This window comes from Rosa rugosa, chromosome 5 (assembly GCF_958449725.1).
Source record: "Rosa rugosa chromosome 5, drRosRugo1.1, whole genome shotgun sequence".
Taxonomy (NCBI): domain Eukaryota; kingdom Viridiplantae; phylum Streptophyta; class Magnoliopsida; order Rosales; family Rosaceae; genus Rosa; species Rosa rugosa.
Genome location: NC_084824.1, coordinates 53,317,089 through 53,439,650, shown reverse-complemented (window position 1 = coordinate 53,439,650; position 122,562 = coordinate 53,317,089). Strand labels below are relative to the sequence as shown.

Sequence of the window (122,562 nt, the reverse complement as noted above, 5' to 3'; positions counted from 1 at the left end):
GAGTTAGATGATATCGAACCACGCTCCATTGATGAATGAATGCCAACGTAGAGAAATTTGGCCTAAATGGAAAGATGCGATACAGGTTAAGATGAATTCTCTAACGAAGAGGAAGGTTTTCGAGCTAGTGATGCCAACACCTCCTGACATTAAACCTATTGACTAATGGGTCTTCGTTAGAAAGCGTGATGAGAAAAAGAGATGGCAATCTCGCCTTATGGCGCAAGGCTTCTCACAAAACTCCCTGGAATCGACTACGATGAGACATATTCTCTCGTAATGGATGTCATTGCACTCCACTACCTTGTCAGTTTGGTAGTTTCCGAATAACTGAACATGCAGCTTACAAATGTGGTCACTAAGTATCTCTATGGGGATCTAGATACGGAATATACATAAAGGTTCATGGTGAACTTCATTTACCCAAGTCAAGTGGCTCTAGACCACGGAGCGCGTTTTACAAAGAGGTTGGAACGCTCACTAAGATGACTACTTGATTGGGAAGGATATGCCCACGCGTTTCCATAACAAGTTTCGGATTTTATCGCGGTTCATGTTGGACATGATCTTCATTAGAAGCCCTTAAAGAGTTAAGGGAAACCGCTGAACATTTGAAATCCGAGTTTGAGATGAAGGATTTTGGGAGAACACGATTATGTCTCGGTTTGGAACTTGAGCATCGTGTTGATAGATGCTTAGGCATTTTGACAAGGTCAAACCTTCAAGCACCCCCATGATCGTTCGTAGTCTTGATCCTGAAAAGGATCCTCTTCTTCAAAAGGATGATGACGAAGATGTGCTAGAGGCAGAAGTGCCTTACTTAGTACAATAGGCGCATTACTGTACTAAGCTAAATGCACAAGATCAGACATCTCATTTGCAGTAAGCTTGTTAGCTAAGAGATAGCTCTGCGCCAACGCGACGCCATTAGGATTGGTGTAAAATATATCTTTCAGTACTTGAGATGTACGATTGATATGGGCTTGTTCTATCCCTACAGAGAGATGATGGATTCAGACCCATCACACACCAGGAACGCCGCCAACACTGGCCTGCGTCCACTATCCCCATCCCAAAACGACATGCGTTTTGGAAGGTTTTGCTGATGCTGGATATCTCTCTGACCCACACAAAGGTCATTCCCAAACTGGTTAAGTGTTCACCATGGGTAAAGACTGCGATATCTTGGAGGTCTACAGAATAGACCCTAGTCGCTATATCTTCGGACCATGCAGAGACTATTGCTCTTCATGAAGAGATTCGTGAATGTATATGGATTGGATCCATAATTACGCATGTTCGAACAATTGTGGTTTGAAGTCTACCATAGATGAGCCTACGAGCATTTAGGATAATGCAGCTTGTTTTGAACAAATGAAGCAAGGCTACATCAAAGCGACAACACCAAGCTTAATCAGCAACAACAGAATCTCCTCAAGATCAAAGTGAACTAGGTTCAATCTGAGGACAGTGTGGCAGACTTGCTCACTAAGTCATTGCCTAAATTCCACTTTCGAGAGACATGTTGGTAGCATGGTTTGCGGAAGTTACCCGAACTCCCATGACCGTAGTCATCAGGGGGAGATGTCTACATGTATGGTCTCGAAACGTGAAGGGTGTGTTGTGCTCTTTTTCCCCTTCGACCGAGGTTATTTTTGTCCCACTTGGTTTTTGTTACTCGGCAAGGTTTTTAACGAGGCAACGAGAGAAGCACCGCGTTTGGACAACACAAGGGGGAGTGTTTAAGGATATCTCTATTTGTGTTTGGCCCAAACTCTAGGTTACTTAACCTAGTGGTAATGGGGTTAAATTAGAAGGATCTAGATTTCTATTCAATGTACGATTACTTTCCTTGTATGATTGAGATTCTATGCATTGTAATCCTCTATATAAATAGGCCCCTATTATCAATGAGAATACACAGCAAATTCCTCTCAATTTCAGTTTCTCTACAACACTATCAACTTTTTAAAGAGTCTGTGGATTTTTCAAAAAGTTTGTGATTTAAAAAAAGTCTGCACAAATCCAAATACAATACACCCCCTAAAGTGAGAGAATATTCAACCCACGTCGAAAAAGATAAATATTTACTTAAAAGAAATATAACATATGTATATATATATATATATATATATATATATATATATATATATATAGCTCACATCAAAAATGAAGAAATAAATGGCAGTTAGTCATTTTAAATAAGAAAAAAAAAATAAAGGATTAAATTGATTGTAATAAATTTCAAATTTGTGGTCATAATTTAAATTAAAAAAATAATAAACATTTGGCTACAATTAAGGAAGATTTCATTTAGATTACATCCTATTTAATCAGAAGGGCAAAGAAGTCAAGTTAACACGATAAAAATCCTAATTATAGACATATACCCTATAAGGAATGTTCAATTATGTCAATTTGGTGTAGATTAGAAAAGAATATATGAGTGGGTTTTCCCTAATACAAACTTGGTTTTCTTGGTTTATATCTAATTCTCTTCTTTTTGAATTAAATGAATATTTCAGTCTTAATGACCGAAATCAAGATATGCTCCATGGTGCTTCATTCCTTAATTACGCGATAATTACCTTCTTTTTACGGCGCCATTATAATTGATTTGCTCTTGTTTCTAACGCCTTCAAACTCAATTAAATCTCAGCATTAATTATTCCAACAAATAACGATTACCATTATTTCATTCCCTTCCAATTTCTTCTCTAATAGTTAATACCTAATAAAATCTCATAAAATGAAATTTTATTAAGATACCAACAATCCTCATCTATTAACCAAGCCGATTTACTAAAATTGGGCACACACAGCTTTTTTGTCTAATTATAACTTTACTCGAGAATGTCTTTACTATGTTATCTTATATTTGAGTTGTAAATTAGGATAAGCGAGTTCCACCTAGGTCAAAGCCGGACATTTGTCTACCGGAATATTCTGATCCAGTGTTAGTTCATGTAGCTTCAGATTTAAACCCTAGTCATCAAGTTGCATTCCCAGTGGACTTCAGAACGCGAGACCAACATAGACATCACCGTCCTCATTAACTATTAGCGTTTCTGGATTGAAGGCATTTTCAGTATTAATTTGAACAGACAATATATGGCTAGTTTTGTAATTCCACCAAGTTACACGCAGGTGTGAAACGGAGACCAAAGAGGACCCTGATGATGGCTAGCTATGAGAGTTATAAGAGGTAGCTGGTGACAGATGGAGAATCGAAGAAGTAATGGCGACCTTTGACCTTCCCTCAAGTCGTCGTCGTCGTCGTCCTCCCTCTTTAATTTGACAGCCTCAATTCAACAAACCCAAACCATTCCTCCTCTCTTAAATGCTCAAACTTCCTAACCAGAATCATCCACCAGTCTATATCTCTAGCTTACACATACGCGGTTACGTCATGAGAAGTAGTTGCAGAAAAATCTGCAATTGATCGATAAAAATATTGCAAATGGCACGAAGCAGCCCCAATAGAATGGGCACCAATGCACAATTTAGTCGTGGGCGTGGCCGGTAGACAGGAAAAAACAAGCCTTGCACGAAATAATCCAAACATTTCTTCTTCGGTTGGGCATGGTATCGATATCTTCTAGCCTACTCTGAAGTGTTTCCCTAATTGGCTTGGTTCTTAAAATAATGCTCCGTCGAACTCGTTTGTATTTAACTATCTGGGTTGGGGACATAATTGATGACGCGCGTACATAGCTTGAGGCCGAAGGTTTCGGTTGGAGATGCACTTTTTCTCCCTGGAAATTGGATATGGACTTTTGCCCTAACAAGATAAACCTAAAGATTAATATATTCCTTTTCAAAAAAAAAAAAAAAAAATTAATGTTTAATTTGATATGGAATAGTACTGTCGTCCCGGACTAGCTAGCTAACTAGCTTGACCCATCAATTGAGACTTCAAATCGTATTTAGAATAGTTTTGCTTTTATTTTTGGGTCCTTGACTCAAAACCCCAAAATGAGTAAAAATAATCTCATTTTACCCCAACAACAAATTTTTGTTCTCACATACACAATTTAACAACAAATGATCATTTTGCCCTCAACCCAATTAAAGAATTACAACCACGTCACTCTGTCTCCTCTCTCTCATCTCGATCTCTCTCTCTCCTCTCTCTCTCTCTCTGACCTCCGGGTCCGGCAACATCCCAGGCCCTCCAGTGCTAGACCCAGCCCCTCCGGAGTTCGGCGTTCGGCGCTCGACCCAGGCCCAGAAAGACGGCGCCGAAACGGCCATCTCAAGGCGGCGCACTGACACCGTTCAGTTTGTCTGGACCTCGCCGTGATGCCTCGGGTCGCTGCTCGTCCAATCATGGATCGAGGAGAGAGAATCGACAGCCAAAAGCCTCGACAGCGCCGGCGGGTTCTCCTATAATTTTCCAGTAACGATACGACGGCGCACTGGTACCATTTGAATCCTCTTGTCATCACCGACCTTTCTGTGCCCTTGAATCGTCCATGCATCGGCTGTAGAAAGACTATTGGGGGCAATAAATAAGGTTTATTCGGGAGCAATACAGGTCTATTTGGGGGCAACAAACCTTTTCGGCGACCTATGAGATCTCCGACGACTTCTTTAGGGATCTCCGGCGAGGTTTTCAGAGAAGTCCGGTGGGCGGCGGCCGGTTTCCTGAATCCGGTGACCGTTGACCGGAATTTGGCGGCCAGTGAACGGAATCCTATTGTCGGTGACCGGAGTCCTGTGGCCGGTGATCGGACTCCGGCGAAGTCTCCTATGGTTTCTCTCTCTCTCTTTTTATATATATATATAACAAACGGTGAGGGTAAAATAGTCTAAAAAAATAAAAACTTAATTGGATATTAGGGAAGACCTTATTAGAATCTTTATGGGTAAAGGGTGAATTAAAAAAAGGGAACTTCTATTCATACCTCCAAAATTGGCATTTGGACCTCTCTCTTTTTCCAAGTTATAGTTGACTTTGTCAACTCATGTCAAATTACTAATACGGACACAAACAAGAAAAAAAAAATAAAGAGTTTCTTCTTACCTTCAAGACAGTATGTAGTCTTCAACTTGGAGAAAACATTATTCTCCAACGTAAACCCTACAATATATATCAAACTCTATGGAAGAAAGTGACGATTCAATAATTGAGCAAAACATCCTTTTGGTGTCTTCGCACAAGGTATGGGTTTAGAAGTTTTATGTTCTTCTTTTTTCACTATCTTGATTACAATGGGTCTGTTTATTTGAAAATCAAGACATCTTCAGCTTTTAACGTTTTGCTTTCAGGCCATTGAGATATCCCAGATGTAGACCCCATCTCTTTTCATCTCCCACGATTTTCTTGTTCTTTATTTTTGTTTTGTGCATGAATTCATATATGTATTTCTATTACTATGAAATTCATGAGATTTTTTTGTTGTCGTTAAGTGGGGGAAGGGTTAAGAATAGTACAATGGGTTTTTGGAGGTATGAATAAAATCTTCCAAACAAATGGCTTTTATTGATTTTATTGGACAGTGGGCATTTTGGGAAAATTAGGGAGGTGTAAATAGCATATTGGTTATTTGTAAAAGTAAATTGGAGGTCAATTAAGTAGGGAGGTCCAAATGCCAATTTTGGAGGTATGAATAGAAGCTCCCTTAAAAAAAACTTAATGGGGTAAGTGAGAAAAAAATCCCTTAAATTGGGATAAATGGACAAAAACCCTTTGTTTTTCATCTTATTGATATTTGGACAATATTCAAAGTATTTCAAAAAAAAATTCTGGTAAAAAAAAGTATTTCAAAAACTAAATTATGAGAATTAATATACATTTAATTCCAATTGATACTTACAATTTTTCCAACATTGAAAGATGATGTGCACCGAAATTTTCATTAATACAAAATTTGCCAATCAAAGAAAATTCATTTTTTAATCACCTGGTGTAGTAAGATTAGTCGAGCAGCCTATCATAAAACTCTCATGTCTAGCATTCAAATCTCAACTCTCACCAATTTATGGCCAGCAGGTTTGAGGGGCCGGCCTTCAGGTTCGTGCGCCTGCTACAGGAGATTAGTCTGGCTTTGTTAAGATACTCTCGTGAACTTTGATCCAAATACTAATGTTACTAACTCACTAATATAACCTATGTGGCTTCACTAGGATTTAGAAAAAAAATGTTTTTCGGATATAGCTAGAGAGGGAGGACAAATCTGAACTACTTTGAGAGAAGAGGTACTAGTAGTGATCGATGGCAAGCTGGCAACTAGCTAGCAGTGACATGCGCATGCAGTCTAATTAAATGGTCTGAAAATGTAACATGGGCATTGTCACAAATAATTCAAACCTCATCCAGCGGGAAAAAATGAACAAAAATTCAAATTTCTATTAATATTTTTTTCTTCAACACCAAAGAAAAAATGTTAGGAAATCAAGTAAAGTATTATGTAGTAAACTATGCATTGTTGGTCTTTAACTGGATTACTTTCACGGAATTCATTACTATCATTCATACTTCCTTTGTAATGTCAAAGTTTAGGTGTTCAACTATTGAAAATTTTTCTATGCACCGACGGTGTAAGTGACTCAACACTTATAAACAGGCACGGAACTAGAGGAGGGCTGGGTTGAGCTATAGCCCACCTCATTTTTTGTGGAAAAAGTGTTTTAAGTACAGGTTTTATATATGGTGTAGCCTCTATAAAGTCAAAAATCTCCTCCGATCCTCTTAGTTTAGTCTCTGTCCCCATTTCCCAGTTCTAATTTTTATCTAATTTAGTTATAAATTAAGAAAATGGCTATAAATTAAAGAACTTTGGTTTGAATTTTAGTAGCAGTTTTCACATAAAATTAACTTCAATTTGTAACCCACCCGATTTTTCAATTCTAGTTTCGTCTCTGCTTATAAGATGATCCAACCGTTGATATTTATAATTAATTTTTTTAATTACCAAAAAGTGGCTTTGATGTAATCCAACTATCCATTCATGTTGGTGTAAGTGCACGTTGGTGCTCTGAATCCTCCCCCGTACCAAGGTTACTCTGAACCAAGACCAACTTATCTCAATTATTTTTCTTATTTGCGCCTCTTGTGTGTTCGTGTTATCAATTTGACCTCAATGACATTGTCTCTATGCTTGTCAAGGATCACCAATGAGAACTACTCAGCCTCGAGTCTCACATCTCGCAACTGTATGATTGTTTCCTTGTGTTTCATGTTTTATTTTTGGGCTTGCTAGTTTTAGTGACCATCAATGCGTGTCAAATGTTTCAATGAGTGGTGTTATCCTATGTGCTATGTTTTTTCTTATCCGTCTATAGTTGACAGTGAAAAGGTATTAATGTGCCGTTCTACCTTGAGTATTAATGCCAAATCGATTTGATTTGATTCAAAAATAATAATAATAATGATAGTATCTTGCATTAAAATAAAAATAGTATAAAAAATTACTCACGTATGCTCAAACTTAGTTTAAACTCAACCCCAACACCCCCCCCCCCCCCAAAAAAAAAAAAAACCAAATTCCAAGCTTGGAAATACTCGAACTCGAACTCAAAATATTACAACTGTCACTGCACATATTTACAAGAATTTCACTCTTTTGCTATTTAACCCCAAAATCGTCATATTGCCCCCCAGCGTTTACTCCTCTTGCACAAGTCCTTCATAAAGTGTCAAAGAGAGCACTATTCTCAGCGTCGGCCGTGTTTGTAACTTTATTTCTTTAGCACGTACAGTTTTCTTGCTCTATCAGAGTTTGCCGGAAAAAAGAGTACGTTTTCCATTATTTATGCTTTCATGAAATCTTTCTAAACTAGGATCGGAGAATACAAATTGTTCGTACGTAGAACATCATTGTGCATCACATTGCGCGAAGAATGTGTGTGTTCCATGCATTGGTACGTGACATGCCAAGTTAATTCGACCAGTAATTGTCATTATTAATGTTGTACTGAAAATGGCCAGGGCGTATACTTTATGTCATTCTCATCTTGGAAATATATAGATCGATCGTTATCAAATTAAAGGCAAATAATTTCTTAGGTAGTCTCCCTTGCTACCACCGCACGTCCGTGTTAGGATTGCGGCTCAATATCTAATTCCTTGTCTGTTTTGGATTCTTTACTTCTAAAGGCTTTGGGTAAGCTATTCTAGTGTATCTAGGATTTATGGAGTTTTTCCTTAGAAGTAAAGGTTTAGGATTGAAGATCCTATTGGGAGTTGGACTAATCGTGAGCCTATAAATAGTCATTCAGGGTTATTGGTTTGGTGTGTGCTTTCGGAGATTGGAAGACACCATTTAGAGAAGATGTGAGTTGAAAGAGTCTCATTCTAGGAGGTGCCGTTGTGGGTTGAAAGAGACTCATTCTGGAGGGTGTCATTGAGACATCGTTTAGAGAGATCCGTGTGTGGATCAATTGAGTGTTCTGATAATTTGAGAGATTTTAGAGAGTTGCAAGCTTTGAGAGATCGGGTGTATTTGGGAATTCTCTATTGAGAATTTGGGTTGTGAGGAGAGAGGTTATTTGAGTGGAAGAACCAAGACGGTCTTCAAAGTTTGTAATCTTCTTCTCGTTTAGTGGATCCACCATCAACATCACCCGGGAACGTAGGTCAACTGTTTGACCGAACCTTGTCAACAATCTTGTGTTTGCTTGCATAGTTTGTGATTACTGTCTTCATTCGGTTTCGGTCTAGGGCTAGGGAATTCGGAAGGTGACCCGAATTTCCTAACAGTCCGCACATATAAACTGCCGATAGCTCACCAGCCATGACAAACGTGTAGAATGGTGTTAACTAGGGGTGGGCAGAAACCGAACCGGAGGTCCAAAACCGGCCGAACCGGCCCGGAAAACCGGCTCGGGGACCGAACCGGATGAAATAAGGGGGAAAAAATGACTTGACCAAACCGGACCGGATTTCTCCGGTTCAAAACCGGGTTCAGTGAGTAAACCGGCCGAAAAAAACCGAACCGGTCCGAATAATTAATATTACTTTTATTTATATTAATATTATTTTGATAGTTGTCTAATTCTGATTGGTGGAAATCAGGTTGCACGTACTTCCCGTTGCACTTGATTGCTCTTATAGAAGAAAACCCTAAGTTAGCCACTCAGCCCCTCATTTCGACTCTGCCTCCCTCATCTCTCTCAACTCAGAGCGACACAGCCGCTCTTCTCTCTCGACTCACAGCCGACCGAAGATGCCGATTAAGGACGCCGACGCCGACTAACGCCAACCGAGGACGTCTTCTTATCTCATCTCCAGATGGAATCGGTATGGGTTCAGCTTGATTTTGACTTCGACTTCGAATCGATTTTGGGTTCAGCTTTCTTCTGTTATTTCAGTTCTTGCTTGCTTCTTCAGTTCTTCAAATGAGCATGAGAGCATCAGCTTGATTTGTTAATAAGCATGAGAGTATCAGCTTGATTTGGTAATGAGCATCAGCTTGATTTGGTTTTGATATCACTGCTTAGAATAAGAGTATGAAGTTAATTTCTTTGTATGTTTCTGGGGGCGATTTGGTTTCTGAGCACGGTTGATATCTTTTGAAATGTTATTTGCGTCTGTTTCTGGTTTTCTACTTGTTTAATTGTTTGAGAATTGGACGTAAGTTTGAATGTTTGATTGCATTTGTTTCGATTTGGTATATGCAACAGCCTTCTGAATTATGAAATATTTCATATGCATATGAAACCAATGGTCTTCAAATGGTTTGCAGTGTTATATAAAGTTTATTATTGCTCAAGATTATATTGTTTTGTGTAGACTTTCGACACTCACTACACAAGGTCGCAAGCTAATTTTGTTTTTGATTTCATTGTCAGGGAAGTGGAGCATTGCAAACTCCCAATGCGACACCAACTAGGTCAAGTAAACTGCCTTTAACTTTGGTCTGTAATAACTTTAAATTGATGTTTGGTACTTTGAACTTGATGTTTGGGACTTTAACTTTGGTTTGTAATCTTTTAATTTATGGTTGGTACTCTTTGAACTTGATGTTTGGGACTTTGGAACTTTGATTTATTGATTTGGTTTAGAAACTTGCTGCTTGGAACTTTGATTTACTGCTGCGTGTTGATTTCAGTTGAGATGTTGATTTCATGAACATGTTATTTGACTCTCATTTAATGAACAAATTATATAAAAGCCGAACACAACCGCAACTGATCCGCACCGCACCGGAAAACGGTGTAACCGAAGTAAGCGGTGTGGCTTTTGAAAATGCGGTTGCGGTTTTGAATATTGCACAACCGAATGAAGCGGTTTAGTTGCGGTTTTGGCCTAACACCGATCCGCACCGCACCGCGCCCACCCCTAGTGTTAACCCTTAACACTAAGGTTGGTACTTGTCAAGCAGAAAACAAAAGAAACAAAAAATCGCAATATACAATTCGAATTAATGGTAAGTGAGAGAGGAGAAGTTAGATTAGCGTTTACACAGACCCGATTATGTATGGTTTAGGGTTTGAACTTCTCTACATACTACTGAGATATATACTGTATATGCAACATGCACATGCAACGTCAGAACTTAAGCGCGCAGTGAATAATCGATTGGCTACAAAATTTGTTTATAGTTGTTTATCAAAGAATGTTTCACATGCCAAAATGTTGTAACCTGTTTGTAATCGACTAATGACCTTATACTTTCGTGTATATACATCACCATACATGTTGACAACTACGTACATAGACAATGGAAATAATATATAATCTCAGAGTATGTGTATATAATATATAAATAAAAAATGTCAAATGTTTACTGAAGTGCGAAGTGGCATAGTTAGTTAAGGTACTCTTTGTTTAGTTGCTAGTCTGGATTCGAACCTCAGGGAACTCTCTTTTTTATCTGTTTCTTTACGGTTTGGTCAAAAAGTGGAAGATCATATTCTTCTTTCGAGATTTTAATTTGTACGTTATACATATAGAATAGGGACTGTTATATATAGAACTTATAGCTAAGGTCAGAGGTATATCGATCTCGAATTAGCTATTCAACCATGTGGGGGTATGTCAGAATCAATGATATTTAACCATTTAGGGTTAACTTGAAATTATTAATGTAAGGGTTACGTACGGTTGCATATTTAGTCAGAAAGAAGGAGAAGGTTGGGAATTTTCTGATATTTTTCGATGTCAATCTTATACAGCATATATATACAAGTCTGATAAAACAACACTCCTACATCTAAGGCCTTAAAGCCGTGATTCCCTCCATAAATTCCTCCATGTTCTAAGGGACATGTAGTAGTGAGAAATGATACAAAGGTGGTACCTACCCTACATGCACTACTCACGTCAACACTCCCCCTCAAGTTGGTGCATACAGATCACGGATGCCCAACTTGTCAAGTGAGTCATAAAAAGCTTTAGTCGAGAGAGCCTTTGTAAGAATATCTGCCAACTGTTCTTCAGTAGGAACAAAGGGAAACAAAATGATCTGTCCATCCAGCTTCTCTTTAATGAAGTGTCTATCTACCTCCACATGTTTCGTGCGATCGTGCTGAACAGGATTGTGAGCAATTTCAATTGCAGCTTTGTTATCACAATAAAGTGGCATAGCCTTTTTCTGTCTGAACCCCAAATCATTCAATAAATTTCTCAACCACAACATCTCACAAAGTCCTCGGGCCATTCCTCTATACTCTGCTTCAGCACTAGAGCGAGCCACCACCTTTTGTTTCTTGCTCTTCCAAGTAACCAAGTTACCACCCACAAATGTGAAGTAGCCCGAAGTAGACCTGCGATCTGTAATACTACCTGCCCAATCTGCATCTGTGTATCCGGAAACATCCAAGTGACTGTATTTTGAAAAGATTAATCCCTTCCCTGGAGCAGACTTTAAATACTGCAAGATACGAAATACAGCATCCATATGGGCTTCACTAGGATTATGCATAAACTGACTCACCACACTAACTGCATAAGCTAAATCTGGTCTCGTGTGGGATAAATAAATCAACCGTCCAACTAACCTCTAGTATCTCCCTTTATTTGTGGGTACTTGATCTAAATACTCTGCTAACTGATGGTTCTGCTCGATAGGAGTAGCAACTGGTTTACAATCAAGCATACCTGTTTCTACCAGCAAGTCTAGGACATACTTTCTCTGACTCAACACAATACAATCCTTGCCACGAGCAACTTCAATTCCCAAGAAATATTTCAAATTACCCAAATCTTTCATCTCAAATTCAGAGGACAACTGACCTTGTAACCTTTGAATTTCTTCAATGTCATCACCTGTCACAACCATGTCATCAACATAAATAATTAAGGCAGTCACTTTACCACACCGATGTTTAAGAAACAAGGTATGATCTGAATTGCTCTGTCGGTACCCAATTTTCTTCATGAACTTGGTGAACCGGCCAAACCAAGCTCTGGGAGACTGCTTCAAGCCATAAAGCGACTTCTTCAATTTGCACACCACCTGCTCTCCAGTGGAAGTACCATATCCAGGAGGCAAATCCATATAAACCTCTTCATGCAGATCACCATGCAAGAATGCATTCTTAACATCAAACTGTTGCAAAGGCCAATCAAAATTAGCAGCTAACGAGAGAAGTACCCGAATTGTGTTAATTTTGGCCACTGGTGCAAATGTCTCATCATAATCCACTCCATACTTCTGAGTATAACCTTTAGCCACTAATCTTGCCTTGTACCGATCCACTGAACCATCCGAATTATGTTTCACTATATACACCCACCGACAACCAACTGTCTTCTTCCCTTGTGGTAATGACACCAACTCCCACGTACAATTCTTCTCAAGAGCATCCATCTCGACTGTCATTGCTTTCATCCACTTCTCATCCTTCATGGCATCCTGCACTTTACTAGGAAGAGACACAGAAGATAATTGATTCACAAATGCTGCATACGGTTTAGATAACCTATGGGTCGACACATATTTAGCAACAGGGTATTTAGCCTTAGCACTTAGAGTAGGTTCATAGTGTTTCGGAGGCTGACCACGGGTTGAACGACTGGGCAAGATTTTGGTAGGAACACTACCTGACACAGAAGAACTATTAGACAAGGAAAGATTAGGACATACCTCGGGTGATGATTGAGCAGGTGAGACCGCTGAAGGAGAGGGAGAGACGGAAGAATTGTTTAAAACACCATCAGAAGACTGCAGAACATTATCGGAAACAGGGTCTGAAACGATCTCTCCGGCCGACTGGTCAGACTGATCCGGTTGACCAGTCGGTAACACATTGCCCAAAGCTTCTTCTCCAACCAGATCCATATTTTCCCTATTTTCCGTTTCTAACTCGAATGATAGGTCGGTAGAGTTTCTACCCTCATTTTCCAGCTCCGTTCCTAAACACTCTAACCTTGAGAACTCAGATTCCAGACTCTCATCTTGCCCATTAAACAAATCTTCATAATAATAAGACCTCTCCCCCTGGCGAGGAGTCACAGGAGGCAAGAAATAACATGCATCTTCACTGAAAGAAACATCCATGGTGACATAAAACTTTTGGGATTGTGGATGATAACATTTGTAACCTTTCTGATGAGAGCCATACCCAACAAACACACACTTAAGGGCTCTAGCATCTAATTTTGACCTTTGATTCTTATACAGGTGAACATAGGCAACACAACCAAAGACACGAGCAGGAAGGGTATTAGATGATGGGATAGAAACGTAGTTAGACAAGACCTCAAGTGGGACACGACCTTGAAGAGGGGCAGAGGGAAGGCGATTGATAAGATGAGAAGCACACAAAACGGCCTCTCCCCAAAGGTATTTAGGCATGTTAGCACTAAGTAAAAGAGACCGAGCCATATCCAGAAGGTGACGATTTTTCCGTTCAGACACCCCATTTTGCTCAGGTGTCTGTGGACAGGAAGTTTGATGGATTATGCCGTGGTGTTGGAAATATTCATGAAAAGAATGATTAACAAACTCACCCCCATTATCGGAACGAAAAACCTTAACATGAGCATCATATTGAGTACGAACAAGACTATGAAATGCTCTAAAGGCAGAGAAAACAGAATCTTTGGATTTAAGTAAAACAACCCAGGATAATCGGGTAAAGTCATCGATGAATAACACAAAATATCGCATTCCAGAAAGGGTAGAATGTTTAGAAGGACCCCACACGTCTGAATGAATTAACTCAAAAGGCATAGTACTAGAATGAAAGCTCGAAGGATAGCTAGATCTATGACTTTTAGCCAAAGCACAAGTTTCACAATGCAAACTAGAATCACTTATTCCCAAAAATAACGAAGGCATAGACTTCTTCATAACTCTAAAGGATGGATGACCCAAACGTCTGTGCCACAACCATACCTCACTCAGCTGATCAGAACTCAATGTCAATGCCAAAGGCTGTTCCGGTGCTTGTGTTTGTCCTGCGTACATGCAATCCAAGTGAAACAGTCTCCCTCTCAGGTCTCCCTTACCAATGATCATCCGATTGCACAAATTTTGAAAAACAACATACATTGGATAAAAAGTTACTGAGCACTTATTCTGCGAGTTTAGTTGAGATACAGATAAAAGATGATGAGACAACGAGGGCACATAAAGGACATCATGTAAAACAATGGATGGTGTAACCTGAATAGACCCAATACCTAAGACCGGAAAAGACACACCATTTGCATTAGAGACATGATATATAGAAGGAGATGACATAGACACAAAGAAAGATTTGTCGTAGGTCATATGATCAGACGCACCAGAATCAATTATCCATGTATCACTACCAGTAAAGTCAGAAACATGTAAAGCAAAACCAATTTTACCTCGAGTTTCCTTAGTCAAGGAAACATTACCCTCAGAGAGATCTTGTCCTCCAACACAGTAGAAAGCAGGTTCTGTCATCTGGTGGACTGCTGTTTGGCCTTTCTGACTTCTACTCCTTCCAGTATTGTTCCCTCCTCTCCAACCGGAATTACTGAAATTAAATCTTTGCAGCTTAGGATTTCTTCTTCTTCGTTCTTTTTTTTTTTTTTTTTTTTTTTTTGAAGCTTTTAGAAAAAAAGTGAGGATGAATAAAAAAGTTTAATAGAATAAAAAAAAGTCGGTGGAAAGTGAGGAATGAGTTGGTGGTGTATGGGTAAGTGGGTGGTGTTGGAAATCTTAATAAAAGAAATTGGGAAGTGTGGAAGGATTAATGAAATGTGGGAAAGCAAATGTGGGATAGGCGTGCGGCTTGGGAAGGCTTTGATCAAATGGGTCAAAGAATAAAAAACAAAATGCGGTTGGTGGGGGAATCAAATAGTATGATTAATAGATATAGTTGGCAGCTCCTCAAACAAAAAAAAGGTTGCCAGCAAGGTGGTGGCTGGATTGACCTTAATTAAATGGAATGGAGCAAAGGAACGGAGAAAAGGTGTTGATTAATCAAAATTGGAGCTGCTGCTGGATGTCGGATCGTGAGGTTGCTGCTGCTGTAGGTTTTGCACGGAGTAGCCGCTGTTGGAACGGCGCGGAGCTGTTGCGGGAAAGATGCGGAGCTGCTGCTGCGGGTTTTGATCAGAGATGAATTTTTCAGGGTCCTCTGTTTTGCCGCTGCGGGGTTTGGATTGGGCTGAACTGCTGTAGGTTTTGGACGAAGCTGCTGCTGCCGGAACGGATGGTAGTGTGCTTGAGTGAAGGTAACCAAAGGAACCCAAAGAACCGGAAAACAAAGAACCCGAAAAGAACAGTGACTGAATTAACGAAAAGAACCCGAAAGACAAAAAAACACGGCGGAACAGACAGAGTTCAAATTGGATCTCTGCTCTGATACCAAGTCAGAAAGAAGGAGAAGGTTGGGAATTTTCTGATATTTTTCGATGTCAATCTTATACAGCATATATATACAAGTCTGATAAAACAACACTCCTACATCTAAGGCCTTAAAGCCGTGATTCCCTCCATAAATTCCTCCATGTTCTAAGGGACATGTAGTAGTGAGAAATGATACAAAGGTGGTACCTACCCTACATGCACTACTCACGTCAACATATTTACGTAAGGATACCCTAACAACAACAAGCTCAAGATTGTTATCATTCAACTTGATTAAGTGAACTTAATTTAATTATCACAGAGATTATAGTACTAACTAATTACAATCTTCTGTAGAGATTCTTACTATAGCAGGTAGCTTAAGCATGAATTTCTATCGTGAGAAAAGTCTCATGCATCCAGTTTGAGAGAGTGATGGTTTGGCAACATATGAAGTGAACTATAGCGAAGATGATCTGAGAATATCTTCAAACAAAAAGCACACAGTAACCATGTTGACGCTGTCTAATTGATATTTGAACTATGTCCAAACTTTTTGTAGAGCAAATAAGAGGTTAGGTGAAATTAGCCTCTGAACACGTAATTAATATATTGCAAATGCCCGAAGCAGCACAAACAACATGGGCACCAATACCCAGTTTAATTCTTCGTGGTAGACCAAAAATGAGACTTGCACGAAATAATCCAAAGTTCCAATCAATTCTTGTTTGGTTGTGCATGGTATCTTCTAGCTTCTTCTGAAGTGTTTCTGTAATTGGCCATTTAATTTGAATTAAGCTTACTTAAACTAATGACGTACGTAAACCTCTTGAACGTACATGGATATGTACTTTCACCCTAGATGCAAAGGTTCAAGACCTGTTATAGATCATTTAATTTGAATTAAGCTTACTTAAAGCTAAGGAAAAGGGTCTAAACCAGCAGAGTATTCTAAAATTTTCATCAATTGTGTCAATGGAGTATTGTGTTTCCTGGGATACTAATAAAGTAAGAAAGGTCATCCAATAGATATTCATCTCATTATACCAATTTCATCAACTTCTTGCCGTTTGTTTCACTAACTTCACTGCTGATACTATGGTTAATCTTGATTGAACCACTACAGGTGGTCGAGTTGGTAAGAACTTCCAGATGTGGAACTCTCACATCCAGATTCGAATCCCGCCGATGCTTATTGGAGTTAAATTCCAATATATTCTTGGTGGCCAGGGGAAGAAGCGTTCTGACATGATCCTCCGGCACAGATTAGTCTTTAGGCTTAGAAAGCCTTTGAGGAACCGTGTGATCTCGATTTAAAAAATAAAAAAAAAATAAAAATTTAAGATGATCAAATTATTTCACTCCTACCCCTATGGTGACTCGAACGAATCCAGGACCTGGATCCTATGTATTAAGCGCTCTAACCACTGAGCTAACTCCTTTAACAATGGTGATAGGCCCCATTAATGCTCTAGATGTTTTCAATTTTGACCGTCTTGAACGTGGTTGCCCAAATATCTTATATTGAACTTATTTATTTGTTCCTTGCTTCCTTATCAAAAATGAAAAAAGAAAAAGCTCTTATTTGTCATGGAATAGTACTACTCTGTCTTACTTGAGTCATCAAAATTACGAAGATTTCAACGTAGAAAAACTTTGCCTACGTTACTTTTCTTTTGATAGAGAGAGATCGTTACAAATGTTGACTACTTTCAGAGAAGGTAGGTACAAGTACTGATCGATGGCAAGTCGTCAACATGTCTATAGTCTATAGCAAGCAATTAGCTAACTGACTCAATAGTGTCTGTCGCACTCGCACAAGCCTTCTAATTAATAATTAATTAATTTGCAGCTAGCTAGCTACTACCAGGGAGCATATATGCATGCATATTTATGCAGTCTAATATTTGATTTAATTAAGTCTTTAACCCTAAGTTCTTAGAAGTTATTTCAGCAGGACATACTATAACTTGCTAAGGAATCAAGTGATCGATTCTCTAGTAAATTGTAATTACTCATTAACAATCACTACAGATAGTCAAGTTTGTAAGAGCCTCTAGGTGGTGGTACCCTCACACCTGGATTCGTTTATCTCCGATGCTAATTAGAGTTAAATCTCAATATATTCTTAGTGGTTAGGGGGAGGCCGGAAACGTTCTGACATGACTCTCGGTACAGATTAGTTTCTGAGCCTAAAAAGTCTTTGAGGATACCGCTTGGTCTCGATAAAAAAAAAAAGTCATTAACTGGAATTCAATTCTGCCGTTTGCACTGTCTAATTGATATAGGCACGCATGTTTGGGTTTGATTTCAGCTATTGTAATTCAGGAGATAATTCACAACATTCATGGTGTAGGAACATACAATTGTCCGTGGAATCTCATCGGAAAAAAAAAAAAAAAAAAAAAAAGTATCCATGGAATATGACTACTAATTCCTAGTCAATGAATTCCCTTAACACAATGGGCGCTAGCTGCATGGTGTTCTATACTTTGATATGTGAAATACCAAGTTAAATCGACCAGCTAGCAATTGTCATTAATATGGCTGTACTGAAAATAAAGTCTTTCTCCTCTTGGTAGATGGATCATCATCCAAATATATAATGGCAAATCAAGACAAATTTATAGGTAGCCCACCGCACACATAAACTGACGATAGCTCATTGGATATGACAAACGTATATAGGATGATGTTAACCCTTAATACTAAGATTGTAACTTTGTCAACAAAGAAAACACAAGAAAAATAGATTTACAATTCGAAATATGAAAGGTGAGAGGATCAGAAGCTAGACTAGGGTTTAGGATTCAACTTCTCTCAACTAAAAAGCAATTTAAATTTGGAATGTGTAACCAATCATCTGCAAAATTTGTTTCACAATAGATGCGCGCATGTTCTTTCATCGAATAATTAAGAATGAAACGCGGAAATGTTTATAACTAATTATTCTAATTAATGTCCTTATACCTTGTTATATATATTTACATCATGATATACGTACATTGACGACTATGTACATACTACGTAGACAATGGATGAGTGCACTAGCTACAAAGTACTATATATCTCATAATATTCAGCAACTAAAACCCTAAAAACCTACTACCTTTGCTCTTGCCAAACAAACAACACGCAAGAAATTAAATTCTATAGAAAAAAATTCGGACTGATCAAATTTAAGTTTGATGTCAAACTCAGGTTACTCAGCTCTACAACTACTTACACATAAAAACATATATACATATATCTGTAAGTAAATATATCTAAAGCTTTTAATGCCTTCGAACTAGGCTAGGGTTCATTCACGTACGGTGTATTAATATACCGACACATCAAATAAATTAGTTCAACTCAGATGTAGACTGACTCCGTGCATTAATAGACTAGTTTGAAACCATTCTACTTTTGTATCAGACTAATTTACCTATATATCAAACTATGTATATTTTATATATGGGTACATTGATATACTTTAAAACTTTCCTTCAAACTAATTGCCAAAAAAAAAAAAAATCCCTCTCAATAATCGTATATCTGCCATGTCTCTCATCATATGCTTCTCATTTGAGACATAACACACAATTGTCCCTTGATATCTCAGGCCTTCCTTCCTGCATGCATGCCATTGATGCCAACGTGATTTTAGTGTTTCCGATTCCGTAAAGGACAAGCGTTTTGTAGAGTAAAAACACCAACAAAAACGTGAAGAACTTGTACTTTGTCAAATTAGTTCTAATTAAGATATTCTTTCTTTTTCTCATTAAAAGCTCAACTAACAACTGATCAGTCTTTTGGAATTCAAATGACTTCATGTCAAGTTGTCAACATTAAACGGTTGAGTAGCTAGCATTGAAGGGATCGATCGACATAGCATACTACTATATGCATTCACACTATTAATAAAGATTTGACAATTCTTTCTAGCTACGAGTCTTCTATTCATGACACCATGACAAAGAGAGGCTTAAATATTGCTTGGAGTTCACTGAATCAGTAAGGGAGGGAACAGAAATTAGCCTTAGAGTTGTTCTGGTACTCCATTTTTAACCAATTAATTAGCAATTATATAAGAGTTTTTGGACCGTGCCCGTATAAGTATACCTCTTTTATTGCATTATAACACCAAATTTCATAATATAATAATACCAATAAGTTTAAGAAAAATATAATACGTTTGAGAGTTTCAATTTGAACTTGCAAAATGGTTTTATTGTTCTTTTACAAGTTGGCGGTCTAAAGGGAGAGGATCATATTTGTGGAGAAGATCATATTTGTCTTTTGAGCAACTTGTGCGTGTATTATTGCTAGGGTTTGAAGAGTATATCCTTAGAAGCCATTGAGAGCTCGAAACACTATGCCCTTTTCCTAACATTGTCTTCCTCTCGACCTCAATCCAATATAGGCACGTACCAATTGTATATGATCGAGACTGGACTGTGAGACTAATAAGTTAGTGATGGAATTAAGAGGAAAAACAAGCCTAGCTTGATCCAATTTAAGATTTCTTCTTTGGTTGTTCATACATGGTATCTTCTAGCAGCTAGGTCAAAAAGTTTCATCTCTGTTTATATACATAATATTCATTCTCTTAAAGGTAACGTCCCAAGAACTAAGAACATGCCTTCAAGTTCTCTCAAGAGACTAAGCTACAAGTCCTTAATGGATCTTCAATGGCGGTCCATGCCTAAAAATTGAACTAATAATTTGTCTTTAATCTCAACCGTCAATTAATATTTAATCTAATGAATGAGATTTAGAGGATAATTTTAACTATAAAATAGGTGACTACGGATCCGCCCCATTAATCAATGGAACTTATTTGCTTACTATTATGAAATTTTCCCAATAGCTTCAATATTTCACTCTTGTTACATTTTCTTAGTTCTTGGGATGTTACCTTTAACAAGAGGACAAATGTCGTCGAGGTTATTAGTATTAGTAATATGTAATAAGTATAAGGGACTGTGAGAGATCCATATGTTTTAAATTTAGAATCTAAAATTAAATTATAAAACTGTGCATTTATTTTTAACCATCATATTCATTTACTACTTACAAGCCCTCGAAAACTATTCATTAATTATATGAGCAGTACTCTACTTAAACTTACTATTCCTTCATTAATTATATGAGCAGTACTCTACTTAAACTTACTATTCCTAAATTAGATGTCTGCATATTAATCCTCTAAAACTCTGTAATACCCCGAAAAATCCAAATTAAATTCCGTGGATTTTTAGAAATGATTTCACGATAATAGGAGCGAGTACGAAGCTTGGAAAAGTTGTGGAATTAGTTCGAACGATTTTATTTCGAAAACGAACGTTATTTAGGGGCTCGCGAAAGTTGTCTTTTTATACGTTCAAAATTTGGGAAAACTTCCTTCATGGAAGTTGTAGAGCTTGTCGATACGATCTCGTGCATATGTGGAACGCAATATTCGGAGTTCGTATGAATAAGTTATGAATATTTGAAAATTGGGAATTTTCTATAAATATCAAAAAAAATGTTGACTTTTTCATTAAGGACGAAAACATGTTGAATTTGCGGAACAGTCCCCGCGTTTTCTCTCTGTCTCTCTTCAGAACCCTCGGGTCCCGACCGACCCGACCCGGCCAAACGACGGCCCTCCGACTTCCTCCGGCCTCGGACCCGGAGCTTTTCGAGGTCGCCGCCGCACGCTGAGCAGCTCCCCAGCCTAGCCTTGCTCCGCCGCTGCTCCAAAAGATGGATCGAAGCCACCCAGACGCATGATTCTGACCCGGCCGGAAAACCACTTTTCCGGCGTTGCATGGGCCGATCGTCCCCAGTTTCGTGATCTCCTCCTCCCCCTGATCATCCCTATGTAAGTCTTTCATCACGATTTTGAGTGTAGACCGCTAGATCAAGGTTTGACTTTTTGGACGCCTCTGATTCAATCTAGGATCTGATCGTGCGACCGAGATTAATCCAACTTCAACGCTTGATCTAGGACGATCTAGACCTTGTCTCAGAAAAAGTCAGGTATTAAAGTGGTTCAATTCTGTATTTTGAAGAAGTTTGTAGTTGACAACTTTAGCATCTGAAGTGGTTAGCCGGCGTTGACCGCCGCGTTGACCGCCGTCTGTCCTCCGCATGTGGCGGTGCGTCGGACCATATTTTGAGTTTATATTATCTGGGCGATGATCTATGCATCCATACGAGCGTTTTGATATATTACAAGGTTATGTTAGAAAAAGTTGGTAAATAGTGGATTTACGTTTTTACGTTACTATTTACGGTTTTTACGTTTTATCTTCGGTTTACGATCTACGAAGATCAGACCATCGGTTTTACTTCAAATTTTAATATGTTGATCGTATGACTGTCCCGGTGACTTTGTGAGGTCACGGGCGAAGATCCGACCGTTGGATCTTCGTATATTTGAGAAATAGTGATTCGGAAGGCGATTCGTGAGAATCCGACCGTCGGATTTTCATATAATTTTGTGGAGATGTTAGTAAGGGCGATTCAGGAAGATCTGACCGTTGGATCTTCGTGATAATTTTGGAGGATGATCCTAAGGGCGATCCGTGAGGATCCGACCGTTGGATCATCATATAAATTTGATCTGACCGTTGGATCATCATTAAATTAGAATCCGACCGTTGGATTTCTGTATATGTGTGGTCTATGAATGATTTCTAAGTTAAGATCGTGTTTGACTAGGTGGTTGATGGATTGATTGGTGAACGATTTCGGATCGTTGTTTTTGAGCTGTTAAGAAGACGCAGCGGGAATTTAGAGGTGAGTAAACCTCACGTGGTTCATATTACGAACCGAATAAATTTAATTACCTTATTTTGTCGTAATTGCGTGAAAATATTTATGGAATAAATATTTGTTTTAAAATCATATGGACTTGATCAACTACGGTCCATGGGTAAGTAAAATGATTTTTACTATACAAATGAATTTCTCGGTTTTATTGCATGTGAACTATAGTTGGTATTAGTGATTATCCCTGAGCGGATAATTACGTATATATATACTTACGTGATTATATGTGAATGGTGTGACATTGAAGAGTGTGGAATTGGGATGATTAAATTATTATGAATTGACATGTGACTTACCATAATTATATGTGATGAACATGATTGATGAGTTCTTGTTAATATTCATGATTTACATTGGAGGATGTATAGAGTTAGAGAATGTAGGGTTCTGAGGATGAGGTGTCTGAAGTTCGACGGTTAAGGATAACCGGAGTGTTTGTGTGCTGAGGACGGGGATGTCCAAAGCGCGACGGTTTATTATTAACCGAAGTATGTCGCATTACTTGCACCTAGGCCAAGGTGACTGGTAGCGATGTGGTTAGAGCTCTAACGTGCTGTTGGGATGGACCAAAGTGGTGTTATGTGGGTTGGGTTTTTGCAGGACCAGTGTGGTGTATTGTGATTTGAGGATTGTGAAAATGTATTCCTTGTGGTTTTACATGAGTGGTTTGATGTCTCTTTGCAGACGTAATACTGTTGAATTTTACTTGAACTGAAATTTAATAAATCAACAGTTCTTTCTTTTTACTCATACGGGCTGTCAAAAGCTTACCGGGTTTTGTGTTGTTGCAATCCCGGTACACTATTCAAACGGTGTAGCGGATAACCCTGCAGGTCAGGAGAACCAGGACGGTGATCGGGCAGCTTAGAGTAGTGTTATGTGAATTACAGCATTATATTGTGAGGTTTGTTATGCTCATTTAGAGCTTTACAATTTTACTTTGTAAGAGTGAATTGTAATAATTAACTCGAGGTTTTCGAGTTTTGTGTTGAGTGGCGAGTGGTGTGTTTGTTTCTGAGAAAAAAATTCAGAACGTTATTTGTATTAATTGTCTATTCATGTTTCGGATTTGAATTGGTTATTCAAAATTCGGGGCGTGACAGTTTGGTATCAGAGCGTAAGGTACATATTTGGTGATAATCAGTACCTCCCGAGTGATGGCCCGTCTGCAGCGGATCCCCATCATATACTCTTCGGTACTGGTATAATCATTGGGTATGTCTTAGTATGGGGTCTAGACAACGTGTAAGTTCGTAGGACGGTAGAGTTGTCTACTAAGTTCGTATTAGAATAAGTTTAGTTTCCGCGAGTTGTGATCTTCGAGGAATAGGAACCTCTGGATTTAACTCTGATGAGTCGGTGAGGTAGAGGTCGAGTCTGATGTAGGGACAGGATCTTTCTATGGAGACAGTTGGGGATGAGGTGGAGGCATTAGAGGTTGAGTTGCCTAGTCTACCTGTAGTTGATGTGATGGATGTTATTCTTGGGTTGAAATGGTGAAAGAGATTGAGACCCTAGGAATAGTTGAAAAGAGAATTGATCTCACCAACTCAAGATGATAGGAGTGTGAGAGATTATGAGACAGAATTCTCAAGACTATATTGGTGTACGAGTGTAGTGATGTAATTTGGGAGATACTTATGTTACCTTTAATAAGGGTAGTATGTTAAGTGATCATGGCATAGGTTGACTTTGTAAGTGAAGTGGTGGAGTTTGTGTAGCTTCTTTGAGTTATAACCTTTGAGGAATGGGAACCTTTGGATTAAACTCTGGTGGAGTTATTGAGGATGGTTTCCACGAAAAACAGTATCCTTATGTGCATTGTAGTCGTTGGTTGTTGGGGTCATGGTGTTTGACCAATGCTTGTATCTAAAGTCGTTACGAGTATTTGACTAGTAGTTGTGATACTTTCCATTAGTTGGATATGCAGATGTTTTGAGTTGAAGAATACTTAGCAGTTATTGGTTGCTTAGTGATGGAATTGTGTTATAATGGAGCATTCATTCATGCTCAGTTGTTTGGTGTTTAGGATAGCTACTATATATTAGCTAAATGTCGGGGTGTGGTTTGAGGTCTGCGGATGGTATTGGAAATTATTGTGGAGTGCTGCTTCACTGACTATTGTTGAGTAGTAATGCATAATTCGTTGTTACTATGATGGATTTTGTGTATGGTTGACTTATGGAAAGATTGATATGACCTCGTGATAGGATTGACTGTGAAGAGACATTGTGTTGATGTATGAGCTTAGGTAATAACGTTGTTTTCAACTCTAGGAGTGCTAGGGTTGTATAACTAATTTATGAGGCCAGATACTGTTGTGAGGACAGATTATGGATTATGACGTGGTTAGTGTGAAGTGCTATAATCACAGAATTTTGACCACTAGATGTTGACTTACCACCAAATGAGCAGTGAGGTGATTCGTGGGTGAGATACTGAGTGTTGTACCAGTATCGATTAGTGGATGCTAAGATGGTACATATTGCTTGTTGAAGCAATTGATAGATGGAATGATCGAGATTTTTTTTAGAGTTGTAAGTGTAACTCTAAAGATGTGGGTTTTTCCTAACTAACTCAGGAAGTGTTTAGCTTTATTAATCCCTAATTCTAGCGACGAAATTATTGTGTTTGGTTTGACTCAGAGGATACTAGCTTGACCTCTGTGTGACTTAATTGATTGCTAGGTTTTGAGTGATTGTTTTTATTGCATCATTATGAAAGATGTGTGCAGCAGAGTTCTCGATGGTTTTGAAAAGAGTATTGAGTGACCAAGGTTCGATCCTTGGTGTTGTTGTTGGTTAAACAAAAAGAAAAGAAAACATGCACACAATCTTATTGATTTTATATTACAAAAAGGGAAACGAGGACTATTCTATACTAAGCCTAGTCAGCAGCTCCGAATGGGTTGAGGCTGAGCTCAAGAGAAACGTTTGAGCCACTGTGGTAACCGCCTGAGCCACCAGAATAGTAACCAAATGCACTACCTTCCTCGGAAGTAGTCTTCAGGTTACCAAAGACGTCCTCGCCGTGCACGGGGAACAGAGGAAGAGTTTGAACCTCCTGGTGATCTCCTCCTCGTTGTTGTAGGGATGTTTGTCCTCCTGTTGTGCCAAAAGAGTTGTACTGGTATTAGTGTTGAAGTGTGAGGAAGATTATGAAACAAAATTTAAATCAAGAAATCCTTCATTACCAGTAGAATAGGTGGAACCAAAGTTGAGATCAATGGATCTACCATCATCAGTAGAACTAGTGGACCCAAAATTGATGTCGATGGATCCACCAGCTGGCCCAAAATTGATGTCGATGGATCCACCAGCACCAGTAGAACCAGTGGACCCAAAATTGAGATCGATGGATCCACCAGTACCAAGAGAACTAGTTCCCATGGGCACTGGAGCAGCCTGATTACACCTATTCATCTGCTTCTCTCGAGCCCTGACGTTCTGGAACCAAAAGTAAATGTTCTTACCCTCAACATGTCCATACTGGTTCAGCTGGAGGCAGATCTCGTGAATGTGCTCTGTAGATGGGCACTTAAATCCCTTGACGTAGTAAAGATCCTTGAGGATTCTTATTTGTTCTGGAGTAGGAATCCATCTGGTACGGCTTCGCCAGAAATCCATGTTGGCACTACTTCCAGCTGCTTGGGTGTTTCCTCCCTCCTCTGTTGGTTGCTGTTGTTGTGGTTCCATTTGTTGCGGGGTTTGGAGCTCCATTAGTTGCAGAGTTCGTGGCTCTTGGGTCATGAGGTGAGAGGATGTGAATATCGAGGAATACATGGTTTAGTGTTTGAGGGAGATTTTGTTAGAAGGATTGGAGTTGTTGAACTGGTGATTGGAGATCTGAGATTCTCAGAGGAAAGATGAAATCGAATCTTCAAATGGGAGAGAAGATCAGAAGAGAAGGATTGAAATTGATGAAGAAAGGATTTGAGTTTCGAGAGGAAGACTGCAGAGTTTGAGAGAGAATGGCTGGGGAAAAATTCTTTTCTTTGGTGTGAACAGTTTTTCTCCAGGATGCACCTATTTATAGAACGAGGTGAGCAGATCTCCACCGTTGGATGGACGATCTCTGAGATTCAATCTACGCGTTGGATTAAAGTCATCCGAAAACCCGGAAAAGTTGTTGGCGCGTGGAGAGCGTGTAAGGGGACAGGCCGAACCTCGAGACGCTGTGGCAGACAGCTTTAGCCGAAAGTGATTTGCTTTCCGTAAATCACGGAAGAGACGTGTCGTGGCACGTGGAGTGTACCGACAGTTTGTTGTTATTCTATCGCTTATGATAGAATAAATAAAAGAAGTTGCATGGATAGTAACGAGAGCAGCTGGTGCTCTAGTGGTTGAAGAGCAAGGCTCTTGTACAAGAGGTCAGAGGTTCGAACCTTGCCTCTCGTTTATTTTTATTATGTTCGCTTATGACATAATAAGTATAACATTTGTACACATTATATTAAGCACAGCTTGTGCTCCAGTGGTTGGGGGAAAAAGGTTTCGTGCGGCAGGTTGAGGTTTCGAACCTTGCCTTCCCTGTTATTTTATTTATGTCGCTTATGACATAATAAATATAACACGTGAGCATATATTAATGAAGGCAGCTCTTGCTTCAGTGGTTGGGAGCAAAACCTTCGTGTTCGAGGTCGGGAGTTCGAACCTTACCTCTTACAAATATTTTTGGATCTCGTATATGCTTGATATACATACGTATATACGGTCTGTACGGTATGCATACGTATATACGGTTGTACAGTATGCATACGTATATACAGTCTGTATGGTATGCATACGTATATACGGTATACCTACGGTATGTACAATTTCATACCGTAGCCGAGCTAAAAAGTTGTGGGCCAAATAGTAAGCCCAAATGTTAGGCCCGATTTGTAGGCCTAAATAGTGAGCCCAATTGTTCGGCCCGAATAGTAGGCCCAAATGTTAAACCCAAATTGGTTTGGGCCGGTTCGAAATGTAGATGGTTCGGTTCTTCGGCCCAATTGGCCAGCCCTAATGCTTAGCCAAGGATTGAGCAAGCCCAAGTCATCGTCACTGGGTGACATATTTTATTGGCGTGCTTTTGGGGATGATTTGTTTTGAGTGATGCTAATTGAGTAGCGAAACGCTTTGTGGGAGTGTTTACTGTGCTTGTATGCCAGTACAGGGTGAAGATCTATGTGAGGATCTATGAGATAATCTCTGTGAAGATCTAAGTGATGATCTATGTGATGATCCATGTGATGATTTTGTGTAATTGATGTGGAGTGATGTTGAGCAGTTGTGTTGTGAGTTTACGTTTGTGATGAAAGGATTTAGTGGCCATAGGAATGTATTTTTATACAAAGGGCTGAGGCTTTGTAGATTACTACAGATTTGGAAAAGATGGAGATTCTATAGTTAGGTCAACCTTAATCGAGAGGAATTGATTTACGCTTAAATTTCGGGACGAAATTTCTTTAAGGAGGGTAGATTGTAATACCCCGAAAAATCCAAATTAAATTCCGTGGATTTTTAGAAATGATTTCACGATAATAGGAGCGAGTACGAAGCTTGGAAAAGTTGTGGAATTAGTTCGAACGATTTTATTTCGAAAACGAACGTTATTTAGGGGCTCGCGAAAGTTGTCTTTTTATACGTTCAAAATTTGGGAAAACTTCCTTCATGGAAGTTGTAGAGCTTGTCGATACGATCTCGTGCATATGTGGAACGCAATATTCGGAGTTCGTATGAATAAGTTATGAATATTTGAAAATTGGGAATTTTCTATAAATATCAAAAAAAATGTTGACTTTTTCATTAAGGACGAAAACATGTTGAATTTGCGGAACAGTCCCCGCGTTTTCTCTCTGTCTCTCTTCAGAACCCTCGGGTCCCGACCGACCCGACCCGGCCAAACGACGGCCCTCCGACTTCCTCCGGCCTCGGACCCGGAGCTTTTCGAGGTCGCCGCCGCACGCTGAGCAGCTCCCCAGCCTAGCCTTGCTCCGCCGCTGCTCCAAAAGATGGATCGAAGCCACCCAGACGCATGATTCTGACCCGGCCGGAAAACCACTTTTCCGGCGTTGCATGGGCCGATCGTCCCCAGTTTCGTGATCTCCTCCTCCCCCTGATCATCCCTATGTAAGTCTTTCATCACGATTTTGAGTGTAGACCGCTAGATCAAGGTTTGACTTTTTGGACGCCTCTGATTCAATCTAGGATCTGATCGTGCGACCGAGATTAATCCAACTTCAACGCTTGATCTAGGACGATCTAGACCTTGTCTCAGAAAAAGTCAGGTATTAAAGTGGTTCAATTCTGTATTTTGAAGAAGTTTGTAGTTGACAACTTTAGCATCTGAAGTGGTTAGCCGGCGTTGACCGCCGCGTTGACCGCCGTCTGTCCTCCGCATGTGGCGGTGCGTCGGACCATATTTTGAGTTTATATTATCTGGGCGATGATCTATGCATCCATACGAGCGTTTTGATATATTACAAGGTTATGTTAGAAAAAGTTGGTAAATAGTGGATTTACGTTTTTACGTTACTATTTACGGTTTTTACGTTTTATCTTCGGTTTACGATCTACGAAGATCAGACCATCGGTTTTACTTCAAATTTTAATATGTTGATCGTATGACTGTCCCGGTGACTTTGTGAGGTCACGGGCGAAGATCCGACCGTTGGATCTTCGTATATTTGAGAAATAGTGATTAGGAAGGCGATTCGTGAGAATCCGACCGTCGGATTTTCATATAATTTTGTGGAGATGTTAGTAAGGGCGATTCAGGAAGATCTGACCGTTGGATCTTCGTGATAATTTTGGAGGATGATCCTAAGGGCGATCCGTGAGGATCCGACCGTTGGATCATCATATAAATTTGATCTGACCGTTGGATCATCATTAAATTAGAATCCGACCGTTGGATTTCTGTATATGTGTGGTCTATGAATGATTTCTAAGTTAAGATCGTGTTTGACTAGGTGGTTGATGGATTGATTGGTGAACGATTTCGGATCGTTGTTTTTGAGCTGTTAAGAAGACGCAGCGGGAATTTAGAGGTGAGTAAACCTCACGTGGTTCATATTACGAACCGAATAAATTTAATTACCTTATTTTGTCGTAATTGCGTGAAAATATTTATGGAATAAATATTTGTTTTAAAATCATATGGACTTGATCAACTACGGTCCATGGGTAAGTAAAATGATTTTTACTATACAAATGAATTTCTCGGTTTTATTGCATGTGAACTATAGTTGGTATTAGTGATTATCCCTGAGCGGATAATTACGTATATATATACTTACGTGATTATATGTGAATGGTGTGACATTGAAGAGTGTGGAATTGGGATGATTAAATTATTATGAATTGACATGTGACTTACCATAATTATATGTGATGAACATGATTGATGAGTTCTTGTTAATATTCATGATTTACATTGGAGGATGTATAGAGTTAGAGAATGTAGGGTTCTGAGGATGAGGTGTCTGAAGTTCGACGGTTAAGGATAACCGGAGTGTTTGTGTGCTGAGGACGGGGATGTCCAAAGCGCGACGGTTTATTATTAACCGAAGTATGTCGCATTACTTGCACCTAGGCCAAGGTGACTGGTAGCGATGTGGTTAGAGCTCTAACGTGCTGTTGGGATGGACCAAAGTGGTGTTATGTGGGTTGGGTTTTTGCAGGACCAGTGTGGTGTATTGTGATTTGAGGATTGTGAAAATGTATTCCTTGTGGTTTTACATGAGTGGTTTGATGTCTCTTTGCAGACGTAATACTGTTGAATTTTACTTGAACTGAAATTTAATAAATCAACAGTTCTTTCTTTTTACTCATACGGGCTGTCAAAAGCTTACCGGGTTTTGTGTTGTTGCAATCCCGGTACACTATTCAAACGGTGTAGCGGATAACCCTGCAGGTCAGGAGAACCAGGACGGTGATCGGGCAGCTTAGAGTAGTGTTATGTGAATTACAGCATTATATTGTGAGGTTTGTTATGCTCATTTAGAGCTTTACAATTTTACTTTGTAAGAGTGAATTGTAATAATTAACTCGAGGTTTTCGAGTTTTGTGTTGAGTGGCGAGTGGTGTGTTTGTTTCTGAGAAAAAAATTCAGAACGTTATTTGTATTAATTGTTTATTCATGTTTCGGATTTGAATTGGTTATTCAAAATTCGGGGCGTGACAAACTCCCTCCATAAATTCCCTCATTATAGTAAAAATCAAGACAGGTTCCATATATACAGGTGACAGTTAAACTCTCCAACTCAAACGTTGTAATGACAATGTAAATTACTTTTTTGAACCAATAACCAAGAAATTTAGGCATAGAGACCAGGAACGATAGATGTGGATGATTTCGAATAACGTTCAAGGAGTGACATGACCCTGGCCGCCTTCCTCCTGTGACGGCCATCCTCATGAATATTCCGACTGGTTAGACTAGCAAGGCGCAGTCTAGCAGTTGATCCATACGTTTCAACCATTTCCTTTGACATAAAAACCTTTTCCAGAAGACCCAATGCCTCTTCTTTAAGCGAGTCTGTTCCCCAATCCAAAGTCTCCAGTATAGGATTTATGGCATCAGCCTCACGCAAGACATTGGCTCCTCTTTGAGGAGAGGATTCAGCAACCAGTGTGGAAAGAGTTTGAATTGCTTCGATGGAAGTTTCATAAACCTCACCAGATAAGAGTCTTACCAAGTCAGGCAAAGCCTTGGCTTCCAAGAGACAAAATGTTGAAGTCACACTGCATATACCGCCATGTGCGGGGCATATAGGACCCCGAGATGCCTTGAAACACCAACAACCGGATGGTTTGGATGCAACAGTGAGTATCTGACTGCTAGTTGAAAGATTACCAATTAGAGCTGCAGCTCTTGCCTTTGCAGTCACTGAGCTAGACTTGAGAAAGTTCACAAGCAAAGGGTATGCTCCTCCTTCTACCAACATGCGCTGCGACTCCAGATTTGTGGGATCTGTAAACCTGAATAGAGCACTTAGAGCATTTTCTTTTGCTTTCATGTTGCCTGTTCTCAAAATGTTTATGATTGCAGTATGGCCACCCAATTCAATTAACTTCATAGTTAGTGATCGTTCTGATTTTGGGAGGTTAGCCAATAAGCCAGCAGCAGCCATCTGTACATCACCCTTATCATCACTCTCGAGAAACCCCACTAAAGCTTCCAGCCTTCTTGGCTTGAGAAGGTATTCTACTACTCCCTCAGGCTCATGCTGGGAGAAGAGGAAAAGTAAATTTATCGCAATCTCCCGAATCGCTAATTCAGTGTTATCAAGAAGAGGAAGGACCAGAGATACAGCATTGGCAGTGAGAACCGCTTTTTTAACCAACCTAGCATCAAACTTGCAGATTCCATGAAGTGTCTGCAAGGCAGGCCTTCGCACATTGCAAGACAAGTTGGGATTCTGTTGTAATTCAATCAAATTGGTGACAATCGGTTCCATGTCAAGTTGAGAACCATTTTCATCAACAAAGAATTTAGCTCCATCATCATCAGAAGTGAACTTCTCCAGCATTTCATAGCATTTAGTAACAATAATTGAGCGCACATTAGAGAAAATTAGTTTCAGAACGAGATTAACTCCACCAGAAGCAGCAATCAGCTCTTTGTTGGCACGGCAACTTGACAATTGAACCAAAGCAGATAAAGACGATTCTTTAGATCCAAAACTTCCAGATAACATTTCAAGCAAAGGAGGTATAACTCGCTCCTCACCGAGGAGCTTCAAATTGGAGTTGTCCAATTCCATGTTAACAAGTGTTCTGACCATTGCTATCCTTGAATTTTCTGGCCCTGAAAATTTATAGAATGCTAAATTGCATCACTCATCTTTCGATAAAGGATTATAGTCAACCAGCCATTATATATTTAATATGTGAAAAGGAGATGAGATATCTATTTTTAAGAATTAAGAATTAGACAGATTGTTAAAACATTTGGCTATAAACTACAGATAAGGGATAGGCTACTAGCATATCTGAATATGATGAAAGGAATCAATACACAGTGCCTCAATAGGTTTTATAACCAAGCTCTTCAATCAATTATCTTCAGATTCAAATAGTGCTCCCCATACTAGTCTTACTTCGGTATGGTTTGAAACTTAAAACCTTTTTCCCTTTAGTATCAGCAAAATAAACATGAGATGAACCTCTGCAGCTAAAGCAAATGCCAGAAGATTCTCTCAATATCCTTCTCTCTTTTTTTGCCTTGAATTCAATTATTGTTTCAGGTAAGATTAATTTAGTCAAGGTATTTGTGAACTACTGACATCTCTCTTTTACTTAATTTATGTGAATGCACGAGTAGAACTAGAAAAGAAAAAAAATGTAATAGAGGTCATCTAAGGAAATGAATCCTGTTACCTTGAACTATACGATCAATAAGTGGCTTATACCAGCCACATTTAGCTGCACGAGAAATGTTCTCCTCATCTATGTCGAAAAGCTTCATCAAGATTATTTCTGCAATCTCAGCTGACTCCTTCACAGGACCCTTTAAGAGGGTAACAAGGAAAATAATTGTGCTGCGTTGTTGAGAGAGTTTCTTACATACAGACACAGTCCAACCAGATCTGTCTTGTAGCAATTCATAAAGCAATTCAATTGCAGCCTTTGAGATGCTTGAGTCCCGCCCTAAGCAGCCAATGATGCGATCCCAACCTGGGGACTCAACCACCTCTTCCTAATAATATTTGTTCAAAGATGAATTTATCACTCCAGAGCAAATCATGTATGATTTTCACAATCTTTAGTTAGGTAAACAGGAAAGTTGAATACTTCAGCATCTTCTTCCATGATGAAATCTTTATCAAAAGAGTTATACACATGAAATTCTACAAGGACTTCCAAAAGAAGAGTTACTAACTCCCTCAAATTCAAATCAAGCATAGAATTCTGGTTATGGTTTCAATTTCTTTCTCTTTCTGGTGTACATGTTTGGCCTAAATATAATGAGTGTAACACTGACAAAAAAAAAGCATCTATCACCTAGCAACTTCACATTGAAAATGGTTCTAGTAATTATTGGAGGAGAATCACTATCCAGCTATCACATAAGGTCAGCAAAATTAAAATACAATGGAGAAAGATAAATTTGTGTAGCTTTGTAACAATAGAATGCATGTGTACTCAACAAACTCAAGACATGGAGGATATAATTAAAAGGAAGTACTTTCTAGTGGTCGGTTTTCATATCATTAAATAATCAAAGCTGCATCAAAGACTCAAAGGTGTTTAATTTACCTTATTTCTTGCATGGCCTTCTACAATATCCTTTAAGGTGATCAAAATCTTGCGCTTCACATCTCTGTTGTGAGAGGTCCCAAGGATAGAGATTATAATATCAGTGAGCCCTTCAATAGCCATCCAGTCCTTGTTAATAGAATTCTCTCCCATAAGATCTTGCATTTGGCTTAAGGCCTCTAACATCAACGTCTCAACACCGGAAACCAATTTTGCCTTGGAAGACCTGATCTTGAGGCAGTAATTAAGTTCTCTCCACTCTTCTATTGATTGTCTTAATGGAAGGTTAGACCTCCAGGAAGTATCTTCAAGCACCTCTCTAGTTTCTGGGTCGGTTCTCTCCCCACTCTCAAACCAAGCTGTGATGGCAGCTCTCTCGCATGTAGTACCAGTGCAAAGGCTGACCGGTTCAACCATCACAGTTCCTTTCAAACAGCAAATAAAAGCTTTAAGTGGTGGAATGTATTCTTCACTTGTGTCATATCTCTCTATGGCCTGAACACGTTGGTTGTATGTCTTCTTGACTTCTTCGTAATCCCTTGCAGCATCAGCTCGAGAAAGCAGCTCAATAACCTGTCCCAAGAAAAAAGCTTCAGCTCTTTCTTTCCTGTTAGCAGCTTCTTCTTTGTCCTTTCTGATATCTGCAAGCTCTTTGCTTATCTTTGAGGGCTCTAAAGGCACCCCAACTTCCATTGCTATTTCTTCGAGCATGTCATTTGCAAAACCCTGGTCATGGATCTGGTCTTGAAGACCCCGATTTAACCTGTCAAAAATTTGAATCTGAGACTGCGAAGCCTCAAATTCTACCCTTTGCATCTCGTTCTGTAGCTTATTCACCTGATCAGATATCCTTGATAACACTTCAGTATTTGCAAGAGATAAAGCAGCCAAAGACTTTCCAATGTCTCTTGTAACTTCTTGTACCTCCTTGACAATGTGTCGGCACCTGACAAGGGAGTAGAATCGAGCTCGGTTTTTGTACTTGTCAACAAGATTACTGGCCTTTTTCACATCTCTTTCTAGGGACTCCACAGCAAGCCTTGCAGCTTGAGAATCATTTAGTTCTTGAAGCTGTAATTCCTTTAAGACCAGTTCAATGTCAAACAAGTGCTTTGAGAGGACTTTGAAACTCTCTTTATCAAAAACATCCTTTGCAGCTTGAGCTGTTTTAATGACCTGGTTAGTTAACACAGCCAGGATAGTCCCAATAGGTATAAGCTCCAAAGCCATTATGGTAGTCTATGCCAATCCTCTATTAGAAGAGAAGGAGGACTCCACCACTGCCTATAAAATCTAAACTATAGCCAGTAAAGCCTATTCCCTACTTCAAATTCTTGCCTTATTTGATTGATCTCCTACAGATCATTTAGCATCTACCTGTGAGAAAAAAAGAAAACCAAGCATCAGTTTTACCGCTTTCAAAAAATATATTCTGATCAATAATAAACTTAAAGAAAGTCACAGTTCAAGGTAATAAAATCCAATTTGGTCATCACCCCTTTTTGGATCTTAAACAAAGACCAGTAGGTTGGTAGACTCTCCATACAGCTTGAATCAAAGTCAATTGACAGCCCCGTGGAGAGGAAAACCATCTTCCAACTTTGCAATCTTATCTCTACCCATCTCTTTAACTGCTTCCAGAAGGGTAATGCTCTAAGATTACCCTGGTGGAGAATCCAAGTGCGTCAAAGGCCATGACCAAACAGTGCACCCCAAAAATGTTGGGGGAGGAAGCACCTAAATTGTTTGGGTAACCAGAGTTTTCAATTCTACAAAGTCACCCTACCCACATTAGAAACTACCTTACTAATTGACTATCCTTTTGTAGCTCCCCTCTCGAACAGAGAGAAGCAAGTTGTTAGTAATAGTCAAAGTCATGAAGTTGGAGCTTCCAGGCTCCTCCCTATACAAGCATGATTGTTTCGACACCTTCTCATCTCTCTTCAGAGTAGAGAAGTGAATTTCCAAATCCGCAATGGTGGAAGTTATAGTCTTATTGACCTTGGAGCAATGAACCAGAAACCTACCTGTCCTAAGGCTTGTGTAGTTTATGAGTTTGATGGTTAGCATTAGACCAGCTCCAATCAGAGAAAGAAATGGATTCAGTAAGGATTAGTTTCAGTCCAGTTGAATGTCTTTTATCAACAACAACGAAAAACGCAAAATCTAGAGCAAGTTAATAGTTCAAGATATTAGCTCACCCTTACCCATACAGCATACACCCATTCATATGTGTGTGTGTGTGTGTGTGTGTGTGTGTGTGTGTGTCTGTTGGGCACAAAGAAGAAAAACAAAGCACCAACCAATATGCTAATTGCCAATGACAGAAACTTATTCGGGATAAGCCTACAAACTACAGTTCAGAAATGCCTGGTAAATTTCTAAGAAGAGGTCAAATTAGCTTTGATTTGCCAACATTCCTAGCTCAGAGGACCAACTGAGCCGGAAAATGAATTTGATCAGCTCAGGCGAGTTTTACTTTACTTGCAAACAAAAAAACAGATAGATTGTAATAGTGGAAACTTACTTCTCTTTCTTGCCAAACATAGAAAAGAAGCCAGAACAGTAAGCACTAACAGAAGAACAAAGAACACCCAGAACAAGCAATCTAGTTTTACCTCCAAAAACTGAAAAGATATAGAAAAGGATTGAGTTGAGTGGTTCCCCTTTTGAAGCAAACCGCTTTTGAGCAATGAAGACTGCCTCAGAGATCAAGGCCAAGTCCAAATGACCAATTCTGTTGCTGCTTAGGAAGAGAAGACTTTTTAAGTCAAGGTTTCCCAAGAGAAATCATTCTGTGGTTGTGACTTGTTGCTCTACATAAACTAATTCTGACGCGGTGTGGAAAAATTAAGGCTGAAAGAGAGAGTGTCCCCCAAGCCAAACCTACTTCTTTAGCATTTGATGGTTGACTCTTTCCTGGAAAGAGCAGGGAAATTTACAGTTATTTACAGAAAGTGCAAAGATAATTTAGTCTAGAATTTGATATTGAATACATTTTGACTCCCTCCAACGTTGGAATTGTGCCACATGTCTACCCATGAAATGGTTTGCAGGTACATGTTTCTGATATGATATCATGCATTACGTCTCTCTCCAAAGCCACTCATTTTTACACCGTAAATCCTGTTACCCGAGCTATGGCCAAGCAGCCATGGGCAATGTAAATGACTTTGGCTCGAATAGAAACTTACTTTACTAAGGGATAGTTTCCGAGAAAGACATCGTTGTAAAAGCAATCACAATTGACCGCATTGATCTGGGATGTCTTGCAGGATAAACACTAGGAACCAACAGGCACGGATGGGGCCGAGTCTGCAACTGTTGAAAAACAATTGATGATCGAGTTTCAACGCTATACTTGGTACTGCAAGCCACACTTAATTCAATTAGTAACAATAGTCACTTGACACCTCTTTCAGCTTCCAGACTGCGATATCTTTTAACCAATTTGAAAGGCTAGAAAGAGTACTCCATTTCCCATTCCCGAATTATAGGTCAGAGGATGGTTTCCTGAGGGTTTCAACCTTACCCTGTAGTGAAAAGTTGAAAACTCTAAATTAATCGTATTTTGAATGAAGAATGCAACCCAATCGGGCTCATGGTTTGCTAATGCATAAAATTTTCTATTATCCTTCTAATACATGAAGTTCATAGTCCAGCGAGAACTTCATCCATCAGAAAACCAAATACAAACTGTACACAAGCTAAATCCAGCACACAGAAAACAAACAGCATACTTCCAAAGTGTTTTCTAGCTCCACAACAAATCGAAAGCACATGAGGCTACTTGTAGAGAAGACGACAGGTAAATAGATATTTTCGGTCACTTTCTAATCCGTACATGCATTTAAGGTATCAAAACTTCAAACTCTTTCATACATACAGATAAAGCTTTAACATAATATTGGCGGGCTGGGTTGTGAACTTCTAAATCAGAACACGATCGAGTACATTGCAAGCTCAAATGGAAATCGGGGCATTATCAGATTCATATTTTACAAACAAAGGTGCCAATCCATTGTCAACATCAGGCCACACTGCACTTGAAGAGGTGATCCACTCAGTACCCCTTATCATAACCACTTTTTTTATTTGAAATCTGAATGAAAACATAGTATTTGCCGCAGAGCAACACTTACAAGTTACAACACCCACCGAATCATCAGATCATCAACGCGAATTGTTCTTCCTAGCTAGTTCCCGTGCCATCTCCCTCATTTCCTCTGGAGACGGAGGCCTCGGCGCCTCTGGCGGATATACTACATAAGAACGCTGCACAAGAAAAGATCAGAATCTGAATGATAAGTCTATACAGACCCCCTTGATGATACTCATCCGCATGACAAAAGCATCGACATTATTCTAACTAAACTCTGTGATAATACAAACTTCTGAACCGACAGGCAAAAACCTTTCGTGCTAAAACGAATCTACTACTATCAAAAAACCAACTACTACTCATTTGAACAATCCAATTTACAACTTCTTCAACTATACATTTCCGAAACTAAAACAACATGAATAACAGAAATAGAGAACTCACATTTCCCATGAATCTCTGGATGTTCTTACTGTTGTTAGCAAAAGTGTACATAAGAACAATGGGGATGGAGACGTAGAGCCCGAATTTGGCAATCTCCAGTACTCCCTTTGAAGTTCCGATATTCGACATTTTCACCTATCCAATTGGCCACAATTGAAATTCAAACACCAATTTCACAGTTCACTAACCGAAATTTCTTCTCACAAAATCCAAACACAAACAGTTCAAAGAATGCAGATTTTCAATACCTAGCTACTAATACATTACTCCAGTTTTCGATTGCAAAATGATCCACTAAACCCTAAAATCATCCAATCAATTCCCAACCCTAAATTTCCAAACTCTAGAACCCAATCCTAATTCTTAACATCACAAAAAATCAATAAAAATCATAGAAATTAACCAATACAAATTGAAGAGCTGGATCAAAAGAAGAGGAAATCGAAAAAGGTACCAAAAATGTGAAACCCTACGGATTAAAGAATGAAAAGACAGAGTAAAACTTACCAGAAGCTCGAGGATTTCAGAGAGCGGATTCCAGAAATATTGAAGAAGGAGCTCGAAGAGTGAAGAAGAAGAGGAAGCGTTTATAGGAATGGGATTGTGAGGTAAATTTCAGTAAACAAAGGGGGTATTTTCGGTATCTCAGACAATAATGAATTTTCGGGTTCGGGTGCTCTATGTGGATGAGGGATTGGATACGTGGGACGTTGATGGAACGACGAGTGTTTGCATGGAGAACCCTAACCCTATAGTCTTCAAGGTTCATATTGGCTAATTCTTGTTGGAGACGAAAAGCAAATCTTGTATGAATGTTTGTATTATGGCATATGTCGAATTCTCCTACATTTGATCGATATTTATATATATATAAGATCGAAACCTCCTATTTCCATTATTCAACCAGTGTTTTATGTTTGAGCCAAGTTTTGTCCAATTGAGTTGTATTCGAACAAGATTTTTAACGAGGTCATCTTTAATTTAGGTTTGAGAAGAAATGAATACATTTTTCCACTTCTTTCGAATTTTTGATAATAAGTATGTACTTCTAGAAATTTACACGCAACAAAGTCGTTAGTTAGTAGTAAGTGCGATTTTGTTTCCTATATTTCATATTAGATTTTAGATTATCATTTGTGACTCTCATGTACATGTAAGTAGTACATTCGTGCTTGATTATGGCATATGTCAAATTCTTCTACATTTGATCAATATCTCCACTATTCAATCAGTGTTTTACGTCGATTAGGTCACAATTTTGTCTCATTGATTTGTATTTAACGAGGTCATTTTTAATTTAGGTTTGAGAAGAAGTGAAGATATTTTTTCAATTCTTCTGAATTTTTGGTAATGAGTATGTACTTTTAAAAATTTACACACAACATTAGTTATTAGTAAATGCGTTTTTGTTTCTTATGTTTCATATTAATTAAATTTTAAATTATCATCTTTGCCTCTCATGTACGTGTAAATAGTACATTCGTGCTTGACTACGACTCTACCAGATATATATGTACTTGGGTGATAACTAAGGAGAAACTGTATTTCTCGAGGAGTGTCGTCTGGAGATGAGGAATTAAAGGTGTTTAGGGCTAAGAGTGTTTATGAGATTGGGCCGTGAGATGATTTATTAACAAACCGAAGTTGCTTACAAGCATGTCAACCCAAAATAGTGAATACGTTGGGCTAATGTGTATGTCATCTAACAAAAGGAAGACACCAGTTATGTTCGAGTTTGCAACTGATGCAAGTATGCAACATGACTCGATCGATTGAATATTGTAGCACTAATAGACTACTGTACGTAGGAGATCCACCTTATTAATTAGGAGGGAGGGAGGGACAGCAACTATGTTGATCACCATTCAATCCATACTTCCAATTATCAAAATCTGGTATATTTTAGGATAATTGGTAAGAATTTCATCCATTCTAAATATTAATTAGTTCGAATGAAAACCGTTTAATCATCTAACCTTTAATCTTTATATATTCTGTAAACAAGAATAGTCTATGCAATAATCCCTCATTGAGACATGAGGATTATTAGATGGCAACCAAGAGCAAAGATTTTGTTTTTTCTTAAAAAGGTTTGTTGCAATAATTCTTAGAAGAAGGCCTGTAAGATATGATTCAGATTATTAGATTGCAACCCTGAGCGAAGATATTCTCCTTTTTTCTTGTTCTTTTTTCTTAAAGATGGGTTGACAGATTAAATTCATTGAAGATGAGCAACTTTCAAGCAAATTCAAATCATTAAGGTGACCATTCTCGATCGAGTCAGATTGATTCTACTGCTGCTGCTGCTATAGGGCACCCAACTACTCATGATTAATTAGTATATGGAAGATGATCGATTGAGGCTAGCTAGGTATAGCACTTGACTTACCAACTAGCTTCCATTTCTGTGGCTGTTTAGTAGGTAGAGACTTGGGTCTACCCGAGTATATATATCTCTTTCTAGTTCTAGCTACATTTATATGCTTGTCTAGTTGTTCCTCAAATGTCTTTCTTTTCTTTGTTTTAACTTCAAGCAAATGTTGAAGAGTGTGATATAGATTTTCAAATCAAATGCTCTTCTTGGAGTGGTCTAACAAAGCAACAAGCATCTAATCATGCCATTTTATTGGTCCAAATCAACAAGAACCTCCAAGCATTTCAGCTAATTAAATAAAATGACGAGGGCCATGCCTGCCGACTTGTTTTGAACGATGCTTCTTACTTAACTAATTAAGATTAATTCAACCATTAATGAACGATTAGCTTTGAGTGGCTATCAATGTACTCCCGTAGCTCATTGGTTTCTTGTTCCTATATATTAATATGTAAGTTCAACTATGTTCACAGCATGCGGAATCAAAGCAAATTAACAACAACTTGAGATTTCTTAATCTTCATTTCAACTTTACCTTGAAGTCACTCGATAGGATATTCATTTCGAGCCGTAGTATATCCTTATAAAAGGTGGTCCTTAACTTTCATTCATAATGTATTAGGTTTATTTGACACTGTTCATTTGTTTACTATGGTTTAATTAGAAGATAGAAGAGATAAGGATGATGGAAAAAATGGCATGGAGATAAAAGATTGAGAAAAGCACCATACACATAATTTAAATGTTATCTTCCTTCATTTATTATCGTTGTTTTCACTTCTTCAAGTCAATAACTATTTTGTTCAAATATCCTTGTACAAGGTGGTTCTTAACTTTTAATTCATAATGTATTAGGTTTTTTTCGATACGTTGATTTGTTTACTAGGTTTAATTAGAAGAGATCAGGATGAAGAAGAAAATGGTGGAGATAAGAGATTGAGAAAGGCACAATATATATATATATTTTTTTATATACAAATATAATTTAAATGTTACAATCCGATCCTGTAGTTATATCTACTTTTTCATTTCATCAAGTCGGTTTGAGATTTGTGTCTTTGAGTTTTATCTTGATAAGGTTTAAGGGACCCAAAGTAAATTGTTTACATGCAATTTGGAGTTATGATGTGAAGGGGAAGGGAACATATATGGAGAGATGAAATAAAAACTATAAACTTTAATACACACACACACACACACACACACATATATATATATATATATATATATATATATATAATCTCTTGTTAAAATTATTTTCTCTCTTATTTCTTCATTACACTGCTCAAATCTCATGTACCATTTTCAGTCTTCTTATGTAGTTTGAAATAAAAAAAGCGTTTTGCATTACCAAAACAAGACTAAAAACCCAAACCAAGAATGTTATCACCTTTTGTTTTTCGTTGCCGCTACGTTATAGCAACTACAAATAAGGCTTAATTAATAAAGACTAGAAAAAAGTGCTTATTATGAATTAAGTGTTTTTGTTAAAGTCACCCTTGTTTTAGGGAATCAGAAACTGAGAGAAATTCGTTGTGTATTCTCATTGATAATAGGGGCCCTCTTTATATAGAGGATTACAATGCATAGAGTTAGAATCATACAAGGAAAGATAATCTCTAGATTCTTCTAATTACACCCTATTACCACTAGGTCAAGTAACCTAGAGTTTGGGCCAAACACAAATAGAGATATCCTTAAACACTCCCCCTTGTGTTGTCCAAACGCGGTGCTTCTCTCGTTGCCTCGTTAAAAATCTTGCCGAGTAACAAAAACCCAGTGGGACAAAAATAACCTCGGTCGAAGGGGAAAAAGAGCACAACACACCCTTCACGTTTCGAGGTGAACATGTAGACATCTCCCCCTGATGTCTGCGATCATGGGAGTTCAGATAATTTCCGCAAGCCAATTCTTGCCACATGTTTCTCGAACGTGGATTTGGGCAATGACTTAGTAAACAAGTCTGCCTCATTGTCCTCAGATCGAACCTGGTTCACTTTGATCTTGAGGAGCTTCTGTTGTTGCTGATTATGCTTGGTGTTATCGCTTTGATGTAGCCTTGCCTTATTTGTTCAAAACAAGCAGCATTATCCTAAATGCTTGTAGGCTCATCTGTGGTAGACTTCAAACCACAATTGTTCGAACATGCGTAATTATGGATCCAATCCATATACATTCACGAACCACTTCGTGAAGAGAAATGATCTCTGCATTGTTCGAAGATATAGCGACTAGGGTCTATTCTGTAGACCTCCAAGATATCACGGTATTTTCCCATGGTGAACACTTAACCGGATTGGGAATGACCTTTGTGTGGGTCAGAGAGATACCCAATATCAGCAAAACTTTCCAAAACACATGTTGTTTTGGGATGGGGATAATGGACGCAGGCCAGTGTTGGCGGCGTTCCTGGTGTGTGATGGGTCCGAATCCATCATCTCTATGTAGGGATAGAACAAGCCCAAATCAATCATACATCTCAAGTATCGAAAGATATCTTTTACACCAATCCAATGGCGTCGCGTTGGCGCAGAGCTATATCTAGCTAACAAGTTCATTGTAAACGAGATGTCCGGTCTTGTGCATTTAGCTAAGTACAATAATGCGCCTATTGTACTCAAGTAATGCACTCCTTCCTCTAGCACATCTTCATTATCATCCTTCGAACGAAGAGGATCATTTTCAGGATCAAGACTACGAACGATTATGGGGGTGCTTGAAGTTTTGACCTTGTCAAAATGCCTAAGCATCTATCAACACGATGCTCAAGTTCCAAACCGAGACATAATCGTGTTCTTCCAAAATCCTTCATCTCAAACTCGGATTTCAAGTGTTCAACGGTTTCCCTTAACTCTTTAAGGGCTTCTAATGAAGATCATGTCCAACATGAATCGCAATAGAATCCGAAACTTGTTATGGAAACGCGTGGGCATATCCCTTCCCAATCAAGTAGTCACTTTAGTGAGCGTTTCAACCTCTTTGTAAACGCGCTCTGTGGTCTAGAGCTACTTGACTTGGGTAAATGAAGTTCACCATGAACCTTCATGTATATTCCGTATCTAGATCCCCATAGAGATACGTAGTGACCACATTTGTAAGCTGCATAATCAGTTATTCGGAAACTACCAAACTGACAGGGTAGTGGAGTGCAATGACATCCATTACGAGAGAATATGTCTCATCGTAGTCGATTCCAGGACGTTTTGTGAGAAGCCTTGCGCCATAAGGCGAGATTGCCATCTCTTTTTCTCATCACGCTTTCTAACGAAGACCCATTAGTCAATAGGTTTTATGTTAGGAGGTGTTGGCATCACTAGCTCGAAAACCTTCATATTCGTTAGAGAATCCATCTTAACCTAGATCGCATCTTTCCATTTAGGCAAAATTTCTCTACGTTGGCATTCATTCATCAACGGAGCGTGGTTCGATATCATGAGACTCAACAAAATCATGCGCAACGAAATGCGCAACTACATCATCAATTATGATGGAGTTTCTATCCCACATCTTATGTACACTAATGTAATTTTCATAGAGCTCTATATTCTCAGGAATAGGTTCTGACGTTGAGGCGTCCCCCAACGATAACCATAACCCTGAAGATACTCATGAGACGGATTTTGAGTGTCGATGATCAAAGGATTGGAATGTGCCAAAGTATCATTCGAACCCACGGGCCTCCCACACATCCTAGCTTGGGCCATGGCCTGTAACGCCAGAGTGCCACTCTCTTTGGCGTTGGGCCATGCCTACCTCCGTGTAGGGTGGCGCTACGTCCTCTCGTAGGGACGTCCTTCCTTGCAGGCATGTTTGCAGCATATTTGTGTGATCTCGTCACTTTAATAGGGATCAAGATGAGACATAGTGGGGACAGACCACGACAATTCCTGTCGTTCCTGTTGAACATCTGTGTTCTTATCTCCCCCTAACGACGGGAAGACTGTTTCATCAAAGTGACATCCGCAAATCTAGCGGTAAGGAGATCGCCTTGCAAGGGCATTAAGTGGCGGACGATTGTATGAGTCTCAAATCCAACCGAGTTGCCCATTCATCTGTAAGGACCTATCATAGTGCGTTGTGGCGGCGCAATGGGCACATATATGGCTCACTCAAATGTGCGTAAGTACAAAATTCTTGTACCCAGTCACTAGCTGTAACGCAGAGGTACATTGAGTGGCGGTAGGTCGTAGACGAATTAGCATAGCTGCATGTGATATTGCATCACCCCAAGCGGATATAACGAGATTGGTGCGCATTACCAATGTCCGGACTACCATCGTAGTCGTTTCCGCGAGACCATTTGGGTGTGTATATGGGAATATGATGTCCAACATCAGTCCCAATGCAATAACCATCGAAAGTCTTCGATGTAAACTCTCTAGCATAGTTAAATCCAATTGACGGAATATGATGATCTGGGGAGTGAGCTCGTTGTCATATGATATGTGCTAGGAGTGTAGCATAAGCAGCATTACAAGTGGACAATGGCACAACACGTGACCAGCGTGTTTGCGTGTCAACCAACATCATGAGATATTTAAACGTCCGCAAGGTTGTTGAATCAGTCCACAGAATCCCCACGGATTCGATGTAAGAACAGAATGAGTATTTTCATATCCTTTGCATAGGACGATCTCAGTCCTAATTTCCCGAAGGAACAGGCTTTGCAAAATGAGCGAAGGGCCGTAGAAGCAACCAATTAGGATTTTGGTTGGGCCCGAGCGTCTGTAGCGCTATTAGAAGCAAAATGTGTGACTACATCTCCCATCATGGCTTTGGAGCCATGAAAATTAGCATGTATGGCGTCATGGCCAATAGGAGGAACAACCATGGCGTTATGCTCATGGTTGGCGCCATTTATGGCGTCATTAGATTCTTGCTTCGTTTTGCTCAAAAGGATGGATGTCCGTGTGAAGTCTTTAGTAGACGGATCATCATATCATGACCAGCATGACCTATCCTGTCGTGACAAAGCCAATATGTGTCTAAATCCAAGAGATCTTCTCTCATAGCTTTATTGGATTTAATAGCTCGAATAGTGACATAGAGTCCACTAGAGAGACACATAAACTTCTCTAAGATGCGCCTTTGTTCGCAATTGTTAGAGGTATTGCAAAGGAACTCATCTTCGTTCTCTACATGCGTTTTCGCATGGTTTTCGCATGGAATCTGTTGGCTATTCATAGGGCAATTTTCCCTAAGAGCGTAGAGAGTTTCTGTGACAGTAATTAAGGTGCCATTTGGCAATGGGAACTTGGGCTATTCCATGTCCTTGAATTAATATTGATGGCCCAGCCATCGTAGTCACAAAGTAATATGCTCAAAATCAAAATTGAGTCATAATGAAAAGAGCTCGAAATTTTATTCATAAGCCAACAGAGTACATCATTGTTTCTTTGATCAAAGAAAATCTAATCCAATAAACTAGTTAATGCAAAACAATGGTAGTAGTCTGACTCCTTTCGGTAATTCCAATGTAAATGTGACCAGGTGAGTAGAGAGATGTCGGTGGAGCAAAGCTCGCTTAAGTACCACTTATCTCAAAACCTTCCGAGACATCACACTTACATTGAGTACGCCTACTTTGAAGAAAGACTAATATCATTGGCATCTACTACAAAAGTAATATGGCAATTGTCTACATCTCTTGGAAAATAAAAAGACTTAATCAAAATCGCCAGTTTCTGGGTCTTGATCCATGTAGTCTTCCACTCTTAGATCGAGATCGCCATCTTGATCTTCTTGTTCCATGTAATTTCTTCCCTTACTTCACGATACGTCTTGTATGCGTTTGCAACATTCTGGGGTGCTTTACATGCTTTGGCCCAATGTTCAGTTGATCCACATCGAAAACAAACATCATTATGGTCAGGCTCCCTTGATCGAGGCGCCTTTGGGGCGCGAATTGGACGACCATTGCTCTTGGTAGCCTTACCATCATGGTCGGAGGCTCCGCCTCTCTCTCTCTCTTCACACGTTGACCTCCACGGTTCCGTGCACGCCTCTCTGGGCGATTTCCTTCCTCGTTAGGGCGAGAATATGGACCAGAACGTCCAGAATTGTCCCTACTTTTAGGGTTTCGCTCCTTGCGTCCTCCCTTGGGGGCGCGACTATAGTTAGACTCCAGAATTGACTGGGTTCCCACGGGTCTAGAGTTATAGTTCTTCACAAGTATGTTGTCGTGCTTTTCAGCTACGTTCATGGCGCCAATGAGCTCATGAAACCTTGTGATACGTCCTGCTTTCACATCAATCCGATAATTCTTTGAAATCATCAGGGCAGAGACGGAAAAGGTAGAGAGAGTCTTCTCGATCAACATCGTATCAATTATGGCTTGGCCACAAAACTCCATCAGAGACTTGATACGAAGAGCTTTCGAGTTATAACCAAGTACAGACTTGAAATCACAAAAGCGGAGGCTATGCCATCGCACTTCTAAATCAGGAAGCAGAGAGTCACGAACGTTGCCAAATCGCTGCTCAAGTTCTACCCATAGCTTTCTTGGGTCTTCCTCATTGAGGTATTCACTTTGGAGCGTGTCATTCATGTGCCTTGTCATGAGAATGATGGCTTTAGCTTGATTTGCTTCAAAAGCAGTAGCTTGCTCAATGGAGAGCACGTTCTGACTAGGCTCTTGGATGGCTTCCAGAAGTCCATTAGCCTTAAGATGTTGGCGCACATCTCGGACCCACCTATGGTATCCTGCGCCAGTTGTCTCTAGTGGAACAAAGTTCAACTTGTTCAGGTAACTCATCCTGAAAAACAACACAAGATTAGAGTTAGTTTCGGAGCGAAAAAAAAGGGCTACAACGAAAACTATTAAATTTCTGAGCGTAGTCGCTTCCAAGAAATTAGGGATTTTCTGAGCGTAGTCGCTTCCAAGAAAATCCGATTCCAAGAGGGGTTTTGGATTAGATCGAAACAACGATGTATGTGGTCGATCGTTTTCTTCTCAACAAACTCTAAGTTTGGAGGACTCTACAATCTCCAAGCTTGGAGTGAGCACGAACCCCCATAGTTCGGCTATTGGTCTCCCCTATGATAAGAAAGGGGGGTAGAAGAAGGGATGTTGGAAGTCCCCGTGAAAAGAAGAAGAAATTGAAAAACTTCAAAAACGGGAACTTTTAGAAAAGTTTACCTTGAAAAGATGCCGGAATTCTTGATCGGAAAAAGGTTGCCTGAGGTCGCTGGAAAATTGGCCGGAAACTGGTGGCCGGAGCTAGGCAGGGTTGCTGCAGGGGCTGTACAGGTGGTGTGCGGAGGCTGTGCAGGGGCTGTGCAGGGATGGCAGGCAGATGCTCGGCAGGTGCTAGGCAGCTGTCGGCAGATGCAGGCACAGGGGTGCGCAGGTCTCGGCAGGTGCTCGGCAGGGGCTATGCGAAGCTTTCGGTAGATGTCGACAGGGGCAGGCACAGGGGTGCGCAGGGTTCGGCAGGAGGCTTGCAGGGGCTGTAGGCAGGTCTCGGCAGATGCAGGCACAGGGCTCGGCAGATCTCGGCAGCTGCAGGCACAGGGCTCTGCAGATCTCGGCAGCTGCTCGGCAGGGCTTCCAGGGGCAGGCACAGGGTAGGCACAAGGCAGGGGCCGGTCTGATTTTTCCGATGGCCGGTTCAGGGGTTTTCAGGTGGTTCCGCCGCCGGTTCTGGGCTCCTTGGGAATAAGGCTTCGATATGTGGGGCGGTGGTTGCAGGATTTTGAAGGTTACAAAATTAGGGTTTTCAGGGTTAGGGCTTTGTGCCGATAACGTGTTTTAGGGAATCAGAAACTGAGAGAAATTCGCTGTGTATTCTCATTGATAATAGGGGCCTCTTTATATAGAGGATTACAATGCATAGAGTTAGAATCATACAAGGAAAGATAATCTCTAGATTCTTCTAATTACACCCTATTACCACTAGGTCAAGTAACCTAGAGTTTGGGCCAAACACAAATAGAGATATCCTTAAACAACCCTTAATTTTTCGATATGTGGTCTTTTTTCACTATATGTTCTTCATCGATGAAATACCGATGAGTACACTGTACACTCTCCTCAGTGCAGCATTACAATGCTGTTATGTGGCAAACTCTTTGTATTGTTCAACTTATCAAAAATATCTAAGCTGTTGTTCTTGAACAAAGTTGATAAGATTTTGTTGTAATCTAATTATATTCATCTAAGAATAGGACAATGTCTTCGAATTTATCTAACTCAATATATATATATAGTGAGTGGAAAGAACGGGTCATTTAGACCCATAGGTCATTGTTAGCCACTAAATTAAATATCTGTCGTAAATGGAACCTTCATATATAGTTAGGGTCCTAAGCACAAGGAGCCAATCAATAGTTAGATTAAGAATATAATAAACCGGAATATATAACTAATGACATAAATAAGACTACACTAACCACAAGTTGGTTTCGCTTTGATGAGCATTATTGTATTAAACAACCGAACTGAGAAAGACACGTTTAATTATATATGAAGAAATTGGATGCTTCTTATAAGACAAGAGAACCAAATATTTAGATATTAAAATTACAAATTGTTTTGGTCTTGTATGCAATAAATATATTTTCGATACGAGTAATAGGAACTAGGGGTTTTCTTGTCGCGTCTCATCATCACTTAATATATAGATTTCAACTTCTCGATTGCTCTCCCTTACGGCCAGTAGAAATTAGAATGAGCCTGCCACTCTTTTTCTAGACTTTCGCTAAAAACTGAAATGACTATAACTGCATCATACACTGTCGCTGTTTTTATCGAGTATTGCTGAGACGGCAAACTCTTGAAGCCACCTGGGTCTCCTTTATCCTCCTCCCTATCTTCCTGACATCACATATTTATTTTCAAACAAATTGCCCCAACAATGTATAATGTATAATGGAGTGACATAGTTTTATACAAGCACCAAAAAATACAAGAATAGTATATGTATTATTGGAGTGAAATCCTATGATCCTCTTTTAAAAAAAAAAAAAAAAAAAAAAATTATTGGATACAAGAATATTATTGGAAAAGGTATTTTTAAACTCTGTTTGGCGGGGGACCTTGTGCAGGAGCATGCGTACTGAAGCGTAACCTTACACAAGCAAGTACGTCAGCAGTTGGTCCACGTGGCAATGCCATGGCCGTCAACATGATCCACGTGGCAATTCAACTCTGTTTGGTGGGGACTTGTAGAATATAACAGAACCTCTCATATTGTAGAATTTAGAAATTAATTCTTGTTTTTCAAAATATTTTGAGAAGCAAGCTTCACTGCATTTGATATGTAGTAAACTTGTGTAGCCTTTGTATGTGAAATCTTATTTGGTTATTCAATACTAAAACTAAGTAAGAAACCCACCATTAGCAAGTAGAGAACTCATCAAAATCACTAAACATCTTTAAAATTACTAAGCCTACAAACTAAAAACAACTTTTAGGAAAATCGACTCACTTGCCAATGCATGCAATATGATGGTGCAAACTAAATGTTGCATCTTAAATATATAGAATCAATATCTTCCACAATTTGCAAGTCAGTGAAACAAAACCAAGAGCAATCAAATTCAAGACATGACTCACTTCTCTATTAAAAATCACGATACTAACAAAACTAAAAGATAGACTAGTTATAAAAAATGATGAGCCAAAATGCAAAAATGCCATGGCACAAAACTTCTCACCAAGAACCCACCAAAACCATATAAATCATGTCTAAACGCGGATATTGAATTTGCCAATCAAAACCACCGATAAATACTAAAAACCGTCTTCGAGATTCTTATAAGTCGAATGCCTCCAAAAAAAAAAATTAACAATATTGAAAACTACATGCAGTTAATGAAGAAAAACATCTCCAATTGTTAAATAATAACAAATTAACTAGCGCCGCATATGATCAAAAATAACATAGTATATGATCGCTGACGAAAACCCGCGCTAGTTAATGTCAGCGCCATTTAAATAAATCATTTCTCACTTCCCTTCTCTTCTTAATGGGCCAATGCTTTTCTAGTGTGCTCTCTTAAAAAAATGCTTACCTAATGGCATGAATAAAAAGTGCTTGTCCATTAAAAAAAAAAAAAAAAAAAAAAGGTTCTTGTGATGTATGATGAAAAACTAGTGCGGAAAAACAGTTGTCTATGGAGATATCTTGCTCAAAATAATGGAAAAACAAAATCGAAATCAAAGTCTCTGTTGGGACATAAACGGAATATTCTCCTGACGTCATTCGCAATCCCAACGTGCCCAAATTTCCAGCGGCTGCTTCTGCCGTGGCTGACTTATAATTACGTAAATGCCCCTCCTCCCCAATCATTAACAAAAGTACAAAACACAACCTGCCCGCGCAATTACTGAGCAACTAGGGCGCCAACCCCGTGACCCTTCGCAAAAAGCCGGGGACAACATTTCATTTATACGACTCGTCGTATATGTATTAGATGTTTTCGACCTAATTTGACCGATCTGGGAGGCTAAGTTGTACACTTGCCCCCCTGCAATGCAGCTTGGTCCGTTCATTTTTTTATAAAACCTGTATTTGATTGCAACGTTGCTTCATTGTGTAGGTCACTCTCTACGTGAAGCTGGTGCTTGTCACTTTCCAAATCTCATGATACACAATTGAAGTTGACAAACTAGTCACACCTGCTCCCCAATTTGGCCAATCAAATCACCATAATTAACCTTGGCTTTTTCTCCATTAACACCAACCGTGGGTTTTGAAACGCGTCTGCTTGAGCAGATCGGCTGATCTTTTGAGTTTTCTTAATCACGAAACTGTTCGATGAAATACATCAAAGAGATGTTTATTTTTGTCAGAAAAAACGGTATATTTAGGTGATCGACTGATGTTTGAGTTTCCATAATTACAAAACTATTTGATAAAACATGAATGTCAAAAAAAAAAAAAAAAAAAACCCAGATATTTAGAGGATGAGTTTTTCTATTGGAACCTCCAAATTTGCTCACTTGACCTCTATGCTTTTCACACCTCTTAACAAATTTTCAAATATTAAATTTACTCACTAAACCTCACTAAAGTTCCTCAAATAACCTCACTCGTATAATTTGCAAACAAATTATTATCTTTAAAATAAAAAATTTAGTCATTTCAATGATTTAATTACTCTATAAATCTTAACTAAATCTACATTTCTTAATCAAACAACATGCATAAATCTCTTTTCCAATAAAAACACAAGGTATTGAGTAAAATGACATGAACTATTCTGTGGTTTTTTTTTAAAACTTTTTTTTTTCTATTTTAGCTGTGCAAAAAAAGTAAAGAAATCATTTGTTTTTTAATGTTTATTTTTTTCTGTATTTTTTGTACCTCATGATTAATTATTTAAATATTTTTAGTTTTTTTAACTGCTAACTTTTTTTTTTTTTGCAAATATGATGGATAGACTTAGATTTAGTTCATAAATCATAAGAGGATTTATTTTGTTTTCCCTCACCAATATGCGTTCAACATATATATCATACATTTTTATGTCACATGATCTTAATCATATTTTTAATTCTTATTAAATATATATGAATGCTTTAATGAGTATGTAGTGAAATTGGAATATGAAAATAGATAAGGAAAATATGAAAATAGATAAGGAAAATAATAAGGAATACAATCTAATATTATTGAATTGGAAAGTCTACATAAAATAAATATAATATTTTTTTGGGTATAATTATTGTCCTTAATAGTCATTTTATAGTAGGTTATATATGTCATTTAATAATTCATAATAGAGTGAGGTCAAGTGAGCAGATTTGGAGGTCCTAATAGAAACTCTCTTAGAGGATAAGAGCAATTCCAACCGCTTCTCTATAATTTTTGTATTATAGGAAAGCAAAAGTCAAAACTTTAGCATCTTTTTCTTCTCCAACTCCAACAGATTCCCTATTTTACAACAATCCCTAAAATCTCCATAATTTTTTCTTAAAATTTTAAGAGATTGCTGTAAATTTAGGGAATTTGATTTTCTCTTTCCTCATTTTCCCTAAAATAGAGATAGTTATAGAGAATATGTTGGAGCAAAAGAGACTCATTTTCTCTAAAATAGAGAAAAATCAGAATATAAGGAAGCTATTAGAGTTGCTCTAAGATATTTAAACTTTACGTTAAAATTAATTTTTTTTTTTTTACTGTTACGAAGAAAAATAATAGTGAATCAATTAGGTCTCCCGATAAACATCATGACAAATAACAACTGCGCCATTAAAACCGTACACTGAACATTATATTTGTAATGATGCACCGATTGGCTATCAAAATAGACGATACATTTATTAATATACAACCAAGACTTAGTTTTCCATTTGTTAAAGCATAGGTTTATTTGTCGGCACTTGAGGATCTTGGCATTGTACCCTTAATTAATTATTACTTTAGTTAGTGGGAATGCTTTTCCATTTGATGTACTTCGTTTTCACATCCTTTTCTGATTTACATTATGTTCGTGAGTCGTGACCTCCTATTTGGACTACGTAATAGTAACACACAAACAAGTTAATCCCCCCTGAATCCTTCTTCCCCATGGTGATATTTTCCAAGAGCAAAATATCTCAACCAAACCCCATTTTGCCTTCTTGTAGCTAGTCACTTTCTTAGTTTCTTTATTAATCTTTTGACCAATATTTATTGTACAAACTTAATGCGATGGATTTGGATTGAGGGCAAGGAAAACTCATGCTTAACTCCAACAGCTTCCCTATAATTTTTGTATTATAGGAAAGCAAAAATCAAAGCTTTAACTATTTTTTCTTCTCCAACTCCAGCAGATTCTCTATTTTACAGCAATCTCTAAAATCTCCATAATTCTTCCTTAAATTTTAGAGATTGCTGTAAATTTAGGGAATTTGATTTTCTCTCTCCTCATTATCTCTAAAATAGGGATGGTTATAGGGAATCTGTTGGAGCAAAATAGGCTCATTCTTCCCTAAAATAGAGTAAAATCAAAATATGGGGAAGCTGTCGGAGTTGCTCAAGTAATAAATATGATTTGGAGATTTTATCCATCTACCAATGAGTGACATGGAATCTGGTAAGCATGCGTTTACAATTACAAGATCCGCATATAATTAGTTTTTTACATAAATATCAAAACGAATATGGGAAACCAACAAAAACGCCTAGCTATCTAAAAATTCAATTAAATCTTTTTTTTTTTTGAGAAAAAATCCAATTAAATCTTAATTAAGGAAAATGAGTTAATGGCATATAATTTGTTAGAAAATAAGACGTTAATGATTTGAAATTGAATAATTTAGATATCTATCCGTTGGAATTTACTAGGCTGTATTATTATAGTTCAAAAATATAGGATAATTTGGTTGAGTCTCTAATAACATGTAAATAATATTGAACCTTTTATAACCAAAACAATACTAATCGATATTACTCAAAAACAAAATTCCGAAACAGAATGAACACTAGTAAAAACTTTTAGTTATTAACAAATTTCTTGTCAAATAAGATAATTTCGTCGAGTCATTATTGAACATTCTAACTTTTATTATCTAATTTTAACTACAACAATATTGGTTGATATCAGTCAGAAATCAAATATTGAAACATAATGAATACGATGTTTTGACGTCAGTATTCATTTCCTTACTTGCCTGCAGTAATTGAGAAATTCATGTTCGTCCGCTAAGATCTAACATTAGGAATTCACATAAAATCGTATTACATTTTTGATAGTTTAGTATCATCCCTTAATGAGTGTGAAAATATTTTGATCATCTTATATGTTACAGTTGGGTTACAGCTAATTTTTTTGGCGTAGTTGGAAAATATAGGTAGACCGTTGACCAGAATGAGGTGACTAATAAAACTACGACGAAGGGTAGAATTGGAAAACCCAAACCAAATATGCTATAAAACCCGAGACCAAAGCAAACCATACCTAATCGTTCTACACTCTCTGTGTTACTCCGCGCCTACTTTCCCCAACCCAGCCATGGGCCGTGGGCCCCCACCACCCCCCTCCGCCGCCTTCACCACCACCACCCTTCTCGGCAAGTACCAACTGGGCCGGCTGCTGGGCCGGGGCAGCTTCGCCAAGGTCTGCAAGGCCCAGTCCTTAGCCGACGAAACCCCCGTCGCCATTAAAATCATCGACAAGCTCAAAGCCGACGCAAATATGGAGCCTCTGATACTCCGGGAGATCTCCGCCATGCGCCGCCTCCAGGACCACCCTAACATCCTCAAAATCCACGAGGTCATGGCCACAAAATCCAAGATCTACATCGTCGTCGAGCTCGCCACCGGCGGCGAGCTCTTCGCCAAGATCTCACGCCACGGCAAGTTGCCGGAATCCCTCGCCCGCCGCTACTTCCAGCAGCTCGTCTCCGCCCTCCGCTTCTGCCACGAAAACGGCGTCTCTCACCGCGACGTGAAGCCACAGAACCTCCTCCTCGACGGCAACGGAAACCTCAAGGTCTCCGATTTCGGACTCTCCGCCCTGCCGGAGCAGCTCAAAAACGGCCTCCTCCACACGGCCTGCGGGACGCCGGCGTACACGGCTCCGGAGGTTCTGTACCGGGTCGGGTACGACGGATCCAAGGCCGACGCGTGGTCCTGCGGCGTAATCCTCTTCGTTCTCCTCGCCGGACACTTGCCGTTCGACGACAGCAATCTGGTGGCGATGCATAAGAAGATTCAGCGCCGGGATTACATTATCCCGGCGACGATTTCGAAGCCGGCGCGGCGGATCATATACCAGCTGCTCGACCCGAACCCGAACACGAGGCTGAGCATAGAGGCCGTCATGGAAAAGGCGTGGTTCCAAAAGGCGATAGATTTGAAGTTACTTTCCGATAGCTGCGATATAATCGAGGCGGAGAAACCAAAATGCGACGTCGTTTCGGGGATGAATGCGTTCGATATAATCTCCATGTCGTCGGGGCTGGATTTGTCGGGGCTTTTTGAGGCGGAGGACAGGAGCGAGAGGCGGTTCACGGCGAATGTGGCGGCGGAGAAGGTGGCGGAGAAGGTGGGGGAGGTTGGGGAGAGGCTGGGGTACAAAGCGGAGAGAGGGAAGGGTGGGATGAGCGTTGGGTTGGGGAAAGGGGGGACAGGGAAAGGACGACGTGTCGTTTTGACGGTGGAAATGATGGAGGTGGCGGAGGGTTTGGTTTTAGGGGAAGTGAAGATGGTGGAGGGTGGAGTTGAGTTTCCGGAGCTGCTTTGGGAGGACTTGAAAACTGGGTTAGGGGACGTTGTGGTGTCATGGCAAAACGGTGGCGTTTAAGTGATCTGTTGTTTGTGTACATATGGTCTGGACCTGATTGTCATGAGATGAAAACTATGAACATGAACATGGACATGGAGTCTTGTTGTACACGAAGAAGAAGAAAGACTTAATAACTCTTGGATTTGTGGAAGCTTAATGAGTGGTGTATTAGATTAGTTTGGTTTAGGATTTTGGTTCCTTGATCTTGTACATCGGATTGGTTCAGATGTTGCTTGGTGGTATTAGTAGTTGATAAATCAAAATTTAGTTTCATTCTTCACCTCCATCCTCTCAATTCTGTCATGTTAATTCCAAGTTTTGCTTAAAATCTCAAGTATTTACTCACTTCTCTACAAGCTTAACCAGTGTTATGATCTAATCATTTTACTAGCCATTAGGTTCATCTAATGGGTTAGATAAGAAGGTTAAACTAATTTCAATCGTCTATGAATCGATCTTAAGATTTTGATTTAAAAGATGGTTTGCTTCCATCTTTTTAATGAAAAACACTCTTCATCCTATAGTGGTTTAGGATTATGATATGTTAGAGATTCGACCATCTTCAATAGTCAAGTACTCTTCATCATTCGACCATCTTCAATAGTCAAGTACCTCTTCATCATTCGACCATCTTCAATAGTCAAGTACTCTTCATCATTCGACCATCTTCAATAGCAAGTACTCTTCATCCTATAGTGAGTTAAGATTATGATATGTCAGAGATTAAACCCTCTTTAGTAGTGAAGTGAAAGATTTAGATCCTTCAATAATGAAGTGAAAGATTTAGATTCAAAATACATCGTTGTTGGCGACTCTAGTGTTCTTCGTTTGTTAAACTCTCTCAACCGTTAGTTCAGCTAGGCAAGGAATCAGTGGTGTATTTATTTATTATTATTTTTTTGAAATAAAAGGCTGGTGCATCTGCCTTCAAGCCTTGATTAATGAAACTGCCGAATACAGGGGAGGGAGACATTAAGCCTAAATCCCTGATTACAATAAGCATCTAGAGTATTTCTCTAAATAAGATCATGAATCTCTACAGAAGACATGTATTCTACCAAGCACCAACTAGCAAAGAGTGCTCTACTGGCTACTCCATTTGCTTGACATAGCGGTGACATACTCGATATGTAACCCGATTACAACGTAGTATAATTACTATAATCCAGCTTTCCTAATATGTTGCCGCTGGACGATAGATCCGAAGACACTTAGCTTCACCCTGCCACTAGGAGGTATAGACCATTTGACGAAGCAAGGAATTCTCCTCCTACCTAGGGTAGACAAGGCACCTTGAGTGCATACACAAGCATATAGCCGAATTAACCGTACAAAACTACTATAGAGACTTATTGCTCGCAAAAAGCGCAAACATACTAAATAACACCCTAATTAGTGGTGTATTAGATTAGTTTGGTTTACGAAATTTCTGTTTTCTACGAATACCGATATTAATCTTTACATTTTTGCGTTATTTTGTTTTAATACATTTTTCGTCGTTGGTTATAATATTTTTTTTATTCAAAATTTCAGTATAATTTCAATCGATATTTCTGTTTTCAAACCAATATTTTCACAATACCCGATATTTTGGTCCTTTCTTTCGTGACACTCATTGGCCAAGTCTGTCTTGCACAACAGACTCATTACCACATGCGGAAATAGATCTATTGGCCTAAGAACGAATTGAGCAAGCGGCGGTGCTAGCTGTTTGGACGATGTTCTTCTCTGGCGAACTCTTTGTCCATTTCACGGGGAACCAATGCATGCATCATGTAGACGTTTAATTAATTCTTTCGCAGCCAAACAGGTCCGTAAGAACAAGTGCTTATGAGAAGTGAACAATCTGATGATGCAGCAGTCATAATTTATGAGTGAACAATATGACTCATAATATTAGAACTTGATACAATTTGGAAGATTGCATAAAAGCTTAACAAGGATCACGCGCATTGTTCTTTCTCACAGTCAGAAGATACGATTTGATCAGACTAAAGTTACTAGCACCAGCTTAGCTGTGAGTTTTAACCTACAACATCATCACCATCACTACGCGGTTACAGATGAAAAGCTGCTATACCTTCAAACCATTAAGCAATAAGCAGAGTATTGTTGTATTTATTCTACCTCTTGCATGATTATACATATACATATGGAAACTCTTCCAATAATTATTAATTAGTGTCAATGTCGTCGTATAAATCAAATGTCGACTCGACTAAAATTATTGAATTATTTGTCACAACAAATCTTTTATATATATACAGCGCTTCTCCGGTGCGGACGTCCGCACTTTTTGCTTAGGTGCGGATTTCCGGTTTTGACCCACTTTCCGATCACATTTTCACATCTTAGCCGTTCAGTTTTTAGGTCATAATGTATAGATCACCTCTACAAAATTTCAGCAAATTTGGTGATCGTTAAGGCATCCAAAACTGCAATTTACCATTATAAATACGAACGGTTCCGGTTCGACAGATTCGGTCCGTTCGTGTAAATTGCAATTTTGGATGCCTTAACGATCATCAAATTGGCTGAAATTTTGCAGAGATGATCTATACAATAGGATCTAAAAACTGAACGGCTAAGATGTAAAAATGTGATCGGAAAGTGGGTAAAAACTGGAAATCCGCACCTTTTTCTTCGGTGCGGATATTCGCACCTGAGCAAACTTATATATATATATATATATATATATATATATATATATATATATATATATATATCATTAGACACCAATGGTTCTCTTTTGACATTGAAAGTGATTGCTCAAAATTGATTTGCATATATATATATATATATATATATATAGAACCATTGGTGTCTAATGATATATATATATATATATATATATATATATATATATATATATATCATTAGACACCAATGGTTCTCTTTTGACATTGAAAGTGATTGCTCAAAATTGATTTGCACCGTTGAACGTGAGGGTGATGATGCGTTCAATTGTGCCTTTATATCTTATATCTTAAGTACTCTTCATCCTATAGTGGGTTAAGATTATGATATGTCAGAGATTCAACCCTCTTCAGTAGTGAAGTGAGAGATTTAGATTCGAAATACATCGTTGTTGGCGACTCAGTTAAACACTCTCAACCGCTAGTTCAACCAGGCAAGGAATAAAATAGTGATAATATTCTTGATATTTTTCTGAAATTTCTGTTTTCTACAGATATCGATATGGGAGTTTCTATTCATACCTCCAAATTTGACATTTGGACCTTTTTCTTTTTTCAAGTGATAGTTGTTTGGACCCAAAATGAACATTTTGGCCTGACAAGGCATGTGTTGGAGAAATTGAGCCAATGTCAGTGGCTCAAGCTATATATTGTCGACAAGCTCGAAATATACATTTAGAGGCTAAATAAAGCCTACTATGGAAGTATGACAAGTCAACTTTAGCATATTTTCCTACTTCGGCTAGGAAAAACCGAGCTAGACAAGGAAGGAGGGGTGGCAGACTAACCAAATGAAATCGAAATGTGCTGAAACTTTCCAGATCCATTTTAGACAGCCCAAGGATAATTTCTTATGAAGAGTGCAAGAGCTTTTTTTGAGTGGAAGGCCTTCAAACAATCAGCCCAATTTTCTACAGAAGCAAAACTGGAAAACTGGACCTGTAAGAGGTCCAGCAGCATTTCCGGCACAACCACATGGAAGAAAGCTCTGAAATTTGGTCAGCATGATCTAGATTCATAGTGGAACATTTTTTATGAAGACATCATGGCCAGAATCTGAATTTCTGATGGAGATATACATGAAGGAATAAAGGAGCCGAAAGTGCTTCCTTATCTCCCAAATTCATCATTCCTATTAGTGCTCCACCTCCATCTCCACCTCCCTTATCTCCCAAATTCATCATTCCTATTAGTGCTCCACCTACACCTCCACCTCCCTTATCTCCAATTAGTGCTCCACTTTCATTTGTTTAATGCCAAAGTAGTTGGCATGGTAGCCTATAAATAGAGGTTACATTGAAACACAATTCACACATTCACATTCAACAACAACATCTCTAAGATGATCTAAGTTCTCTCTAGAGCAAACCTCTCTAAGAGCAACTCCTCTCCTTCTCTTTCTCTTACCGGTGATCACACTCCTAGTCCTAGTCTTCTCAGAAGCCGACTTTCAGTGCCACCAAACCCTCTGTCAACGTGCTTCGGTCCTAGTCTCCTCGGGAGCCGACGGTAGTGCCGCGACCACAACGGTTACAGAACCAGCCAAGCAAGGGTAACGCCCTAGCAACCCAGCCAAGCTAAAGTCACGCTTTAGCAAGATCTCAACATTTCCCGGTGATGTCGCTCTGCTCAATCTGCAATATTGAGTATCGATTGTGTTAACAAGAAGAAACTTCAGCAAAGTCCTCGCCACGAGGCAGAAAGAATCCCAAGACGAGGTTGGTGCTCTCCTCGTCTACAATCGCTTGATAGAAGTCAGGTCAAGGGACACCCCCGACGACCGCACCCGAACGGTGCTGGCACGCCCGCGCAAGAAAAGAGACTGTTGACCAGCTGCAGTTAAACTGGTGCCAAACATTTTGGCACGCCCAGTGAGACTATACTAGAGTCTTTTTTCGTCATCATTGAGATGCCAGGGGAAAATCTTTACCAAAAGAAATTCCTAAAGTGAATTGATGGACAATGTTGCCACCATTGGCGATACCGCCATTAATGATGAGTTTATGCCTATTCCCATCCCAGAGGGGGCAAGCATTGATGAACAGCTCGCGATCATCATGGCCAACATCGAGAGGAATAAAGAAAAGCAAGCCAGGGACATGGCCATTTTGATCGCAAAAACAAAGCAGAGGTTTCGCGGTTGGGACCTAGAAATTGAGCAAAACGCTCGAGAAGAGGTCATTTATGAGGCTGATTTGCCTATAGGTGGCAATCAACCTAATGGCCTCACTGGTGAATCACAGCCTTACATAGAGGCTACTTATGGAGAACGTCATCAACAAGATTGTTCTTCAGACAAGAAAATTGTCTCTGAACAAATATCTGATGTCTCCACTGATCAAGCCAAATATGTGGCTACTGATCAGATACATGGGGGGCAAGATATGACCCATGATCATCCCTTTGATCAAGAGAAGTTGGCGACAGTTGGCGACAAAGCCGATCTTGGGACACCGTCATCTTCCAAATTACAATTGGAGATCATGTCTCGTCAACCAACAAAGATACTTGGGGGGCAAGAATACCCCTCTCACGAGCCAAATTCCTCCAAATTCTTCAACGAGAAGTATCTTTGTTCTTTTTCTACAAGCTCTCATAGGAGGGATTTTTACCCTACAAATTTTGATACATCGGAGCTTGGAATGAAACATAGATGGCCTCCCCCGTGGTCTTCTAGAGGTTAGCCAAACATAGTGTTGCTAGCTTCTTTCTTTCTTTGCTTTTAATTTTTTGTTAATTTTTCGTTTCTTTTTTTCTTTTCATTAAAAAAAAAAAAAAAAAAAAAAGTTGAATTTGGTAAAGGGGTTGTGAATCATAACGGAATAGGTGAAGTCTCTTTTGTTAATATTGGCCTAAACTCCTTATTGGTGTCTAGTTCAGGTCCCTTAAGGTTAAGGGCGGCTTTTATTAACACTTGTTGAACTGTCTTCACACTTATGACCATTCTCATCTTAGTAAGTATAGCCTATGTGAAATGGTGTCTAGAAAGGGGACAACGTTCGTGACAGGTTCTTGAATCCAGAAGTGCGTGCAAATGGGCCTAAACCACTATGTGAGAGTAGCTCATGCCAAAATGGATTCTGCCTCTCTTGTTCGCCCTCCCCCACCTGGCCATTTCAGTAAGGTTGCCCAAAGGATTTGAAAGAAAATTTGTGTCTAGGCGACTATACTTGGGCCGCATGTCTAAACCTTGATTCACATTGTCTTATTGAATTCAACTACTTATAAAAAAAAAAAAAAAAAAAAAAAATAATAATAAAAATAAAAATAATAATAAAAAAATTAAAAAAAAAAAATTAGTGCAATCCATAATTACTGAGGAGTCAAAACACTGAGGGATTAATTTATTAGCCAGTCTCTTCGCATAAGCCTTCGTGGGAAATTCTAGTGTTCCTACACTCGCGAAGTCCATTCATGAAGGCCTGTTTTTGAGGCCCATAATCATTTCTTCGCTATGTCTAGCAACACTAGGGGGCAACACTATACAATACTAAGCCCATTTAGCCTAAAAAAAAAAAAAAAAAAAAATCATTAATACAACTCTTAAGGGGCAATTCTAAGTGTTCCTACACTCGCAAAGCTACTAAGCCGAGTCAGCGGCTCCAGAAACTTTTTCCAGCTTTGCCCTCGCAGGAAAGGCTGAGCTCAAGGGAAATGTGAGAGCCACCACCGTGACCGCCACCTCCATCGGAAGTAGTCTTCATGTTACCAAAGATATCCTCACCATGCATGGGGAACAGAGGAAGGGTTTCAATCTCCATGTTCATAGATCCATAACCACCATAGTTCCCCATCTGCCCGTTAAAAGCAATCACACCAGCTGAAGAAGCAGAAGCAGATGCAGAAGATTCTAAGTTAATATACTGATCCTCAGGTTTCCAATTGGTACCATTGTCATCACCAACAAGCCCTGATCTTTGCATGGGCACATGAACATCCGAAGTGGACCTCTTCTTCCGCTTCTCCAGAGCCCTTTGGTTCACGAACCAAAAATAGACGTTCTTGAACTTGATCTTGCCGTACCATTTCAGCTGGAGACAGATCCTCTGAATCTGCTCTATAGTTGGGGACCTAACTCCCTTATTGTAGAAAAGCTCCTTAAGGATTCTTATCTGATCTGTAGTGGGATTCCACCTGTTCCGCCTACAAAGCATGTTAGCACTACTCTCGGCTGCTTTGTTACTTCCTCCATCCTCGGTTGGTTGCTGGGTTTTTGGTTCCATTGGTGAAGGATTGAGAGAATGCGAGAATTGAAGAATGGTGGTGACAAGTAATTAAGAAAGATTGCTGTTAGAAATATTGGAGTTGATGAAATGGTTTTGGGATTGGAGATTGTGGAGGAAGATATAGGCATGCAAATATCCACCCTTGGCCGACAGTCTCGGAAAAGCATTTCCACCTGCTGGATGGTTAAAGAGTCAAACCGATGTCAGTAAAGCGTGATTAAAGTTGCCCTAAATCTCGGAAAAGAATGGATTATTGGCACGAGGGAACCGAACGGTTTTCGAGGAGGTAACTGTTCTTTTCACGAGATTATTTTTTCACGACTGTTGTTTTTCAACGAGTGATTAGTGCCTTAAATCTCGGAAAAGAAGGAATTATTGGCGCTAAGAGTTTTGAGTTGGGAACCAGCAAGTGGATCCAAAAGATACATATTTTCTCAAAACGTAACCCTCGTCGCAAGGCTCTTTTTGACGCTGAGCATATTTTAAAAGTTCATATTATTTTCGATATACAACTATGGGGGCCTATATTTGGGGCCTTGCGAGACACGTTGACACAGCTTCTCACGGATATTTGAATATCAGGATAAGAAAATATTATTGTATTCATAAAGTGGCTTTGCGGCCAAAAGCAGTACATTCATTACAAAGCCAAAAGTGGCTAGAATACAAAACAGGAATCTTCCGATATCTTCTGAATCTTTTCTCAAGTGGAAGCAGCTATGGAATCCAACGCCGGGTTGAGCCGCGCCATTATCCCAAGGAGGGGCAGACTTCAGGGAAGGAAAAAGAGGAGTAACGGAACCCCCGCGCCCCTTTTACATGGAAGCGGTAGAGGAATACAACATAGGCTTGGCCAACACCATTATTCATGAGAAGGGGAGACTCCAGTGAAAGAAAATGGAGCCTCCAAGCCCCCTCAATTGGAAGCAGCTATGGAATCCAACGCCGGGTTGAGCCGCGCCATTATCTCCTGGAGGGGCAGAGAGTGAAGGAACCGAATATCAGCTTGAGTCTCTGCACCCCCTCTAGCCTTGGTAACCACCATTAGCTGGACGTGAAGTACAGGAACAGCCATTCTGTAGCTTGAACCCATTCCTTCAAAGAGTCCATCCCTTCTCATCCCTCCAAGATTCTATCAAGAAGAGAAAGGGGGAAAAGGAGGTGAGAACCAAAGCCCCTTCCATCTGGAGGGCACAACACGGGCCAGGTCCAGAAGAAAGGAAACAGAGGAGGAAAGATGAACCTCAGAGTGGCCGTCCTCCCTCTCCCCGTTTCGCTCTGCGTATGGGATTTTCTCAAAAAATGATCTTACATGACCGGAGATCCCACACTTGGAGCCCCCTCGTGTTTCTAAACCAATCTGAAGCCTGGCATTTTTGTTGCAGAACTCCAGAAGGACGAAACAAGGGGTTGCCTAAGATTACGCCATGAGGCCTAACCCAGGCTTAAGATTACACCATAAAGCCTAAAATTTAGAGGCTAAAGGTCATTTCATGAGGGGAAGATTTGTGAAGAAGGAGAAAAAGAAGCAAGGATTGAAAGGCCATTTCTCGAATATTTCAGAAAAGTTGTTGTGAGTATTCCCTTCCTGAAATACAACTATTTATAGGGACTTCAGGCAAATCCCCACCCTTGGATGAAGCTCAATTTCAAAACCGATGTCAGTAAATCGAGATTAGTGATTCCAAATCTCAAGAAAAAAAGGACTAGCAGCATGTGAGGAGCGATTTTTTGAGGAGTTAGCTATTATTAGAGGATTAATAGCATGTGGGGAAACCGAACGGTTTTCGAGGAGGTAACTGTTCTATTCACGAGATTATTTTTTCACGACCGTTGTTTTTCAACGAGTGATTAATGCCTTAAATCTCGGAAAAGAAGGGATTATTGACGTGTAAGGAGACCGAACAGTTTTCGAGGGGGCCTACAGAGATTGGCCCATGAAGCTCAATTTCAAGCAAAGTTCCTCCACCCGGAGATTCGCCGCAATAGCACTAGCTTCGGCCTGAGTGGCCCGTTCTCTGAGATGGGCCAGGTTGCGGCCCATTTCTTCAGAAGCAGCCATAGGTTCATCGAGTTGGGCTTCTTCTGTAGCAATCGCGTTTTCAACAAAGGCTAAACTTGTATGGAGGTCCTCGATCCGAAGTTTGAAGTCGAACCTTTGGATTTTTAGTTCCCGCAGGCGGTTGGTTCGCTCATTTAAAATACCGCGAGAGATGTCCATTTCTCGAGAGAGGCTATTCAAAGCCTCTCGAGTGTCGTGAGCCTGGGCGTTCGCGGCCGGTTGACGTTGGCGGGCCTCACCAAGTTCATTCAGCAGATCGTCAATGGCACTAAATTGCTGCAGGGTCAATGCCTTCTCCTGGCAAAGATACCTTAGGGCTTCCAAGACTCGCGAGAGGATGTCAGTCTCCAATACCTGAGGACCCAGATGTTCGTGAAGCACCATCTTAGCCTCATCCACAGCAGAAGGAGGAGTTACCTCTAACACCCTCATCAATCTCTCGAATCTGGTAGGAGGCGGCGGAGGCGCCACAGGATCACGAACCACCAATGCAAAAGGGTGGACAACTTCCTCAGTTTCTTCTTCTTCAATAGGTTGGTCTGTCCCTTCAGCCGCGGGAGAATCTGGAAACTCAACTCGCGGCTCACCATGGGCAAGTGGAGCAGATTCAAGCACAGGGCCCTCGGCTTCGACGGTTGTCTCATTTATTCGCAAGACTTGGGGGGCACCACCACCGTCAGTATCATTTTTCATCTCTTGGGCGACTGTCCGACCGATAGGACCCTCAGCGTTTGTAGCCACCTCCTCGGTACAAACAGAATCCTGGTTAGATTCAGAAATGTCAGAGAGTGGGGTTGGATCAAAAGGGAAATGGAAAGCATTGGCCAACAGTGGCTTACCTCTCGAGTTGTCGGGTCAATATCTGGTACGTGGTCACCAAGAGGAAGAGGCCTCACTTCATTCACCTCTTGGACCTTTAGTGCCGCGAGAATCTCTGTCGTCATCAGTTCCTCATAAGCGGCAGAATCCTCAGAGTGGCTTTCCACACTTTCATGCTCCGAGGAGTCGTCATCGGAGATCGTTATTAGAATGGTAGGACCTTGCAGATGCTCTGTAGATGTGGGAGACGGAAGAGGCGCCACGGGGTTAGTTGATGCTTGAACTAGCGAGAGAGTTGGCTTTTCTGCAGTGGCTGAGGGTCCAGCCTCGCTCAGGCGAGAGGGATTAGTGGTCCTTTGACGGACCTGTCAAAAGATACATAGTGAAGATCCTGCCCAGATTCTAAAATTTAAAAAGGATAAGACGGGGTCGGAGTTTACCAATCGCATTCCCAGAGGTTCGTCATCTTCAAAACTCTCTTCGACGAATTGAGCTCGATCGCGTTTGCAAGCAAAGACAGCAGTGGCCTGTACGAGAAAAGAGTCATAACTCAAAAAGGGGGGAAGCACCAAATATACAAGTTTGGGATCATTCTTAACTAAATTACCTCAGCGGGATCTTCATCATGCGAAGACTCTCCCTCAGAAGTCTCCTCTGCTATTGCCTTTTGTTTCCCTGCCTGAACAGAGGCTATCCTGCTCCAGGTAGTTTGCTGCAAAACACACTCAGGAATAAGAGCGGGAAAATCAACACAAGGAAAAAGAATGGTGAAGAAAGACAAAAACTTACTGTTGCCCTAGGCTCGTGGATTTGTATCCCTGGACGCAATGAGCGAGAAGGTAGAATAGGTCGCGGGGGTTGTGCTGCAGGGTTGGAGAAGCGCTCAAGAATCTTGCGGTCCTCCGGACCAGGACTACTCATGCCACGAAAGATCAGGACGAAGAGTTCGTCATGTGGCAGGTCCCAACAGTTCACGGACACTTCTTTCCACCAATCAGCATAATCATCGTCAACATCGTTGAGGGGGTACAGCGCTCTGACCCAAGGGGGAATCACTATCAAAGTAAACTGACTCTGAAAGGGGGCAGACCCAGGTGGGGCTAATCTCCGCCAAGAGGTGTAGTAATTGGCAGAATCAACCAGAGGCCAGGGTACCAACTGGGCCAACCCAAATTGGCGAGCAAAATGGTTAGGGGCATAGAGCTCATAATTTACGCGTTCAGTGGCAAGACGAATATCCAAGCAGGAGATGGCGCGACGAAAGGCCAGGAAGGCTCTTTCGCTATGATCCCGTCCACTGGGCAGAAAGCCATCATCAAGGGGAGGAGGGAATCGCCTAGAAAGGACTATTTTTGGGTCCGGCATCTCTCCCAGCAAGTACAAGTAAATAAAACAGTCGGAGTAGGGTGGAGCTCGATACCTTACGTTGCGGCAAAGCCAGTTCCCCAAAAGGGAATCAACTGGAGGTTCCTTTGGAATATCACCGCGACGGAAGAGAGGGAAATAAATCTCCAGCCAAAAGGCAAGGATCCAGAAGGGGCCACTAATTTCGGTATCAAATGGGCGCATTACGGCTCTATAAAGGGAGCGATATAACGCACCCAATACAGGTTGCCCAAGGCCAACGCAAATACCATTGTAGAGAGCAGTGGCCAGAGAATTCCAAGGTCCAGTAGGTTTGTTGGAAGAAGTGCAAAAGATAAATTTGCAAAGCCAGAATTCCAGGAATGCGAGACCTCCTGTATGGTCACGCCGGGTGCAGTAATATTCGCGCCAGGATGGGTAGGATCTGCTGTGATGCCCTCGACCAGCCATATCCATTCTCAAAGAAAATTGAGTGCCATCAAACTGACCATGCACATAGGGGTCAAAGTCAATGGGCAACCCCGTGATGGTAAGAACATCCAGCAGAGTTATGCTCATCTGCCCAAACCGGAAATCGAATGTATTGCTGGAGGTGTTCCAGAAGCAAAGAGCGGCAGCTAGCGGTGCAGGGCTAGTATTATTGGGAAGAAAGAAGCATAGATTGATGGTTTGGGTGATACCCACCGCATCCCATCGGGCCAAATCTCTCGCTCGGTTCTCCTGATACCAAATATTTTCCTCGGGAGCGACGGTAGGCCAGTAGCCCACTTTCCTCCTTGGTCCCCAATTGCTAAAATCACCATGCACCTGCCGAAGAGCCGCTATGGGACGGCGGATGGGAAGCCCATAATAGGCCATAGCATCATCTGGCAAACGATCGCGAGGTGTGGGACCCAGACTCGCTTGACTATCACCGCCACCAAAGCCCATCAGTCGACTTCTCTCCTCTCCGTTCTGACTTCTACATCGAACACTCATGTTAGTTCGCCAGGCGAATGCGGCTTTCTCAGTGATTTCATCTGCTTGATCGATAACGAATAGTTTCTTGGATGCCATTTCTAGGTCGCAAGGAATACTTCTCCAATACGCTTTGATTTATAGCTCAAATATGTTTGGAGATTAATTTATTAGCTGGGCCAGTGAGTGGCCCTAGTTGATAATTAATGAGTCATTATTCCATCTTGAGAATCGCATCTAAGGCGACAGTGAAGATACTTCTCCAATACGCTTTGATTTATAGCTCAAATATGTTTGGAGATTAATTTATTAGCTGGGCCAGTGAGTGGCCCTAGTTGATAATTAATGAGTCATTATTCCATCTTGAGAATCGCATCTAAGGCGACAGTGAAGATATTCCACCTTTTCCTATCACCGCAGGGCCAGCATAGTGGCCTGATGTTTTTTAAAACATGATTAAAACCGATGCGGTTTTAGATGCTAAAGTTGCAGCAAAATATGGTGGTTTCAATTGGTCACACGTCATGATGACGATAGCCATGATCCAATCATCCTCTTTGGCATAAGACTCGCGAAGGATTAAATGAAAGCAAACAGTTTGCTATTTTGCATCTTATTTCGCCAAGTACTATAGGCCTTGATCTAGCCAGGAAAGCGGCTCCAACACCTACATTTGAAAAAATCAACAGAGAGCCAGCAAACAAGGCAGATACTTGTTGCTATACACATGGCGAAGCTAACACCAAGGAAGAGAAGGATCCTCATTCGCGATCAAAAGCAGTCTCCTTCGCATGGGGGGCACGCTAAAGTTTTGATTGCCTACAACCTGCCCAAGTTTTGCCAGATCCATGGGGGGCAATAAAGTTGGCAAAGGAAGCGTCAGTTCATGACAAAGGCAATTCAATAGTGGCATTCAAGCTTTATGGCCTATTTAGAGGCCTATATGGAAACAGTCAAGCCAATACAAGTGGCTTTGGAGCAACAACATTATAAGAGGAGTGCTGATTCAAGACCTCTTCAGTCAAGACGAAGACCTTTGACTTCGAGGTCTGGGGGGCAATGTTTGGACCCAAAATGAACATTTTGGCCTGACAAGGCATGTGTTGGAGAAATTGAGCCAATGTCAGTGGCTCAAGCTATATATTGTCGACAAGCTCGAAATATACATTTAGAGGCTAAATAAAGCCTACTATGGAAGTATGACAAGTCAACTTTAGCATATTTTCCTACTTCGGCTAGGGAAAACCGAGCTAGACAAGGAAGGAGGGGTGGCAGACTAACCAAATGAAATCGAAATGTGCTGACACTTTCCAGATCCATTCTAGACAGCCCAAGGATAATTTCTTATGAAGAGTGCAAGAGCTTTTTTTGAGTGGAAGGCCTTCAAACAATCAGCCCAATTTTCTACAGAAGCAAAACTGGAAAACTGGACCTGTAAGAGGTCCAGCAGCATTTCCGGCCCAACCACATGGAAGAAAGCTCTAAAATTTGGTCAGCATGATATAGATTCATAGTGGAACATTTTTTATGAAGACATCATGGCCAGAATCTGAATTTCTGATGGAGATATACATGAAGGAATAAAGGAGCCGAAAGTGCTTCCTTATCTCCCAAATTCATCATTCCTATTAGTGCTCCACCTCCATCTCCACCTCCCTTATCTCCCAAATTCATCATTCCTATTAGTGCTCCACCTACACCTCCACCTCCCTTATCTCCAATTAGTGCTCCACTTTCATTTGTTTAATGCCAAAGTAGTTGGCATGGTAGCCTATAAATAGAGGTTACATTGAAACACAATTCACACATTCACATTCAACAACAACATCTCTAAGATGATCTAAGTTCTCTCTAGAGCAAACCTCTCTAAGAGCAACTCCTCTCCTTCTCTTTCTCTTACCGGTGATCACACTCCTAGTCCTAGTCTTCTCAGAAGCCGACTTTCAGTGCCACCAAACCCTCTGTCAACGTGCTTCGGTCCTAGTCTCCTCGGGAGCCGACGGTAGTGCCGCGACCACAACGGTTACAGAACCAGCCAAGCAAGGGTAACGCCCTAGCAACCCAGCCAAGCTAAAGTCACGCTTTAGCAAGATCTCAACATTTCCCGGTGATGTCGCTCTGCTCAATCTGCAATATTGAGTATCGATTGTGTTAACAAGAAGAAACTTCAGCAAAGTCCTCGCCACGAGGCAGAAAGAATCCCACGACGAGGTTGGTGCTCTCCTCGTCTACAATCGCTTGATAGAAGTCAGGTCAAGGGACACCCCCGACGACCGCACCCGAACGGTGCTGGCACGCCCGCGCAAGAAAAGAGACTGTTGACCAGCTGCAGTTAAACTGGTGCCAAACAATAGTTGACCTTATCAACTCATGTCAAATTACCGATAAAGACAGAAAAGGGAAAAAAATATCTTCTTACCTCTACAAACAATAATAGTCTTCAATTTGGAGAAATTATGCGTTTTTGTTTGGTTTATTGATATTGCTTGATTGGATGCGAAGATTTTATGAGGAGAAAATAAATTGTCTGCTCATTTTCTTTTTCAGATTCGGTCTAAATAGTATGCTTTGATTTTTTTATTTTTTTTTTTGTGTGTAATGTTTATAAAAGAATGAAAATTTAGAAACGATCCTAAGAAGCTGACTGAGAATATAATTTTGATGAATCATGCTATTTGAGCAAAGCAGCAGTGCTAGCTGTTTGGACACTCTTCTAGCCAATTCCGTTTGTTGTTTGACAATGCTAGGTGAACAGCCTTTTGAGGAACCACCTAGAGCCCACCTTAGGTGGCAGCTTATGTGGCATAGCCACATCATCAAAGCATAATTTCTAGTTCTTTTATATTTTTGCTTTTTCTTAATTACAAAAATTCCTTTTTCTTTTTTCACTTTCTTGATTTTATCTTTTAAACCCTATTTTTTTTCTTTATGATCTAATCTGCGCTATATTCATCTTCATCAGATCAAAGTTTGTTCTCTCCTCCTCTCTCACCAACTGCTATAAGAAAATGGCACCTTGCATCAAAGAAGCATGTAAAACAGAGCAAGCATTCAGTTCCAACCAGTGCACCCGACACTCCATTACATGGCATGTCGCCTGTTCATCTTCTGCGACATTACCATTCCGAACAGGACATGGATAGTCCCCATCTCGCAATGACAATGATGATGTATCGTGGTCTGACTAGGGTCAGGAGGAAGAGATTAGTGCTCATGCACTATCTACCCAACTCAGTGAACAATCCTCTACCCGGTCATGGTAATCGAATTCGACACAAAATCCAAATTCACACGAGGGATTTCTCATTTGAGAAATCATAGTCACATAGACATCAAAGAGAAATGCTAGCCGACCCCATGCAACACAACAATGACCATGAAAGCCTAATAAGCGTCCTGTGATACTCTAAGCTCAATAGGAGTTGATCAATTGAAGAGGAGGTAAGAAGGTTAATTGAGAGGAGGGGTGAGAGAGGAGGAGAGAACAGATGTTGGTCTGATGAAGATGAAGACGTCGTAGATTAGACCAGAAAGAAAAAAAATAGGGTTTAAAAGATAAAATCAAGAAAGTGAAAAAAGAAAAAGGAATTTTCATAATGAAGAAAAAATAAAAATATAAAAGAATCAGAAATTATGCTTTGATGATGTGGCTATGCCACATAAGCTGTCACCTAATGTGGGCTCTAAGTGGTTTTCCAAAAGGTGTCACCTAACTCTTTCGCATCCAAACAGGTCCATAAGAATAGTGCTTCTGAGAAGTGAACAATCTTGATTATGCAGCAGTCATAATATTGAACTTTCAATTTGGAAGATTGCAGAAAAGCTTAACAAGGATCACGCACATCTTTCTTTCTCACCGTCAGAAGATACACATAAGATACGACTTGATCAGACTAAAGTTACTGGCTCCAGCTAGCTTAGCTCCAGCGAGTTTTAACCTACAACATCATCACCATCATTACGCGGTTACAGATGAAAAGCTGCTACACCTTCAAACCTACCATGAAATTAAGCAGTATTGTTGTTCTAGTTCTACATATACATCATGGAAGGTCTTCCAATAATTATTAATTGGTGTTAATGTCGTCGTATAAATCAAACGTCGACTCGACCAAAATTATTGAATTATTTTTCGCAACAAGAAGCCAAGTTTTTATATATCGTTAGACACCAATGGTTCTCTCTTGACATTGAAAGTGATTGCTCAATGTTGATTTGTACTGTTCAACGTGAGGTTGATGATACGTTCGATAAGGACGTATGCGTCCGTGCCTTCATATCTCAGGTTCCTATAGTCTGAATACGTCGTATTCTTTTTCAAGAAATGTGTCGGACGTATGCATTATTCATGCCTTCATATCTCAGGTTCCTATAGTCTAAATATTCGTATTCTTTCTCAAGAAAGGAATGGTGCAACATATAGATTGACGCATTTTGCTTATGGCTTAAATCTCCAAAAAATAGTAGGAGAAGTACTACCTCCTATTTTTGGTTAAGTGAACTCCTACTAGTTCTTTGGAGATTTAAGCTCTAAGCATAATTGTGTTTATGAAAGTTTAGGCGCTATGTTCTCCTCTAATACTTCTAATTCACAGGCAATATTGCTATAATAGACTTAAGAGTTGTGACTTGTGGGGGTCGAGTCACCCAGCAACTGGCACTACTAGAAAAAGTATCCATCACACACAGATTCTCATCCGTGTGAAATACATGCAATGTATTTCACACGGAAATCTGCGTGATTATGTCAATACACACGGTACAGCGACGGATTATATATATGTACGTATTACTGGCTTTGCTAATACTAATTATACACGGAATTGTTTGTCTGTGTGAATACATTTGGTGGATCCCACTACAAATCCTGCATTGACGTCCCATCACCAAAAAAATCCGTGTGCACATGTTTATTGAATTAAATTGTTTAAATATTTACATATTTAGTTATTGGTTTCTCAATTTATTTGTTCTCTGAATTCCCAATACCATCAAATCCCCCGTTTGAATTCCAGATTTGCATTGAAAGTGATTGCTCAAAATTGATTTGCACTGTTCAACTTGAGGGTGATGATACGTTCAACAAGGACATCGTGGACGGTATCCGTGCCTTTATATCTTAGGTCCTTATAGTCCGAATACGTCATGTTCTTTTTCAAGAAATGAATGATGAAACACATAGATTGATGCATATATTTTGCTTACGGCTTTAATCTCCAAAGAATAGTAGGAGTTTAAGTACCTCCTATTTTTTGTTAGGATAACTGTGAGGGCTATGAGAGTTTATGAGCATAACTGTGTTTGTGGGAGTTTAGGCTCTATGTCTCCGTTACAAACTTCTAATTCACAGGCAATATTGCAATAATAGACTTAATAATTGTGAGGGCTGAGTCACCCAGCAACAGACTTTGAGCCCTTGTTTCCAAAAATTTAACAAAAGGAAAAAGGAATCATATGACGTCAAATTTGAACCAAACAACTATCTTCTTCAATTCTTGCTTCTTTAATTCTTTCACAAACAGAGTTGGCTTTAGTGGTGTTGATTTGTCGAAGAATATGGCAGGTCATAAATGAGGAGCTATTCCATTGTAAGTACATTAATCCCCAGTTTTTATTTTCTCAAATTCTGACCTTGTTTCAAGAACTACGGTTATAGCTAGTGATGTTTCAATTCAATCCTCCTTTACTATGAATCGACCACAACATTGGAGGAAACCTTCTTTCCCTTTCTTGAAATTAAATGTAGATGGAGCATTAGATACTGCTGCAGGCTTGAAGGGTCTGGGAGCTTTTTTACGTAATGAAAATGGGGAACTCCTTCTTGCAGTCTCTAAAGGTATGGCAGGTCGGTTTAGCGTTAAGGCTACAGAGCTTTATGCAGCAGCTCTAGGCCGACAGACTATTCATCAGGCTGGTTTTACTTCGCCTCAGATCATTCTAGAAATGGATGCACAGGTGGTGATCAATGAACTAAATGGTGACATCCCAGATTGGTCAATTGAAGGCCTTTTAGTAGAAGAAGTGAGGACATTTTTCCACTTCTTCCAATCAGTTATTTGTATTTATATTCCTAGGAAATATAATCAGGCAGCAGCATGTTTTAGCTAGGAATGCGCTTATGTATCCTGCATTTCAAGTTTGGATTGAGGATGGGCCTCAATGGCTATCTGATGTACTTATAGCTGATGTAAACATCATAATTGCGTAATTAATGCAATTTCATTTTCTCACAAAAAAAAAAAAAAAAAAAATCAACTATCTTCTTCTTTCCATTTGGCTGCTTCTGAATCAACTTCTGCTAGCACACTGGTATTTTTCAACTAAAATGAGCAGGCCAAAATCAAGATCATGAAATGAAGTGATTTAATTTCCAAATATCGTTTTACAGTAGAACTCGAGCTACATTTAATACTGGGTTTTGGTTTGCAGTTATGGTAAATATCAAAGCTCAGGTGAACAAATTCCTAATGATTTACCGAAATAGAGACACCATGAGGAAATGCGTATGAGAAGTTTGAGTAACTAACATGTCAACGTACAGCCTTGCTTTCTCTAGTATTCAAGAACGAGATTACAAATTGAAACATAGTAACAGGCAACAAAACTTGAGAACTTCAATTCTCTCTTCATTTTACAAAATTCAGATGAATCGAAGAGCATCTTACCATGCATCTCGATCAGTGAAAGAGCCACAATCGGCCATACAAGCAACTTACAAACTATTCTATTTGATACAGTGACATGTTCCAGTAGACCACTCAGGCTTTGGCCTTACAAAAGTTGCTGTGCCGATCAGCTCTATACACAGGGCAAGTTCTCCTATTGAACAACAGGACATCTATGTCTTGTTTCTGTCAAAATTTGTGATCACGCACTTTTCCGCAACAAGGTCATGTTGAATGCAACCATGTATACACAATTCGAAAGCCCAGTTCCTTGATCGAGTTTCATTAATCTGCAAGAAGTTGCAGCACAAGATGTGATTGTTGATAATCATAAAGGGTGGTTGCATCTACATGTAACTACTTTCATTCACTCTGACAACAGCAGAGAGGGCTGACATCCAAGCTTGCAAACCACTCCGAGCATCCCTCTTAACTGATACTTCCAGTTTTCCCACAGCCTGCTTTGAAAGTCCAGATTTCACCAAAACAAGTCCCAGTGATTTGAATGTGCCTTCATCAGGTTGAATGGCAGCTTTTGTCATTTCCTTGAAAGTTTCCACCACCTCTTTGAATCTTCCATATGTCGCATACAACCCAATAACATTATTATAACTCAGCAGATCAGTTAAAAGTCGCAGCTCTCTCATCTGCTTTGCAATCTGAAGGGCTTCCTCAAACCTCCCAATTCTCTTATACATGCACAACATCATTGCAAATGTAAACTCATTTGCATCCCCCTTTGTCTTCAAGCTGTCAAAGAGTTCTTCTGCTGGTTTAACCATACATCGCTCGCTATAAAGATCAATCATACAATTTGAGGCATATATAGCAGGACCATCCTCTGATGACTGAAGAAGTTTGTATGTTTCTTCTGCTTCTTTCAAAAGGCCAACTTTTGTATAGAGCTTGATCAAGGTATTGTAAACAACTGTGTTCCCAGGGAAACCTGCCCTTTTCATTGCATCAGCATAACCGAGAGCTTTTTTAACGCTTCCAACTTCAGCAAAAGCATTTATCAACACCCCAAAGACAATTACATCAGGCTGCACATTGAATCCAACCATCTGTTTATAAACGTCCTCTGCACTTTCCAATTGACCTAATTTTGCAAAGCTTGATATCACAGCACAATAGGGGATGCAATCACGTACCAACCCTGACTCCTGCATCTTCTTCAGATAAGGCATTGCAGTATGTGGCATATCACCACTAGCCAAAATTTGTATCAGAGAACTATAGCTACACCTGTCCGGAATTACACCATTACTTTCCATGCTATCAAACAACTGGCAAGCTCTACTGTAATGTTTACCAACCCCATATGCTTTGATCATCACATTGAACTCAAGGACACTCAACTTCTTCACTTCTCGGCAGCAATTGAAAACTTTCTCAGCTTCCAAAATATGCCCACGCTCTCCATATGCATCAATGTTGGCAGAATAGCAATCAGATCCCATTTTCCCTGAGAGATGAAATCTCATGAACCAAACCCAAGACTTCTCAAGCATCCCCGCTTCTATGTACATCCTAGTCAGAGCCGAATGAGTGAACTCATCAATCTCAAGTCCCCTTTCATCCATCTCTGATATGAGCTCTTCAGCTTTGCTAACCATGTGCCTTACAGAGTATGCATACAAAAGGGTGCGATAACTCACAAGGTCAGGCTCGAGGCAAGCCTCCTTCATCTTTGCAAAGTAGTTTGTAGCTGTGTCTATATTATCATGCCTAGCATGGAGGGAAATCAGAATATTATATGTTCTCGTGTCTGGTGGGCATCGAACCTCTTCCATCTTCTGCATAAGCGAAGCAACTTCAGCAAGCTGACCATGATTACCGCAAATGTGAATCATTGTATTGAAAGTCACCGTAGTTGGAGCAATCCCTTCCCTCAGCATCGATGCAAATATTTCCGACGCTTCTTTAAGCTGGCCAGCCTTTCCACGCGTGTCGATCAATGTGTTATACGTATGCGAGCTCAAAGAACCATGACAATGCAACGAGCTCTCTGACCATTTCTCGAAAAACTCCTCAGCCTTTCGGTACTCCCCTGCTTTCTTGTACAACTGCAGCACAATGGCCATAGTAACCTCATCAGGTTTCATTCCTTGCTTGGTCATCCTCTGCAGCCATATAAGCGCTTCCTTTTCAAACCCACCTTTACTATAAACATCAATCAAAGTCCCATAAGTTGAGTTAATAGGTGCTATTCTTTCCACATTCATCTCATCCCAAAGACTCCTTAGATGACTCCACTTCTTAGCCTTCCCAAGAATCCTAAGCACTATATTATAGTGAATCACATGCAACTCATAACACCCCTTCTTCTTAAACCACTCGAAAATCTCCAAAGCTCTTCCCCAACTCCTCTGCTCCTTCAAAATTATGCTCCTTTCCTTGTTACTAAGCGTCTCTCCCCACGGCCTCAGAGCCTCATCCAAGTCCTCAACTTCCTCCAACGCCGTCAACATTGCCGGAATGCACCCACCGTAACTCAGCCATTTCGTCGAACACTTGGTCTGCACTTTCTTCACCACACCATTCCCACCCCCCAACCCCAATTCAACCCCAAAATCCTTTCTTTCCACAAACCCACCATCACCCAGATTCTCTAATCCCTTTTCCTCATCTGGGTTCTTCACAAAACCACGCTTCTTCAACCCAACTTCATGAACAACAACACTGCCACCATTACTGTGTCTGGGTCTACAAACTTCACCAAAACCCTTCTTGAACCCTCCTCCGTGAAGCACTCTCTGCTTCCTATCTCTGGTTATGAGTTCGAGTTTCTCCAGTGGAGGGAGTCCTGCGTTGGGTGAGGTCCTTGTGGAACCCAAAACGGGGAAGTCCAGCTGGAGCTTGGCAAGCATTGTTTATCACAGAAATGGAAAATTCCTCTTGTTTTTCTTGAATATCAGAAGCTGGATAATAACATGGTCTCGTTGAGAGGTGCTCTCAACTTTGGGCGGAGTAGGAGAGAGTGTTATAGACTCGCTAGTCCAGCTCCGACGGAGAGAGGCAGGAGAAATTTATAAATGTAAGTTTTTTTTTTGTTAGATAAAGAATGTAACTATTATATAGTCCAGAATCACCGCGGGGTATAGTGACAATTTTATGCTCCGGTGACAAGCAAAGTGACACTATTGAAACCTAAATTGAAACAAGTCGAGTTTTTCTGAGATTGCTTACATAAACTATCTCTATATCTTCAACTAATAGTACAATCTTACTTTGAATTGGGTTTCGAAGTGCATTTTTTCTGAGATTTCTTCGATCTATTGATCACTATTAATAAATATCTTAATTTTTGTTTATGATTTAATACTAAGATGTCAATTCTTGAATGAGGTATTCAACTCCAGGGGCAGGGATGAATCGAAAAAGAAATCTTTATTGGTTCTACCTTCGATGCAAAGCTGAAAAAATAAAAAAAAATTTACTAGTGCTTCTGTCACTAGCCATAATTCTTTAAGTAGTCATCATCCGATCTTCACTAAAGTTTAGAGAATGAAACTATGCGATTGATGGGCTAAATTCTTCTCATTCATAACGACATTTCTTCCCCTTCGATATCTTCTCCTCTATTTTTGAACGCAGGGGGTGTCAGCCCATTGAAGTAGAGTAGGAAACATTACAAGAGATGACTCACCCAGACTCCGGGCAATGATAGAAAGAGTCATGAATGAAAAATCTAAGACAAACCTAGACTAATCAAACATATTTATGAATCCATGAGATGAAGCTCAAGTGCTGTAGAAACCAAGTTCGACACTACTAGGATGGTCTCCGACCAAAGACAAAAGACCATCCCAATTTATTCATGTTCCCATCAACGTACCCTACTCTAGGGCACCCATGGGAGTGCATTCCTCGGACTCAGAACCTTTGCCAGAATACATGTGAACCTCCCCACCAGCAGGGGTTGATGTTGCTGCAGCCAGACCCGAGCTGCCTTCCCCATAGGAAGGGTGTTCCACTACCTTAAAACTCCTCTTCCTCCGAGGTTTTGGGTCCTCAGAGATCGGCTTCTTAGGTTTCAAACCCACGGGTTTCGGGTTATTCTTGCGCCCAGGAGGACGTCTAAACTTTGCCTTCTTTGCTTGGGAGACTAGGATAACCACATTCCTACTCTTCAGGGCCAATTCAGGTTCAAAGTCAAGATCAATATCCTCCACCTGAGGTACCTCCTCAACTGTCTTCTTACGCTTAGTATATTGCATGAGGGCCGCATAGGCCGTTCTCTTCTTCCCACTAAGAGATGGGACATATGCAGTAGCTTGCATGGGCTCACTAACCGCCTAGACTGGAGATGGGATTTTGGCCAGTTGGGCCACTACAGCTGACTCCGAGAAGCCCTGAAGTGAACCTGGGGTCAGCTTTGCCATGGAAGTGAAGAGTTTAGGTGCTGTGGACTGAGCCAAGACCTCCGCAAGACTCGGAGCAGCAGATCCAACCAAAATAGGTTTAGGGTTGGTGCCGACAGAGACCTGCAGTGCTTCCGGAGGGCTAGCACAACCCGACCGCTAGTGTTCCATCATACCACAAACCCAACAGAAACCAATGAGTCTCTCATATCTGAACCTTACCGTAGCAGATGCCCTAGAGGTGAAATCAAAGGTGGATGGAGGGAAAACTGTTTCACCGGAGACGACAGAAGGTGGAGGATACGAACCCGTGCTGTCGTGCCCTTGCGAATTCCAGTCTTGTCCAGATGCACGATCTCCCCTAAGGTAGCTCCAATGAGCGCCACAGCGCCCTCAGTAACTAGGGCCGGTGGTAAACCCATAATCTCAACCCAAACTAGGAAGGAAGAGATCGGCACTTGCGCCGGATCTTTCAAACCATCAAACTCAGCCATAGCCAGCGCCCACTTGCCAAACAACCACTGCCCACCCTCGACTGTCCTCAGACGATCCTCTAGATTTGAAAACTGAAACACAAAACGATCCTTGACCGCACGTGCAGAGAGACGATTCCCAAGCCCCCATAGGGAGGTCATGGTCCCCAAGAAAGCCTTTGGATTAGCTCGACGCTTGGCCATGACGGAGAGAAGTCTCCCCATCCACTACAACAAAACTGGTCTTTTACAACACACATTTTACGGCGCACATTTGACGTGTGTCGTAAAAGATTGTTATTTACGGCGCACATCTCATGTGTGCCGTTAGAATGTATTTATTCGGGTCATTCACGGCGTGCATCTGATGTGTGTCGTAAATTTAGTCATCTATTAACGGCTTACACAAATATGTGTGCACGTGCATTTGTTTCTTTGAGCTCAGGACAAGCCTCTATCGCTCTCTCTCTCGTTTTTACTCTCTTGGTAATTTCATCGAACACCTTCTCTCAATTTCCTACTTTCTTCTCACTTCCTGCATTTTGTTGATTCACATTTTTGTGTCTCAGCTCGTTTTGAATTTCCTATTGATTTTGCGGTTCGATTAGGGTTTGATTGTGTGGACTGATTGTGAGGGCCAAGAAATATTGGCTTTGTTTCTCAGGAAATAGCGATAAACTTCACAGCATTGAGCAAAATCTAATTAGCTGGTTGTTTATTCTTTTTGATTTGATTGGTATGCTATTTATTCAGCTGGCTTTGTTCTTTTTTAGTCGATTGGTATGTTGTTTATTCAGCTGGTATTTGGATATTGAGAGTAGGATTGATGGGCCTTGTGAGTTTAATGCAGAGGCATGTAACTATTTGTGTGCATATGTGTGTGTTGTGTACACATTTAGTACAATTCTGATACAAGCTGCAGATTTGATATCTTGGGCTTTAGCTTATGTGGTTCCAGGTGGTACTTTCATTTTCGTGGTGTTGTTCTGGAATTTGTGTTTAAGAGAAATGCCATATGTTCATTTTAGTGGTATCTGATATGAATACAATGTGGAAATGGCTCCCTGTTTGAAGTATCTGATACAATGTGGCAATTGGTCTATTAATGCACAAGATCTCTGTATGCACATGCTCATTTTTTAATTGTTTTGCTGCTGTAGTAACTGCACTTTATTGTAATACTTCGTTTTGCGGATCAAAGAGCTGAATTCATATGTAAAATTGAGAAAAACGTAAGTCCAGCTATCCATTTTATACTAATATCCATTTTCAGTCTTCATGTTCTGGTATTAAAGGTCTGTCATATTTACACACCAGAATGAGTGTGTGTCCAGAATTGGAATAATTTCCCGAAGGGGGATTGCCGTCTAAGTTCGGCATACATCTAGTTTCCAATCTGCAGAATATAATTACCTTAGTGATATCAGGCTCTTGATGTTAGGTCGGGCCTAATAGTCTGTCAAGTTCAGTCTGGATTGTCTTTGCAGCTCTAGTTGTTCTTCCAATTAAGTAGTTCAGTTCTTCTTACAGTAGCATTATCTCTGTTGGTTTTTTCAAGTGTGAATCCTTGGAAGCTAGTGTTCTGCATAAAATCAAACATACAATAGGCTAATATAGATAAGTGTTTGTCTGTTCAGGCTGAATTAATTGTCAAAAAATGACTCATATACTGTATTATTTAAAATAATGGATTATGAAAATTAGAACAGTGAATCAACAATCATTTCAACATCTCGTCAGATCTTGTAGTAATAACAATGAAAACAGGTCTCTTTTACTGTGATTTTCAAATGCAAATACAACATCATTGATGCAGTGTTTCAAACCAGTTCTCAATGCTTAATCCTAGAAATGTTTTGCTGTATATGCATCATGGTATTGGACTTCATATTGAATTAACTTTTCTGTTTTTGATTTTTATAAAAAATGAAAACTTGAAAATTAACAGCATATATGAAAAAGTCATGGAAGATTTTATGCACACTTATAAATTATAGTAAGTTGTTTATTTATAGTATAACTGAAGTAAGTTGTTATTAGCTTTGCAGTATGACTAACTCCCTTCTTCTTCTTCAGCTCCCAATTAACAAGCTACCTAGCTATAGCATATTCCACTTTACTTTTAAGGCCATACTGATATAGTATACACAGATTAATGAAAACCATTCCACTTTACTTTTAAGGCCATACTGATATAGTATACACAGATTAATGAAAACCATTCCACTTTACTTTTAAGGCCATACTGATATAATATACACAGAATAATGCTTCATTATTAACAATATGGAAGTTGTGTTTAACTTATACTAGTGTCAAAAGTCACCATGAGTAGCACTGCAACATGGTGTACTTCTAATGCTGAAGTAAAACTATTTCAGGTCTTTTGGGCATTTTCAATATACTTGGAGGCAGTTGCAATTATTCCACAATTAGTTTTGCGACAACGTAGTGGAAATGTGGACAATTTGACAGGGCAGTATTTTTTCTTTCTGGGGTAAGTATATACACTTTTCCTCATTGTCATGTGCTATAAAATTGAATAACTCTTTGGTGTCTATGTTTTGAAACTTTGTACACGACATCTCATGACAATATAGGTCTTTTAGGGTATTTTAAATGTGTTCTTATTGATTGATTATTATATGAGTCTAGTTATACTTAATTTCCCACTGCTCTTTCTTTAACTATTGATAGTCTGATGCATTGGATTATTATGTGAAGTTTTACTTTCCCACTGCTCTGCAATTTCTTTAACTAAGGGGTCTGGTTTTTTTAATTTATGTTCTGATTATTCTGTGTTAGTTTTAGAGTGTTGGTGGTCTCAAAACATATGAAGACGAGCCCCAAGGAAATCATAGACCAGCCATCATGGAAAAAGAATGGACCAAATATGAAAGTATTGTCTATTAGAAGAGTGAACGAAGACATATTTTAGGACACGCAAAAGGGTCTTTTACGACACGCAAAATTGTCTTTTACGACACGCAAAAGTGTCTTTTACGACACGTAAAATGGTCTTTTATGGCACACAATCAAAGTTGTAAAACATCTTTCACGGCGTGCAGAAGAGTGTTTTATGACGTGCAAAAAATATTTTTTACGACGCACATTTTGTGTGCTACAAGAGAAATTTATCTTTTACGACATGGTCTTTTACGACATGCTTCTTTGTGCCGTAAAGTTGTCTTTTACAGCGCACATTGTGTGTCGTAAAAGACCAGTTTTGTTGTAGTGATAGCAAAGTGATGGGAAGACACTGCAGCAGCACCAGCCGGGCCAGCTTATATCGAAGAAAAAAAAAAACAAAATTAACTTTGACATGTGACTCGGCACAGCTTTAGTTGACATGTTTGCTAGATGTGGTGACCTTCAAAGTGCAATGAAGGTGTTCAATAACATGGCAAGAAGAGATGTTTCTGCTTGGACAGCCGACATTGGAGCAATGGCCATGCAAGGAAATGGGGAGTGAGCTATAGAGCTTTTTGATGACATGCTTAAGCAAAGGGTGAAACCAGATGAAGTAGTCTTTATGGCAGTACTAACAGCATGCAGCCATGTTGGTCTTCTGGATATCATTGTTTTTTCATTTGTTGGTTTTTCTGAGCTTTTAATTCATAGTGGTTAGTAACATTTGAAATTAGAAAAATGGTAGTTGCATCAACTGATCAGCATATATGGATGGCTTGGATCTGGGGTTACCATACTAGCACCTTAAGAAAGAGGAGCAAGTACGTCTAGTTATATTTGGAAAGAACTTTGATATTAGTAAATGGCTTCATGGATTAATGGCAATTTTGTTTTGTGTATCTGTTCTTGAAAAGGTCTGACTGCCTGTATTCCATTGCAGTGAGCCAGTGATCAAGTAGTGTGGTTGATGAGACTGATTATCTGCACAGTCACAGGCAAGTGGCATGAGGCTCTTTAGAGGCTGCTGCAGGATAAGTACAAATTTATAATATGTATTATGTAGGTATGTAAATGTAATAATCTTCTTTCTTCAAAAAAAAAAAATAATAATAATCATCTTCTAATAAATAACTGAATCTTTTCCTTTTCCTTTTCCAAGTTTTTAATTTAAATTTTCAACTTAGATGGTGCTGGTTTTGTGTCGTTATGTTGCAGTATAACAGCACGCATCTATGATTATTCAATCATTATTCTACATGTTTCTGAAACCTGCTTAGTAAAATGAACAGAACCTTGAAAAATGGCTCATTCTTTAGCAAACTTATTCTTCCTCTGTAAATTTAGAAAGTAGTTGGAACTTGGAAGGATTGGAGTACCCTCAATTTAAAGATCTATAAACTGAGGTTTCGAGTATCTCAGCTCTAGCAACTACACCATCATCATATTTATATTGAGTATCTAAATGTTGCATCCAAATCTGTCCAGAAGTCCCAACCATGTCTGATTCAATTGAATCCTGACTGTTGTTTCATCCATGTCTGCATTGGGGAGCAGAAAGGGGCAAGATCTATCTTTATTTTTACTGCATTGGTGCAACCTTGTTACTCCCATTACCATGTTTATCATGTACAATTAACTCTGGTATATTTTGATGAGCATTGGATGAAGAAAACTTCAAATTTTAGCCTAGCAAGTGTAACTTCATAATTGAACATATGGCTCTGTCTCTACTCGATAAGAACTGCATAGGTTACTTTTGTCCTAAATATGTATAGTTTGTTAGTTAATATATGCACTATTATTACCTTTGGTTCGCGGAAAGTAAGCATCAGGAAAGGAAAGTTGTTCCTTTCCTGTGTTTGGGATGCAAAAGGAAAGGAAATACTTTCCTGAAGCAAAGGAAAATAGGGGGGAAAATGGTTCCTTCCATACTCCAAAGGAATCACTTTCCCCCCTTCTTTCCTTGCATTTATTACTCACAACATATTATTTTATTTCATTAATTACATACTTTTTAACAACTTTCCGGATAACTTTCTTTACATTACCAAACATCGGAATGGAAAGTTATTCGGAAAGTTCATTTCCCTTCCCATGGGAAAGACAAAGGAACTACTTTCCTTTCCGCGAACCAAACGAGACCTATAAGGTATCGACATTGATATTAATCCCCTAACACTTGATATTAGGAAAAAGAGAAGAACATGACATTAATCCCTAAATTGTTAAGGAACAAAATGGTTGTCTCTATCTTGGTCTTTCATTTTTCCTTCTTTCTAGAATATGTTTCAAACCTCTGTATACAGTATTCGCCAAATCACTCTTTAGTTAAGTGATTAAAACTTTCTTTCTAGAACAAGAGTTGGATGATGCTAATTTTCGTTAAGAAGTAGAAATCAGCAATGAACTTTGGCCTCCTTGAGCAATGTTGGCTGGCTTTCTGTTTCCCATTCAGTGTGCATTTGGCCATTTGCTTTTGGTTTTGGTTTTTGAGTTACTTCATAATTGTAGACACAAGTATTCAACAAACGCAGAGGATCTGATAGTCGGAGGTTGGCTACATGATGATGAGATCAGGTATGCCGTATCCATTGTCATTGCCGACAGTGAATTGGTCCCACCGTTTTCAGAGAAAATTGATGATCAGATAAGGAAGTGGTTTTCCACACATCTTGTATCATGTGGTTATTGATCTTGCTTTCTGGTTTTTTTTTTGTTTTTTTGTTTTTGTTTTACTTTACTACTTGCCATATTGCAGGCTATTGAGATATAATTTCTGTTTGCAGGGAGGAAAGAGGTGCCACTGGGAATGGGTGCAGATTCTTCCCAACTCTGAATAAGCTAGCTAGAAGCAAAAGTGTCTGCTGTTCACCTTAGTTGTGCACTTTGTGCCTACAATATTTTCCTACGCACTCAGGTGCCAATTTATCGAAACATATCATATTTGCACCATATTTCCTTGGATTAAGCAATCCTTTGATTCCTTTCTACTGTAGGATTTTGATCCTCAGAAACAGTTCCATAGATGACAGCTGTTTTGAATTCTAAGTGCACTTCAAAAGGGCCAGCTGCATTTCTTTTCTGGTAAAGTGATTAACAGAGGTGGTTGCTGAATAGGGTCATAAGAACTGATTCTTCCTCTGAAAATTAAAAATTAGCTGGAAGGATTGAATACCCTAAACTTAAATAGCAATAAATTAATATCCAGTATCTCAATCCTACATGTATAATTCCCGGTTCATGTCTGCTTCAATCAAATCCCAACCGGTTTTTCACTGTAATGCTTGTGCCAGTTGTCTGCATAGGAATTTGATACCATGGATATTGTGTACAGTTAGACTACTTGAGATATTAACCAAGCAACTGATACTTGATAATTAAACAAAACAAATGGCAATGAGAATATACGACATAATTGAGAACTCATGGGCCTATGCTAGTAGTAATTTGGGTAAGTAACATTTCTTTTGGTCAAGGGATTTGAAGAAAAATTGGCCTTCTCTTTTTCTTTTCAGATTGTGTAAAACAGACCTGAAAATCAACAAAGTCAAAGAACTTGTTTTGACTTTACATGCAATATTGCCGTATGATTTTACATGCAATCTCCTTCCTAGAAAATACATTGAACCCAAACAAAATGTAGAGAGTAGATTAGATAATTTCCTTGTTCCATCAAGCATCAAAGCAATGATTTTCCAAGTCTTCCAAGTCATCATTAATAAACAAAGGGTCTTCCGAGATAATTTTAGTCCAAGTGTAAAAGGAAAAAGTGAAAGGAGAAACTCCTTGGAAAGTGAGTGTACAGTCAAAGGGAAATTGCAAAGTCCATTTTCAACGTCACATTCACACGTCACACCGCAGCAGGCACCGAGAAACTATCTACTTGAGAGTTGAAATCTCAGATCTAAAATACAAGAGCACTCCAGGAAGGCAACATTCAACAGATAGAGCAAAGCAAGCAGAATATGGCTTCTCTGAACAACGAAGCAGCAGCCAGTTCTTCGTCTTCTTCCCTCCCACTTTGTTCTACTGATCACCAAAATCATTACACATACGAGGTTTTCCTGAGTTTTCGAGGTGAGGATACACGCTTTAATTTTACAGATCATTTGTATACTGCTCTGTGTCAGAGGGGAATTGAGACCTTCAGAGATGATAAGCTTAGCAGAGGAGAAGACATATCACAAGAGCTCCTCAAAGCAATTGACGAGTCCAGAGTTTCAATCGTCGTCTTCTCTCAAAATTATGCTTCCTCAAGGTGGTGCTTAGATGAACTGGTCAAGATACTTGACTGCAGAAAATCCAAAGGCCAGAAGTTTAGAGCTGTTTTCTACAAGGTGGCTCCTTCAGATGTACGACACCAAACAGGTGCTTTCGGTGACGCATTTGCTAAAATTGATCAATGCGAATACAAGGATAGCATCGGCAAATGGAGGAAGGCTCTTGAGGAAGCAGCAGTTTTGTCTGGATGGACTTTTGAGGAGGGCCGGTATGTTTTTAACCCAACCCCACTAGCTAGTTGATTAGCTAGATTTATTTTTTTCAACTTTATTTGATTTCCTATATATGCTTTTAAATTCTTAGGTACGAGACTGAATTTATCAACGACATTGTTGGGGAGTTGTCCACCCAAGTAGTAAACCCTTCAAGTGAGTGGCACGTTGCTGAACATCCAATTGGATTAGAATCTTGTATACAAGATATCAACAGTCTTTTAAAAGCCGAGGAAAATATTTTTCGCATGGTGGGCATATGGGGGACTGGTGGAATAGGAAAGACCACAATTGCGAAAGCTGTGTTTAATTCAATTTGCTATAAGTTTGAAACTAGTTGTTTCTTGGCAGATGTTAGATCTAATTCAAATGACCTAGCCCAACTGCAAGAGAGACTTTTGCATGATGTTTTAAGGGACTCAAATTTGAAGGTGAGCAGTGTTGATCAGGGAGTCAGTTTTATAAAGGAAAGAATGCAAAATAAAAAAGTTCTCTTGATCCTTGATGACGTGAGTCATTCTAGCCAATTAAAGAACTTAGTTCCATCCCCTGATTGTTTTGGCCCGGGCAGTAGAATTCTCATAACAACAAGAGATAAACGTTGGCTAATTGCTCATGAAGTTAATGAAGTATATGAGGTCAAGATGTTAGATGATCGTCATGCTTTGGAGTTGTTTAGCTTGCATGCATTCAAAAGAAATGAACCTCCAAGCGATTATCTGAAACTTGCACAACATGTTATACGCTATGCCCAAGGCCTTCCATTAGCTGTGATAGTCTTAGGCTCTCATCTATTTCGTAGAAGCACAGAGGAGTGGGAAGCTACAATAGGTAGTTGTAAAGGAGGTCCTCAAGCAGATATACAGAAAGTTCTCCAACTAAGTTATGATGCTCTAGGACGAGATTTAAAAGAACTATTTCTTGATATTGCTTGCTTCTTTAAAGGTAAGCGTGCAGCCCATGTGAAACCAATACTAGAAGCTTGCTACGACCACAAAACAATAGTGATTGGTATTACACAACTGCAAGAACAAGCCTTGATAAGAATTGACAAAGATGATCAGATTTGGATGCATGACTTGATAGAAGAAATGGGTAAAGACATAGTGTATCAGGAGTCACCTGATGAACCCGGGAAACGCAGCAGAGTGTGGAGTGAAGAAGATGTAGACTACATTCTAACAAATAATACAGTAAGTATATTAATGATGTTTTGTGTTTTTCAATTCAGAAAGCATTTTATATTGAATAGAATTTCTTATTGAGACCTTGAAGAAAACTGTATTAAAACAGTACTTGTGCTTCCAATAGAAATTGCTATGTTTTTTTGTTTTTTGGTCTGAATAGAAATTGCAATCATAAATGTTGCCAAGTCAATAAACTTGCTTTCTTTTACTGTAGGGTACAAATAAAGTTATAGGCATTCAGGTCCCGTGGCAATCATCTACAATATCTTTGAATGCTAAAAGCTTTTCAAAGATGAAGAATCTTAGATATATTTCTATGAGAAGAATATTATTTTCTGGAGATATTGATTATCTCTCCAACCAGTTGAGGTGGCTCGAATGGCAAGCATGTCCATTGCAATGTTTTCCATCCGATTTTCAAGCAAACAAACTTGTGGAGCTCAACATTACTAGCCGCAAAATCAGACAGCCATGGGAGGGACGTAAGGTACTATAATCTAATAATTCATTTTATTTCATGACTTCTTTAATTAAAAATAAGTAATAGATAACTGTGTTGTAGATTACTGCATCCACTTGGTTGATCTTTCCCCTTTTCTTTTGCCATACAGAATTTTTCAAGGCTAACATGTATGAATTTAAGTCATTGTACATCCCTAAAGAAACTCCCAGACTTGAGTGGAATCCCTAACTTGAAAGAGTTGAATTTAAGTGGCTGTCCATTCCTAAAGGAACTCCCAGACTTGAGTGGAATCCCTAACTTGAAAGAGTTGAATTTAAGTGGTTGTACATCCCTAAAGAAACTCCCAGACTTGAGTGGAATCCCTAACTTGAAAGAGTTGAATTTAAGTGGCTGTGAATCCCTAAAGGAACTCCCAGACTTGAGTGAAATCCCTAACTTGAAAGAGTTGAATTTAAGTGGCTGTGAATCCCTAAAGGAACTCCCAGACTTGAGTGGAATCCCTAACTTGAAAGGGTTGAATTTAAGTGGCTGTGTATCCCTAAAGGAACTCCCAGACTTCTGTGGAATCCCTAACTTGAAAGAGTTGGAACTATATAAATGTATCGGTTTAGTTGAGGTTCCTGATTCAATTCGATTCCTTCATAAGCTTGTTACCTTGAATATTGGCGGTTGCTCTAACCTTATTGTGTTTCCAAGAAAAATCAACTTGAAATATGTAGAAACAATCTCTATTAGCTATTGCAAGCTTGAAGAATTTTCAGAAATTGGGGAAGAGATGGGTTTCTTGAGAAAATTGGATCTAAGAGGCACTTGCATTAAAGAATTGCATCCGTCCATTACAAGGCTTATTAGGCTGGAAAAGTTGGACCTAACGGACAGTCAAAATCTTACAATCCTGCCGTATAATATTTATGAGTTGCACAATCTAAAGACTCTTTATGCGAGTGGATGCTCAAAACTGGCTACATTTCCAAAAATTCCAGTAAAAATGGATTCCTTGAGACGACTCTCTCTTAAAGGCAGTGACATAAGAGAATTGGATGAGTCAATTGAAAATCTCATTGGGCTTGAACATTTGGATCTTACTGATTGCAAAAATCTCATAACTCTACCGTGCAGCATTTATGGGTTGCAAAGTCTGAAGGAGCTTCATCTTAATCGATGCTCAAAACTTGTCAGATTTCCAACTAATACCAAAATTTTGAATGTCGATGGTTGCTCACTATCACTTCCCAATCTACAGGTGCTCGTTATCGCAGGATGCAGTTTATTATCAGATTGTGATTTCCTGACGACTCTTGATTGCTGGGAAACATTATGGTGGCTTAATCTGTCAAGAAACAATTTTGTTAGTCTTCCTGCTTGCCTCACCAAATTTGTCAAGTTGCAGATGCTTACCTTGGGGGGTTGCAAGAGACTCCGAGGAATTCCGGAGCTTCCACCAAACGTAGAAATAAGAGGTTGTGAATTACTGGAGGAGAGATTCTCGACATTGACAAATCGTGGAGCTGTGATAGAGGCGGCGTCGCCGTCAATTGAAGAGCCAACTCCGTCGTCATGGCTTTCTTTGTCGTCATGGACAAGTTGTTTCAGCTTTCTCTCTCTACGGAACCGACACCAATGAATTCTCCGAAACGACAACACCTTGCCGCCGGGGGGCAAGCATCGATGGTCCCCATGTTCCCTCACCTGCACAGCGCCCATCACTCAACAGCTTCAACACCAAGCAGAGGAACCAACTGACTTGTTAAGGATTTCTCTGAACTCTTCAGAACCAACAAAACCTCGTGGCCCAGTTAAAGGTGATCAAGACCAGCGGCTCTCTCTGAACTCTGAACCATCCACTTCAGAGTTTAGACAATAACATCATTTAATTGAGACACAGAGGTTTGAAATCCCACCTGTTATTTATTAAATTATATATACTTGAAGCTTCAGAGTGTGCCACAACTAATAACATTTCAACATTTTTCAGGTTTGGGGTATGAGGCTGTCTTCATCTGCTATTTACCCATCAATCTGTAAGTTCACATATTCATCTTTTTCAGGTTTGTTATTGCATTAGAATTTCAAACTCTGTAACCATGTACATCATCTACAATTGAACTCTTCCCTATTTTGAGGTGCATTAAGGCCTACCAATTGTACGTTATTCCAGAATTGAACAAATGGCCCAGTCAAGTCACTCACTATAAGCGTTACATAGTACATTTAAAGTGATGTATGTATTGACAGTCAGAAATATGTATAGTCCATGCACTCTTTTTAGGCAGTAACTAGTGGTTACATCAGACAAAGCATTGACATTGATTTTATTACTCTGAAACTGCTAGCTAATACAAGCAAAAAGAGAAGAAAATTAAATTCATCCTTAAACTTTGTGATTAAATCATTCAGAAGGGAACAAAATGGCTCTCCATCTATCTTTTTTTCTTTCTTTCTGGAATATGCATGCTCCAAACCCTTGATATGAATTACTCCCTGTATCAGACTCTGTGAATCTTTAAGAATGCAGTGATGCTAGCACATGATATGAGAAAATGCAGAAGCATATGATCATGGAGATTCTTTGAAGCCAACTAATGGCTGTCAGTAACTAAAACTTACCTGTGTACTGTCTACAAACTCCAATTTTCCGTAATATAATAGTTAGCATAATATAATGGCTAGTAGTAGCATGATGCTTTGGATCTGGTAGGAGCCTGAGATTGGCTACGTGAAATGATGGTATCAAAATTGTTTATTGTCGTCCTTAGTTGATTCCATTGTTGTAGGAGAATATTGGTGGTTATCAGCTAGCTAGGACATGCAAATTATGGTAGTTCATAGAACTTGGTTGATATGATCCATTAGTAACATTTGTATTCTGGTCATTTCCTTTACTTGTTACTATGTTGCTAGGTGATTGATATCATGCAATTTGTTTGTTTTTTCAATTTGCAGTGGGGACTATAGATTTTGCACTTGGAGAGGTTACAAACTCTGGCCAAGTTAGCTACATGGTAATTGCTGATCTAGCTCAATTTGAGATGACCGCAAATAAACTAGAAAGCAAAGGTATATGCTATTCTCCTGTAGTTGTACTCTTGCCTATGCTCTTTTCCTAGTAATTCTGGGCTCAAGCGCCCGTATGTTATTGTTTACAATTTTATCAAAACATCTCATGGTAAAAAGGCATGATGTTGCATTGTCCACATGGTCCATGGATTACGCACATGGAATATGAAATGCATCACTTTAAGAAAAATCTTCCTTGTATATGTGCATGCCACAAGCACATTAAATTTTCCTCTATAGATTACAACTTGAAATTTCGTAAACAAGTATTGACAATAATTTGCCAAACTCATATACAACAATTTTTTGGTATCAGAAGTTCTAGCCTGGCTTTGGCTATGAATCTTGCTTCAAGGCGATGCGGCAGGTGTGTGCTAAGGATGGAATTGATACTGTGAGAGTGGTATGCCAATTCGAATGCCTGATCGAGCAATAAGCTACCGAAAGGCAGGCATTTGATTGGGGATAGCGTGGTTTACGATGTGGGTGTTTGGTTGCCCGGGAAGTTCAGCCGCAGCTAGAAGTTACCCCCATAACCAAGTGTGATTTGGATCCTCAGCTGGTGTTGGGCAGCCAAATTGCGGTGAATAAGTCATATGTATGCTATGGATTGAAGCAGGGGAATATTCGGGTGTGAGTGTAGAAGGACGACTTTTTGTCTGGAAAATTTCTGAAGGTCCAGATGAAGATGGTACGCCACAAATCACAGGAAAGATTGTTATGGCCATTCAAATAGTTGGTTAGGGGGAAGCTGTTCATCCACGAGTTTGTTGGCACTGTCATAAACAAGTAAATGATTCTGTTAATGCTATTTTCATGAAAGAGCTATAGCTTAATGCTTTTGATGTCCATGATCATTTGTCTGTTGATCTTGTAGTGGTTGATTGATCTATCTTTTGCTTCTATACTTGCAGCAGGTTTTGGTTGTTCGGGTTGGGAAGCGTGTTCTACAAATTGATACTACTAAAGTTGCAAAGCGTAAAGTCCCTTCTGCTGAGGATCCTATTAAGTTTCCTGTTGAAAAGCTTATTGATGGGGTCCAATTTGTTGGTAAACATGACGAAGAGGTGACAGATTTTATCAATGTGCCAATGGATGACCACCTGGCTGGTTACTGCTTCTATGGATGGAACTGTAGGTATGGTCACCGTTTTGCGGACCTTGTTACATATTTCCTTTTAGTGGAAGAAGTAGTGAAACTTAAAGTGCATTTTCATCAGGGTTGGTGGCAACACTTTGGCTCCAGCTTGCCCTTCTACATCTTTATAGATTTTTTTTTTCCCTTGGTGAATTAAAATAATCTTTTGGTTACAAAAAAAAAATATGTTGGCTATTTCTGCTTCACTCTATGCTTCAGGGAATTTTGTATGAATTAGGATAACTTATTGTTCTTGTCCTTCAAAGCCCTTTTATGTGGTACAGCACGAGAACTGGATATGGCAGATGAACTTCTCCTCTATTTATGTTGCCTCTCTTCGATTTCTGTCTATCTCGGACTGTCTACCTTTCCTTCTTCTTGTCATTTTTTTTTTTTTGGAGAATAGTTCTTTTCATTTCTTTTCTTTCCTATATTGCAAATGCCGATATGCATGAATCGTAATGAATCATAACCGAATATACCAAACTCACACCTCGTCTATGTTCACCTCCCTTTACAGAAATTAATGCATGATTAATGTGTGAATCTCATCCTTTTCTGTGGAACTATGCTAGCTAGTATATATAAGAAATGCGGTGTTGTTTCACTGAGACAAAACCTAGCTTGACCAAAGCAAACATGGCTTCGTTCGTTGGAAGAACAGTGAAGCTAATATTGCTTTTGCTATTCTTAACAACCACATGTGATGCTAAAACATATGTTAGAATCACTAATGATTTGGGCGGAGGAATGAATCTCACCTTTCACTGTAAATCCGCAGATGATGATCTCGGCGTCAAAGTGCTTCTTCCCCAACAATACTATGAGTTCAGTTTCAAACCTACCTTGATAGGCCGAACAGACTTCTATTGCAGTTTTCAATGGACTGGTTCATTTAAATGGTTTGATGTATATGTTGATGGAAGAGACTACTGCCATGAGTGTTGGTGGAGTATAAAATCTTCTGGCAATGGCCCTTGTAGGCTTAACTTCAAAACTGGCCAGTATGATGATTGTTTGCCGTGGAACAAAAACTAAGAGTACATACATACTCAAGTCATCTTGTCTATGAACTTCCAATAATAATAATAATAAAGAAGAAGAGTTTGATAGTTATTTATGCTTAAGCTTCTGTTGAGAATTTTTATTTAGGTGAGACAACCGTTATTATTCGAAATTATTACATTAAGATTGATGTAGCCAAAATTGGATTGGAATTTGCTATTCATATGTTTTTAACACCGTTCACCGCTGAATCGTCTATGAGCCTGGTTATGCTTTAGATTGTGTTCTACTAATGGAGCAGTTATACACTTATACGCTTCTGAAATTGGTGATATGAAATGAGGGTAACAATGTAGCTCATCATTCTCTTCATAGATGGTGAATGAGGTAGGTCTCTTTATCTGATTGATGGACTTAATTGGCTCGTAGAATATTTTGCTTATAATGACCTTACTGTAACCTCTATTCGACACATTATATATATAGTTGTGATTTCTCTTTTCAATAATTAATTGACCATTTTCGAAAAAAGAAATTTTTTTTTTTATACCATAAAGGCTATTGATAATTGCCATATAAACAACGCAATTTGACTTTAATATAAGTTATTTTAGGGCGCGGAGTTACCATAAGAACAATGAAGGATTGCTATTTGACACCCTGTGAGTCACTGTAAAAATAAAACAATTTGAATTTTGAAAAGGCATATCCGAGTTACCATAATCAATCAAAGTTACCATAGGAACAATAAAAGAATCTGTACAATTTCATTTTTTTGCTTTAATTTTTTCCATTTTAATTAATAATAGTTTTATGAACCAGCTGGTTGATTGCCATATGAACTAGTCCATTTAGCCACCATAAAAAAGAGTGTTGCACATAGCATATTTCTACCAAGATAAAATTTCTTCAAAACAAATTAACATGGGTTCCTCCACTGGAAGAGCAATGATGCTGATGTTGCTTATGTTTTTCCTCACAATTGCTTGTGATGCAGCATTTACGAAACATGTTAAGAGTCACAAATCAATTAGAAGGTATGACCCTCAAAGTTCACTGCAAATCCGCGGATGATGATCTCGGTCTCAAAGCACTTGCTCCTAATGCTTTCTTTGAATTCAGTTTTAAATCTAGTATTGTAGGGAACACTGATTTCTACTGCAGTTTCCAGTGGCCTAGTGGATTCGAATGGTTTGATGTATATGTGGGCACTAGAGACCGCACTGACTGCAGTAAGTGTTGGTGGTCTGCAAGAACTACTGAATATGGTCCTCATCCATGTAGCTAGGTTGGACTGGGGCAGCGGCAAGTATGAAATCTGTAAACCGTGGAATCCAAAGTGAACTATGAGCTTCTATTAATTTGTGTTCTGTTCAAGTAAAATAGGAGTTGTGTTTGTTGAAGATATGGAATAAAATGGTTCTTCTGAGTGGCAGTTGCTTATAATTGTAGTAGTGAACGTTGGTCATCAGCAAGATGACAAAGCAGGAGTTCAAACCCAATGGAGTGAACACCCAAAAATATGCAATTATATCACGGTCCCTAAACACATGCATGCAGCACTTCTTCCCCAGAGATCTTGCAAAATACGCAACTCGTATCAGGAAGATTGGCGTTTCTGGCTAAGGCACCTCGTGTTGGCATAACACCCTTCATTAGTCTTCAGGAGTTTGATATTATTATGTGTTTGTGATTCCTCTTTTCAATAATTAATCAAGCATTTTCGAAAGAAGAATTGTTTTACCATAAGAACAATGATTGATTACTATCTGACATAATGCGTGTTAAAAAATTTGACTTTTGACTTGTCAAAAGGAATATCCGTGTCACCATAAACATTCGAAGTTACCATAGGAACAATGAATGAATTGGGTGCTGCTGGCCTGCAGCGGTATACAATTCCATTTTTTGCTTATTATTTTTCCATTTATTCCCAGAAAATTAATATTAGTTTCATGAACCTGGTTGATTGCCATATGAACTAGTCATCATACGCAGCAGTTATGAATTGATATTCATGTTTCAAAGAGAAAAAGAAAAAGACTATTTCAAGGTGAAGAATTTGGTTACAAGTAGGGTAGATCCCTCATACTGAACATAAATTTACTAAACAATTCTTCCATGATGGATCTGTATTAATTTCCCCTGAAAAGAGTAACATTAAGATCCCAAGGTTCTGCATCTAGAACAAATACTTCTTAAACCACACGCCAATATTAAGAAAGCTCTCAAAGTCGGATTGAGGCCTGCAAACAAGAATTTGAAAGAGATTAAAATCCAAGCATGAATTTTATGTGCTTGGCCGCAGTAGTAACTAATGAGTAGAATGCACAACACACATTTGGATCATGTCTTTACCTGTCGATTGGATGGATGTCATTAGGGAACACAATGACTTTGACAGCAACTCCTTTTTCCTTCAATGCCCGAGCATACTGCAAAAGTGCAAATAATAAACATCAAAATCACATCTCTTCTCACATCATTACAGTTTAGTAGTCATCTATGCATCAAAGTATCCACCCCACAGGGCAGCAAAAGAAATCACTTATGTTTAATTCGAAAAAGGATGAAATAAGTGATTCATAGATGCAAACGTTTTTGAGTTTTTGCTTCAGTCACTTTATTACCCAAGCACTTGCTAATGTTGTCAAATCATTAAGTGGGATTAAATATGACATGTCTAGTTGATTAGAAGGGGAACATAGCTTACCTGCAATCCAGTGGAAATCGGAACACGAAGATCCTTTGCACCCAACAGAAAAAGGGTGGGTGTTTTGACCTGTAGAGAGAGCATCAAATGTAAGGAGGTCCGAAGATAGTGAGCTTTTCACTTCTCAAAAGATAATATCATTTAAAGTATTAGTTTTTTCTAAGAAAAAGGAAATCAATTGTATATTCTAGGCAGTGCAATATGTTAGAATGTTTAACCCAGTAGTCAGTAGAGTAGCATATGAACCGAGTTAGAGTAGCATATGATCCAGCAAAAGTTAGGGAAACAATACTATCTTTACCGTGGTTATTGATTCACTTGAATTAGCCACCCTCAAGAATCAAACCTTCATGTATGCATTTGACAGCACACGATTTTACCATTACATTGGAAAGGGCCACTTCCTGGACTATTGGGCTCCTTAAGAATTATGTCCCTCCCTCTATATCAACTTTTTCTATTTTTCATTTGAACGAATATTTAGCAGCTTTTGCTTCACATCATGCAATCCTAGTATACAGCTAGCTTAAGAAAATGGAATCAATATCATGTTACTCCATTTTCAAATGTCTTTGCAATTACTCATAATGTGAAAGTGCATGCAGTCAATCAATTTTAAACAAAAAGTAACGAAAGGGGAACTGTTTTTCTAACTCTAAATGGTTCTAAACTCTAGGTTTTCCTTCTATTCCAATATTGTTGTATTGAAGCTTCAAAGTCCTGAGTCAACTCACTAATATAGTGAAAGAAGCTTAAACAAGCATACCTTTGAAATATGTGAAATAGGAGACTTGCTGTGAAAAAGAGCCAGATCCTCAGCTGAAGGTGCTTCTGAATAGATACTTTTACCTTCACTTCCAAAGGCCTCCAGATAGCACCAATCAGGGATGTCTGATGTACCAACCATCAATGCAAGGTTACAGACAGGATTCCTTGCACAAGCCGCAGCAAACTTCTCTGGTGCCTGCATCATTTCAGGCAGAAGATATCAAATTTCTATGTAATATCATCTATTAAGCATTCAATCTACCAGGCATAATACGTCCTAGATGCTTAAAACAAATAAAGAGCTTGAAGAAAACAAAAGTCTCAATACTCCCATACAGCTCTCCAAATATTAACCATCGAATAGGAGGAACCAGATGTGTGCATATAAAACCACAAACTAGTGATATCCAGGACTTGAAATGCGTAATGACAACAATGCACATTATGTTCATGAAGATCGTTCAACTTTGTGTACGTTATGCCAAATGCAGATATGCATATGTACTCATACTTTCTGCAAACTACACACCTGGCCAATCAAGTGAGTTGTTAGAAAGCCACCATGAGAACCACCAAGAACTGCAATTTTTGATGGCCTAGCAAGTCCCAAGTCAATGACATGATCAATAGCCACCAGTACATCATTTACATCCTGCAGAGAAGAACCTAAAATATTAGGAACTAGAAGTCACACACATAGTATAAAGAAAATACTTTGTTGCAGGTAAACTAATAAATGAAATGGCACAAGAATAGAACTTTACAGAATCACAACTGTGTTAGAGCATAGGTACCCTAAGCCAACATGCAGGTAGAAATTGCAAAAGTAAGACTAGTATTTCTCGAATGAAAGGTACATATGTCTAAGCACCTGGGAGCCAACTTTCCCTGGAAGAGATTGAAGTGCTTCCTCACCAAATCCCAGTGAACCTCTAAAATTTATTAACATCATAAATTGTCAGAAATTGAAAAAATGGGAGCTGTTGTATAAAAGAGAATCTTCTTCAAGCATGGGAGCTACTCTCATTAATTTTTGTCTCTCTAAGATCATTGTACATCTGCTTCAAATCTAGCGGTAATTTTGTTGAACATTGAATACACTTATAGCTGAACAATTTGGAATCCTCTGACTGTGATAAGAAAAGATGAAAATGGAGCATCATAACTTTACCTATAATTTACATGTAACAAACTGAACCCATTTGAAGAGAGAAAAGCCAGGGACTTTGAAAAGCTTGCCAAATAAACAGAATGTGGGCCACCATGAAGGACTACAACTAATGGATCACTTCTTTTAGTTTTGGAAGAGACAAAAGTAGCTTCAAAAGGTTTTCTAGCACCTGAAAGGTTTAAGCATATATGGGACATCAAAATCAATTATTTTTTAACACACAAGAAAGAAATTGGCTTGTAATACCTTTCGTTAGGCAATCAGAAACATCCCTGACAGGAATCTTCAATATACTGAATTTTAGAGATGAGAGCAATGATTTAACCTGTAGCAAAGAGTAATTTGAGTAAAATTACTGTAAAGCTTTGAAGATAATCTCGATGTGCAGATATAATTTATACAATAATAGAAAAGCAAATTGACATACTTGTTCAGAGCATTCATTTGTGGGGCTTGGTACATCTAACCAATTCCATGCAGTACTTTTACTTTCTTTATCATCAAGAAGACCATACTTGATGTGAGGCACATCTACTGGACTGCTAGACACTTCAAGGATCAAAAAACAAGTGGGGATTTTATTATACATCTTTAAATTTGTGTGACTATCAGTAAAAATTAGGATTTCATGTTACCAGCAACAATATTATCCCCATCCAGTGAAAGAACATCCCATGAAAAGTTTGAATCAGTAGGGCTGATGCGTGATACTTGTCCGCTGCAATTTCATTTTAGTGTTAGGGTTAATTACATAAACAAGGTAAAAGAAGTCTGCGAATACAAGCAAGCTATAAGAACAATCACATACCTCAACACATTCACAGAAAGTATCACTTGACAGCTGCCCCAGAAGGAAGATATAATCATCGTGCATCCATCAGAAAGCCATGGATTAGTGAGGAAACTTGAACAGTAAAGGCCAGGGAAGCAGCCATCATCCGCACACATTACAACAGGAATCTTCAAAAGGAAAGTGCATTAAGATTTAAGTGTAAAATGGAGGAAGGGAGGGAGACAGAGAAAGAGAGAAAGAAAAACTCAAACATGTTTTGTACCTACCATAACTATGTTTTGTGATATTAAGTTATTAACTGCATGAAACTAGAGCCTTTTGTACAAGATAATTAAGGGTCTCTGCATAATGACAGTGCTAGCAACCTAAAGTTGCTCCCTAATAATGGGTTTGTGCATATGACATTGGTTTCTAAGTACATACAATTTTAAGCATCAATAGGGAGGTTACCCAGGCAATGAATATGCATGAATACATCAACTCTAAGATTCAGTACAGCATACCATTGGTATATAGTATTCAGCACAGAATACATTAGTATATAGTAGCCAGTAGCAACACACCACATTCTTGTCCAGCATACCACTGGTAAGTACCAATCATATTTAGTAACGTACAGCGGCAGAGCTGGGCAAAAAGACTAGGTCACAGGTAAGGTTTGTCTTTAAAAACTATAGAGTTGCAGTTGGAGTGGTTGTTTGCCCAGCTTATTACTTGCAAATGGTCACTGGTTCGAGTCTTGGTATGAACAATTGCTGGTAACCTACATACCAGTACTACATATTGCCAAGACTCGAACAATTACTGGGTAAGAAGAATATCCTTTGCTCTACCACTGATAACACATACCATTACTACATACTGGCATTTCATATTCACGATTTTCACTTCAGATTCCTGGAATGTGAACTTTTCTCATGATTTCCATGGACAACAAATTAAGTCAAGATTTGCACAAATGTGAGTAGTTTAAAACAGCACAGAAAATTAACTGAGCTGAAATCAAACAGATAAAAGATGAAGAGCCCACCACATCAACAACTTCCGCAGACGAGCATGGCACTCCATCCACTGGCCAATCAATTTTGTGAAGAGAATCTGTTGCAGAATGGGCCCCAGAATCCACAGAACTTTTTGCAGATAAAAACAAAAGCAATTTTCCATCTGGGCTGGAAAAGTTACATTGATCATGTTTCAATTACAATCAGCCAACAGTAGATAACAATTGAAACAACCATAACCATTCAAAGTCCGCTTTTTAACAAACTCCTGTTTATATGAAGATAGTCAAGATACTAATTCCAGTAATAAGATTGAAGAAAGCAAGACATGTGCGAAAAATAAAGTTTTAGTTAAATCTAGGTTAGCACTTCAAGGTAAACCTTAACATACAAAACTTGTATTCCAGTAGGCAGATACTTATTAGTTACCAATCTGAAACCTAGAAAGAACTCTGCTACTACAGACAGAATTCAAATAAAGACAAAACTAAGTATCTGAGGAAGAAAGACAAATACCTGAATCGTGGAAAGAAAGCACTACTAATGCTTTGAGTTAGATTTACCACAGGACAACCTTCAGTTGAACTATCTCTGAAACAATTAAAGAATTCGACAATTATATCATCTGTCTATGGATGAGGAATCTTAAAATTTACATGCAGAAAGGCCCAACAAAATAGACATAAGCACTAAGAAGGCAACTCACTTGATTTCTGGCCCATCAGCTTCTGATTCATGAAGTGGTGCCTTAACAGCATACAATGCACAGGGCCTGTTATAACAGTACTTGATACCAAGCTTTCTGGTATCTGCTGACCACCCAACAAAAACCAAATATTGATGGGATCCACTAATTGGTGGGGCCCACACAACTTGGCCAACACTCAAATGCTTTTCAATTCCTTTAACAGCTCGTGTCTCTCCACTGCATAGGATAGGAAAGTTCAAAATAAGTTTGCCATCTAAAGAAGAAATCTCTTTACTTTCATATACTGGTAATGAAAGAAACTAAACCAAATTTTACCAGACCTGTTAACATTTATGACAAAAAGTGCAGGCTGCCTTTTTCCAGCATAAGTTTCCCCCCAATCCTCCATCCAATCCCCTTGGCCTTTCCAGTTGCCAACATCCTTATCAGTGGAACCACCTTTCTTGTAGCCCTGCCATGTAAATGTCGGCTTGGAGGGAGATGGTTCCTCAGCAACATAAGCGATGAGAGTTTCATCAGAGTTCCAAGAAATTCCCTGAAACCTGTACAATTGAACGATGAACTCTACTAAATCTCAAAAAATTTAGACAAACTCCAACAGGACTAATGCTCAGAATTGAGGTACAAACTCTACAGCTAATCACTAGAGACATAGACACACTGTCTAATACACAAGGTTAACATCAAATATCATATAAAGCAATCAATAGAAAACTACAATCACATGATCAATTACCAGCCATCAGCATATACCGAGCCATGAACAGATTGGGGAATATGGAATTCCTTCTCGACTTGAGCCGGACCCCAAATTTCAAATTGACAGGGAGAGTCGTTTTCAGGATTACGAACTACAAGAAGCTTTGCACCTGATGGTGATGGAACAATTACAGAGACTCCCGTCATCTCAACAGGAAATGGGCCCCATTGGAAGTTTACCGAGTTGCTACTTTCTTTCAAAATATGAGATGATAAAATAAATTTCCTCATCTTGTTTGCCAAGAGATTTGGTTGACTAAATGAAAACATTGCCTGGGAGCCATTTCCTGTACAAAGATCACGATTAGAAATGGGTGCTCAGCTTTATATTGGAGAGGAGAGACATATATATGCACATATAAATATCAATATATACTTATGTTTAAAAAAATGAGATATCATACCACTTCCAGGTTTTATCCATGCCTTGTCAATGCTGGATATACTATGGAATTCTTGAAGTAACCTAGACTGCGAAGCATATTCTTCCTCAGTAGTTTCATCTATTCCAAGAGGCATCTCGTTCAATGCGCTAGCTTTAGAACCATCCATGGTTGAGAATCTTTTACTACAGATTAAATTGCAATAACATCAATCAGTTACTAGAATACAATCAACAGAAAGTATGGGAACATGTCCCTCAATCAGGGAGAACACTGATATAACAGTAGTTTATAAATTGGATGGTCCAAAGCTTTGGTAATAGCAAAACCATAATCTCCAAGAACACATCTTTTGTTCCCAACGTTTTACTTTCTTGTTTGCCTTTTGATTACACAAATGAGAAACAAGCATGCCATTCTTTCTTCCACAGAATACAGCACTTATATTTTAACCAAAAACAAGTACTTATGTAATTGATAACTTTTCTACAAACAGCTAATGATAATTGGGCAGCCAAGAACAAGACTAAGGAAAAAGCTCCCATAGTTATCAAACAACCTATTACACAGCAAAGGTAAGAACTTTTCACATATCTTCTCATTCTTTTCAATTCATCACAATCAAATTCATCCGTACACAGCATTGCAAGATTTTCAGCTTCAGAAAATCTTCAAGTCAAGTTCTGGGTCACTAAAATTACCACCTCTTCAATCTAAATTTCCATTGAAACAAATTTTACACACACCCTCATGATTCCCTCCACAAAGTAACCCAAAGATTCGAACTTTTGCCCAAACAGAAGGAAAAGATCAATACCCAGAAACAAGCAGAATCAAAGCAGTGAGGAAAGTTATATATGTAATATATAGTCTATACATATATTTATATATATGATAGAGAAAGGTTAGCGAGCTTACGTAGAGAGAAGAGAGCGAAAGAGTCTGGGAGTGGACGAAAGGTGAGATATAATAGGAGGGGAAGGAGGGTATCTTGGAAGAAGGGCGTTGACGCACCAATTCAAAGAGGCATTGGCTTCGCTCAGTACGACTATACTGCCCATTGCTGACTCATTTTCTATGCAGTACCAGCATGTATTGCTAGGAATTTGATAGGACCAAAATTTAAGACCAACCTTTATTTTCCCTATCTTCAAGCCCAGAGAGAGAATTCTCTCAAGGCCAACATCCTCACCTAGTCACGCGTCAGTTTCATGACTTGTAAGACATTTAGCCGATAGCTTCAATAGTGTAATCTACGTATTTAATCAGTACACCCAACTCAAAAGGCCCAAATAAGGAAAACTTATAATTTGGACCTTTTCGATGCCAGTCACCTATCATATATACTCACCCAACACTTTTGGAAATTTTGGTGAAATTAAGAAGCAGAAGAACTGAAGAAGAGCCATCCATGGCGGCTTAGATTGTCAAATTTGTCTGCCAGGACTTTGAAAGCATTTGGTCATTTTCATCTCAATTTCCGCAACTCCGTTTATTTCCTACACAAGGACGGCTTAGATTGTCAAATTTGTCTGCCAGGACTTTGAAAGCATTTGGTCATTTTCATCTCAATTTCCGCAACTCCGTTTATTTCCTACACAAGGACGGCTTAGATTGTCAAATTTGTCTGCCATGACTTTGAAAGCATTTGGTCATTTTCATCTCAATTTCCGCAACTCCGTTTATTTCCTACACAATAGATAAAAATTGATTAATTACATATTAATTTACTCAAGTATTAGCTTATTTCTAGTGTTTTAGATGAAATTACATGCATAAAAATACGTGTAATTAAATACTAATTTCTCTACAAATGAAGCTACCGTTACAATGATTGAAGGACGATAAACGCTAGTAAATTATTTTTGTAGCATGTCTCCATTCATATCTAGTGTATTTAATCCGTCAAGATCCTTTTATATCAAGAATTATACATATGTATGCTCACTTTACACTCTTCTCAATTTCACTTTATGCTTGTGAATGAGAATGCATTCTCACTTTACACTCACTTAATTTTAATAATTTATTTCAATTTGGTAAAATTAGGCTCGTTGTAATGGGTCTATTAATTTGATATACATATATGAATAACAAGATGTTCAATTTTTATGCTTTTAGTAAGAAGTTGTTGTGTTCACCTAGTCAATAATAGGGGAAATAATTATTTTTAAGTTGAGTTGTTTTATTTTCCACCTTTAAATTTCCATCTAACAGTAGTTAAACATAATTTTCTTCTTTTCAAAAAAAAAAAAAACATAATTTTCTTAATCAATTATTGAATAGATTAACATTATTGTGGTAGATACTTTTAAAATTATTTTATGTGATTTTGATGTCATAGTCACCTAATCATTTAATCAGTACACCCAACACAAAAGGCCCAAATAAGGAAACTTATAATTTGGACCTTTTCGATGCTAGTCACATAATCATATACTCACCCAACACTTAAAACCAAATTAAAGTTTGGACCTTTTGGAAATTTCGGTGAAATTAAGAAGCAGAATAACTGAAGAAGAGCCATCCATAGCGGCTTAGATTGTCAAATTTGTCTGCCATGACTTTGAAAGCATTGGCAGAAGTCCGCAGAACTTGTTTGTACCCACATTTGCATGTCCACTCAGACATAGCTAAGGTGCATAGTTAGATTGATTTCTAATTACAATGAGCCGCTCAAAAGGTAATTGGGCCGGTAGCCAGAAATGTTGGCCGATGAATAATTGGACACTTCGTTTGGTCCAAGTCGAGTCGGACAAAGTTAGGCCATTGGTTATAGGCCGGCCCGTAGTCGACAATTTAAAAAGAAACTTATTGTCTAAAAGCCCATCGGCCGATTGTTCAAATCCCTCTAGTCAGTTTCCAACTCGAACTCAACTTAGAAAGATATTAGCCGATGTAGTTAGTAGTTCAACCAAATTGAAGTTCGTTAGCCGATGAAGAGAGTTCAATCCAAGATAGTCTACTTCAAGATTAATTGCAGCCGTTGATGACAACCATCAGAGCCGATTCAGATAGAGTCCAACGTCAAGTCAGCCGACGATAAGTATTGAAGCCAAAGCAAGATAGAGTTACTGCGCCAAGAGGAGGCCGAATTCCACTCAACTTCAAAGAGCCAAGAGATAAGTTCAAGTCACAAGAGCAGCCAATATAAATAGAAGCATCGACAGAAGACATAACACACACAACTCCAGAAACTCAAGCCATCAAGCTTTTCTTATTTTCGTGTTACCTTTTGCTTAGGTAGAAGTTCCGTCTGTTTCCTTAGTTTATTTGCTCTGCTAGTTACAATCTCAGTTACTTTATCTTTCTTGTAGCCTAGTATCGATTTTGAATTATTTTCGTTGTTCTCTTTCAAACAATAGTTAATAATTTTCAGTTTGCTTCGTTTATTTGTTTAGCCATTCTATATTTCAGTTACTAGTCTTGTCTTTAATCTGCTTTCTATTTCCTTATTGTCTTTATGCATTACTTGTTTGATCATGCTATTTACTGTTCGTAGTCGCATAGTAGCTATTAATCTTGAAAATTTCATTCGTTACGAGTTTACTTTTACCGTTACTTGCTATTACTTGGATCCGATTGACTTAAGCCCTGTGACCAGACAATTCGTATTCACTCACACTCTCACAACCACACCCAATTCACCCGACCTTCAGCCATCAAGTCCTTGATCCAAAGGCAGCGAACTATCGGCCGAGAATCAGTTCATTCCTCGGCCAACAATTGCTTGATAAGTCAGAACTACATCTACTACAACTACAATTGCACACTTGGCCTTCTGGCCGTGTGCTGGCACGCCCCGCAATCTACTCACCAAGAAGGACATTTGTTCCTTGATCTCTCGGCTTTCTGGCTGAGGTGATTTTTAGAGGCAACATCTTTTGGCACGCCCAGTGGGACGCAAGATTACTATTTTCTTAGTAAGGTTGAATGCAAGGGAAGGAGGTTAGTCAACAAAAACAAGACAACCCGTACAGTGTAAACAGGGGAAAGAAGTGTCTTCGGTGTGGAGAGTCTGGACATAATTCAACTTTCTGTCCATCACGGCCGAAGCTCGATCTTACTCCAATCAGAATGTCACTCGAGTCAAGTGGGAATGGGACTTTAGATTCTTCATCGGCAGAGCAATCAGCCGATGAACGTAGAGCTCAAGAAGCAGCAAAGACTGCAGCAGCCGAATTAGCCGCAAGGCAGGATGCTACACAAGCAGCGGCAGCCGACGCCGCTGCAAGGCAAGAAGACATGAGACGAGCGGCCGCTGAAGCAGCTTTGGCCAGACAATCTACTGAAAGTTCATCTAGAGGCTCACCACTAAATGCTTTTCAGGGTGCCTCAAATAGCGCGACCACTCCCGGCGCTATCATATATGCAGCTCGAGATGGAAGAGTCGGAGATACTGTGGAAGCTGACTATTTAGAACCGGCTGGAGTGTCAGCCGAGTATATGTATAAAGTATTGAATGAAGTTTTTAAATTGCAGACGAATGAACTCGCTGCCCGAGGAGAAATCAACAATAGAACGTTGGTAGATCAGTTAGCCAATGTTTTGGGAGAGAATACTAACCGATCAATTGGAGGATTGCAAACGTCTCTTGAGCAGCTGAACCAAACAATGGCGGCTATGGTGAATGGTCAAAACACTTTGCAAACCTTGTTGATACAAAATCAACAAGGCCAACTTAACCAAGCACTTCAACCTCCATGGCAGCAAGCTCATGCTTATGTTCCACAGCCACAGGCTCAGTTTCCTATTGGTGGACAGCCATTCCAAGCTCAACCCCAATTTGGAATGGCCAATAACTATGTGCAACAGCCGATAAATAACAATAACGGTTTGGGAGGACAAAATCCACCTAGGAACGGGTTGACAGTCGAAGAAATTAGGAGAATCTGTGAAGAAACTGTTGGGCCGGCTCCCAGAAGAACGGCCAGGCCGAGATACACCAAACCATATCCGGAAAGGGTTGAAAACAGAGATTATCCGAGGGGATTCAAATTTCCTGACTTTCCTCTCTTCAGTGGAGATGATTACCAATCAACCATAGCACATATTTCTCGGTTCACAGCACGGTGTGCCGAACACTCTAGAGATGATGACTTGAAGCTGAAGTGGTTTGAAAACTCATTGACCGGCCCTGCACATGCGTGGTTTGTTAACTTGGCACCTAACTCTATTCAAAACTGGGCCGACATGGAAAGAGCTTTCCATGAGCAATTCTATCGAGCTGAACCAGAAGTCACAATTGCCGATTTGGCAAAGATGTATCAGGAAGCACATGAATCAGCCCAAGATTTCTTAGACAGATTTAAGGCCGCAAGAAACAAGTGCAGAGTTAATTTGGGAGAGCTAGAGTTTGTCCGGATAGCTCAACAAGGTCTAAATTACGAGTTGCGCAAGAAATATGAAGGAGTTGATATTAGGGACATCTTTGAATTAACCACTAGCGTGGCTAGATACGAGGCAATCATCAGAGAAGAAACTCAAGCTAGATCAGCCTCAAAGGGAACTTATTATAAGAATCCTACTGTTCATGCTATGGAGGCCAATTTCAAAGGTTTGAAGGTCGAGGAAGAAGATTCGGCCGATATCAATGCTGCCGAATTATTTATAAACAAGCCAGTGGTTTGTAAAGCCCTTGCAAAGCCAACAAACCCAATCAAGGATAAACCTCAGCCGATAACCTATCATACCAAAGATGGCACACCTTTAAGATTGACACCTACCCGCACTTACACTTTTGATATCACAAAGGCTGACATAATTTTTGATCAACTTCTTGCTGAGAAAGTAATTAAATTGCCAAACGGCCATGTTATACCTAAGGCCGATGAAATTAGAAATAAGTCTTATTGTAAATTTCATAATTCATGGAAGCATTCTACTAACAATTGTGTGGTTTACCGTGATGCTTTGCAGGATCTCATCGAGAAAGGAAAGCTGAAATTCCCCGAGACGAGCAAACCGGCTCAGCTTGTCGATACCGACCCATTTCCAGTCAACATGGTGTACGTCAACTTCCCAAGAGGTCACCGGAGGAATTGGCCAAATATGAACTTGTCTGATCCTAGGGCCCGTAGGAGGTATATGTTTCGTGACCAGAGGAGGGAGCCAGTTTATGACAGTCAGGATGAGGATGCATATGATATGACAATGCCACCGGCTTTGAAGGCCTCATCGTCCTCTACTTCAAAAGCACCGCTGGCCAGTGCTGTGATTCTGTGCAGCCGTTGCAACTGTGAGGTAACCCTCAGTAATCTTCTGCAAATCAAGAACCAAGAGTTAGCTACTGATCAACAGGTAAAGCCAGATTTAAAAGCTCCAACTAATTGTGAAGAAAATAAGAAAAGAGACACAGGAAAGAAACATGCTGGCAATGAATTGGAGACGCCCACGGCCAATTCGGCCGAGGATGACGTACTTAAGCTTTTTGGCCCTCACAGTCCCAAGGGATTTTATCAGGGACAGCAAACTTCCCAAAGTGTTTTTAAGAGGATAAAGGAATCTGAAAACGCCGAGAGCGGAAGACTTTCGGTGAGGAGGAGGTTGACTTTTGAGGATGATGATCTTGAGGGAAATTTTGCTGATGGTTTCACTGGCCAACGGTGATCAGGTTTTGACCAAGATGATCGATTTTATGACCAATATTACTTTGCTAGAAATAGAGGCCGTAGACCTTATAGGACATATCGGCCACCAGTTACTCATGACAATAGGTGGTATGGCCGAGCGGCCAGAGATCAACCATTTTCCCCTTTGACAAAAACTCAAAAGAGACGCATGCAGAGAGAAGTGGCGGCCGCGAGGCAGCAAGGGTCTGAGGGGCAGGAAATCAAACGCTCAACTGAAGCCGATAACAGAGAAGCCCCCATAATAAGAGAAAACTTTCATAAGGATTCAGGAGAACCTATGGAACTTGAGACCATCGGTGACCAGTTTGAGAATGTTCTTAGCTTCCCAAAGCTACCTCACCTGCGGTTTACCGAAGGAGGGGTAAAGATCTTCAAACATCTCAACCCTCCATTTAAGTTGGCTGAATTGGAGACAATGAGAAAGTTCCATCAGAAACATTCAGCCCTTGCAGTCTATGGGCTTCCGAGGAGCCAAGATTATATTCTCAATACAATAATAGCAAATTCTGATGCAGATCATGCTCTGATTCGGCAGGGTTTCCATAGCCGATTCATTACTCCTGGTTTGAAAGCCTTGTATCAAGCACATCGCAAAGGAATTCAAAAGAAGGATATAGTCGCTCAAATTCCAGTTTCAGAAGCCGACTTTCATTTCCTTAGATGTTTTCATAGAAGTCACTCGGCTGAGGAAACCTATGGCATAACGCCAGAAGAGGTCCAGCTCGCAAGAGAACTTGATGATTATTTAGAGCAGAAAGACTTCGCAACTGAAGAGCAAGCGAAAGCCGATGCCAGAGCTAAGGATATTGAGCAACAAAAGGAAATACAGAAGGCGGCTAAGGATAAGACGCCAAATGGGAAAATCCCCACCATAAAAGTACTGAGAGGACAGGATCCGCCGTTTTCAAATCAAGATCTAGGAATGATGAAGAAATATCATAGGATGTATTCAGCATTGGCCACTTATGGCCTAACGGAGGAGGAAAGTGCGATGATGAAGATGTTGGAAACGGATCTGTCTTCTGAATCTTACCTCATCACTGAGGATTCTAGCATCGGCTTAAAGATCAGTTATCAGGAAATGATGGAGAACTGTAAGATGGAAGCCAACATTGATAATTTGCCCATCTCTGATTCTGACCTTGCTTACCTTCGCACTTACCATAAACAACATCCGGCTGCTGAAATATATGGATTCACGTCCGCAGAGAGCAAACTATTGGACAATTTGTCCAAATACCTGCGGGCTCGTGCAATTGAATGGCAAGCTGAGACAGAAAAGGCATCCACCAAGCTGACAACTGGGGCCATTGAAGAATTAAAAAAAGAGCAAGCCAGTCTCAATCAGAAGTTGAAAGATGAGGAAATGGTAGATGGTGCTGCCACGAACAATGGCAAGCAGGACGATTTTGGAGACGAAGGTGATGAGGAAGTCGATTATGGGGAAGAGGAGGAACAAGGTGACTACGAAAATGAAACTGGAATCGACTACGACATAGGAGATGACACAGCTTTTGACATAGAAAACTTATCCCCATTTTACAAGGACGAGGCCTTTGGAAAAGGAGAAGGTAATACAATGGACATCAACATGGTTTATGTCCTACCTTCAGAACTCAAAGCTCAACCAGGTCAGTCAAATGAACTGATCGGCGACTTTGTTGCCGATCAACAACCTCGATTTGAGATTGATGAAGTCGATGCCCAGTTGAAGGATGACGACGGCTGTGTGGTACTCACAAAACCAACGGCCACAATGGCTCAACATTTGAAGCCATTATACATCACGGCTTACATAGAGGGATATCCAATAACGAAAGTTTTGGTGGACAATGGTGCGGCAGTTAATGTGTTACCTACAGCCGTCATGAAGAAATTACGCAGAACTGAATCTGATTTGCTCCCTTCAGACATTACAGTGAGCAACTTCTCTGGAGGTAAAAGCAGGCCAAGAGGTATTCTCCCACTCGATGTCACTGTGGGGGAAAAGACAAACATGACAGCTTTCTTCGTGGTCGACTCATCTGCTCATTACAATGCATTGCTTGGCCGCGATTGGATTCACCAGAACATGTGCGTCCCTTCTTCCCTGCATCAAGTGTTGATCTTCTGGCATGGAGACAAAATTGAGGTCATTCCAGCAGACAATAACCCATTTCAGGCATCCACCAATGTAGTCGAAGCAAGGTTTTACGAGGATGACATTGGTTATTTTACTTTCAGTGGACGAGATAGCAAGGGCCGACCTACTCAAGTTACGGCCCAGAAAATTGTCAACCTAGGGAGTGAGGATGTTTTGCAAGATGCAGAGCGTCCAACCCTGGTTGACCTCTTCAAGGACAATATCAATGTCTAGAGACCCAAGGTCTCTAGAAAGAAAGGTCGCAGTCCGATCTATTTTAGGACGTTTGCTGGCCTATTGGGCCGACAGGACTACCAAGTCTAACTCGGCCATCAACTTGATGGAATATATTACAGAACAACAGGAAGAAGAACTACAGTTGGAAGATATCGGCCCAGCTCCGGCCGAATTGGAAGATACTGAAGCCGAAACTCAAGATCCCGTAGACCAAATCAACTTGGGAGATGAGGATAACCCTCAGCTTATTTCTATCAGTCGACTTCTTGAACCAGAACTGCGAGCAGCAATGGAGGCATTATTACGAGAATATAAGGATTGTTTTGCATGGGAGTACCATGAAATGCCTGGGCTCGATAGAAGTTTAGTAGAACATGTATTACCTCTTAGAGATGATTGTAAACCTTACAAACAAGCTCCTCGGCGATGTTCCGCCGAGGTACAAATTGAAATGAAAGAGGAAATTGAAAGATTATTACATGCTAAATTTATTAGACCTGCTAGATATGTGGAATGGGTTTCTAACGCTGTACCTGTAAGAAAGAAAAATGGCAAGATGAGAGTATGCATTGACTTCAGAAACTTGAATTTGGCCACTCCAAAAGATGAATATCCTATGCCAATGGCCGATCTCTTAATAGATGGAGCGGCCAAACATGAAATATTATCATTTATGGATGGTCATGCCGGCTATAATCAAATATTTGTAGCCGAAGAAGATGTCCATAAAACCGCCTTCAGGTGCCCAGGTTTTGTTGGAACCTTTGAATGGGTAGTGATGCCTTTCGGTTTAAAGAATGCCGGAGCAACCTATCAAAGGGCCATGAACGCCATTTTTCACGATTTAATTGGTAAAACTGTGGAGGTGTACATAGATGACGTAGTTGTTAAATCAAAAACCCGATCGGGACATCTAGCCGATCTTGAGGAAACTTTCAAACGTATGCGAAAACATAAACTTAAAATGAACCCCAAGAAGTGTGTTTTCGGAGTGTCAGCGGGAAATTTTCTAGGTTTTCTCATTCACCAACGCGGAATTGAGGTCGACAAAAATAAGGCTAAAGCTATTATCGACGCACCCGCTCCTTCTACCAAAAAACAGCTACAATCATTCCTTGGTCAGGTTAATTTTCTCAAACGATTCATCTCTAACTTGGCCGGTAAACTTCGGCCTTTCTCTTCTCTACTTAAGTTGAAAATTGGAGATGAATACAAGTGGGAGCCAGAGCACCAAAATGCTTTCGACGAACTCAAGAAGTATCTAACACAACCCCCAGTGTTAGTACCTCCACAGAAAGGAAAGCCACTGAAGCTCTACATTGCAGCCACAGCTGAATCAATTGGGAGCATGTTAGCTCAGGATAATGATCAAGGAAAAGAGCAGGCCATCCATTATCTAAGCAGAATCCTAACACCTGTTGAGATAAGATATTCGCCGATTGAAAAATTGTGCCTAATACTTTACTTTTCGGCGATTAAATTACGACATTACATGTTACCATCCATTGTCCACATAATTTCACAAACGGATTTATTTAAATATATGCTGACTCGGCCGATCATCAAAGGCCGAATTGGAAAATGGACAATGGCACTTTCTGAATTCACTTTCAAATACGTGGCTCAGAAGTCAGTCAAAGGCCAGGCATTGGCTCAATTTCTCGCTGACCACCCTTCCGTTGAAATTGAAGATATGGAGAACGTTGAAATAGATACTGCACAAGTCGGCCAGATGTATCACGAGCCTTGGCTACTATATTTTGATGGCTCAAGCACCAGTGACTCCGCCGGGGCAGGGATAGTAATTGAATCTCCAACCGGCCAAAAACATCAATATGCCTTCAAACTGGACTTTGACTGCACAAATAACCAGGCAGAATATGAAGCCTTAATAATTGGTCTGGAAGTATTGGAAGAGCTTGGAGCCACACGAGTTAAGGTGTTTGGGGATTCACTACTAGTCATCAATCAAATGCTCCAGGTTTTTAGATGTTCAAATCTCTCGTTGGCCACTTATTATGCCGCAGCACAACAACTACTTAGCTGTTTTCATGATGTGGAATTTCACCATCTGCCGCGATCACTCAATCGTGAAGCGAACGAAATGGCTCAAATTGCTTCTGGTGTCTGCATCCCGGAAGGCCAGACTAACAAAGTTATCACAATTGAGAGAAAATCGTTGCCATCTTTGGCCGAGAGAGGTATGCCGGCCGACGTCTTTGAGATTGACGTGCCACCTGGTGATTGGAGATTTTACATAATCCAACACCTTTTGATGAAAACTGATGGCGGTGGGAGCCGAAAAATTAGAATGTTATCTAGCAAGTTCACAATTAAAAATGGTGAATTGCTAAGGAAAAGTCCTGATGACGACCTCCTTCTTCGTTGCCTTGGCTCTGACGATGCCCAGCTCGTAATGGCTGAAGTTCATGAGGGTATTTGCGGAGCACACCAAGCTGGGCTTAAAATGAGATGGTTAATTAGAAGACATGGTTACTACTGGCCAACTATTCTTAAAGACTGTATTGAGTATGCTCGAGGTTGTGCTCCATGCCAACTTCACGGGTCCATTCAGAGAGTTCCAGCTTTCCCCATGAATCCAATAGTCAAGCCATGACCTTTTCGGGGATGGGCAATGGATATAATTGGCCAAATCTCTCCCCCATCTTCCAAACAGCACAGATGGATTTTGGTAGCCACAGACTACTTTACAAAATGGGTTGAAGCCGTTCCATTCACCTCCATAAGTAGTGCCGAGGTGATCAAATTCATTGAGCAAAACATCATTCACCGCTTCGGTATTCCAGAAACTATAACAACTGACCGAGGGTCGGTATTCATAGCTGAAGCCGTCATCACACGGATGGCCGAGTATAAGATTACAATGCAGCAATCGACACCCTATTATGCTCAAGCTAATGGACAGGCTGAGGCCACAAACAAGGTCCTCATCCGAATTGTGGAAAAGATGATTGAGGAAAATCCGCGTGATTGGCACAATCTTCTATCAGAAACTTTATGGGCTTATCGGACCTCTAAACGCTCGGCTACAGGGACGACTCCTTTTGCTCTGACTTATGGACATGACGCAATTTTACCAATGGAAATGACAGTCAGATCATTGAGAGTCGCAATGCAAAATAATCTAACGGCCGACGAATATAGTCAGGCAATGTTACAAGAACTAGAGGATCTTGACCAAGCACGGTTGGATACATATGATCGGCTTCAGGCTCAAAAGAAGGCTGTCGCTCGTGCTTACAATAAAAAGACCAGATACAAAAGTTTTGGGGAAGGCGAGTTGGTTTGGAAAGCAGTATTACCCATCGGCACGAAGGATCCCAGATTTGGAAAATGGTCACCAAATTGGGAGGGTCCGTTTATTATTGACAAAGTTCTCGGAAAAGGAGCATATCATTTAAGAGATAAAGACGGTGAACGACACGCAATGCCCATTAATGGTCAATACCTAAAGAAATATTATCCCACAATGTGGGAAGCACGAGCTGCTGAATAATGGTATAACCAAAAGATGGCCACTAGTTTATAATGTATATATGTTTAGGCCATCTTGATTCTGGCCGATGCAATTAAGCCGAAAAGATTATTTTTATCAGATTTCCAGTTTGTTTGCTTGACCATTATACTTCACTTGTATTTACTACTACAAGATATTATCTATCCATGACCCAACGATATTTATGATAATCTACCGGCAAGCAAATAATTAATTAAGTTTTTTATCGGCCCATAACTTTCAAATGTTTACAAAAACCGGCCAATGGCCGACAAAAGAGCCACATACATCAATCATCATTAATCGGCTAATAAGGCTTTAAGAGCTCCCAAGGTACAACTAGTGTCATGAAGGTCACTCTCAAGTTGCATACACCTAGGCTCGGAATTTTTCAATTCGGCCTCTATTTTCTTCAGTTGTCCTTGGCTTTGGAAACACTGCTTACTCCTTTGAAGGAGCTTTTTCCCCACTTCTTGTCTCTCTTGTTTCAAGGACGCCAATTGTCTTTCCAACTCATTTATCTTGCCTTCAAGAGACTCCACAACCCGTTTTTGCTCCATACACCACCCAAACTCGGGAACCAAGGCTTTCTTCATTTGCTCACAAGCCAAGATTTGTTGTCTCCTTTTTTCTATTTCTTGGTACACACCAGCTACATGGGATATTTGTTGGGTCAACACTTCTAGCTTCTCACCAATGAGGGCTACCTTTGGAAGGGCAAAGTATTTGGCTCCAAGTAACAAATCAATGGCTACTTTCACTTTTGGTAGTTGGCCTGTTTCCACAAACTCTTTCAATGGCTGAGATAAAGTTTCATTTACCACCTTCAGAGCCCCATCAATTTCCTCCATTGATGTCGATTGTGCGGTCGGTTCTTGCGAAATGGCCGAGTAGCATTCTGTTTGGGTTAGCGCATCGGCCGAAAATGCCTTCATGAAAGCTTGAAGTTCGGCTTCAAACCCTTCCTACAATGTCAGTAACTACCAATCAGTTCTTCAGCCGAATAGAAAGAAAGTAATCACAAAACATATTCGGCGCATACTTACCGGCTCGTTAGCCGACACCAATTTCTCACTCAGCGACGAGGTTACTGATAAGGGAGTGCTGGTTTGCGTTGAAGCTTGAGTGAGTACAAGTGTCTCCTTCTGCATACTCATTGTTACAACCTCACTTTCGGCCATTCTTTCAGAAGACACTATCTCCCCCACAGGTTCGTCACTAACTGGTTGGCCATCTTTCTCAATGGTTCGTTCCACGGATTCCTCTGTTTCACTAGGACTGGCATTTTGGACGATGATCTTCTGCAAATTCATAAAGCGATTTCGTTTGGCCACGCACAATTCTTCTTCACTTTCTGAGGATTGCTCGCCTTGTTTTGCCGCTTGTTTTGCTGGCGGAGATTGAGACGTTGAAGACATAGTGGCACCATCTGTTTTCAAAGTAGACAAAATAACAACAAACAAAACAAAACATTAGCCATCGGCCATGTTTCCTTACATAATGGCCGACTGCAATTCACATTAATGACGGCTTACCTTTGGCCGAATCCGTGGTCGAACTGCGGTTGGCCTTTCTCTTGGTGCCAACTTTCGTACACTTCTTTAACGACTCTTGGCCACCTACAATCAACAAACCACAAGTTGGTCAACAGAATCACTACATGTGCATAAATGAGAACACACTTGGGGGGGGCAACAACTTACTTATAATTGGGATCACTTTGGCAACTTTGCTTGTTGTCTTACCACGCTTTGCCGCTTTCGGCTTCTCTTGTACCCATGGATTCCCTGCAAAGGCTGATCGCTTAGCTGATATCAACCCATCTTTAAAACGGCTACCTACTCGTTTCATCCACCACTCTCTGAAATGAGAGGAGCTCTTGCTAGTTGCTACTCTGGTCTTCATGACAAAGCTCATGTTATACAGAAAAGCCTTGTTATTCTGCTCAATGTCGTCCTTGTTGGAGAACACGGCTCGCAATGAACTATATCGGTTTGACGATTCTGGAACCGGAGCAGGTATAGCTTGATAATATCCCAACTGACGACTGAAATATGATGGTGAATATAACTCCACTCCACACTTGAGTGTCTTACCAGACAAGCCACCCCAGAAGAGATCTCTCATACCTATTGCACTCTTCCAAGCTACACACGCAGTTTCCCATGTCGTATCACTTTCTGAGGCGTGTTGGCTGACATCCACGCCAAGATAGGGTGGATACTTCCTGCTGAAACAAACGGCAAACTGTTCTGCAGAAAATTCCTCACACTTGAACAACACTTCAAAACACTCTTCTGCCGAATGCGAAAGTAAATCAAGGGAAGCCAATTGTTGTCCAAGAATGGTGTCTGCGGCCAATGCTAAACCCGGTTGTCTGAACACAGGAAAATAAGTATGCAGCCACAACTGAAAAATCCACAATGGCCCAGACCAATTTGGATTCAGTCCTTCGGTCACACAATGGTGAAGACATCTGTACAAGTGGGCAAGCACAAATGGACCCAGAGCTAATGGTTGATCGCTCTCTTGCACTTCTTTACTTGCTAATGCTTCAGCTAACTTGTAGTACTCCACATTCACTTTTCTAGAAGTTGTGCACACTAAAAACTTGCATATCCAAAAGGCAAGAAAACCAGCATGCTCAACAGGAGTAACTTCCATTGTCTCCTGTTGGCTTTCCACTTTTTCTTCTAGGTTGTTGTCCCCACTAAGTGACTTACTCATCAAGCCATTGTTAAACAACTCAATCCATGTATTAAAATTAGCAACGGCTGGTCTACCCTTACTTCGATCTTTTAGCTCACAACCAAGATCAATGTCGAACTTTCCTTCTGCAAATACAATGTCCACCACTTGCCCATGTGGCGGCAGGCTTGTAATGGCTGCTATATCAATCAAGGTCAGACTAAGTGCACCAAACTGAAGTTCCAGAGAATTTGTTTGAGAACTCCAAAAACACATAGCGGCAGCCAACAAGGAACGGTCACAAGGAATCGTAATGGTGGAAAGCTTGATGGTGTCATAGATCCCAAGTCGTTTCCATACATCCCCAAATCGCTTCTCGACTCGCTCGACCCATGGGATCCAATTGGCCGTTTCATTAGGCCATTTTCCAGGTTTTGTGCTCCATGCTCCCCATGCTTTTCCTTCACTGAAGTAGCTAGAATCATCTACTTCATGCTGGCTCAACACTTTCTCCACATCGGCCGGTATCTCACTATAGAAGCTTGGGCCAAGTTGACGTGCCCCACCTTCATTCGGGACTCGTTGTGTTATTCTATTCATGAAGGCCGAGGCATTCTTTTCAGTGGCTTGACTTACTGCTTCTGCGAATGCAAATGAGCGTCTGGTAATACTTTTCTGTTTGCTTTCATACTTGTCTTCTCCGGTCCCTTTCGTAGCCATTGCTTGACCGACCCAATCCTACAAGATATAGAGCATCATTGGTTATCACATCACGTTTCTCGGTGTACATCAAGTTTCTCGTTATTCGGTGCTATTCGCCGAAAACCAGGAAACTTGGGGGGGGGCCAAAGGCATATTACATGCATATGAGCCAAGATATTGTCAACAAATGCAGAATGAAGCGAGCAATAAAGTGATAGGAAAAATAAAGCTGACCCTGTACGATTATAAACGGCACACAAAAAAAAAAAAAAAAAAAAAAAAATTGTGTGATGCCGACTTGAATGAAGAAAATAAACATGGTCATGATTTGCCAACATTGAGATCTGCACGTTTGTTTCTTGTTGACCTTATATCTGTCTAAGAGAATTTGACTAATTGCATTAAAGCAAGCAAGTCTGGGAAAGCTAGTCAAAGATTTCACTACCAGAAGAAACAAAAATGTCATTAAATATGACCCTCATCTATTCAAGATAATTATGAAGTTGTGTTTGACTAAATACTTTGACTATGGGTCTTTGAAGGCAAGGTCAAAGTTATCTTTGATTAATGGTAGAATCTTGGAACATGAACAGAGAGCAAACATGCCGCGAGAAATTATGAGCAAAAGCAATAAAGCAATTAAGCAATTATGAACAGCATAATTAACAGATAGCCCACAATTCAAACAATTGCTTTAATTAAATATGGGTGACTACGGGGCCTTGAATGACAAGGTCAAGAGTGTTGTTTGGTTAATTGCATCAAGCTAAATCTGGGTACTTGAAAGTTATTGCAGCACATATATAATTGCATGGTGGCCATCACATCATTACACTACATGTAATTGGATATTAATTAGAAATATTGAATGGAAGCAATTATGAAGAACGAACAAGCTGTTATGGGTCAGTGCAAGCTTAATTGCAATCATGAAGTTGTTTATTTATTTCATGGTATGTGCTTTCGATTGCTGAGAAATTGAGAAAACAAGTGCAGAATGGCATAATTGCATAACTAGATAGCCTAGAACATGAGCTTGCGTTTGGAAACCTAGAGCCGTACCTGCAATTCAATGATATACCCAGCCACTGTATGGCTCTGATAGAGTGAGATTTACTCAAAATCAAGGGATACCCAGTTTCCAAACAACTCTACTAAAGCAGGATTGGCTGAAAATCAAGAGATTCCCAGCTATGATTTCATGCTCTGGAAACAAAAGGAGAGGTGATTACGCAAGGCCAAATTCGAAATATACAGAGGGAGATTCATCAGATTCGTCAAGATCTGAGATTTCTAAATTACAAACCCGAATGCAAAATTCAAAATGTATAATACCTTTCGTGGTCACGAGGGTCCGCTCGACTTCATACCCAGATCACTATTAAGAGGAGGAATTGACGAATTTGAAGATATTGGAGCTGCAAGATTCAATTCCAAGCTTTGACAGAGGCAGCTCGTGTTTTACTAGAAATGGAAGAGTTTATTTTTTGTGGTGATAATAGCAGATAAGGAGATAAAGTGATATAAAAGGGAAAAGTGAAAATTGCAAGTGGGTCGACCCGTAGCAAAATGGGTGTGCAGCCAACCCGGAAATAAAAAGAAGAGAACGAAAGAAGAAGGGAGTATTTGGCTGCCAAGCAAGTTGTTTTTGCATTGGCTACCTATTATTTGATTTGGCTGTCCAAGTTTTCTTTGCGTTGGCTACCCAAGTTTTCTTTGCGTTGGCTACCCAAGTTTTCACTTGGCTGTCCAAATTTTCCTTGCGTTGGCTGATTTGAAATTCTTCATGGATTGGCCAACTTAAAATTTAAACTCCCATGTTGGCTTACTTTCCCTCACTTGAGTTCATTTGTCAACTTAAGACTTTCTTTTGTTTTGGCTGCATACTTTCACTTTCATTTAATTTGGTATTGGCTGCCAACTTTCTTTTGTGTTGGCTCCCTTTCTTTTGTTGGTTAACTTGGATTTTCTTAATCATTGGCCAACTTAAGATTTTTCATGTGTTGGCTTACTCCTCCTTACTTTGGCCAACTTGAAAATTTAAAGCCAACTTGAACCTTTTTCAGGTGTTGGCCAACATGAGCTACAAATTGGCTTTCTTGTGATATTTTTTGTTTGTTGGCTGATACTTAGCATTTTTCACTTGTTGGTTTCCATGAGCCACTCTCTCTTGTTGGCCAACTCTAGTTCTATCAATCGGCTAAACTCGAGTAAATTAATTGGTGGCCTTCGTTAGCCGATTTGCCTACTTGCTCTTTTGTTGGCCGATTTGAAAATTAATATTTGTTGGCTTCCATGCGTTCATTGACTTGTTGGCCACCATAAGATATATTCACGTGTTGGCCTACTCAGATTCGTTCATTGGCTTACTCATGGACTACTTACTTACTTACTCATGTCATGTGGTTCGTTAATTTTATCGAATGGAGACTCAACGCTCAAATTGATTTCCCAAGTGCTTGTTCGACCAAGAAAATTTATTCCAGCCATCAGGGAAGGTAATGAGGGACAGAAATACATGAATTTTCAGAAGTCGATTCGGCGGGCGAGTTGACTCAAATTTCTCAACCACTCGGCGACATTCGCCGATGCTTAAGAAACTTGGGGGGGCAATGTTTGTACCCACATTTGCATGTCCACTCAGACATAGCTAAGGTGCATAGTTAGATTGATTTCTAATTACAATGAGCCGCTCAAAAGGTAATTGGGCCGGTAGCCAGAAATGTTGGCCGATGAATAATTGGACACTTCGTTTGGTCCAAGTCGAGTCGGACAAAGTTAAGCCATTGGTTATAGGCCGGCCCGTAGTCGACAATTTAAAAAGAAACTTATTGTCTAAAAGCCCATCGGCCGATTGTTCAAATCCCTCTAGTCAGTTTCCAACTCGAACTCAACTTAGAAAGATATTAGCCGATGTAGTTAGTAGTTCAACCAAATTGAAGTTCGTTAGCCGATGAAGAGAGTTCAATCCAAGATAGTCTACTTCAAGATTAATTGCAGCCGTTGATGACAACCATCAGAGCCGATTCAGATAGAGTCCAACGTCAAGTCAGCCGACGATAAGTATTGAAGCCAAAGCAAGATAGAGTTACTGCGCCAAGAGGAGGCCGAATTCCACTCAACTTCAAAGAGCCAAGAGATAAGTTCAAGTCACAAGAGCAGCCAATATAAATAGAAGCATCGACAGAAGACATAACACACACAACTCCAGAAACTCAAGCCATCAAGCTTTTCTTATTTTCGTGTTACCTTTTGCTTAGGTAGAAGTTCCGTCTGTTTCCCTAGTTTATTTGCTCTGCTAGTTACAATTTCAATTGCTTTAATTTCCTTGTAGCCTAGTATCGATTTTGAATTGTTCTCTTTGTTTTCTTTCAAACAGTAGTTAATAATTTTCAGCCATTCCATATTTCAGTTTCGTTGTTATTATCTTTTATTTGCTCCTTATTGTCTTTATGCTTTATTTGTTTGACCATGTTATTTACTGTTCGTAGTCGCATAGTAGCTATCAATCTTGAAGATTTCATTCGTTACGAGTTCACCTTTACAGTTACTTGTTATTATTTGGATCCAATTGATTTAAGCCCTGTGACCAGACAATTCATATTCACTCACACTCTCACAACCACACCCAATTCACCCGACCTTCAGCCATCAAGTCCTTGATCCAAAGGCAGCGAACTATCGGCCGAGAATCAGTTCCTTCCTCGGCCAACAATTGCTTGATAAGTCAGAACTACATCTACTACAACTACAATTGCACACTTGGCCTTCTGGCCGTGTGCTGGCACGCCCCGCAATCTACTCACCAAGAAGGACATTTGTTCCTTGATCTCTCGGCTTTCTAGCCGAGGTGATTTTTAGAGGCAACACATTCTCAGGAAACCCACTTCATCACTATAGATTTACTAGGCCTGATCTGGAAATACATAGTGGAGAATGAACAACTCTTTCATTCTTACGAAACTCTGCTCGTCAGCTAACTTCGGCGGCTAAAATCTCCATCTTCTGTTGCTCAGATAGTCACGACTTCTTCATAAAAGTTGTTCAAAATCGAGTCTTCTAAACTGTATTCAAATTTCATGAAAATCCAGCGGTTGAATCTTCCAAAATCAAGGTAAAACCAATGACTGTTCATACAAAATTCTGTTTTGAGATGAATTGACTCCAATTCGTATTTACATGTCCTATTTCCTTTCAAATCCAGTCCCTCTTCGAAATGGGTCGAATTCTTCTCTTGAGATGGAATTCAATTCATGAAGTACTCATTTCAATCTTGAGCAAGTTGAAGCCATCAAGGAGAGAGAGGCAAAAGGAGAACATATGCAATCTGGGTACCTCGCCCAGCCCAACACCAACGCCGCCCAAGCTGCCCAGCGCCCGCCGAAACCCGCCTATCTGTTCTGGGTATTTGAGTTTTTGGTAAGGTTTTGCTGGGTGAAGTGTTTTGATTCAAAATCTCATTTGGGTATTTGAGTTTTTGTGAGGTTTTCTATCAAGATCGAATTTTAAAAATTTGCCTCTTCTAGGCTGCAAGTGCATGAGAACATTGCCTCTTCTAATAAAAATTTCACTGCAGAAAACCATTAGT

General features: G+C 39.8%; 8 protein-coding genes, 2 long non-coding RNA genes and 1 pseudogene across 22 annotated transcripts; 5 read left to right on the top strand and 6 right to left on the bottom strand.

The window, feature by feature from the left end:
• The first annotated feature begins 9,085 nt into the window (after window positions 1–9,085).
• On the top strand, window positions 9,086–10,035 carry LOC133708122 (uncharacterized). The gene is made up of 2 exons (XR_009845582.1): window positions 9,086–9,244; window positions 9,796–10,035. It is a non-coding gene; the product is annotated as an uncharacterized LOC133708122 (long non-coding RNA).
• A 14,243-nt stretch (window positions 10,036–24,278) lies between these two features.
• LOC133712995 (protein WUSCHEL-like) lies at window positions 24,279–27,204 on the bottom strand. The gene is made up of 2 exons (XM_062139123.1): window positions 25,711–27,204; window positions 24,279–25,621 (listed from the first exon to the last, which is right to left on the bottom strand). The coding sequence occupies exons 1-2, from the start codon at window positions 26,297–26,299 to the stop codon at window positions 25,404–25,406; spliced, it is 807 nt and encodes a 268-aa protein (XP_061995107.1). The 5' UTR covers window positions 26,300–27,204; the 3' UTR covers window positions 24,279–25,403.
• A 3,533-nt stretch (window positions 27,205–30,737) lies between these two features.
• On the bottom strand, window positions 30,738–36,563 carry LOC133712738 (U-box domain-containing protein 43-like). Of its 2 annotated transcripts, none has more exons than XM_062138835.1 (4): window positions 36,291–36,563; window positions 33,764–35,140; window positions 32,885–33,203; window positions 30,738–32,312 (listed from the first exon to the last, which is right to left on the bottom strand). In XM_062138835.1, the coding sequence occupies exons 2-4, from the start codon at window positions 34,991–34,993 to the stop codon at window positions 30,820–30,822; spliced, it is 3,042 nt and encodes a 1,013-aa protein (XP_061994819.1). In that variant the 5' UTR covers window positions 34,994–35,140; window positions 36,291–36,563; the 3' UTR covers window positions 30,738–30,819. The 2 variants fall into 2 exon arrangements, with proteins under 2 accessions (XP_061994819.1, XP_061994818.1); XM_062138834.1 differs by having other exon boundaries at window positions 36,382–36,518.
• A 69-nt stretch (window positions 36,564–36,632) lies between these two features.
• Window positions 36,633–38,918, bottom strand: LOC133712740 (uncharacterized). 4 transcript variants are annotated; one of them, XM_062138839.1, is made up of 4 exons: window positions 38,817–38,918; window positions 38,310–38,444; window positions 37,906–38,038; window positions 36,633–37,296 (listed from the first exon to the last, which is right to left on the bottom strand). In XM_062138839.1, exons 2-3 carry the CDS (start codon window positions 38,436–38,438, stop codon window positions 37,937–37,939), a joined length of 231 nt encoding a protein of 76 aa, XP_061994823.1. In that variant the 5' UTR covers window positions 38,439–38,444; window positions 38,817–38,918; the 3' UTR covers window positions 36,633–37,296; window positions 37,906–37,936. The 4 variants fall into 4 exon arrangements, with proteins under 4 accessions (XP_061994823.1, XP_061994821.1, XP_061994822.1 ...); XM_062138837.1 differs by lacking the exon at window positions 36,633–37,296 and adding an exon at window positions 37,554–37,808; XM_062138838.1 differs by lacking the exon at window positions 36,633–37,296 and adding an exon at window positions 37,554–37,803.
• Window positions 38,919–54,575: 15,657 nt separating this feature from the next.
• LOC133709858 (CBL-interacting serine/threonine-protein kinase 4) lies at window positions 54,576–56,179 on the top strand. The gene has a single exon (XM_062135786.1). The coding sequence runs from the start codon at window positions 54,625–54,627 to the stop codon at window positions 55,915–55,917; it is 1,293 nt and encodes a 430-aa protein (XP_061991770.1). The 5' UTR covers window positions 54,576–54,624; the 3' UTR covers window positions 55,918–56,179.
• Window positions 56,180–74,543: 18,364 nt separating this feature from the next.
• LOC133712188 (pentatricopeptide repeat-containing protein At3g23020) lies at window positions 74,544–77,742 on the bottom strand. The gene has a single exon (XM_062138289.1). It carries the CDS (start codon window positions 77,557–77,559, stop codon window positions 75,037–75,039), a length of 2,523 nt encoding a protein of 840 aa, XP_061994273.1. The 5' UTR covers window positions 77,560–77,742; the 3' UTR covers window positions 74,544–75,036.
• Window positions 77,743–82,042: 4,300 nt separating this feature from the next.
• On the top strand, window positions 82,043–85,390 carry LOC133708194 (uncharacterized). The gene is made up of 3 exons (XR_009845652.1): window positions 82,043–83,257; window positions 83,385–83,488; window positions 85,223–85,390. It is a non-coding gene; the product is annotated as an uncharacterized LOC133708194 (long non-coding RNA).
• An 892-nt stretch (window positions 85,391–86,282) lies between these two features.
• On the top strand, window positions 86,283–93,901 carry LOC133709386 (disease resistance protein RPV1-like). Of its 7 annotated transcripts, none has more exons than XM_062135108.1 (9): window positions 86,283–86,925; window positions 87,021–88,122; window positions 88,331–88,603; window positions 88,728–90,466; window positions 90,555–90,600; window positions 91,523–91,636; window positions 91,953–92,425; window positions 92,551–92,774; window positions 93,556–93,901. In XM_062135108.1, exons 1-4 carry the CDS (start codon window positions 86,402–86,404, stop codon window positions 90,201–90,203), a joined length of 3,375 nt encoding a protein of 1,124 aa, XP_061991092.1. In that variant the 5' UTR covers window positions 86,283–86,401; the 3' UTR covers window positions 90,204–90,466; window positions 90,555–90,600; window positions 91,523–91,636; window positions 91,953–92,425; window positions 92,551–92,774; window positions 93,556–93,901. The 7 variants fall into 7 exon arrangements, with proteins under 7 accessions (XP_061991092.1, XP_061991096.1, XP_061991095.1 ...); XM_062135112.1 differs by lacking the exon at window positions 93,556–93,901 and adding an exon at window positions 92,857–93,123; XM_062135111.1 differs by lacking the exon at window positions 93,556–93,901 and adding an exon at window positions 91,070–91,167 and having other exon boundaries at window positions 92,551–93,123.
• A 1,898-nt stretch (window positions 93,902–95,799) lies between these two features.
• Window positions 95,800–103,215, bottom strand: LOC133709870 (acylamino-acid-releasing enzyme). 2 transcript variants are annotated; one of them, XM_062135803.1, is made up of 18 exons: window positions 102,995–103,215; window positions 102,098–102,261; window positions 101,671–101,980; window positions 101,255–101,476; window positions 100,932–101,150; window positions 100,742–100,816; window positions 100,255–100,393; window positions 99,240–99,391; window positions 99,067–99,149; window positions 98,859–98,980; window positions 98,678–98,756; window positions 98,432–98,600; window positions 98,132–98,192; window positions 97,790–97,912; window positions 97,259–97,456; window positions 96,493–96,561; window positions 96,138–96,214; window positions 95,800–96,025 (listed from the first exon to the last, which is right to left on the bottom strand). In XM_062135803.1, exons 1-18 carry the CDS (start codon window positions 103,135–103,137, stop codon window positions 95,962–95,964), a joined length of 2,469 nt encoding a protein of 822 aa, XP_061991787.1. In that variant the 5' UTR covers window positions 103,138–103,215; the 3' UTR covers window positions 95,800–95,961. The 2 variants fall into 2 exon arrangements, with proteins under 2 accessions (XP_061991787.1, XP_061991788.1); XM_062135804.1 differs by lacking the exon at window positions 102,995–103,215 and adding an exon at window positions 102,894–102,979.
• An 8,801-nt stretch (window positions 103,216–112,016) lies between these two features.
• On the top strand, window positions 112,017–114,584 carry LOC133712016 (uncharacterized; annotated as a pseudogene).
• Window positions 114,585–114,777: 193 nt separating this feature from the next.
• Window positions 114,778–119,559, bottom strand: LOC133712015 (uncharacterized). 2 transcript variants are annotated; one of them, XM_062138092.1, is made up of 6 exons: window positions 119,310–119,557; window positions 119,037–119,180; window positions 116,288–118,010; window positions 116,120–116,203; window positions 115,631–116,013; window positions 114,778–115,549 (listed from the first exon to the last, which is right to left on the bottom strand). In XM_062138092.1, the coding sequence occupies exons 3-6, from the start codon at window positions 117,990–117,992 to the stop codon at window positions 114,884–114,886; spliced, it is 2,838 nt and encodes a 945-aa protein (XP_061994076.1). In that variant the 5' UTR covers window positions 117,993–118,010; window positions 119,037–119,180; window positions 119,310–119,557; the 3' UTR covers window positions 114,778–114,883. The 2 variants fall into 2 exon arrangements, with proteins under 2 accessions (XP_061994076.1, XP_061994077.1); XM_062138093.1 differs by lacking the exon at window positions 119,037–119,180 and having other exon boundaries at window positions 119,310–119,559.
• Between the last annotated feature and the right edge of the window lie 3,003 nt (window positions 119,560–122,562).

What these genes read in the sequence shown, in the direction of transcription:
- LOC133709858 (XM_062135786.1), top strand. Translation starts at nt 54,625, where the DNA reads ATGGGCCGTGGGCCCCCACCACCCCCCTCCGCCGCCTTCACCACCACC.
- LOC133712188 (XM_062138289.1), bottom strand. Translation starts at nt 77,559, where the DNA reads ATGCTTGCCAAGCTCCAGCTGGACTTCCCCGTTTTGGGTTCCACAAGG.
- LOC133712738 (XM_062138835.1), bottom strand. Translation starts at nt 34,993, where the DNA reads ATGGCTTTGGAGCTTATACCTATTGGGACTATCCTGGCTGTGTTAACT. An exon ending in AAGGCCATGCAAGAAATAAG is followed by an intron (nt 33,204 to 33,763) that starts GTAAATTAAACA and finishes AAATATTATTAG; the next exon opens with GAAGAGGTGGTTGAGTCCCC. An exon ending in TATTGATCGTATAGTTCAAG is followed by an intron (nt 32,313 to 32,884) that starts GTAACAGGATTC and finishes ATAAATTTTCAG; the next exon opens with GGCCAGAAAATTCAAGGATA.
- LOC133712740 (XM_062138839.1), bottom strand. Translation starts at nt 38,438, where the DNA reads ATGTCGAATATCGGAACTTCAAAGGGAGTACTGGAGATTGCCAAATTC. An exon ending in TCCAGAGATTCATGGGAAAT is followed by an intron (nt 38,039 to 38,309) that starts GTGAGTTCTCTA and finishes TTTCTTGTGCAG; the next exon opens with CGTTCTTATGTAGTATATCC.
- LOC133712995 (XM_062139123.1), bottom strand. Translation starts at nt 26,299, where the DNA reads ATGTATTCCTCGATATTCACATCCTCTCACCTCATGACCCAAGAGCCA. An exon ending in TGGTTCCACCTATTCTACTG is followed by an intron (nt 25,622 to 25,710) that starts GTAATGAAGGAT and finishes TTGGCACAACAG; the next exon opens with GAGGACAAACATCCCTACAA.
- LOC133712015 (XM_062138093.1), bottom strand. Translation starts at nt 117,992, where the DNA reads ATGGCTACGAAAGGGACCGGAGAAGACAAGTATGAAAGCAAACAGAAA. An exon ending in CAAAGTGATCCCAATTATAA is followed by an intron (nt 116,204 to 116,287) that starts GTAAGTTGTTGC and finishes TGTTGATTGTAG; the next exon opens with GTGGCCAAGAGTCGTTAAAG. An exon ending in TGGTGTCGGCTAACGAGCCG is followed by an intron (nt 115,550 to 115,630) that starts GTAAGTATGCGC and finishes CTGACATTGTAG; the next exon opens with GAAGGGTTTGAAGCCGAACT.
- LOC133709386 (XM_062135108.1), top strand. Translation starts at nt 86,402, where the DNA reads ATGGCTTCTCTGAACAACGAAGCAGCAGCCAGTTCTTCGTCTTCTTCC. An exon ending in TGGACTTTTGAGGAGGGCCG is followed by an intron (nt 86,926 to 87,020) that starts GTATGTTTTTAA and finishes TTAAATTCTTAG; the next exon opens with GTACGAGACTGAATTTATCA. An exon ending in ACATTCTAACAAATAATACA is followed by an intron (nt 88,123 to 88,330) that starts GTAAGTATATTA and finishes CTTTTACTGTAG; the next exon opens with GGTACAAATAAAGTTATAGG.
- LOC133709870 (XM_062135803.1), bottom strand. Translation starts at nt 103,137, where the DNA reads ATGGGCAGTATAGTCGTACTGAGCGAAGCCAATGCCTCTTTGAATTGG. An exon ending in GCTTTCTTTCCACGATTCAG is followed by an intron (nt 100,394 to 100,741) that starts GTATTTGTCTTT and finishes TAACTTTTCCAG; the next exon opens with CCCAGATGGAAAATTGCTTT. An exon ending in TTGTTACATGTAAATTATAG is followed by an intron (nt 98,193 to 98,431) that starts GTAAAGTTATGA and finishes AATAAATTTTAG; the next exon opens with AGGTTCACTGGGATTTGGTG.